The 144,179-nt window shown below is 40.3% G+C and overlaps 5 protein-coding genes across 10 annotated transcripts in view; 3 read left to right on the plus strand and 2 right to left on the minus strand.

Annotated features, from left to right (window-relative positions):
* The window catches only part of ccdc85al (coiled-coil domain containing 85A, like), a 25,269-nt gene extending 5,969 nt beyond the window's left edge, over positions 1–19,300 (minus strand). Inside the window, exons 1-2 of one of the 2 annotated variants that reach the window (XM_020642828.3) lie at positions 18,600–19,300; positions 16,272–17,364 (exon numbers count right to left, since the gene is read on the minus strand). In XM_020642828.3, the coding sequence (XP_020498484.1) occupies positions 16,272–17,364; positions 18,600–18,845 (1,339 nt within the window). In that variant the 5' untranslated portion in view covers positions 18,846–19,300. Of the gene's footprint in view, positions 1–16,267; positions 17,365–18,599 lie in introns of both variants that reach the window. The other variant, XM_065953497.1, reaches the window with a different exon arrangement.
* Positions 19,301–20,817: 1,517 nt separating this feature from the next.
* On the plus strand, positions 20,818–32,751 carry sec23b (SEC23 homolog B, coat complex II component). Of its 2 annotated transcripts, none has more exons than XM_029279123.2 (19): positions 20,818–20,947; positions 22,794–23,021; positions 23,558–23,615; positions 23,750–23,836; positions 24,961–25,197; positions 25,402–25,484; positions 25,616–25,760; positions 26,993–27,151; positions 27,286–27,401; positions 27,536–27,659; positions 27,786–27,866; positions 27,975–28,064; positions 28,266–28,372; positions 28,729–28,882; positions 29,078–29,155; positions 29,391–29,552; positions 29,709–29,795; positions 30,859–31,080; positions 31,702–32,751. In XM_029279123.2, exons 2-19 carry the CDS (start codon positions 22,801–22,803, stop codon positions 31,789–31,791), a joined length of 2,301 nt encoding a protein of 766 aa, XP_029134956.1. In that variant the 5' UTR covers positions 20,818–20,947; positions 22,794–22,800; the 3' UTR covers positions 31,792–32,751. The 2 variants fall into 2 exon arrangements, with proteins under 2 accessions (XP_029134956.1, XP_020498482.1); XM_020642826.3 differs by having other exon boundaries at positions 20,875–21,050.
* Positions 32,752–38,502: 5,751 nt separating this feature from the next.
* On the plus strand, positions 38,503–45,510 carry LOC109990639 (germ cell-specific gene 1-like protein). 2 transcript variants are annotated; one of them, XM_065953544.1, is made up of 5 exons: positions 38,503–39,073; positions 40,649–40,696; positions 42,237–42,389; positions 43,336–43,447; positions 44,113–45,510. In XM_065953544.1, exons 1-5 carry the CDS (start codon positions 38,785–38,787, stop codon positions 44,405–44,407), a joined length of 897 nt encoding a protein of 298 aa, XP_065809616.1. In that variant the 5' UTR covers positions 38,503–38,784; the 3' UTR covers positions 44,408–45,510. The 2 variants fall into 2 exon arrangements, with proteins under 2 accessions (XP_065809616.1, XP_065809618.1); XM_065953546.1 differs by having other exon boundaries at positions 38,946–39,083.
* A 1,015-nt stretch (positions 45,511–46,525) lies between these two features.
* Positions 46,526–60,893, minus strand: tmc5 (transmembrane channel like 5). 3 transcript variants are annotated; one of them, XM_065953527.1, is made up of 21 exons: positions 60,718–60,893; positions 60,088–60,194; positions 58,410–58,639; positions 58,150–58,227; positions 55,964–56,080; positions 55,760–55,862; positions 55,326–55,407; positions 54,985–55,245; positions 54,209–54,351; positions 53,958–54,102; positions 53,231–53,383; positions 52,721–52,887; positions 51,921–51,996; positions 51,740–51,837; positions 51,553–51,648; positions 51,350–51,425; positions 50,831–50,964; positions 49,224–49,400; positions 47,849–47,927; positions 47,577–47,669; positions 46,526–47,494 (listed from the first exon to the last, which is right to left on the minus strand). In XM_065953527.1, the coding sequence occupies exons 2-21, from the start codon at positions 60,159–60,161 to the stop codon at positions 46,982–46,984; spliced, it is 2,895 nt and encodes a 964-aa protein (XP_065809599.1). In that variant the 5' UTR covers positions 60,162–60,194; positions 60,718–60,893; the 3' UTR covers positions 46,526–46,981. The 3 variants fall into 3 exon arrangements, with proteins under 3 accessions (XP_065809599.1, XP_065809595.1, XP_029134958.2); XM_065953523.1 differs by having other exon boundaries at positions 60,088–60,282; XM_029279125.2 differs by lacking the exon at positions 60,718–60,893 and having other exon boundaries at positions 60,088–60,301.
* A 1,077-nt stretch (positions 60,894–61,970) lies between these two features.
* Positions 61,971–95,057, plus strand: nomo (nodal modulator). The gene is given in 48 exon segments (XM_020642810.3): positions 61,971–62,130; positions 63,593–63,860; positions 64,032–64,180; positions 64,323–64,478; positions 66,617–66,702; positions 66,789–66,934; positions 67,024–67,171; positions 68,145–68,327; positions 68,881–69,026; positions 69,262–69,376; positions 70,185–70,282; positions 70,509–70,692; positions 70,785–70,915; positions 71,076–71,231; positions 71,323–71,401; positions 71,513–71,689; positions 73,182–73,238; positions 73,240–73,410; positions 73,928–74,017; positions 74,102–74,147; positions 74,303–74,403; positions 74,684–74,790; positions 74,909–74,981; positions 78,727–78,879; positions 79,070–79,207; positions 80,853–80,942; positions 81,067–81,172; positions 81,835–81,985; positions 82,097–82,274; positions 82,736–82,877; positions 82,988–83,119; positions 84,266–84,402; positions 84,508–84,595; positions 84,781–84,844; positions 84,942–85,037; positions 85,134–85,355; positions 85,777–85,859; positions 86,095–86,254; positions 86,682–86,808; positions 87,078–87,191; positions 88,054–88,181; positions 88,299–88,440; positions 89,417–89,500; positions 89,900–90,010; positions 90,160–90,261; positions 92,056–92,175; positions 92,366–92,458; positions 93,378–95,057. Coding segments are annotated over 48 exon segments (5,976 nt in total). The 5' UTR covers positions 61,971–62,114; the 3' UTR covers positions 93,510–95,057.
* The last annotated feature ends 49,122 nt before the right edge of the window (positions 95,058–144,179 follow it).

Here is a 144,179-nt window from a genome sequence, read left to right on the forward strand (position 1 = left end):
TCTCTCATTAAAGATTCATAACGCTCTTGTGACCGCAGAGTTCTGTTAAAGATTCCTGTAGCCACCTTCACTAAGTTCCCCGCCCCTTCCCTCACTCTGTTTATCTTCATATGGGGAGGGGTATGAGGCAGGAGGGCACAGATACTGTATAAAACCCCTCGAATGAGTCGGGGGCTGCAGCAGTGGGCTGGAGGGTATTTTCATTTGGAGGTCAGGGTGTGTGTATTGGAATTGATTTCACGGCTAAGGCAAAGCTCATAGAGATGGTTAGAGAGTGGAAAACACATGATCACATCTCCCTTCCTTCTTACACACAAACAAACAAACACACAAAGATTACAGGAAGTGGAGCTGCTAGCTGTTTAGAGTAGATGATGCATTTTAATGCAGGACTTTTTCTTAACATGCTCTGATAGATCGATACAAAAACTGCCTGTTAATGACATCCCGGCAGTTTTTGAATGTGATTTTAAATGGATGCATTCATACATTTTAAAATGTATGAACACAAAACTTGCAAACACGCTTTTAATTATGCTGGGTACATTTCCAATGCTTTGTATCACTGTCATCAAGAAGAAGACTTTGTATGGTGCTGCTTCTCTATCAGTGTGGAGGAAAACATTCTTCCATTTAGTTTTCTTTATTATCAGCAATTTGTAGAACATAAGAAGACTGTTTATATGTTCTCAACAAGGCATCATATCACAGCACTCACATAACCCCTTACCCTAACCCTCCAAAACTGACCAATCACTATAAAGCCTGGCTCACACTGCAGTATAATCAGGCTGATTTGAAGTCCCATTCTTCCTTCCTGACAATTTGGACTCAAGGCTGCTTGGAACTGATTATCTTCCCAGATTATCTTGTAGTGTGAGGAGTACAATGATCAAATTTTAGCCTCCTCGATCTGTTCAGAGACGCCCTGATTTATTTCAAACGTGTTTGATATTTAGAATTTAAAATCTGGATGATTATGTCATGAAAGGGTCTGGCAGGAAGTCTTGTGTGACTACAATAACTGTGGACAGTAGTGGTTACGGCGGCAGGACGCAACCCGCACATGTGCGCTTGACACCTGCATAGAACAACAGTGATCCATACCTTCAGCTCGTGCTGAAGAATACACTACTCATGTTGATGGCGTCTCCCCAGACATCTCCTCACCCAACACTTAAAAGGGCAAGTATTATATTATTAAAGTTTGTTTGTTTGTTTTTCAAATTTAACTGCCGGCTCCATTGTTTACGTGAGGTGGTGTCTTCCTCCGTCTGGCACAATAATTTTAAAACCATATGCCACTACAACGTCTCAAGGTGCAAGTCCTGTTCCAATCAGACAAACATTTTTTCTCACCGATAGACCAGGTTGGACATTTTAGTTAGTTAGCTTGATGCTGACACAAAAACAGAAAAACCCTTTACTGGGCTAACAGCATTGGCATCACCATTATTTTACCTTAAGAAACTTTTGTTTTATAATTTGTTTTGTTTTGATAAAGAAAAAGCCTTCCCTTTAGAGAGAAACCCATAAAAAAAAAGTCAAGAGAAGGTCTAAAAGAAGATTTTCCTTTCTCATGGTATTTTTTAAGCTTTTTCTGAACATAACATACTCTGATGGATACATTTACTGTATACACACAGACGACATCACATCCTGACAGAAGTGTTAGTGGAGATCTGAAAAATAAACATGAGATCCTTAAATAAGCTTGAAATAATTATCAGTCACACCAAACGATGTGATTAGTTCCAGATGTGTTCCAGATGATTTTATCATAATAAACACATGTCCACAAGGCCCAGTCACCTCCCTGCTTTATTAAGGTGTGGACTCCTCTGGTTCTGAGCTCATTCGGGACTTCTGGGACGTCCACATCAGTTTCAAACGTTCTTGATAAGTTTTACCTGCAGTGCGTTGTATCTGTCAGTCTGGCTGATCTTTAAATCACAACAAAGAAGTTTATGTTACAAAGAACCAACATAACAAGGACTGTACATTTAAATAATGGTTCAGTAGTTAGTTCACTCGGTACAGGGTTGTAGGGCTTGGCTGCTGATACCCAAATCCAAAATCCAGAGAATCCCTTTAAAGTGAACTTCATAAACGTCCACTGGAACTTTCTCTTTCTGAATGCTTCCCAGCAGCTGTGACCTCTTCAAGGAGAGTTAGAAAGTGTGAAAATATCCAGCACTTGGACGGTGTTTGTTAATTTAGTTATGGGCAGGGCGTTAAAACCAAAATTGGATTTGACAGGATGTGAGCGATGTGTGTGGGGGGGAGAGGTTTCTGTGAGGGTCAGAGCACGAGTATAAAGATAATGTGATTACTCCGGAATAATGTGGGGCCTAAGCTCCCTTAAACTCCACCTCTGTACACCAGGGCTCGAGTGAAAAGCTCTAAATTTCGCCACAAAGAGGTGTGTGAGATTGGCCAGGGAGATACTGCTCCCACACGGAATAAATCACTGCTCTGGATGGGGAACTCCTCTCTCTCCTCAGCCAGACACCAATTACTAATTCTATATCATTCACAATCTCATCTCACAGTTCATATAAGGGATCAAGGGCTGTTTTAAAGATGCTTTTTGTCTTTGTTTTATTCAAATTGGTGAAATATGTTTGGAATATTATCTAAGGTTGCCTGACTCAAAGAAATAAAAAAAAAGATAAGCTCTAGAAATAATTATGTGGCACCTTTATATAACCTATACCGGTAATGAAGTTGTTATTGATGTCTGAATCAAGGCGGTAAACTCATGAAGCTCCTCTCCTGAGCGCTGCTGATCTCTCAATCCTCTTTGATCTGTCGCCCCCCTTCTCTCCTCTCCTTCTCTCAACTTTCAGGATCAATGCAAGGTAATTTCACATGGCCGTTCCCTCAGATCTCCTCAAAATCTGCCACATAAATTATTCAGGCTGGCTGGGCAGGAAAGCCTGTGGAGATGCACGGTAGATCAGTGACCTTCCGTTTAGCTAGCAGTCAGTCAGACAATCAGAGAGACAGTCAGTCAGTCAGTCAGTCAGTCAGTCGGCGAGGCTGCCTGGCAGGAGAGCTACTTGTCTTGACGTCCCTCAGGCAGCTGCAGTGCTGTTATGTGCAACTCTGAAGCACGAGGGCAAGTTCTGAATGCATAATGCAGATAGTATGTGTGCCCACAGCACACACAGTGAGTGGAAACACAATGCAGGATATTTATGGAGTCAAGTCAGTGTTTGCTCTGTGGCTAACCGTCTCACAGAAAGAGCCTAGACTTGTGAGGCAGGACTTCAAGTCGATACCACTTCAGGTCTGCAGGATTGGTGTTTGACTGGAGCACCGACATGCTGAGTGACTACTCTGGTTGTCAGTCATGATCGGTAAGCTGTCTGTCAGTGCTGGAGAGGCCTGTGTCTTTCTTAGTTAAATCAATAACATTAAACAGAGCATAAAAGTTGTCAGGAATAAAACAAACCAAGGCGCAGTTAATTGGGCCTGGGGTTTTCCTCCAAAATGGATGCCAGACGAGGGACATCTGACCACTGGCATGACTGTAGAGATGCTCAGAAATTAACTGAGCATCTTTGAGTTAAGGAGATATATTTTTTTATTAAACATAGTTGTAATACAAGCATGACTTCCATTACTAATATCAAACCTGGGATGTAACAATACTCTAAACTCATGGTGGAAGATCACAATGCTGGTTCATGATACGATTTTATCACCATTTTTTTATTGTTAAATTTTTTAAATGTTGACGTTTTGTAGTTACTGATAAACCATAGCATTTTGTTTCTTTATAAAAATTGATTAACTAAAGATTTAGATAAAAATCTTTGGACAATATTTGAATACACAGATATGAAACCTGTGTTTCTGCCACTGAAAGGCAGAAAGCTTTTAAGAGAATGAATCCACTGATCATAAATAATAATGACAAATTGGTCGTTACAATGGACTCTGAATGTTTTAAGCCTTCTCCCAAATCCTTAAAAACAAAATGCTCTAGCTATTGTATTCATTTTGGTGAGGATTACAATATCCTCAAAATGATACCATCACTTTAAATGTAGTACTAGAGACTAAATGTATTGTTACTCTCTACAACGTGTTTTTTCATGACATTGTATCTAATTCTTGTGGCTTTTGGCTGGTAACATTTTTTGGCTTACAGGCCATTGGCAGGTAAACTCTAAATGTACAGATGTGAGGCTTGATGGGAAGCAAACACATTTTCCCAAATGTAAATCCATACAGTATAGGAAACAGCTTGACTCATCAACATGACAGTGGAGGTATAAAGCCATTTTGCCTTGGTGGAGCCCATTTCCTTAAAAAAGCATGCAACTTTTTATACCAACTTCTTCAATGGTCTTCTAATAGTCTCTTAAATATGTTCTTTATGCAAATACAATGCATCTAACTTCACTAAAATCCTTCCTTAAGTTAATTTAACAGCACTTGCATTAAGCTCACATTTGTTGTCACATTAGACAATGCATTGTGCAAAAATCCATGAAAAGTTTGCAAAATCTGTCTCTTTAAGTGCTATAATTAATGCAAAGTATCTTCTGACCACTGAGCGAGGACTGTAATGCAGTGAGTGATGGCAGCAGGAAGGAACAGGCAAATAACTTAAAGCCGTGGTTTCTGCAGTCTCTCTGTGAGGCTGAAGGAGACTGTGGAGAGATGAGAGCATGAAACTCACTGAAGTAGAGCCGGATAATTGGTGCCCTGTAGGTTGATCAGGCCTACAAGTGCTGTGTGTGGTTTGTGTGTGTGCGTGTGTGCAGTTGTTTTGCCTTGGTGATTTCAGGGACACAGCCGGATACACACATTTATCAAGAGAGAGAGTACTCTCATGTAACCATGTGCAAAACGATACATACTCCCCACATGTCTGTATTTTCACTAATGATTCTAATTGGATGATCATTGTTTGTCTGAAACTTTAACTGTGCTGCTTCCTGCTTTGACCAGGACACATTGGAAAAAGAGATTTGGCAAACCTTTAAATGAAGGCCACAATATTCCCCATTAACTAGTTGCTTAATAGCATGCTAATTAGTAGCGTACTGCGGCAGCTAATGGGCAATTAACTAGAGTTTGCCCTCAATACCCTCCAAATCACTGCTAACTGATAGTAAGTTAGGAAGTTGTTGAACATGAATAATGATCTTAGTATGCTTTGCTTAGTATGACTCTTATAAGGTAAAATTAAGCAAAAGAATATAGAGAAATTCATGTTCAAATACTTCCTAACTTACTATTTACTTGAGGGCAAACACTGCCAATTTCCACATAGTCAGTGTGCACCGTGTTGCTGCGACCCTCGTCAGTGCTCCTGTTTCTATAGCAAGCGTCGTGGCCCATCTCCGGATTGTGCCAGCAAATTTCAAATATGCTCCCAAGTCTATTTTTGAAGGACCACGCTGCAAGCACACATCAAGCTGGACAGAACAGATCGACCCGAACGGGAAGTCAGACATGGAAACGCACAGAGCGTCCAGTCAATTTCAAAATAAAACACAATATACGCACTCACTTTATCAACTTGACATCAAAACAACCACCAAAGGAACAATAAATCCTCATCAGAAAGGCAAAGCAACCTGTTGTTTGCACGTTTTTGTCTTAATTCCCACGTGACCTTGTGTGTACAGAGGCTCATGGCTGCGCTCACGCTCTAGAAACAGACCCAGTGGGGCAGGGCATGCGCCGTTCAATGGAGAAAAAACGCACTGACTGAACGCACACGGACAATGTGGAAATAGACAGTTACTTAATTGCATGTTTGCTATAGACTATGGTCATGTAGAATAAGGTACTAATAAGTGTTTAATAATTACTAATAAGCAACCAGTATGCTACTAATTAGCATGCTAATAAGCATCTAGTTAATGGTGAAGATTGTGACCTAACCCTAACCCAATTGAGCATGGTGGGTCGGCACTAAAATGTTCAATCTTTCTTTTGAAATCCAGCATTTCTACACGATTCATGAAGCAACGAGAGAACAACAGAGCAGAGCAAAAACTGTCAGAAAGATTTATAAAAGCAAATGCTGTCACAACATCAGACTACAAGTCATCCTTTGCCACTTTCGTCCACCATGTTAAAGCCCCCTCTTCATACAAGGACTTGTGTTGTCAATCCCACTGTTGTTGCATGCATGTCGGCCGTGGCTCTCAAAGGTAAATTAAATATTTAAGATGACATTTGCAAGATAAACTGCTGTTGTCCTATTTTAACATGCCATCGCCCATCAATCCACAGTGCTTTTGAATAATATAACAGGCTAGGCTCAAATGGGTGGGGATGAAAGGCCATATTGGTAATTTTCTTTTAAGCATTTTTAAAGATTACGCAAATTCTTCCCAGTACTTTAGTGCTGGCGATCTGCTTTTAATGAATCCTTTCTATTCAACTCCCGCAAGTGTTTGGACCTTGATGACCCATGTCCTCAGGGTGATGCATGTTTACACTTTTGGCTCTCTCTCTCTCTCTCTTAATGAAAAACAACCAATCATAGGGCTGTGTTGTGTTGGAGGGCCCTTTATGTTCTGGTATAAATAATGTAACATATTACATCAGATAATTAAAAAACATTTGTTGCCGTTTGCTTTGTAACAATGCAATGAAAAGTAGAAATTAGTTCATATTTCATCACATAGATCCTAAAGGGCGAGTTCTTATCAGCACTGGTGTACCTCAGGGTTCTATCTGGGTGAGGATGAGACATTTAATGACTCTGCTCTTAACTTTCTGCACATTTCAGTCCAGTTCAGTCACATTAAAGATGTAAAAATCACTCTGTTGTATGAAATAAAATTACTTCATCACATTTAAAGTGAAGTATGAATACAGTAGATATCAATAAAAAGTAGCATTTCTTTTAAATGGAGGCAGAAGAACCCACATCTTTATCAGCTGGAATTTACATAAACGTTCAAAAGGTAACATCTTGCATAGAAGATTATCATTAACTGCAATTCAAAGCAACTCAAGAATATGTCTTTAATTACATATTTAACTTGCATCGAATGCTCTCACAGAGCCAGATAGAAGAGGTAATTAAAGTTTTTATAAAGGAAATGAAACAGCCATTTTGGCTCAGTGGGGCGGATTAAATTGTTCTAAATATCTCTGACAGACAATCTAACAGACCAAAAGACATCTGTGAAAGGGAACTAGTAATCGAGAGATAATGACAAAGAAAAATTATAATAGTGGTGCAAATAACTTCATGCTGCCTGGATCAGCCCATCCATCCACAATAATGGGAGCTACCCACGTGTGGTTGTCATTCTCATCAGAGACACTACTTCAAATGCACATCATGTACATTATGGCAGGAGATAAATTAATGCCACAGGAAATTGATACTTTATCCTGAGTGTTGTGTAATGGAAGGATAATGCTGTCAGCTGAAGCAGTTTTGACATGTTATGTTTCCGATTAGTAAGCTCACTTTCTATCCCTGTTTTAACAGATGGTGGGGCTGTTAAAACCGTCACAGCTTTAACATCTACAAAGCGACTCATCACTGCTGCCTGATCAAGCTATAGAAATGCACAACAGAAAAGCTGACAAAGCATTAAAGAAAGAATATGCATTTTTATCAAGCCTACTGTAACAGAGTAGGATTAGAAGTGCTAGGGAGCATAAACTCAGATTTTTACTAAGATGAGTAAATCAAATGAGGTTCATTTTTCTATCTGGTGTCATGAAATTTTTCTGATCTTTTCAATCATTGGTGCTTCTCTCATGGCCATTAAAGAATGCACGTTGAAGAGTTATGCATTGGTTTACTTTTGAAACCAGTAGGCTTTACTTACTCCAAGTTAATGGTTCAGACTTGACAGGACAGTTCTTTCAGTGTACTTGGCACTTATGCAACGGTAGCAGTGTCACTTTGATTGACTGAATTCTGAGGAGTTTAAAGGTCATAAAAAGTCACATCAGTGATTGACTTTTAAAGAACATGGCTGTTGAATTCATGAATAATGAACAAGGGGAGCAGAGAAATGGGCACCCTCTCAAACTCTGAATCCCAGGACAATGTTTTTTTCTTATCATTCTTATTCTGTTGCTTATATTTTTGTAGTATTAAAAAATGGTTTGAACGGAAAAAGTTGGGCCTACTGGAAAAAATATTTTGGGGTACGAGTTTGTAATATTCCTGAGATTAAAATCAGAACTCTGACTTTTCTCTCAGAAATCTTTGAAACTGGAGTGTTTCCCAGCCTATATTTTCCTTGGAGCCTCCCCACTTGTTCCCCAAGAAAGGCTAACCCCCCACACACACACAAATCAGCTCCACATGTCCATATCAACTTGCTGCCTTCTTTCCCACCTAATCACCTGACACTCTCAAACTACCAGCTCCCAGCATGCAACATTGCTACAACCAAGTAAATGTAAGGCAGTTAAACGTGGCTACTGCTGGTGACTTTGGGACTGACAGAAGTCCCCTCAGGCCCAGTCCTGCCCTCATACATGGCAGCCACTAAACTTCCAGTTAATTACCTGGCCTAGCGAGCTAATTTCTTCTCAGCTCAGTGGGCCGTTCCCCATTGGCACAGCATAAGAGGACTAAGACTCTTATCCATTCCACTGAGTTTGCATGTTTACCGGATGACTGGGGCGACAGTGGAACATTTGTCACATACCTCTGGGGTTTGAGCTCGAGTGATGCTAGTTCATGCCGAGCCTACTTCATAACTCACATAGCAAGTTAGGAGCTACTGGTGGGGCAAATCGCTATACACTAATTACCCAACATGTTAAAAGAATACAGGTATATATTTTAATCTTTTTACATGAATCACTAGACTTTTTTACCAAGCGGAGTACCAAAGTGCACACACATGCACACAATACTGTTAATGTTCCTCAAGACTCGAACATAATCATTCTCTTGCCTCTCCCTAATCTATAATTTAGCTAGCAGAAGATAATTTTGTTCTCTTCTTGGAGAGATTTCACACTTCATTTCCCTTTGACATTACTGCTGGCGTGTGTTTTTGGCAGGAATTATGGGTATTGAACGGAGAGAATCATGTGCATTTGTTGAGTATCTCTAGGCAAAAAAGGCAACAAATGGCTCATTGCTCCATGTAGTAGATACTTTTATGGTCAAAGCTGGCAGCTTGATTAAAACTGACAATGAAATGCACCAGAGGTAGATAAACAAAATGCCTAATCATGCAATCCTTAGTTGACGGCTGCTCTGATGGCCTAAAGGCAAGGGTGTTTGGGATAATTGGTCTCAGGTGTAATTACAAATTCAATGACAGCATTTAACATTTCCCCCTTCGCAAGGTTATGATAAAGACATCTACCTTGAGAATCACTTGCTCAGATGGCCTCATTTCCAACTATCTCTGGATTGTTTTCACCTCTTCTTACCCCTCTTCTGGTTTAAATAATGGAAAATATCAAGCAGGGTTCATCGACTCACGGGGGAATTCAATAAGAATGGATATCGGTCGCTAATAGCTTCATGAATTGCGCATCAATTTCACCCAATACGTGCTCCGTCTAAAGATCCAATTCACAAAGCATTACCCAAAAATTATACTCAAGCACAACACACCCATTAATTAATTCTGCTCTGTGTGGTTTGCTCCCGTTTGACTCTGTGTCACTGTGTTGACAAGATGTCAGCATCCCCTCTTCAAAGAGATGAAATATTTTAGGTAATGTACAGTAAGTACTCAACAAAACAACATATATAACGTGGGTTCAGGCAATTTTTTATGAATTATATATTTGAATGTAAACATTGTCATACAATTTTGTACATTTAATAGATGTGATACAAGTCTCACCGCATTAGAAAACAAGCTTCCTTACTTAAACTAGCCAGCAAGAGCAGTTTGTCTAGAAAGAAACACACTCCCATATCCGCACTGTTTATCAACCCAGACCTTCTCAACACTTGGATAAAATGTTTGTGTATTTACCAGAGTTTAGCTCCTGGCAACACTAAGGCAGAATAGATGTTCCGATTACTGGAAAGTTTGCGCAAAGAACACCGGTGTACAGCGATGCAATTTGCTCTGTAGCACATTAAGGGGTGAGTTTAACCCTTTGTGTGTGGTTTATGAATTAGAGAGTGTATTTTTTTGTCTCATTTGCACAGGTTTAAAAAGGAAGCACAATCCTTTTGTGTACCAGTCCCTTCATTTTAGGTGAAAAATTACACCTTTATTTGTGGAAAACTACTTTGCTGCTATGGACCCCCTCCCCTTTTGTCCCTATCCTTCTTCCTGCATCTTCCTCTATCTCAAGGACATTTTTAGTTGCTTCCATAACTTTGCTAAATGTTGCTCAGTGCTGTGCTCATGATGGAGTAAGGTTGGGTCTTTGTAATAAAGCAATGAGTAAGGGCTTTTATCTGATTTTTGTAAGACGTCTTGAGATAACATTTGTTATGAATTGGCGCTGTACAAATAAATATCGATTGATGCTGATGTTTAAAACAAAATCTTTTGATAGAAATACATAATTATACATCTGAATTAATCAGTCTTAACAATGCTGTTTAGCAAGTTGAACATGACTTGAAAGTTATAAAGCCGGGATGTAGAAGAGGATATCTGGTAATAATACTAATCCACTGGAGTTAGGGCAGTCTAATGCTCGCCAAAAAATCTTTTTATGCCAAGCAGCTGTGACAAACATTTGAATTTCTCCAGGCTGCTTAAGCTGTGAGACTTCACAGTTTGTCAAGGGGATGCTCTCTATCCATGGACTTGGCAAAAGAGTGAGGAGGAAAGCTGTAGAGTGGAGTGATAGGAGAAGATATGTTACAGAGAAGAAGGGAGAAAAAGATGGAGAAGAAGGAGAAGAAAATAGTCAGTAATCCACTCAAATACTTCCTCAACCTCTCGATCCTCAGCTAAGCACAGCCTGGCAACCTGTACATCCTCCTCCGGAAAGAGGGCTCTATAATCAGAGTTTGCTCTCTGCCCGACAGCTGGTTGCTCACAAATAGGATGGAAGGAGCGAGAAAGACAAAGAGAGATAGCCGGGCTTTCTCGGTGACAGAGGGAGAGCATTATCTGAGGCCAAAGCTGCAGTGATGGTTTCCTGTTGCACTAACAGACGGCAGCATTTCTAAACCACAGCCAGAGGAGCTGGACTGAACTAATATCACAATTACAAATATTATGATGTATCGATTTTAAAATGCATTGTAACTTTTAAATATTCAAAAGCCTTTTTTCTAACTTTTCTTTTCAACAATGTAATAAATATTGACAACAAAGGGATGTGGAACATTGTCGTGATGAATTAATTCAAGAATGAGATCTCAAATTAGAAAACGTATAAAACGAAGGCAAAAAATGCAACGATAAGCTGCTCAGAAAAGGAAAAAGCTGAATATCCTCCCCACATTGAATAATAAAGCTGTTTGTTGGCAAATATATCAGAATTTACCATTTAAGTTACTTTGCTCCTCACTGACAAATTACACGTGCATTCAGTCTTTTGTTGATGATCATACAAATCATTTTGCATCTCACACTTTGGAGATAACTGTACTAAAAAAGGGCATTTGTTCTTAAACTTCAGCAAATGCATTAATCTGAAGTTCTTGCAGTGATAAACTTCTTATTACTCAAAGAATCACTGAAATTTTCTTGCCGCTGTTGGCCTAGTGGTCGGTGATGATTGGGAAATATGAGTAGTGGGCTGTAAATGTATTGTATTTCATCCTACATGGTACTCAGAGCTTATGTCAGATAGTGAAAAGTTCAATGTGAGCTGCATGTGAACAGCGAAAATTTCACCCAGACTTTTTCTTGCCAGCCCTCTAGTGAAAATTCTGTGTGGAGTCGGGTCAGCCGTTGTGAGCCGTTGTGACAACTTTGAGGAAGTTTACACTCAAGTAACTTCAGCCAAACTTGTTACATGTGAAATCATTATAGTTATCCAACTCAACAGGAAGTTATATTTGTAATTATGCTCTCATAATAAGAAAGTGACTTGTCAATAAATTAGGAAAAAAGGCATTTGTAACCTCTTTTATCGTCCAAGAATCCTGCTATGGTAAGCTCCACACAGGGATTGTCGTTGAACACAATTAATTCTGCCCCACATATAAAGCTTTAGCCTCAGTTCTATTAGTTTGTATCATTTATGTTGATGAGTTGAGTAGATATGACCTTTCCATACAGACAGACTTTCAACCACCTTGAAGATACTCTAATGTTGATACACCTGAGGAAATGTGCCACCAAAAGTTAACATTTTAGGCAACAAATGAAAAAAACACTGCTATAGAGGAGCAGACCTTTTTTAACCTCAAGCACAAAATAGCTACGATTATGATGACCTTTTGGTTGTTTGCCTGCTACTCTTATCATTTAAACTACAAAAAACACTATACAACACGAAGCAACAGCAGCTAAAAGCTGCAGGGCATGGCAGACGAGTCATAGTAGAGTAAATGTTACACTCTTGTGTGTGTGAGTGTGTGGCATTCATTGGAATCACAAAGACAGAGTTTATTCACACACTGTAATGTCTTTTTTTTCCCCATGCGTCCTTTTTTTTCTCCTCCAGATCATCTGAGCGGCTTAAGCTAATAAGCAGAACTTGTGATTGCTAAAGCAGAAAACGTGATTAAGTCTCTCATCTTTTTGAAAAAGACCCTCTGCAGTGCAGAGATCTGTTCGGCTTAGCCAACATTCAACCCTGCAGTCTGGGTCAGGAGACTCCAGTGCACAGCTGATTATCTTCACTATAAAAGTAAATCTACTCAGGGTTTATTTTTGTATCTATACTGCCTGATTCCATGTACAGAATCTACACAGGCCAACATTTTAAATGGCCAAGACAATATTTATTTATTAATTTGACAAGCTTATCTGTGTAAAATTGTAATAATCATACTAATCTAACTAATCAGTTATTAACTTGTTTATGCAGTTAGGACTCCAGAATTATCTAAATGGCATGGTGATGCTTCAGTGATGCCAGGTTTTGTTTTGTTTTTAGGATCTATGTTGTTGACATGGGGATGGGAAGCTAATGCTGTTCTTCTTTTGCTTCATACTAAACGTCCTTGACATTTTGTATAGCAACAGATTGTTGCTTCCAGTCATTTTGGGGCCATGCCTTTGTCCTGGCTGTTAACATAACACTGTATATATTGTATGTGATAAGCTCCCCTAAAAATGACAAAACTTGGTTTCATTATGAGGCTGCAGAGGTTGGAGTGTCGCTCTGCTTTCGCTTTCAGTTTGTCATGAATTGTGCTGAAAAGTGCCCGAGCTTAACGTTAACGTGCCACTCGACAGTTAACATGAGACTTTCATTTGTCTGAATAAAGACCTACACAGCTACAATGACCCTGGATGGGACACTGTGGCACATCCACACACAAGCGGATACACAAGTACATAAAAAAAAATGAAATAATACTGTGCGAAGAGCTTAGAGAATAATCCAAGCGAGTAGAGTGTACTACATCGTCACAGGAATTAAATTCCCTCGCTGTCCAAAAAAAGGACATGGCTGTAAGGATGGGTCAGTGGATGACAGACAGGGACATGACTAAAAAAGCTGACCTCTTTACTTCTCTAACCTCACGGTTCTATAATAATTCCCCTTCCTGTTATTTGTATCTTATAGAGGCCTGTTTGTGGATTGTAATTTGTCAGCAAAAGTCTTACTCTATTACTCAGTAACTAAAAAAGATTCAACCTCTGGCTTAGTGTTGATTGCATGTCTTCATCTCACTGTAAATATTGTGTTGTGACAATTGACGTAAGTGTCCTTGTCAGGTCAGTAGAGCCACGTCAGAGCCTAAGGGGACATTTTTCTGAGTTCTAGATGGAGAGCATTTCTGACAACTAGTCATGATATACAAATATGACTCTAAAGCAACAGGCACACACTCGAATTTCCCTCACCCAAAGGCGTGATAAAATAATCTATGTATCTGGTTAATGGTTGTTTGCTGAAGCATTTCTCTCTGTGTTAAGTTCACAAACAGTTATGCCACAGTTGGCAAAGCACCAGGCTTCGGGGCCAGTGAGTGCCCGGTGCACTCACAACATTTTCCAATTAAGGATTTGTAAGGCATTAATGCAACGTGGCCTTTTGCAGACATCATACGGGTCTCAGGTTACATCAAGATTGAAATCTCATTGAGCTTCAGAGAGCAAAGAGAGCAAAAATAGAAACACTACTATGGTCCAAATCAAAGTTGTTTGTGTCTCTGTAATAATCTGCTGCAATCCGGGGAGATTGAGAAATGGCAATAGAGAGCATGTTTACTACACTCCTGTCATTTCTTAACATACAGTGGCTGCTTTGTAAGTCTTAAAGGGGCATTTCATCAATTTCATTTTATATTGTACACACACAGAGGACATAGAGAAAGAATGCCCACAACGATTATAGCAGCGCAGGTGAGAGATTAGACTTCTCAAATGATTTACATGATGATATCATTTTTTTAAAAGAGACTTTCTATCCAAATTGTTCTGTTTCAAAACCAAGTGAGATTACCCCGATGATGACATCAACATTACATCATCACTGTCACAGATGACATTATACAACTGTCTCACCGACTGAGTACTCCTCTTGTTGAGTAACCTCATCATCATGTGAAAAATGCTAATGCTAGCAAAGATAGCACACTATGTAAACAGTCATTTGTGTCCTAGCTTTGTTATTAGTTGTAGCATGTCAGCTCAAGTAATCAATAAGAATATGTTATCATTCAGAGACTGCAGCATGTATCACATAACTGTTGACATCACTTCATGAGAGGAAACTGAAATCCTTCCTTGGTGTGTGTTTCCCTCAACTTTGTTTGGATTGTTATATGTATGGCAGATATTTCACCTTGAGGAATTTGTCCTTTAGCTTCTGCCAGCTCTGTGCCACTCAGCACTTTTTTTTCCCGGGACTGTTGAAATCATTATCAACCACTGTGGGATATTTAAACAGCAGCCAAGTTGCTACACTTTGATATCCCTCCTTCTCTCTGACACCCTCAACACACGCTGATCTTGCAGTGATAGGCATAACTTCCGCAAAGATTTGGGGGTTATCTATCATCCAAGAGAAGCATGTGGGACCCTTTTTGGGTGCCAAGAGTCGAAACACTCCTCTGAAATCAGATCACAGATCATTTGAGAAGAATCTGTTCGACTTAGAAACAGGACATGTAAAATAAATATTTCTAAACCCTTGATTTTCTCTCTCATGCACTGAGCCAACCCACATTCCTCAAGAGACCACCAAAAAAATCAATAATGATATACATTTTGCAACAGTCAGAAAGAGGAAGAGCGTCTCCATTTTCTCAATCAAATAAGTGCCTCCAAATGAACACATTAAGCAGTTCTTCTTTTAGAAAGGAAGAATGTGCGACTTTTTGATCCAGTAGATGTCGCCCCTGAGCACCTTCATGAAACCAAAACAAACTGCTGTTTGGCCACACCTCCACCATACTGAAGCCTCCGCTCTCCTCCAGAGAAATACCACCAACCACCCCCGAAACCCACCTCAGAAAAAAAGAGTCTAACCCATAGAATGTATAATAGATGGACTTAGTCTCTGTGATGCTTCACATTGATTTCTTGAAGCAAACTTCTGAAGCCCAATAATGACGATCACCATATTGGAAATGCTGTTTCAAACAAACTTTCGGTCATCCTAGTAGCAACTGGCAAAGCCCTAGAGCTGGGACGAGCCTTAGCCTCCTGGCAAACAGCTACAACGCCCTCGCCGATCAGTCAGATCAGCCACACTCCCTAATTATACAAAACTCTCTTAGCCATAAAATAATCAAAACGGATGACATAAATCAACCCCTGTACAATTTAATACATGAAAGGTATGAGTTATTGATACCAAATGTGTATTTTGAGGCTGTAAACATTTATTTCTGCTGTCAAAATTGGTATTTTAACATGGGTGTTAAAGGAACTTCCTTGGCTTTTGCAGCCAGCCTCAAGTGGACACTTGAGGAACTGTAGTTTTTTTTGTACTTAATCATTAGCTTGATGTTTAAACTCCAGAGACTGCCACTTGGTCTAAACTTGTGTTTAATCACACATGGAGAAAACAAGAAAATAACAGAACTGAAAAACTTGGAAAGGATTTTGTTGCTAAAGTGAAAAATAAGTTGCATGCTGTCATCCTCTGTATTTATGGGGCTGTATGAGAATGTTTTGGTTTCTTGGGGAAAAAAGGGTGATCCCATTACATGCACTTACTACATGAAACATTTCCATGAATGCACACCCACCTACCATTCATGCCATTGTAAATGCTCCGATGGTGTGGTGACAGCTCGTCTCCAGCCGCTCTCCTCTGCCCCTCCCTCACAGGGCTGCCAAACTTCACATGGTCAGGGCTCATACTGTAATGGTGCCTGTGAGTTTCAGGGCTGCCCCCATGGACCTTTTCATGGTGCTCAGTGGTCCCTAAATGTGCCAGCCTGGGTTCAGGGCTCCCACAGCCAGTACTGCTAATGCTGCTTCTGTTATGCCTCTGATAGAGCTCCCCGCTGCCTCCCTGACCCAGGAAGTGCTGCCTCTGGCCCAGGAGGAGATCAGAGCTGTGGTGCTTGGGGTGCTGCTCTGGACTCCGCCCGCCCATGTTCCTCCCATATTTCTCTGGGCTGAGACCCCGCATGACTCTACTGTGGTCAGGCACGGATATGGAGCCACAGCGGGGCCGGCAGATCTGTGGCAGAGTGTATGGGTACTCCAGGCTTGTACTCCGATGACGCCCAGTAGGGAGCACAGGACTGGACACCTCCCTGTCTCCTCCACCTCCGCCTGCTAATCCACTGATACTGCTACACCTTGGTTTGTGCACAAGCTCTGGGCTCCCTTTTCCACCACCACTGCTCCCAACTCCGCCCACCCCTGGAGCAAGGTGAGGCTGCTTGTGGTGAGGGTGATCGGAGCTGTCAGCACTCCCTGCGCTGGAGGTGCTGCTCCCATCTCCTACGTCTCTCATCAGGAGCCCATGCCCAGGCACCAGTAGCAAACTATTCTGGCTATCTATGGAGTTGCGGCACCCTCCCATCCCTACACCTCCTACACTCCCTACCCCTCCCCCTCCAACACCTCCACCTACCACTCCCTTCTCCTCGTCCAGCAGCAGGCAGAGCTCCTTCAGTTCTGTGTTTTCCTTGATTACCTCCTCCTGTCGAAGCTCCAGCTCCTTGAGTTTCTGGAGGTAGAGGGTCACCTCTTTGCGCATGATGCTGGCACTGTAACGTCCCAAACGCTGCCACTCCCTTGAAACACGCTTTCCTTTCTGGCGGTCGTCATCCAGGAAACAGCACAAGTCCCGCAGCTCACGGTTGTCCTCCTGCAGCTTCTGATTGATGTCCTGAGAGGAAGAGGGAGGGGGGGGGAAACAAGAGAAAACGAGAGATGAGTTCAACTGACAATTAGGGAGCATCATCATTTAGACATTGCTGATCATTCCAGGAAGATCCAAATGTGATTTTGATTTGGTACAAATATACAGATACAGGTATATCAGCATGTATTTAACAATTTCAATCCATTTCAATGCTGCTCAGTCAGACGCTGTATGCAATCATAATGAAATGAAATCCTAATCCTCTCTGTCTTTCCCAGGAAAGCGTTGACTCGTTATTCAATGTGAAGTGCACAGAGCAGAATCCTATGTAGGAGATGGAGAGGCCACACACAGCAATAAGAATGGGTTAGGGAAATGAAATTACACGCCCTGAACATTTTACACACCAGCGAAGTGTACTTAAACATCCCTTCTTCACCTCCCTACAAGCTCCTTAATTTCTCCCCTGTCCTTTCTCTCCCTCTTTTACCCCCCAGCTCTTTCCTGTGTAATTAGGCACCTCGGATGGGTGGAGAGGTGACCAAGAAAGGCAAATAATCCCCCTGTGCTCCATCTGGGGCTACCCCAGGCTGGGTCTCTACTTTAATTGTAAACATTTTGGACACCGTGCCAATTGCTCTTGATGTGAGAGTGCGGAAACAAAGGCATTTACTGAAACAAAAAAAGCTTTCATATACTTCTTATGCAAATGCAATGTTGAACAACATCTAATTGTATTGCCCACGCTGTGGGTTTATGTGCAGGAATGTTCAAGCAATGTGAAGTTTGTGTTGCTAAAACAGGGCGAGATCTGGTCGCCTGATTTTGTGTGTGGCAGAACAGTAGATTTTCAGAGGACCATGCATAGCCACTTCATGAGGATTTTATTTTTTTCAGTACAGTGCGTCTTGTTATTGGTTTAATAATCTAAGTTGCAAGGATATATATCCCCTAATGTTGGTCAAAGGTGTCCATTCCCCTTAATTCAACTTTCTTTGATTTTTAGCACATAAATAAAAGTAAATTATCAAAAAGTTAGATAAAAAAGGAGCCTGTTGAGGTTAAGCATGCCCAGAAAAACTGTGTACACAGGGTCAATTTGCGATTCTGATACAGGCCCAAGGAACTTCAACGTAACCATCCTTTCTATAACATGTGTCTAGATTATTTCAAACAGCAGAACATCCTTCCTGATATGCGCGTTCTCAGGTGCGCTCCAAACCTATGATCTCATCCTTCACCGATGCGCGCCCCCTCACCTTCAGCCCCCTGATCTCGTTCAAGTGCAGCTGGAGGCTGCGATTGACCTCCCGGATAAGATTCCCGTGGTCCAGAATCACGCTCATCTTGTCGGCCTCAGACCGCCTCAGCCGTCGCACCAGATCATCTTTGGTCCACTTGAGCAGTTCCTCGTCCGTAAGAGCGGAGATGTCCTCCGCAGGACTTTCTGTCTTCGCTATCGACAGCTGGAGCTGGGGCTGGGGCGGCGGAGTCGCTTTCTCCATTGGCACAGCTCCTCCGGCACCGAAAAACGGCAGAAAATAACCAGAGGCTCGTTGACAACCTCTGCTCGCATCCGCTCAAGAGTCGACAGAAGCAGGAAAACGGTTACCGGTAGAAAGTCAGTCGCATAGTTTGGCCTTTTTTTTGTTGCTCCAGACTCTCCCACTCTCTGCTAGAGCAACAGCTGACGGTGCCGGCTGAGTGAGGAAGATGCTCCACTGTCTACCACTGCAACATCCTCACAGTCAGGGTGTAGCCTATAGTGTAGTCAGTCGACTTGCAGTGGGACTTATCGGCTCCGTTTAGTATCCAAAATCGGTCCAAAACGTTGTCAAAGTGTAGAAAAGCTTCGGCTGACTGTCGGAGAACACACCTGCCGCCTGTAAGTTAACACTGAAGAGAGCGTCCGCTGGAAACGGAGGAAACCGAGAGACGACGAGAGAGGGAGCAGCCAGCCCTCCTCTCTCTCTCTCTCTCTCTCTCTCTCTCTCTCTCTCTCTCTCTCTCCCTCCTCTCTCTCCCTCCTCTCTCTCCTGGGGGTTATGATTCAGATAGGAAATACAGCTTGGTTACAGCGCCACTTAACGTTCAGATGGAGTCCAAACATTGTGTAAAGTGCTACTGTAAGTTCAAAATTAAGGTTTCCTATTGGTTCTTACCCCTAGAGCCAGGCTACTCCGAACCTGATGCATCGTTAAAACATGTGTTTAAACCAACGGAACACTAAATAAAGAAAAAAATAGGCACAAAGATTGGCCTAGGCTAATCAGCACAAACGTTGTGCTATAGGATTAAACATCGAGCAACAGGCTATGAAATGCTGTTTTGGAAAAAATTAAAATCAATAAGACTAGGAGGCAATTGATCCTTCATGTCACTTTATTTAGGCATATGCTATTTAAGCCTACTCTCACAATTACCTAGTGTGTATTTAAAAGTAGCCTTAATAGCTAAATCAATTGCAGTTCATTAAATTTCTGGAAATTTCAGCCATAATGCATATTTCGAAAGATGTGAACGTTTTTGTCAAACACACAATAATTCCCATTCCGCCGGGCGTCTTGAATGCAGCCTGAGAGAGCGGCATGTTTCATTCCAGCACCATGGACAGCTGCAAGAAGGATCGTACCAGAGCTTTTGTGACCAGATGGACACTACGTTTATATTTAAAAGAGATTTGCGATTATGTTCTCATATATTTTATACTAATAAACACTGACAAATATCCTCAATGTTTTCAAAAAAGTAATACAGTAGGTTTAGGCTAACATGTTTTAAATCTAAAATAGGCCTACAGAGTAGAAGTACAATGTATACTAGCATACAATGGAAGTCTTAAGGCTAATTGAAGTATGCTAGGCCTACATCAATCTTGCAGGTCTGAATTTAAATTAGGTTACTTGCAATTGGTAAAAAGCACAGCCTAGTCAAAGGTCAGTCTCTAGGCTATAGCAGCCGATTTGGCCTACAAGGTGAATAGACTGGAGTTACAGGCCTAAGTAACGGGGGAAAACACGATAGCACATTGCAATAGGCAAGGCAAGGCAAGTTTATTTATATAGCACATTTCAACAACAAGGCAATTCAGAGTGCTTCACACAAGACATCAAAAGCATCATGACATAGGAAAGAAAAGAAACATTAAAATAGAGCATTAAAAAAAAAAAAATCACTGGAATTATTAAATCTGAACATATGTTCAAATAAAAATAATTCAAAAGAAATTAATTGAAATAAATAAAGTAAAACTATAAAAAGAGTTAAAAGTTACAGTGCAGAGTTAAAATTTAAAATCTTATTAAAATTGTTTAATGAAAGGCAACTGTAAACAGTACAGTAAACAATAGTACTATTCTCTCCAATTAAGCCTACTGCAGCTCCGTGACTATAACCACTAGAGGCATACCGTCTTTCCTGTCTGACAGTTTCTCTAAACTCCGTTTCCCACAGCACTTCACGTCTATGCGTAAGCTGAGCACGTCCTGGCGACGTCACGTAAAACGAGCCAATAGGAGGAGCCTGAACTTCGAGTAACACGTCATTCTAGTGAAGAGCAGAAGCCGGCTGGAAGGGAGTGCTCCCCTCACGGTCGCCTTTCTCTCTTGTAAGATATACCCTTGTGCTTGTATCTCCAAATGCTGTAATTCGCTTTAAACACAACAGACTCTTTAGCTTTTCTTTAGACCGGAGGAGAAACTGATATAAAGGTAAGCACTCTATCTTATTCGCTTGACAGTGAAACGCCTGTGACTGCTTTCATTCATGAAGGGACCGGAAGTGGGTCAACGCTTACGCTACATTCCGTCAGCTAGCGTTAGCTTGAGGAGATTTAGTGTCAAAGCAACGTAGAAACATTTTGTGAAGCTCGACTAACATATCCTCTCTTGTGAAATGTGTGAATGTTTTGTTCCCTCCATCGTTAGTCACAATGATTTGCGAGGTATGAGGTTGCGAGGGAAACCTTAGATATGCAAACCGACCTTACTTGATCGATTTGTGAGTAGAAAAGACGATCCTAACCTTTACTAGAGTTTTATCAGTGATGGTCTTAATATTTACATACTATGGTAAGTGTCCTGTAGCCTGTTTGCTAACTAAAGGTTAATCCCTATAATCATTTAAAGCACATTTCATCGTTCACTCACATAGTAAGTAGGCCTACACCACATTGGAACAACTCCACTTTTCTTTTTTTAATATCGATTCATTTGCTTGAGGTGATTTGGTTACGAAATCTGATGACATAAAACTAAAATACAACAAACAATAGCCGTAGGATAATATGAAAGGGAGAAGTGTCCTCTTGTGCACCCAGAAGTAAAAAGGGACAACAATTCTGATTATTGATTAGTGTGTCCAAGAACAAAAACAATCCATCAAACAGGTAAACAAACTAAAACAATGTTCCATTAAACCTGATTATTAGATATGCACACAAAAAGGAAACACACATTAGTATAAATTAATAATATATATATATATAAGTATATTTATGAAGTTTAATTAATCAAATACAGAGCTATACTAATTGTTCTGTAGGTAACAGTGTTGATGCATTGTTTGCTTAAGGTGTTTTTTGCAACTGAAACATAATTTTTTTTTTATATCTCAGACCTGGGCTGATTGAAAATGTCATCTAAAACAATTCAAAATAATTTCAACTCAAACAAAAACATCTATTTCTTTAAAAAAAAAAAACACACAATATGGAACACTTTGGCATAGTTTACCATGAATTCATCATTTAGGTCATTATTGAAGAATATTTTCAGCTTAACGGATTTTCTTTGTTTTGTCAATTTAACACGTCTTATTCTTCCTTTTGATCTACAGTCCCAAGCACTAAGAGGTAGTTTAAGATGTGATATTGGTCCCAGAGAAATTCTCATTAATAGTTAAACATAGCACAAACTTGTCTGAAGTATAGATCGTGTTGTACCCTCTTAAAACAAAATGCTGACAACAGTGGTTTTATCTTTTGTATGTTACAGTTCAAGTCCACCGTGTAACTTTCTGTGATTAAGTGTCCTGCTCAGGGAATATTGAATTCCTCTGATAGCTGTAAGACAGTAGGATTGTAAGCTTTTACCACAACAGGATCCTTGGTTGTGCCTTTATAATGACGTCATTGATAGTTCACTGACATACCAAGAAAAGTCGAGCCTATTTAAAAGATGCCTTCGGGATTCCTTTACACACTTTTTGTCCTCAGTGAAACAAGCTAGTCTGGTTTTTGATGTCACATATGCGCGTCATACTTATGAGTACCTGCGTCTTATTTTAGCATGGGAGGGAAAGGACTACCTGTATAAAGAGCAGTTCACTATAGCTGGTGTAAGCAGTTTAAACAAATAGTGTTCACAGAGTTGATTGAGTTCTTCTACTGGATAAACAACCTCACTGTCGTCTATTGGACTCGTTTTCTCTTTTTCTTTTTTTTACGACTGAAGCACGGTGATGTCGACCTACCAGGAGTTCATCCAACAGAATGAGGACAGGGATGGAGTTAGATTCAGCTGGAACCTCTGGCCCTCCAGCCGCCTCGAAGCTACCAGGCTCGTGGTCCCTGTCTCATGCCTCTTCACACCTCTCAAGGAGAGACCTGATCTACCTCCGGTCCAGTATGAACCAGTCCTTTGCAGCCGGGCCAACTGCAAGGCAGTGCTCAATCCACTATGGTGAGCCCTGGTTTATAAATGTGTATCTTTCTTTCTTTGTTTTTTAATAAGCTATTTCTCAACTCATTCAATGTAGTACAAGTATCTTCTATATGTACATATCTATAGATATATTTTAATATTTGACCACATTTTCTAACGCTGCTGTACGGGACTGCTGCAAACAGAGTTGTGTTCTGTTCTCTTACATAATGACAATAGAATGCCAATAACCGTATAGCACTTGAAAAACATGTTACAATGTAAAAACTAACTTTTATAATATACCATTTTTTTATTTTTTTTTAGAATATTTACTATAGCCTTCTCTGTTACATGGGAATTATGATCAAGGGTTTGCAGGGATTTCAATTTATTGCTATGTTGAATATTTTTGGACACATAATTATTTCTAAGTGCTGAGGTGTCATAAGCACTAGGTGTGGTTCATATTACATAAATAGCAGCAAACACACCTTGCATTAACAACTACCAGTCACAGCTTCACCCCCACCAATTTGATGTAAACCTTTGATTGTTTTGATCCCTCTTTACAGTCAAGTGGACTTCAGAGCAAAAATATGGGCGTGCAACTTCTGCTTCCAGAGAAACCCAGTAAGTACAGACATCAACAGCATTAAATAATAGGATATTAATAGTTGCTAGTAGTAATCCTGCATATCTTATTGTTGTCCAGCTACATTCCTGTATCAGTCTGGTTGATCTGGTTCTCTTTTGTGTCTCTGCAGTTTCCTCCCTCTTATGCAGGCATTTCGGAAGTGAACCAGCCAGCTGAACTCATGCCACAGTTTTCTACAATTGAGTACATAGTACAGGTAAATACTACATACATGTCCACACTCTGACCCTAGCCCCTATACATGTAGATTGCATGTACTGAGCAAAGGTGAATATTAATGATTTGTGATAGTGGGCTCTTAGGTCGCACAGTTCCTGTTTTTATTTATTTACATGTTTGTTTAATTGATTTTTTGAGTGTGATCTTACAGCTCAAACAAAGTAGTACTCTTTGTTTTGGATAAAGAGATCATTCCTCTGGTGCAAAGCATGTCTCTATGAAATTAGGGTATTTTCTTAATTGTCAACAACATTTTAGTTAAATGCAACACATTTTGATACTAGAGAAAAAAGTAAGTCACAATCACAAAGGTTTTGATCTATTGTCATACAGTAGGCGATGATAAATATCTGTTATTGAAGTCGTATGGAAACATCTTGTAAATGAAGACAAATGTGAGCCTGGTTTCTGTTGTGAGGAATAAGTGGGGGCTCATACATAATGCATATTGTTTTTCAAAAGTAATAGGATCTACTGAGGACATTTTACAAAGTGTCTCTGTTAGTTAATCTAGAAACATATATTCAGGGTTCCAGTGGATCATTAAAAAAGTCAAGTTTTTACTTGCGAGAGGTCTTACATTTGAGATTGCACTTTGACTCAGACCTGTCTGAATACTTCTTCCAATTTTCACTGCCTGGTTCGCGTATACTGCAGTTTTTTTTCTTGGTCACCTGAAAATTCACAGCATTAACAGCAGTGTATTATATATGCAGAGAAGAAGACGCAAAAATGACAGTTTAGGGAAATTTCACTTCAAGATAAAAATCTAACACGGAGTGGTTGGCAGGGGCAAACAATGATTATGAGGGCAATTGCAAGAGATGCAAAGAAGCGTTTAAACTTGGGCTAAAGGCAGTCAAAGCTGTCGATTCCCACACAAATGTGAAAAGCACCGACGATGCGGTGCAAGTATGGTATTCATTTGTCTTTGTTTGGGTCTTTAAAAACTTAAAAATGTAAGTGTAGCAATCCTGATATTCTACAAACCAGACATCAATCAAGCCTCTTATCCATTTCTTTGTTGGAAAACATTTTGAAGACTTGTTGAAACAAAGCTCATGTTTCAAGTGCTAACCCTTCTCTCTAATCTCGTTATAGCGTGGACCCACAGCCCCTCTGATCTTTCTGTATGTGGTAGACACATGTCTGGAAGAAGAGGATCTTCAGGCTCTGAAGGAGTCTTTGCAGATGTCCCTCAGCCTGCTGCCACCCAACGCCCTGGTGGGCCTCATCACATTCGGACGCATGGTCCAGGTTCATGAGCTCAGCTGTGAGGGGATCGCCAAGAGCTACGTGTTCAGGGGCACCAAGGACCTCACCTCCAAACAGATCCAGGTGGGTGGGGGCAGAGCCAAGCGGAATCTGCAAAATTAGAAAATAAACTGAGTGATAAGTGTGTGACACTTTAACAAGCTAAGATGAAAGTATCACTTGGAAGACTTTTGGTGGTTTAAAAATGACTATTTACTGAGTAACTTTAAAGCAGAAATAAAAACTCTTTGAACAGCCAATAACTGATATATTTGTTGTGTGTTTCAGGAGATGCTGGGTTTAACAAAGCCAGGAGCAACAGCACAACAAGGACGCCAACCTGTACCTCAGGAAGCTGCAGCCTCTTGCAAGTATGTAGAAGCATTAACACCTCTCACCTTTCTTTGTCAGCTAACGGGTTGTGGTAGAGCTGTTAAATACACCATCTTGGCGATCATATGGCCTCTTGTGTCTAATGAGTTTTTTTGTTTTTTCTATCCAGGTTCCTTCAGCCTGTGCACAGAGTGGACATGAATCTGACAGACCTGCTCGGAGAGCTTCAGAGAGACCCATGGCCTGTCACTCAGGGCAAAAGACCCCTCCGCTCAACTGGTGTCGCACTGTCTGTCGCAGTTGGTCTGCTGGAGGTACAATTCAGACAAACATGCACACACTGAAACACTGATAGCGCTGTATATCAAGTGCATTCATGAAATGTACTGTAATGTATCATGCATATGTTGCTTAACACAGGTAAATTCAAACCCAACATGCACACATCAACACAATACAACCAATAAGCAGAACTTTAGCCTGCTCAGAACAGTTGTGCCACGTGTAACGGTTCATAAACACACACAGTGCCTTATAACCATCTTCTGCAGAAGCAGTACATATGCTCAGTTCAAAGGCTGCTTCCTTGTTTGCCTTCTGTCTTGTCCCTACACCATCATTATCCTCTCTGCTCTTACTGCTAATCTGTGTGGTTATATAATGCACCGGATCATTACTCCGCTGTACTCTCTGTCAGCAGATAGGAGATGAAGCCTGATTAGAATATGTTGGCTCTTTCACTGACTCCAGATTCACTGAATTGTCAAGAGACGTTTGACTTGATGAGTGGCTTTTTAACATACATGGCATGACTGTGTATTCATCTGCTTCCAGCTAGTTTATTTATGTAATTGTTGTCCCCGAATGAGGACACATTGTCTCTTTTATAAATGACTCGCCGTCTATGTAGAACTCATTATCCAAAGCTCATGTTAAATGAATCGTCTTCTCCCTTAAGTGGTTTTGTGGCTATGTGGCTATGTGGCTATGTGGCGTATTTCCAAGTATCTCAGCTATTCTCCTGACTCCTGGACTATGAACCCTGTTGTAGGCAATTCCTTGGCGGTCAGCCCTTTGCTGAAACTGATTCCTTTAAAGCTATCTTGTGGATTTGTATTGCTCTTTAAACATACACTCAGCTAACTTTCGATTCTTTGATTTCTGCTTTTCACAAAACTTAAAAACATTTTTTTTTTTTTTTTTACATGTCAATGAGCTAAAGTAGATATTATTTAAAATATTTTGTGATGATTACTAACTGTATGTGTTATGGTGGTCTGAATGTTCTTTGCTCTAATGTTCCTCTCCAAACAACAAAGATTAGACAAAAGATCACTCATCCCTTAGTGCTCGTTATCCCCATTCACAGTGTATAAACAAAGATTCAGCACACATGCAGTGGTATCAATGACCTCAAGCTTTTTATTTCTTTATTAAACAGTCACAAGTTAAAGTCAAATAAAACATGCTTGTGTTGCTGTTAGTTAAGCAGACTTACTATTCAATGTCCGAAGCTGAGACCAAATCCCTCCTCTCCTGTCATCAGGGCACATACCCCAACACAGGGGCTCGTGTGATGCTGTTTATTGGCGGCCCCCCCACCCAGGGACCAGGCATGGTTGTGGGAGACGAGCTGAAAACCCCCATCCGCTCATGGCATGACATCCAGAAAGACAATGCTCGCCATTTGAAGAAAGCTACCAAGGTGAGCACATGCATGAACCTTCAGCAGATTTTTTCTTTTTGATTGGCTCATCATGTGTCATTTTCTACACAAGCTCACTCACATAAACCTGATTGTTTCATAACATTTGTATTTTTTTTTTGTGTGCCCCACAGTACTATGAAGCCATGGCCAACCGCTCAGCAGTGAACGGCCACTGTATCGATATCTACGCTTGTGCTCTGGACCAGACGGGACTCCTGGAGATGAAGTGCTTATCTAATCTCACCGGGTATGTTGGCACTAGCTCTTTGATTAGTTGAAGGTGTAAGGTTGTGTTTGTCTGATCTGAGATTTAAATACACATAAATAACACTCTCAGGAGTAATCAATAATCTAAATAATATGTTTTTGATGTGTTCACAGGGGGCACATTGTGATGGGAGACTCCTTTAATACCTCACTGTTCAAGCAGACCTTCCAGAGGGTCTTCAGCAAAGACTACAATGGAGACTTCCGCATGGCGTTTGGAGGCGTCATGGAAGTTAAGGTAAAGGGATTTCTTTGTTGTGTTTATGTTGAATTGTTTGCAGGATGAAGAAGTGCTGATTTTGTATCATTCTTTCAAGAGCACATAAGCTGTTGTTGAATTTCTGTTATCTCTTTGTTTGTGTAGACATCAAGGGAACTGAAGGTTTGCGGGGCCATCGGACCGTGTGTTTCGCTCAACTCCAAAGGTCCCTGCGTTTCAGAGAATGTGAGTCAATGTCCCACATCGGGATTCCTTTCTTCTTAGAATTCAGTTGTAATCTGACAAGCTGTTGTTCACTGGCCTTCCTCACAATGTGTTCTCTGTTCTGTGTAGGAGATGGGTGTTGGTGGCACCAGCCAGTGGAAAATGTGTAATCTCAACCCATCCTCCACCCTGGGCATGTTTTTTGAAATCGTGAATCAGGTGAGAAACATTTACAGGGAGAGCCCTGATTGGCTAGTCTGATGTCATACTGTAGTTATAATTACACCAAATCACACGTACAATTGTGATGATGGCTTTGTTTGGTACAGTTCCTTAATCAATGGCTTTTTTTGCAACAGAGGGCCATTTTTTGAAGATCGTGTCCTTACTGTTGGGTTTGTTTTGTGTTTATTTGTTTAGCACAATGCACCAGTCCCACAGGGAGGTCGAGGGGTGATCCAGTTCATTACCCAATACCAGCACTCCAACACACAGAGGAGGATCAGGGTCTCCACCATCGCTAGGAAGTAAGTTGGTTTAGACACTGAATAGGAACACTGAACACACAACTTCAAGTTATCCTTTGTGAAATATAATAAGTCAAAGTAAGCTGGGGGTTTTAGGTTAAGACTTTCCTAAGTGAGTTTTCACTCTCTGCAATACAAGTGTATGAAAATGATGACATGGCATGTTGCCAAGAAAATGTCAGACGGAGACAATATTAGCTCAGTGAGAAAGGATGTTTACATACCTGCAATTTGCAGTAACACCCTCGGAGACCGTGTTGCGTTTGCGTCAGACGCACCTCACCCATGCTCACCTACAACTGTGTGTGTCCCTCCCTCCTTCCCCCTTCCTCTCTTCCTCTCTGTTCCTACCATAGCTGGGCAGATGCACAGTCCCAAATCCAACACATCGAGTCCTCGTTCGACCAGGAAGCGGCCGCCGTGCTCATGGCTCGCCTGGGGGTCTTCAGAGCGGAGTCAGAGGAGGGACCAGATGTCCTGCGTTGGCTCGACAGGCAGCTCATCCGCCTGGTGAGCGACACACCCGCAGCTACTCCCTACCTTTGCTTTGTGATTGAAAAATACTGCATAGGTAGCATTGTTACGCTTGTTAGGCATGATAAGTAGTCAGACGTCATTCTGCGATTGTTCACATTATGTCTTATGTAAGGTTGATTCAATGTTATGTTCAATGTTTAAACAATGCTTTGTCTCTCTGGGTTCCAGTGTCAGAAGTTTGGCCAGTTCAATAAAGAGGATCCTACATCGTTCCGACTCTCAGAGTCTCTGTCTCTCTACCCACAGGTAAACCTGCTTCCGTAAGACTATATATCATTGTTAAACTTTAAACAGATTAGAAGGAGTGTAATATTAAGTTTTGGTATTTCTTTCAAGTGTTACATACTAGTTCTTGCAGTCCTCAGTTTAAATTGATTTTCAAAATAATATGTTTAGGTTTATTTTGTCTGATTTTCTTTTTTTTTAATAAAATTGATCAATCATTTAAATTGTGATTTGTTTGTCTTTCCTTTTCTTCCAGTTTATGTTCCACCTGCGGCGATCACCCTTCCTTCAGGTGTTCAACAACAGCCCAGACGAGTCTTCATATTACAGGCACCACTTTGTCAGGCAAGACCTGACCCAGTCTCTGATCATGATCCAGCCCATCCTCTACTCATACTCCTTCCACGGACCACCAGAGGTCAGCGTCACACCCTGAACAGTTATAATCACAGTTTAAGAGGAGCATGTGCCCTCTGCTTGGAACTTCAGAATGTTCTCATTAGTGCTGTTGATCGGTGTTGGTTTGTTTGGTGCTTGTCTCAATCTGTAACCGGGATGTTTCTGCTCTTCACAGCCCGTTCTCCTGGACAGCAGCAGCATCCTGCCAGACCGAATCCTGCTGATGGACACTTTCTTCCAACTGGTTATTTTCCATGGAGAGGTGAGAAAGGCCACAGCTGACTATAAATATATCTAGTCATTTAGAATTCCAGCAGGTCAACTTTTCATGAACACCAAGAGTGTTTCCCACAGAATGAGGGTATACCTGTGGCGGTGGCAACAAGAAAAACATAGATACATTACCCTTTATATGGGTTAGCCTAGATTATATATTAACTTAATTGTGCTTTAATCTCAAAAAATGTTTTGTGTATGTTGAAAAACAACTTGAATTTGTTAATCTTGCTTCCCTGCTGCTCTCATGCACACACACACACACACACACACACACACACACACACACACACACACACACACACACACACACATCTCTCCTCTCTCAAGACCCACCACAGCATTCCCCCCCCCCCCCCCCCCCCCCCCCCCCCCGTGTTCTCTGCCTGTATGCATCTGATGCTTTGACAATCTTTATCAGGAGGACGTTTAAAGTCTCCCAAACAACTCAACTCCCCTTTAAAAAAAGGGTTAAGTTTATTCCAATTCCATTCCATATTACAACCGGTGAATTACTTATAGCGAGGCTTGTTTTGAAACGGAGATTGCAGCATAACATCGGCAGCAAGCAGCTGCACAAAAAGAGCTGCTTAAATCGAGCACCTGTTATGTTCAATAAACTGACAAAAAAACGAACAAAAAAAAAACATGACATTTAGGAAGCTAAAATGTATTTCAAGCCTCCTATAGGACACTGTCCTATGGTAATATGGAACGGAATTGCGAGTGAAACTTTTTAAACAAGAGTTGTGTTGTCTTTAATTAGACGTTGCAACACAATCCCTTCATTTTAAGCAGGCTTACAGTGAATGTCTCTCAGGTCCTACCCGGTAGAAAGCTCAGTTGGTCCATTAGTTTATCCATCTTAAATGGTGTTATTTAAGGGTTAAAATAGAAAAGTGCAGATATACCTGGGCAACAAGCACAGGGTCAGCCAATGTGTGGGAAACACTTCCCCATTTCAAGTCTCCATCTTCAGCTCATGTTCTTAGGATACTAATGATACAGCAGACATCTCTTAATGAGTCAACCTTTCTCTATCCTTTCAGACGATTGCACAGTGGCGAAAGGCAGGCTACCAGGAAATGGCAGAGTATGAGAACTTCAAACAGCTGCTGCAAGCTCCTCTAGATGACGCCCAGGAGATCCTTCAGACACGCTTCCCCATGCCGCGTTACATCGACACCGAGCACGGAGGCTCCCAGGCTCGTTTCCTGCTCTCGAAAGTCAACCCATCACAGACCCACAACAACCTCTACACCTGGGGACAGGTACAGTTTTATAAGCTACAACTTGCAGTTTTTTAATAGTTGTGATGAGATTAAAGATTTCATAACCACCCAAAAACTAAATAGATTTTACCTACCATTATTGAGCTAAATGTCTTTTTTTGTTGTTGCGTTTTAGTCAGTTTATTGCTCTACACTCTTCAAATAACAATTCTGCACAACCTCTTAGATATCCTCCATTACTACAAGAAATTTCCATCTTGCATCCAGGTCAAGTCCAAACATGGGGATTGTCTGTATTCTTTGAAAAAAAAAAAAAAAAAACATCTGTTCTTACAACACTGAAGATTTGAGGTCAAAGTGTCTGAGCATACAGGTCTTGGATTAGCTAACCCTGCTTCATAGTGAAAAGAATTGCAAGCTTAAGATAGCACTAATCTCTTTCTCTATGGTTCATTTCCTTCTCTCAAGGAGGAAATGAACCATAACCTACAACATATAAACACTGTGCAGACATCAATGGCTTTCAAAGGATGAGATTATCAAGGAAAGCATTTCCTTTATTGAAGGGATCATGTGATCAGAGTGACGTCATGAACAGATCTCTCGGTACAGGAAGTAGAAAACTCAACCACTGTATTTGTCCTGCTTCACTTCCTGTAGGAGACGGGAGCACCGATCCTCACCGACGACGTCAGCCTCCAGGTCTTCATGGACCACTTGAAGAAACTGGCTGTTTCCAGCTCTGCGTAATTGTCGAAGGGAGAAGGAGTGATCTGACATTCCCATCCTCATATTGGGATCCATTAACATTTCCCTGTTATTTTAACGGAGCCAAAACCCAGAGTCTGCTGTATTTGCTTGCTTGATTTTACAAAGCCCTTTCTGGAGTCGTATGTGACATTTCCATGCCGCAAAAGGAAGAAAAAAAGGGGGTAACTGTGCATTCCTGATAAGAAAACAAGTGACATTTGTAGTCCTTTTCAGTAACTTGTTATTTATGAGAAAATACTGCAGAACCTGTCTGTCCTAATGTAAGCAATATCAAATTAACTATAGCTTTTTTATATTTGATATCACCTTGACATACAGAATGATTAGACCAATAATTTAATTTTGTGTGTATTTTGTTTGTTTGTCTATAAATGTATGTACTGCATCAGCCTTGTTTGAAGATGCTGTTTAATATGAAGGCTATATGTGTTTGCTTTGTCCATAGCTAAAGATAACATGTCTAGAATTTTCTCATCAATAAATGATGATGGTATCTCTAATGCAAGTTAAGTAAATGTTTACAGGCTAATTGATCTTCACACTGTTGGCTTGTTAATCACAATTTGTTTGACAGTGACTTCATAAGATAAAAGCCCTTGTGGATTATACTTGGAAGTGTTTTCCAAGAAAATTCCTTCTGGATATTAAGGATTAATGTTCTGATGAAAGGGAGTCAATCCCATCAACTCAACTGACTCTGTTTTCAATGATGAATGTTTTGATTTGTTTTCCACTTGGACTTTATAGGTCACTCCCTATAGTTTAGTCCTCTCATCTTGTTTTATTCACCATCTGGTAATTTACACCCGATGACTTCCCAAGTGTCTTTTTAATCAAACTTTAAAATACTGCAAGGCTGTATGAAAAAGGGACAGTTGTTTGATTTAGATCCTGTCTGGATTCTTGATGCTATCCATATAAAGGCCTGTCAACAAGAAAGGGCTTTGTGTTATCTGTCCTAACACCAATATGCACATCCCATTTTTGATCTACATGCACAAAAAACATGTCCATTCTATACAAGTGTAAGCAGACATGAGTTAAACTGATGAAATCATGGATTGGATTTAGGATTCTCACATTGAAGTCCTAGAGGTCACAGAGCTGCTCAGTTTACAGCAGACATCAGTTTGGTGAAGTGCAGCAGGAGGAATGAACTAACACTAGCGCCATAGATGTGCAGTTTGAAACCATACAACATTAGCTGACATATCCACTATGCAGATTTGAAGTCACACTCCATAAACAATTGTCTTTTTCTCATTCATTGCAGCTGTACACAAAGCCTGCACGGCATGCAATCCCAACCATAAAACCACTCTCACACCATCTACTGTCTGTACTACTGTAAACTGATTTCAGAGCACCCAGACAGTATGACTTCGAGGATCAGTGAATGGCAGATTATGAGAACTAATCCTTAGGGGCTATCTGTTTGGAGGCAAATTCTGCTCTTAGCAGCTTTAAGCGGAAGCTCCCACTGAAATACAAATGAAGTCTGTGTGTTTATTAACAGCTTAGGTGTTGGGATGTCGCACTCTGAAGTCACATATGCCCCAAAGGTATTCAAGACCGAATGAAAGATGCAATACGTTGCCTCTTAATCTCTTATGACGGAAAGTCCTGCAGAGCACCAAAAGCTCCTCTATAGGTCCATGCATTTTTCATTTTAGAGTGGCATGTCATCTGAAGCCATACTGTAGATGTATATGAGATGATCTCATAAAGACAAAATAATCATGTATTCACGATAATCTGTGTATATGTGCCTCCATCATCACGCACACAAAGGCTGCAGCTGTGCATGTTCGGTGAAGTTCAGATGAACAAAAGAACATTGCAATTTCTCTCAGCCCTCCATTTATTGTCTTTGGTCATTACTACTGATTCTCGCAACCATGTGATTTTCAAGCTTATGAAAAGCTGTAAGGAAATGTGTCGTCTTATTGTCTCTCATCAAATCTCAACAGATCAATCATCAGGAGAAATCCATTCTAGCCTCTCTTCCAGATAATTTATGTAAGATTTCTATATAGAAATGATGTCAATACATTGTTATATAACTATACTTGAAACATGATAGTCAGATGGTGATTACATAAATGGTATAAAACGTTATGTATGTCTTTGCGGTGGTTTAGATATAAGGAGCTGAAAGTGAAATTCGAAGTGTTTCTAAATTCATATAAAAGTCTTCAATCCAAAGAAAGTTTACAGTCACTCAAATATAATATAATCTGACAGGCAGCAACATGTTAAAGGTCCAATATATAAAATATCTACTGAATTAAATCATAAAATGACCTTACCATATCATCAGACATTAAGGAAACATGACATGTTGAAGTGCTGGCTTCTCTGACAACAACGCAGCAGCCAGTATGTCCTCTTAAGTTTAAATTCCAGTGTGGAATGGTTTGTTTTTCTTTTGACCAGAGAATAGAATAGAATAGAATTACTTTATTGATCCCAAACTGGGAAATAGTGGTCCTCGTAGAAGGTAAGTTGTTTAAGGCCCCTTCAAACATCCATTTTGCTTCAAACATCCATTTTCAGGGGTTGACAGCACTCTACAATGTTTTTAATTGACTGCAGTACCTTTCTTAAACTCTAGGTGTCAGAGTTACATAGTGCTCCTTAAAATTAAACTCCAAATTAATGTCTTGATTGATATTTATTGTAGAAGTAGCAAATGCACCGCAGATTTTATACAAACCATTGAAGTGTGAAATACAGAGAGAAAAGTACGGTGGCCTGTAGGTGCAAAGGCCAATCAACAGCTGAAACGACTTACATTTAAAAAAAAAAAACATGCAGCATATTCAGAAATGCTGCACATTCCAAAAGAATACAAACATCCACAACGAATGCAACAAACATGCTGCAAAAATCATCACGATAACCTAATGATTTAATTCAGCACTGATACCAAAATGAGGATAAAATCTGATGGATTATAGTATACACTTAATGAAATATTATACTATTAGAAACAATCATGAGTTCATAAAAAAGAGACCCGAAGTGAATCCTCCATGAGCAAAGGCTTGGCAGAAATAGCAAGGACTAGACTTCTTTCTACCAACAGGTTTGCTAACATTAGCATAAGCTAAAATGTCGTCAATAAGAGAGTTAGAAAAATAGAAAGTTCTGTGATAAATTTGTCGATGAGTGATAGCCACTTTCTAATGCCTGTAAAGGAGCATTAAGTAGCTCTTAAACACCACTAAAATGGTTTATTGGCTTGGAAATATCTCAGAATAACTACTAGGCTACAGCTAGCATACATTAGCTAACATTCTCATTAAACAGTAGTAGGCCCACAAAACATAGTCTGTAAATCTGATTAAATCGATCCTCATGTAGTGTGTGCTGTGTACAAAGTTCTTTTCTGAGAATTTGTTTTACTGCAGAGGACTCAATGCAGTAAAGGATTTACAATGTGTTAACTGGAGAGCAGGGATTAACTTGTCGTTATTGCCACCGACTGAGGAGTCAGCCTATCTATCACCCTTATGTACGTCATAATCACTTTTAAGCAGACTGAAGCCAAGTTAACTGATTTCCGGATCGGGGTTTTTGAATGTGACCTGTGGCTCCTTTCCTGCATGTCATTCCCCACTCTCTCTCTCTCTCCCTGATTTCTGTCTCTATCCACTGTACTGTCTCTCCAATAAAGGCACAAAAAGCCCAAAAATAAATCTTTAAAAAAAACAAACACTGGGTGACTTAGGGACAAAGAGCGCTTTCTAAAGCCTACGAATGTGTGGATGGGTTTGCTCACAAAGTGGGAAACTACACTGAAAAAACTCCAGTCTTAGGTAATGAATTTGTTGGAAGTTCTAGTAAAAAAAAAACCATTATAGCCTATTTAATAAACCTCAGATTTTGAGATGTAAAAGCAAAGCGTTAGTAAAACGAAAGAACACCTGACAATAACAATTTCCCTGCTACGTTGGCCGATATTTTGACTTATAACGAACAATTCAGGCCGTTTTTCTTGCATTCTTGAAATGAGACGTTTCTCTGGACTTCACAGGTGAATGGGCTTCAATTAAGTGTAATGATATATTTTTTTACTTGAAATGAGTTAAGATGCTAAGGTTTGCTTTGTGCTGTGTGATGAGTTATTCCATAAGATTTCAGAGGGTCTTCTTCTGAAATTATTTCAACCATCAGAAAAGCAGTTTGTCTAATGATATCCATGACTTTGTATCTAAGAGCCTGAAAAGCAGAGAGCAAATGGCTTGTGAGATTTTGTCCTAGATGCAACACAAAACATTGAACCTGAGCCCCTGATTAACTTGACGTACAACCTATCACCGTTATTTAGCAGTATGAGGGACTTTGGTGGAGTGCCTCTGCCTGATTTGTCAGTCATCAGAGTCATGTTGAAGTGAGGCTTATCCTCTGGAGCTGCATATGAAGGCCTGATGCTGAGGTTACAGAGATGTCAGGCCCATCTGGTCTTATTTATTCAAGTGTGGAGGCTCAAACGATTTGTATTTTTAGCTCCATCGCTCACAGAGATCACATGACCGATGTGAAACATCTTTGAAATGCCAACATTTGTGTTGTATCCATGCTCCAGCACAGTTCAGATTAGAGGACACTCATTGCAAACTCTGGGTTTAGCACGTCATCTGTACCGCAGAGCTCAACTGACCATCAGTCTGGTCACTAGAAGCAGCTGCTCATTATCCTCTCAGCAAAGCACACAAGTGGAGGCAAGGACCAATCGGAAGTGTCACGTTATAAAGGAAATATAATTAAAACTAATTATAATTTGAGGATTGGTTTATTAATATTTAGAAGTTTGTTTTTCTAATAAGATGCATGAGTTGGTCAACTTTGGATACCAACAAGTTTACCGGGCCATGTGTTCTTCAGTATATGGATAAATCCACTGTTTTATCAACCAATCAATCTTTATTTCACAAATTCACAACATATGTTGTCTCAAGGCACTTAAAAAAAAGCAGATAAAAGACCTTACTCATTGCTAAATGATCTACAAAGACACAACGTTAATCCATCATGAGCACAGCACTAAGCAACATTTAGCAAAGTTACAGTGGGAAAGAAAAAAATTCCCTCTAAGAAGCAGAAATTTGGGCCAAATCCAGACTAGTGACGAAGAGCTATCCGCCAAAACTGCATTATAGGCTTGAAAAATGGGATAGGTGGAGATGCAGGAAGACGGAGAGAGACATTCTGCTAAACAAATGATCAATAAAAGTTTAATAAACTGTTGTTAACAATGCTGCAAAACCAGATCATCTATTGTTTATTCCACAAATTATTTTTCCTTTCAAAAACCTGGGGCCGATATTACCCACAATGCAACCTACATTTTGGTCAAATGTCGCTTACATATTGTCAGTTCAAGGTGGAAGTTATTCCACCCCTGATCCACCATCAGAGGTAGCCTATAGTAACAGAGCTGTATCAGGTGAGAGACGGTTAAAATGTGCAACCTCAAGACCAACAGAGTGAAACAACACTGTATGTGTGTGTGTGTGTGTGTGTGTATGTGAAGCTCCCTGTAAACTGTTAGTTTACACGTTTTCCTATCGCTCTTCTGCAACACCATGAAGCCTTGTGAAATCACCAACTGATACACCAATATTAAGGCGTTGCAGATGCACTGTGTGTAGGCATATTGATGGACACGTTTTGTTAAAGCACTGGACAGACGAGCTAACACTGATGGACAGAAGAACTTTGAGGTGCTGGACTGAAGACATTTGTTATGGCACTGTTGCAGAATTGCGATGTGTAAAGGGATAGCGTTGAAAAAGTTGTGCCATTAAGCTCGCTTAGTTAAAACCAACAAAAGTGTTGCCAATATATTGCTGTCCTATAGTGTGTGATTTTACAGAGCATGCTGACGCTACAGGAGTAAAAGAGACAATGTAGTAACATCAACTAGCCTATACATTGGAAGAATTTCATTTAAAAACTATTATGTAAAATTTGCTTGTGCTAAATAAATAAACAAATGAAACAACTCATCTACAATTTCTAACTTCAAATGTCCGAACTATCCCTTTAAGTTAGGCTATATGCAGGCTACTTCACAAATATGTTGAAACATATTTAGGCACTATTTTTCCATCTATGGAAACGTAAATAGCCTCATCACAGTATACATAAACGTTTGTTTCATTTTATTGAAAGTCGAACTTTTGTCCACTAGGCCACACCACCAGGCTGATAATCGCCTGCAGTGCACTCGTCCGGTTCTAGGCAGGGGCCAACAGGGACCAGTGCCCCTGTTACACCGAGCTTGGACCCCCCCCTGTGGCCCCCCCTCCAAAAGGAAGAGCCGGCCTCAAAACACATACACAGTATTTGACTCACAATCTAGTATTAAATTCTGTTGCTGAAACAAATATAAATCATGGTATTTAATGTTGTGGTATTTAATGATGTGCGCTATTATTTGGCATAATATATATGTATATTTTAAAGCGATCATCTTTGTTTATTTTTCACCTGGGTTTAATGTTCCCCTCTGACAAAACAACTGGCCCCAGTTTGGCCCCCTCAGTAAAAGTTGTCTAGAACCGCCACTGAGTGCACTATTGTAGTTTTGTGAATGCTGAAGAGAGGAGGGGCTTCCCATTGACAGAGATACGGGGGGAGAGAGTATTAGAGCGCGCGTCATATGAATATCCCACACTTGATGCAAGCTCGAGTTAAATCCTGACAACGTGACATCCTATGTGCTGGTCGCTCGTGAGGGACCGTCTATGGGAATGTGACACTTTGGCACACAGCTGAGCTCAGTGTTGGGGGTGCTGTTTATCTCCTGGTCACCATGGAAATGTTTGGTTACTGTAGAGCGCCTAATGGCTCCTGGACTCCACCAGGTGTGTTTGGAAATTAGCTGGAGCACATAGATATACTCTACCTCGCACCAATGAACTTTTCGGTCCTCAACGCGCCGCTGCATCCTTCTCAGGGACAATGAGGACGAGTCGCAAATGCAGGACCCTTCTGTCGATAACCTTAAACTTTATGGCTCTGCTTTTCGCAATAACAGCATTTATTACGACGTACTGGTGCGTGGGGACGCAGAGAGTCCCCAAGCCCAAGTGCAGCAAGCTGCGCACACACCAGTGTATCGACTACGGGGTGAATGAGACAGACCCCAACAAAGTGGTGTACAGCTGGGAGACCGGGGACGACCGGTTCCTGTTCCGACAGTTTCACACCGGCATCTGGTTCTCCTGTGAGGAAAATATCCACGATGAAAGTAAGAGAAGGTGTGTGTGTTTGCTGTGTGGATGAGTGTGTTTACTGAGCAAGCTTAACTTTTTGTCTCCAGGGAGACATTCAGCCTACAGCTTACAAGTATAGTGCAATGATATGGTTAGCTTTAAATTGACTGCCAGGGGACATTTGTGTCAGAAATAAAGTAAGGCTTCATTTTTAAAGGAAATTATTTATTTATTTTTTAATTACTTTTATATTTTAATTGATATGCTCCATGATTCAAAAACCTTTTTGGGAAGAATTGGATCTATTTTGGACTATCATGTCACAGAGTCACTTATTATAGCCTACTCCTTCTTACTATACTTTATTATTCATAGTTACAAAGTTGGTCATCATGTTTTTTTTTTTCTCACACAGACTCAAAATTCATAATTAACAAGCAAACATGAAATCACTCATTCAAATTTTACTCTCTCCATTGTCATAATGGAACAATGGATATTAGGCAATGTTTTTGAGTTATTCCATGTCATGAAATTTTCAGGATAATCGCATTTTATTTATATCAAACTCCAGGGATCTGGTAAAATTGCTTGAGCTATTTCTATCTGGCATGACATTCTGAGCTGAACAGCAGTACACATGGACTTCACGTTCAAGTTTAAAGAAAGGAAAGGTGGAGGAAATCAAACTCCAGATACAGTTTTTACGACCAGGGTTCTATGGGTGGGTCTGATTGCTTCACAGCTTAAGCCAAAGAGGGGAGAAAACCAGTGAATGATGTGTGCACAAGCTTAATCTTACACTTAGGTAAATGAAAATGATTTTTGATCTCATTTCAGTACAATAATCTATTAACAAAGGGTTCCAGGCAGGAAGAAGTTTAGTCATCAAAAGTGTGAGAAGGGGTCAATGGACATGAGACAGCTTGGGTTAATAAGGATTATGTAATGGGGGCCTTGATGAGTTTTTCCTCAAAACAGCTGTTGCCACACTCATTCTACCTGATTAAAGTATTCCACAACAAATCCAGCGACACGCTCCGCTCAGCGGCTGACAGATAAGAACAACACATCTGCAGGAAAGTGTCATCAAGGACAATTTGTCTATATCCTGTTTGTTAAACTGACACATTTCATCTCATACAGTGGCTTGATTGTTACTACAGTGCATCCTTTTTTTTTTACTGTGTAATAACCCCGATTCTATTCTATCATTGTAATTCTATGCAAAGAATCCGTAATTCAGCAGGACAAGAAGCAGATGTTTAGCAGCTTTGCCAACACGCCAGCTGGTGACGCTGAATCAAAAGCCCCCCCAAAAGCTGTGTTTCTGACACATCTGCCTCTTATTCAACATTCTGTTTATCCACTCTGGTGTCACGGTGTGGTCACAGGACAAAAGGTCAAACTCTGAGCGTTCCAGTGAGACACACCTGGACAGAAATTGTGAATTAAACACAGATTTAGGATTTGGGCTGATGCCTCTGTCAGTTCGTTACTAAGAGCATTTATTCAGTCAGTTTTGTTTGTTTTTCCTAAACCGGTGCCCTCTGACCTGGCTCCTTCCAAACTCCCTCTTTTCTAAACTGCAGTTTTTTTTCCTGCTGTAGGTGAGAGATGCCGGAGCTTCATTGACCTGGCCCCCGCATCAGAAAAAGGTGAGTTTTCACTGCTCCTCTTCGGGAAGTCCAACCGAGAGTTATTTTAAAATCCCACCCAAGAGACATTTGTAAAGAAATAGAAAATGTTTTCGCTAACCACAACTTAAATGTAATGCTGTCCAAATGATTGAGCGTGAGGCCTGGATTGAAATAAAGTCAAAGAAGAACTACTATAGATCTGGTTTATTGTTTGAACAAAGCATCCTTATAGAAAGTGTAATCACTAAAACATGTTTAGTTTTCAATAGAATTCATCATCTTTACTTTCAAATCTCAAAGGTCATTGTTCATACAATAATGTTCAAACGGAACTCTAGACAAAATGATAACATTCAATGTGTGTTTAACTCTCATTGTGGCCATCACCCTTGTTATACTGAACCAGAGATACACACTCACACACACACACACACACACACACACACACACACACACACACACACACACACACACACACACACACACACACACACACTTGATGTTAACTTTGAGGATTTGCAGCTGTGTTGACAGTGTCTCTTGTAAATTGCTTTCTTCCTGTCAATCAAGGAAGTTACTGAATGCCAAAAAAGACAGCTATGCACATTGCAATTACCCTTGGCTTGATTCTCTGAACAGCCGAAGAAGATTTGGAGAAAAGAAATCTGACATCAGTTGAAATCCAGCATCCTACCATTTGGACATTAGCCAGCATCAGCCCCCCCTGGAAGCTGCTGGAGAAACCACTTAGATGCTCATTTGAATGCCAATCGTTCAATTGCACTTAACTCATCAGTTCGAAAACTGTTATTAAAAGATTGATCTGTTGTTCTTTGGAATAATTGCCCATTTCAACATCAGCCATCCTGTAGTCACATCCGGTGCTTTAAAGTTGGGGCGCTGGTGGCGCCATGTATGGAGGCTGTAGTCCTCCAGGCGGGCGACCCGGGTTCGAATCCAGCCTGTGGCTCCTTCCCCACATGTCATTCCCCACTCCCTCTCCCTGATTTCCGACTCTATCCACTCAGTGTTTCCCCTAGGTTTACAGCATTGGGGGGGTGGGGACAAGCCAACACGACGACACGACGACTTGAAGGAATCTTGGTGTTCATGTGTTACTTTTAATGACAGATGTCCTTTTCTATCAGAAAGGTATCCTTAAATGACTTATTTCCCTGATTTACGACTCTATCCACTATCCTATCCCTACAATAAAGGCACAAAAAGCCCCAAAATAAATCTTTAAAACAAAAACAAAAAAAAAAAAAAATTCAAAATTGGGGTCACCATTATATTGGGCCGCCCCCCAAATATAATGGTAGGGGAAACACTGCCACTGTCCTATCTCTACAATAGAGGCACATAAAGCCAAAAAATACATCTTTAAAAAACATAAACAAAAACAAAAACACATGAAAACATACATCTCTGACCTCATTACAACTATAGTGGTGCTGCTTGTTTTGAAATGCAGTACACATCATCTACAGTATGCAGCTATATTTGTATTGTTAATTTGTACCTATTGTCAGTAAAATCAAATGTGCCCACTTTGCAGGGATGCTGTGGCTGTCGCTGGTCTCTGAGATGCTTTACATCATTCTGTTGGTGGTGGGCTTCAGCCTCATGTGTTTAGACCTGGTCCACTCCATCAACGTCATTGATGGACTCAAACTCAACGCCTTTGCTGCCGTCTTCACCGTGCTCTCAGGTACTTCAATTAAAATTGATATGTGGATGTTTTTTGTTTTTTTTATATAAAAGCAGTGTTTTTCAAAGTGGGGGACCTGACCCCCCAGGGTGGGGTGAAAAGGCTTGGCAAGAGTGGAGAAAATGGAACAAACATACAAATGAACTACTAACTTTATCTGTGACAATATAATGTTAATGTAAGTCCCTTACATAAGTTATTCATCCCTGCATATCAACATGTATGCGTTCTTTTCCTACGCCAACTCTCAGTTTAAAAGAAGAAAGACATTTTAAATGGAATGAATATAATTACAAGAGAATAAAATAAAACAATACATTTACTGTTAGTGTGGAGACAGAAATTAGGACTGTTGACAAAAAAAGACATTGAATGAAATTAATGAATAACAAGACCATTAATTGATAAAAAAAAATAGAAAATATATGAAAAATGATTTTTATATTTGCCGTTGTAATGCACGAGGGATTTAAGGCATTTTGTAATAGGGGTTCCCTGCAGGAGGCAAATGCTATAAGGGGGTCCTTGGGACGGTAAAGTTTGGGAATCCCTGCTCTAAAGTAACATTTCAAGAACATTGATAAAAGACTTCAAACATCTTTCATCAAGCCACAACATTTTATAGACCATTTTGGTAAATTCATTGAGAAGATGGAGTCACAATGTAAACAAGAGGCCCCTAAAAGACGGAGAGTTCTGCCTTTGTTTGAAGAAATGAAAGAAAGACCTCAAGACAAGAAATTGTCTGATTGTTTGAATTAAACTTCAGAACAGAATATAATAGACATACATTTATTTATTTTATTTATTGGAAGGCAGGGCAACATCAACATTGGTATTACATAATTTCAATTTGTTTTTATCGAGGCACATTTGCGTTTACTTTAACTTTAACTCATTCCATTTCTGAGGATTACTAACTTACTAACCACATATATCATTTCAGGTCTTCTTGGCATGGTGGCTCATGTGATGTACACACAGGTCTTCACAGTCACTGTCAGCTTCGGCCCCCCTGATTGGAGGCCCTACAACTGGGACTATGGCTGGTCCTTCTGGTAAGACTCCACAGTCTCACAGCGGAAGTCAAAATTCATGGTCATGATGATATTTTTTGTTTTGCAATAGCTTGCGACGCACTGCCTTTTACAAATAAAGTTATGTCAGCTCACCCATTAAGAAACCAGATGAGGGATTCCATTCAGCATGTAGCAGCCAGAAATAGTCATCTGTGGTTCTTCTCTCACCTCTCCTCAGCGTCACTGTCTCTAATGAAAAAAGCCCAAAGCTCTCATGTCATGGCAGGATTAGGCTTTGGTGTCTAAAGCCCCAATACAGGCGTGATTGGAATTACATAAGGGGATAATATTTTACTCCTTTACAATATGCGCAGTATAAGGAAATTTCATTTGAGAGGCTAAACAATTCTTGACCTCTTATAAACATTAACCAACCTGCTTGAAAAGTACATGAGGCAGAGATTTGAATGTCTGATCCCCCCTGTGGCCCAGCATGCTTCAGGGGAGCAGAAGGACTTAAAGTGATTTACATTAATCCCTGCAAACAAAATTATTAGGGGAAAAAGGCCAAAATGCAATTTGTATTGTGTTCCTACACGGATGTTTTTCCATGTTCTATTACAACAGCCAACATCACCACATGTGCTGCATTACAGTTTCTCTGAACTCCTCTTGTTTTTTTCTCTCTCTCTGGTTCATAACAGCATAGCCTGGGCATCCTTCACCTGCTGCATGGGAGCATCAGTCACCACCCTCAACTCCTATACGAAGACTGTCATCGAGTTCAGACACAAACGAAAGACCTTCGAGCAAAGCATCCGGGAGGAGCAAGCAAGGGAGGCTTTCGGATACTACCGGGAACGCTCTGTGCAATCCATCTCCAAAACTGTGGAGGTTTATACCAGCCAGACCCCAAAAAGTGGCAGAAAAACTCCCATACCTGCTGACTCTCTGGACCTGACTGACTGTGCACGATCTTTAGGGGAAGAGCAGTGCTGATTGAGACAATTTCTGTCAGTGTTGCAACTTCCCGGAAAGGGGGCGCTGTTGTCTGTGTTTGGTCGGTTTTGAAGGGATGAAGGCCTCATGGGATTTCAGGCTGCATCATAAGCACCATCTGCTACATTTTAACACTGCCTTAATTGCGGTTGGGTTGTTGGCATTGGTTGTCAAGGAGCTTAAAGTCACATATAGGAGCTTTAAATCAGCTGATAATATAGAAAGTGGGCATTAACTGATCTCATATACATAGATGAGGAAAGCTACCACAAAGTAGGTTTAAAACAAACTGTTTTGTAGAGCCATAAAAAAAAGAATGAGGGACGCCTGGATGCTATAATAGCCTTATAAACACACTTCAGTCAATCAATAAACAATGCAAAGACAGGAGACAGAAGTTCAAGTGGTTTCGTTCATTCTGTAATAAAGCCACAAATACTTAAATGAAAATGATGTGCCTACATATAGGAAGTGTAAATAATGTCATGAAATATTTAATTTAGATATTCACACACACACACACACACACACACACATACGCAAAGCCAGGTCAAGTAAAGCTGCAGAGAAACTTAAACACAGATCTTTGTGGGTGAGAGTACTTCCTGCAAAGCATGATAGGAATAATTTAAACACTCAGTATGGTTTCAAACATTTCCAGGAAACTATGTAATTTAAAATTGATGCTTATGTTTTGATCAGAGGAAAATAAATTCTCTCTACTGTGAAAAAAACGTGTTATTCTCTCTTAATTAGACATGTACCGAGGCATGTTAGTATGCTAAATGTTTATCATCCCACATACTGAAGTGAAGCTTCATGAAAAGATGATCTTTGCAGATTTGAATGCAAATATTGACTGTAAAGCAACAAAGAAACCACTTGTCTTATTTCTGAGATGTGATGACTTAACATCCTGAGCATCAAAGAAGTTCTACAGACACGGATGAATTCAAGGCCTTACAAACAATGGGGAGATGGAGACATGTTATTTTACTTGAGAGACCAAATTATTATGAAGTCATCCTTCTGTTTTTGTAATGTAATGTGGATGTTTGAATGTTGTGTTGTAGGCATTTTGTGTAGTTGCCACAATGCTTTTTCTTGTTAAATAAACTTAAAGTAAAAAAATAGGAATTTGTTAATGAAAAAGGATCAGCTCTTCTTTAATCAAGCAAATGTTAATATAGCCACCATTAGTGCATTCATACTACACAATAAAGATAGTTTTATTTAACTTTTGGAAACCCTTACAGTCAGTTTAACACTTGATTTTTTTTAAATTAGACTTCATGTGTCAAACAAACTTTTATTCTCTCTTTAAACTTTGCGTCTAAGTTTAAAGGTCCCATATGTTGCAAAATACACTTTAACATGACACTAATATGTGTCCCTAGCTTGTCACATACAAAGCCCCCAATTAAAAGAAAAGTCCATCCTCTCTGTCTTTTGCCTTCTCCACTTTTCAGAATATATGTGCTCAAACAGGCTGTTTGGAGGTTTTCTCTTCATGACATCACAAAGGGCAGTAACCCCTCCCCCAGGTGGGTGACACTCCCACAGCTAGGTGTTTGTTCTTCCCTCTGAGTCTGCCTTCTCAACATTAATAATTGAGTGTGGTGCGAGAAAACCAGAGCCACCGAAGCCCTTCCAGAGGGGGCGTGGTCAGACACAGCTCATTTGCATTTAAAGCTACAGACACAGAAACAGCCTGTTCTGAGCAGGGCTGAAATAGAGGGGTTTATAGGCATGATCGAATACAGCATCAGAGTGGATTTTTAACTATGAATTGCACAGACATGTTTTGGGAAGCTCTGAGACTAATTTAAACTTGCTGAAAAGGAGGGGAATATGTGACCTTTCAGAAACATTTTGAGACATCTAAAGTGATTCTTGTCCTATACACAACTTACAAGACTGTGGTGTCAAAACTTTTCAAATTCCCAGTTACCCAAAAAAAGTGGTTTGAAACTAGTTAAATGAAGGACATTATCGTTCAGTAGTAGAAAACCCACAACTATCCACCTTGTATTTGGCATTGCATACATATTACCTGTAGAGGGCAGTGTTGGCTTAAAATGGTGCATGGTGACTATAATTTTGCTTGATGTCATTGGCTTATTTTGGCATATTTTATTTCACTTAAAGTGTCATTTGTTACAATTGGATAGGCTTGGAACAGTCATTACTATCTCTTTGCATTTATTTGATATGTTTTAGCTGAGTGTCCACATTTTTCAGAGAATACACAAGTCACAATTTATTTCATAATACAGAAATTAAATCTGAAATGGCTCAATAAGGCCTGCTGCTTATTACTTATAGTATTCATTTATTTTATAATGCTTATAAACTGCTGTAGAAACATACTTTAAAATATATTTGTGAAACTGTTAAAGAGGTGGACCTGCACTCTCTCCTTGTCCTGCTACAATATACCTATATTTGCACTTTTTTATGTACAGCTGGTATGACCAGAGATCATAACCAGAGAATCATAACCATAATTCATTTTTGTTGTTCTTTTCAGTTCAGCTCCTTTCTCTGTGGGGATATAAACTGAGACTCCTATTCTCAGTAACCATCATCATACTCGTTCTGGGCCTGCTGCCTGGCCAACATGGCCTGTATGAGTGCACTGGAGCCTGCAGGAGCTGCAGTTTCTTGAGGAGCGGAGGCCCACTGAAACCTTTCCTCCTCCTCTGCTCTCTGCCTGGCCTGCATGACTTGCATCATAACACTCGACACAGAAGACGGCAGGTCATCCACCTCGTCTGCTCCGTATTCCTCTGCTTGATGTCTGGCTTGCATAGCCTGTGTGACAGCACTGGGTGTATCGATGTGGTTCTCAGAGAAACCCGTTCTACTGTAGTATTCATCTCTCTCTGTGGCCTCTGCTCTCTGACGGGCCAACATAACTTGAACCAGAGAGCTGGACGATGAGATGTCAGATGGAACAGGCACTCCGTCACGACTGTGACCATCCTTCCCCTCTCCAAGCCGCTGTCGGGTGAGTAAAGTCTGAACCATGGCGTTTGAGTTGGAATGACCTCCAGAGGAGTGGTCATCTGAATGCCGATTGGTGTGCTAAAGGACAGAAGAAAGTAAGGCTGATAACAAATGTCAGGGAAGAAGGTGAAGTAAGCATGAACAAATCTCCACAACAAACCTTTCTTTGATTCTTCTGTTTGGACTTTTTATTCGGCTGACATTTCTGAAGATTCTGAAGCTTATCTAACAAGAAAGACTTGTCTTTCCCTTCCTGGTGAGAGCAAAGGAAACAGAAAACCGAGGAAAGTAAGAAAGATGACAAATAAACATTCCTAAATTTAGATTTTAAAATGCAACAAAAAGAATACAGGAGGAGGGAACAATATACCAAATGGGAAAGCTTATATAGATACTGTATGTATAAAGAATACTTTTTAAAAACATACTCACATTCACTATCTGTTGTCTCAGTTGACCAATGAGCTGCTTCCGGCCTTTAGTTATTTGCCAAAAGATGTTTATGATGACCCTTAACAGGAAGACATGATCATTTACATGATGTATAATTTGCATGAAGACACAAACACTCACACAACAGGCTTGTAACATGCTCTCTCAGGCTGTTTTAAAATGTAAATACTTGTGAATAAAAGCAGAGAGACATTGTGATATTAAGGTCCCCTATTGTGCATCATTTTCTGTTGAAATGTAATAAAACATATTATGTTACGTTACATATCCTCAAGTAAACAAGTCTCAGAGCTTGCCAAAATATGTCTTTGAAGTTTCTTTTTCTAAATCCACTCTGATCCTGTATTTGATCATGCCTTTAAACCCCTCTATTTCAGCCCTGCTCAGAATGGACTGTTTCTGTGTCTGTAGCGTGTCAGTAACACTTTGTTCTGGGCTGCAATATCTCAACATTTATCAAAAAAACAAAAAAAAAACATTTACTGAGAATTTGGGACATCGTGTAAAATCTGAACAAAAACAGAATGTGTAGATTTGAAAAACACTGAAACCCCATATTTGATCGGAAACAGCACAAAGACGACATGCCAAATGTGTAAACTGAGATATTTCTTTGTTTTTAGTTGTCCCAACTTTTAAGGAAATAAGGTTGTATAAACATTCAAGGCTCTCACTGGACCATGGACGTTGAGATGATGATTTTTTTGAAAATTGCTGTTTTCAAAGTCGATAAAGAACTTTTAATTCTCAGCTTTGACTGATGAAAGGTTTCTTATAGTTTGTCAGTAAGTCTGCATGGTGATGTAGCCGTTAGCACTGTTGTCTCACAGTGAGAAGGTTCATGGTTCAATTTCTGTCAGACACAAGCCTTTCTGTGTGGAGATAACATTTTCTCCCTGTGCATGGGTGGGTTTTCTCTTGGTACTCCTGCTTCCTCCCTTATTCCAAAGATATGCGCGTTAGGTTAATTGGTGACTCTACATTCCCCGTAGATGTGAATGTGAGTGTGGCTGGTTGTCTTTATGTCAGCCCTTTGATTGACTGGCGATCAGTCGAGGGTGTACCCCGCCTCTTGTCCAATGACAGCTGGGATCGGCTCCAGCCCCCCGGACAGGAAAAGCAGTATTGATGGATGGAACAAAGAAAACTCTGTATGATGAAGATGCTTCAAGGTGAGAATGTTTTTGCTTTTTTTTTTAGGTTAAGAACAACTTGCATGGGTTGAAAAAGTATGAGTGAAGTATGAGTGAAAACATGAAGACTGTCTCACAAATGGATTTCATCTGCATCTCCAAAATATAATGTTGCACACAAACAACATACACACAACATATCACCTGCACTTTGAACTTACAGGATAATAACTGTGACCAAAAAGTAGAAGATTTCACTTCTAATGACATTTTGGTAGATCCACACGATCCCCCATTGATCACCATAGATTCCCTCCAGATCTTTTATCCAAAGTCCAACGACACTGAACGTGTTGTTTAGTCCTCTGAAAGGGCCACACTCCTCTGATGGAGGGAGACTGCACAAGAAAAGACAGAGGTTTAGTTTTAGGTTGGGAAATACATCGGGTTTAGAAGAGATATAGATTAAAGAAGATATAGGGTAGGACAATATCGTTTATAACGATATAGTTAATGTTGTGTTGAAATATGATATGCTTCTTCAGTCCAACAGTTCACCTGTTTTTCCTCTCTGTGTCTGTCCCTCTTCACCTGGCTCCTCTATCCCTCTCTGAGCAAAATGTAAAAAACCTCCTGGAACATTTTATTAAAGGAGCATTTTTGTTCAACATAATTAATCATTATTTTTCCAAACCAGGTAGTTTGTTTTATTTATATTTTCACATTGTGCAACTGGAAGTAGCTCAGTCTGTAGGGATTTGTTTTGGTCCCAAAGAGTTTCCGGTTCAAGTCACTGCCGATGTGCCCTTGAGCAAGTGCACTTTCATGTGCAGCCCCTCTGACATCTCTCCAATAGTGCATGTCCATAAGAGTGCGTGCATGTGTATTTTCAGCCAATGTGTGTGTAGCATGTCTCAGCAGCAGAGTGTAAAAGTAATTTCCCCTCGTGGGATAAATAAAGCATATCCTCTCTTCTCTTAATAAAAGTATCTGTGACATTTGGCCCATGAAGATTTGACAGAGAACTGACTTTGTATATTGAGGATTATTGTGTTTTGCCCTTCACCTAAAGAATATTGAGGTGTGATATTTGGTCTATATTGTTGTTATATGCAACATGTGTCAAAAATCCGGGGTTTTGATCGCATATTTCTAGGGATGTAAAAATAAATTGCGAGCCAGTAAAAAATCGATTCAAAGGTGCCATGGTTCTTCAATGTCCTACGTCACTCGCTTGAACATCAGCAGCTGTAGAACAGAGGCGGTTGGTTGTAACTAGCAGGCGTTATCATGGCAGCTGCGGAGCAACATTTTGAAATTGAGGACGCACCACCGTCTTTTAAATCGGAAGTGTGGAAGCGTGTTGTCTTCCCCAAGACAGAAAATAAAAGAGGTGAGAAGATAACAGACAAGACAAATACTGTGTGCAAATATTGCAACAACATGATGCAGCATTTAACCCGACACCACAATGAAAAGCGCCAGTCATCGCCCCTTTAAAAGGCCAAACCACACTGACAAGGGGGTTTACAGCCCCGCTCGCCTAAACGAGTGCAAGAGCCAAAGAGATTACGAGGTGCATTGTTGTTTTCATTAAGAACTTAAAGGAATCTTTTTCAGTCATCTCATAATTTGCCTTCAGTCTCATTTTGTAAAATAAATTGTGAGAGAATCGTATCGTGAATCGTATCGTGAATCGTATCGTGAATCATATCGTGAATCATATCGTGAATCGTATCGTGAATCGTATCGTGAGTTGAGTGAATCGTTACATCCCTACATTATTTCATAATGATCTACAAAAATTATTTTCAACATGTGCTCATACCTCCAGGCAGTGTATGCAACGATGGACAAGGCCCCCACAAAACAAGGGAAGAAGAGAAGGCCGATGAAGATGGTTTGCATCTGAGCTGCTCTGCTTGACCGCCGCGGAGGCTGGCAGTTCTGTGTCAGGCTGACCTAGGAGGTGATAAAACAAAACTTGATCAGAGACAGAGACACACACTTTCACTCATTATCCCCGCAATGCCTTGAATATAATGAGCTCATGTCAGTGTAGACATCATATATGTTTACCTTCATAAAAGAAACCATGGGGATCTCATCAGAGCTTTAAACAACATTCATTTACTCTTTTAAAAAATAACTGGCCTTGCATTTTTCAATTCAACCATTAAGTTAATCCATTTAACCAAACCTATGCCAAGCTTGTTTTTTCCATACAACAAAATTAAGCACATAGTCAAGAATATTAAGATTCTAATCAATTACTGAACCAGGTTCACAAATAGAATAATGTGAACCTAACTGCCAATGCCTCATCACTTGATTAACCAGAGTTTACCTTCTTTAAGTTAAACAGGATGAAAAATTTAATAATCTGGATGACTGGCAGCAGGGGAGAGAAGTAGATACCAATCCTGTGGAGACATAATAGAGGATGAGCTAACTATTACTGTAACAGTGGAATATTAGATCGGAATTCAGACCAGGATAGCAAACACAAATTCTAATTGTAAGCCAAATGAATAAATGCATTTTTCTTACCAAGCCAGAGTTTGTGCGTAGATTAGTTCAAGGACGTTCCTAGCTACGTCAAACTCTGGTAGCCCAAGACGTGGTACTAATCTCGTCCCAATCACACTGTTAAGATAAATTATGAATATGATTCAAATCAGACATTCTCTTTACCCAAATTAGCTTATGGAGAGAGTACAAACAGTGTGTGACTCACTTGCTTAGAAACTCTCCAAAGAAGGATCCCAACATCAGGAAAAGGAAATCAAAAATGACCAGACGGTACAGAGCCTGTCCCACCATGGACTCCCAACACTGTGGAGAATAGAATAAGTTAATAAATGGCAACATTTTATGTTTAAAGATGGTTATAAAGGATTCATCTTAGTCTCACTTACCAAAAACTTTTTAGCCACCACATTCATCCAGTAGTAACACAAAACAGCCAGAATGGACATCTTAAGGAACACATTTCTGTAATTTAGAAAAGAGATTTAAGAAATCACAAGTGCATAAAAGAATATTTTCTGATTTGACGAAATACCCTTCACTTTTATTCCCACAAAGTTATACCGAAACCACACTCGTGTCTGTGTAAATATTATACTGGAGAAGGGCTGCTAGCTTAGCTAGCATAATGACAAGGCACAGCTGGAAACAGTGAGCTTCTTTTATGGAAGGTAACAAATTGCATTCCTACTTGTTATACGCTTCCAACTATCAATCTAAATGAAGACACATTACTTTCAAACCAACTTTTTACCCACAAAAAAGTGTAAAGAAAGTTCAAATACAACAATCTCATTTTGGGGGGGAGAGTCTAAGGAAAAGTCAAGTTCCCTGTAGTACTAAAACGTTTTTTAAGCTTCCTATCTGATCAGTTCACCAAAGATTCAATAAATTATAAATTAATCTTCAGAGGAGCTGGTAGTTCTTTCTTGCTTATTTGAACAAATCCAGGATAGCTATCACTTCTGTAGGAAAGGTTTGCTAAACTAAGCTACGCTACTTAGCTACTGACACAAACTTAATACTGAATGCAACAATACAAGAGAGGCTTTTGATTTTCATATTTTTCACTTGGCCAGTCACTTTGCTTATCAGACAAAATGTCTTGTTATTCCCTAAAAGAAACACCTTGAATTTTTATTTCCTGTATTAATTTACCCATTTGTTTGTAGAATAGAGTTCTGCTAACCTGACTACCAGAGCGTAGATCTGTATTCGCTGGCTTGAGTAGTGCTCAAACTTGTTGAAAAGGGAGTAGAAGAGCGGCACGACCAGGTTCATCAGAGAAACAACAAAGGGAACCAGGAGAGTCTCTGCCTCCTCAGGCAGAGACAGGTTAGCAGTATATGTAGCCCACTATAAAGATAACAGATGGAAATCAGATAAAGATAGTGTTACTACACAGTTACCGTATGCAATAAAATGAGTCAAACCCTGCATTACCGGTATGTAACATTACAAAAAACCTGTAAGTCATATCAGTAAGTTGTGGCTTATGATGCCTGCTGATAAGGAGTCTCATAGACAAAATGATTTAACTTGCCGTGATGTAATTTCAGCCTTTGTGAACGCATGCATACAAAGGGATCCTGCAACAAACCTTTTCTCCAAGTAGGCTATTTTAATGGGATAAGAGTTCAATTGTTTTAGGAGAGAAAATGTTTTATTATTAAATAATTTAGGTATAACAGTACAGTACCTTCTCTTCATAGAGGCAGAGATAATAGATGCTAGTTCCACAGCCAACAGCTAAACCAGTGGAGAGGAGCCAGGAACCCAGATGAACCCCAAAGTGCTTCAGCCTTTCAGAGACGGTTAGCAGTTTCTTCTGGGCCTTCTCTGACAAAGACTCCTGAAGAGATGGTGACAGTGATTTAAAATAGGAATTGATCTGTTTTGTAAGTGATATGTTTATTGAGAAATTACGTGTTGAAAGCTTGAGCTGATTTCCTAATTTGAACTATTGGCTGTAAAAAAATGGGATGTAAAATCAGTGACATCACCAATATACAGAATTTATGCAGAGATATTTTGAAGCCAAAAATTGGTGGTCGTTGCCATATTGGAAATTTTATCTCAGCCTATTTTTTGATCAATCTAGTATCAGGCAAAGAGTGGAGGTTAAGATGAGCCTTAAGCCTCCTGGCAAACAGCTTTAATGTGTTCACCTGTCAGTCAAATCAGCTGCAGACTTAATTATAAAAATATCTCAAAGGGGAGGTTATGAAAATAATAATAATAATCCACTGTTTATCGAGTACAAATAAAGAAATAATCTACTCAGACCAAAACCTTTTGTAACTGATGTAAACCCCTCCCCTCGGGATCGTTGATGTAATGGTAATTTAAGAATATAACATTTAATTCAGATATAATTTCTCAAGTTGTAAGTTAAAAAAATGTGTGTGAAATGAAGTAAAATATACCTTTAGTTGGACACGCAGGTTGTTCTTGCGCAGTCTCACAGCTCGCTCATTGGTTATACTAAAATCCCAGCTGCACAGAAGCTGCCATGCACTGTTTGAAACTGGGTCTGCCAGTACATAGTTTCTCTTGAATGAGCTGGCCATGCTGTGTAAGGATATGGTAAGAGTAGAAAATTGATAGTTTACTTAAAGGATTATACAGCATCTTAAATATTGTGATGTTCTATAATAATACAAATAAAGTGACTGACCTAAAGATAAGTACTAGTCCACACAGCACCATGTAGACGGCTATAGTGAAGAAATATGCCAACTGCATGTTGTATTCCAGCAAACCCACCAGGGTTTTATTGGTGTAGGCTCCGTAATACATGGTTGTGTAATGAAAGTAGCCCTTGAAAAAATTAAAAACACTTTTTTCTATATTGAAATAAAATACATTAAAAACATATATTAAAAAAACAGCAGTGTAAAAACAGAAAGTCTACTGGAACACTGACAAATTAGCGTATGCTAACTTGTTAGCAAACAGTTGCTTATTAGTGCCTAAGGAGTTATCCCTTAAACTTTTAATATAATTTCCTTAAATATTAATATAAACATTTTAAATTAAGGCAATATTTAACTCCTGTTAGGAACTTTTGTTTGTATCCATTTCGGGACACCCTGAGGACAAAGTGTTACAACTTATCTCTATATTGATTTTGCCTTGCACATTAATCAGTAGCAGGGTTTTAAAAAAATAAATAAAAGTCTCATCCTCATGCTTTCTTTTCACACTCAAATGTATCACTCATCAAGAATCTTTACTGCCGAAAATGTAATCAAAGGCTGTTCAATCACTTAATCTGACACCTACCCCTGGTTTCAGGCGTTAATCATTACAATATAGGAATAATCTACATTTACTTTTGGATATCAGTATACATTTAAGTCAGTTTCATAACCAGCTAAAAACTCTTCACATGAGCTTTAAGTACTGTGATTATTTAAATAGATGTGTCTTAAATGTATGTTGTCCACTCACAGCTCCAGTCAGTAGCTCCAGTCCTCTGAAGCTCACATTCAGGGGTGTGTTGGGTGAGGGGTCGTAAACAAGCATCGGGATGGTGATAAAGCAAAAGTTGACAAGGAAGGAGAAAATGTTGAACATGAGCAGCCACTTGAGGAACACGAAATAGGAGAGGACACTGGTGCCAAACTTGCCGCCAATCTCTTTCATAATCCCTTGCCAGAGCTCAAGGGTCTGCCTGGCCGAATTTATACTGTAGCCACACCTACGGAAAGTCTGAGAGAGCAGCTTGTGACATGTCAAGAAGACAAAAAGTAGCTCATGTATGATGTGTTTTATATTAATGAAACACTCACCAATGACACTCTGTCAGAGCACTCTGCAAAACATGTGAGCTGGCGGGATTGTTTTGCAGATTTGAATGCCAGTACTCGGCTCCTGTGGAAGTAATGAGCAACATTTGATGTGATGATAACACGAGTGCCTTAAAACTACAACTGCTGAATCAAACAATTAGAGGAGCTAAGACAACAGAATGCTGCAGAAAAACTTTGGACTTGCTTTCCATTGTACCTTTCTTGGGTAATGTCCTTGAAACATGAGAGTTTGTGTTTGCTCACATACATGTAACTTTTCCTCCAGTGAACTATTTGGCAACACGAAAGGGCAACCTTGTCTTTGGATACCTGTACAGATGCCTTGTTTTATAGCTCTTAGCTTGGTGTAATGATTAACTTAGTGACGAGACACTGACAAGGAAGTTCAATATTTCTTATCAGTCGAAACCCACCAGATGTGTTTTTTCTCTTCGAAGCTCATTGGACGGTCCCGTAAGGCCTGAATTTGCTCGTGTGTTGACAGGGCGACAAGTTCCTTCACCAGGTTCTGTTCCTCTGTCACACACAAAATGAGAAGACAAACCATCTCTGTTATCTACATAGGCTACAATACAGGATGCAGGTCAGGAGTCACACTTCACGTCGTTGGCTTTTACCATTTTCCATCTCATTCCTGATGGCATCTTCTGTGAAAGCTAAATTGGCAGGATCGGCATTGGGAAACATGCTCATCCTTCTTAATGTTGATCCCCTCATTCTCATAGTCATGTTGCCTGGAAAAACAAGCATAAAGAGAAGGATGTTTAAACAACGAAAGCAGGTGGAATTTCAGAAGCAAGGCAACAGTATATTTATTTAAGGTGGAAGTTGACCACACATTTAAACATCCACTCAACAAGTTCAGCGTGCTCTACTGGTATCAGGCTCAGGTTAAATGTTCTACTTAAAAGATTATTGATAAAGAAAATCATACTTCAGCGTTAAACAACATTTTTTGATAACCCATTAGTTAGCATAAAACAAATGCCAATGCTAACATTTGACCCCTTCCTAGCATTACATTAGCTTGGAAATGATTAATAGCTTAGCCTACATCAAATTATGTAGCATTAACTTTCCTGTCATATCATGACACTGCCACATGTTTCAGCAACTTCCTAGCAATTTTTCATTTTTTTTTTATGTTATAATATCTAGAAAGTTTATTTATTTTTATAGAAACCTTTCTCTTGTCTGTAATGTAGCCAGGTGCAGGTTTTACTGCATTGTCTTTATCTTTTGTTGATCAGTTAAAGAATGCTTATGATTTGTCAGATACCCTGAATGCATATGGCTTAAAACCTGATCCACAGCATTATGACATACCAGTGGCTAATTGATGCACTGTGAATATAACCAATAGGCTACAGCTTGTTAAAGAGATACAGGCTCATTTCAAACTCTATTTTTAAACCTTCCTGATGAACTACTGTGTGAATACACTGATTGAAAGTGCAGCTGATAGCAGTGCAATATACAGTGTGAGCTATAGTGGTTGCTATAACATTACTGTCCTTACTATCTGCACTCCTGATTATGCCCATGATACAGATGCATTGTCTGATAACATTTTCAGGGACTACTGTGCCAACTATAGTGACTATAGGTCAGTGACTAGTGACGACTGAAACACACAGAATGCTGAATAACATATCCTTCAAATTACAGTATTATCAAGTTATATATACTACAAGCAAGAGATCTACAGCCACACAAGGCTCTGTGAGGCTGGACTTGCTATGTTTTGAGCTACATTTCAGCATGCCAATATGCTCATAATGATAAAGCTAACAGCAGGTAAATTGTTACCATGTTCAATGCTTAGTTTCACATGTTAGCAATTTGCTTCTAAGCGTCAAATACAATCGCGAACAACGGAAATGTATCAAGTTTAAGTGGTACTGATGACCATGGTAGACCATTGAATTAAATATTCTGATTTAATGATTGTGCTCTATTGAAAAAGAAGGACAATGCATTATTGTTAAACTGAAGCATAGCATACATGTTTAACCCATAAGTTCAACATAAGACCTCCAATATCTTTTGGTACATTTCACAGCTAGCCATGATACTAGCACATAGAGGGAGTGCATTTATGTTTCTTAACTCGACACATTAAGGAACTGATAAAAAAATATTGTACAATGTTTGCCTGGTTAAGTATAGAAGTATCCAATCTATGTTAATACTTATGATGTTGACCCTAAATACATTGTTGGTGTATTTCCATAGAGACTAAACTGGTTTTCCCATTTAAACTGCATTTAAAATGTCCCTCTCCCTTCACTGTTTTATACTTTGAATCATTAAAATAGTCCAATCTTTGTGAAGTGAGAAGCCAAAGGAACTTGGGAACATAAATTATCCCAATAAAGCTGTAAAGGATGTCTCTTCATGTTAAAAAAGGCATAAATATGATGACTGGCCGGTAAAGACTTATTATTAAAAGCACATGAATGCAACCTTTAGATTATGCCCTTTGGATGAAGGTGCTGTGCTTGAACAGTAGGCCTAGCCTTCCCCCTGTTTTATTTTCTTTGACAACTTCCTTGTCTTCCCTGTCATTAATTATTGTGTGACCTCCATTGATAATTACCCAGTTGGTGCTACGTTGATTGATTATCAAAGGTAACAGGTCAACATGTGTGTTAAATGAGTTTTTAATTCCTGTCTTTTCAAAGCAACTGACTTCTTGTTTGTGAAGATTACCATAGCAACGGTGTACGGAGAGGCAATGACTGCAAAGACTTTGACTGTAGAAACAAACTGATGTTGACTAAAAGATCAGTTTAACAGTTACCTGACGTTGTGGAAGGAAGCCGTATAGCAGATGATCGATTATACGGAGTGTCGGTGGGGATTTGGAACGAACTGTGATCTGAAGAAGAAAAGTGTGAAGGAGATAACGTCACAGTAAGTATGAACAAAAGTGTCACTTTGAAACACATGTAAGACCAAGGAGCATAGTAGTCAACACCAAAAAAATATGTTTTTTTTGTGGAACAATGAGACAGTGATCTAAAGTTCAATAATTCAACTTGTTCCCTCAGGTCCACTCACTGAGGTCATACGGCCGTGCAGGACTCCCAGGGCGTGTTGAGATGAGGCCCATGGGGATGCTCTCTCTCCCCCTCCAGCTCTCCTCCTGCCAGCCCCCCCAGGGTATGCTCCCTTCTCCCCCATCACTAGTGGGCCGTCCAGGCGATGAAGCAAATGTGTCTACCCTCTCACCCTGCCAGGTCGGGTCCTGCCTTGCATAGGGGTTGGCGTGTTGGGTTTTGCTGGAAGACCTTAAGACCAAACAGAACAAAAAATGTACAAAGCAATGGATGCAGTGCTTAAATGCACAACTCCCACCCAGTTACATCGCTTTGATAATAATATATAAGCCTGATTGATTAATTAAATGTGGCCCAGAAGAAGGCACTTTATTCCACTGTCTTTGGAGCTGCCTGAAAATGTAAAGTTCTGAGGAAAGGTTCACACAAACTCTCTGATATTCTATTAGGTTGACTGTCTGCCCTCTGGCATTTATCCTTGATTATTCCCAAATGAATTGAGCCTTCAGATATGAATACAGTTATATTTACTTTATTCTCACTGCAGGCTTAACACCATATTGCAACATTCTGGTAAAGTCTTGACACACCTTTAGTCAAACACCTATTTAAAAGTCTCTCCCACTGTTTAGCCTTGGATAAACGAAAAGGATAATACAGAGATTCTTTATGACATGGGAACAATTGATTAAAATATTCTAAATTCAGGATTAATGAATTATAACATCATGAAGTCATGTAGAAAGACAATGTTACTCCACATAAGAACCATATGCATGTTTTTTTTTGTCTTGTTTGTGTGTTTGTCTGTTTTCTTCTGTTTAGTTGTGTGCCTCAGTTGTGTCTATGTATTTCTGTGTGGCTCTATTGTGTTTTTATTTTCCGGAAAAATATAATCAAAGATGATGCTTATCAATGAGGTCATAGCAATTATGTTTATAACACCGACGGTCACTGGGGTTATCAATTCAAGAAAGAAACTAGATATTCAAGCCATGATTACAAGGTAGTTGTTATCTGTAATTATATAGGTCTTAGCCTTAAACATTCTATGGGGGCGGTGGATTTGTTTTTCTTCTTGCGGAATGGATTTAATTTCCTACAAGGAAGTTGTGGATAAAGTTTGAGTGAACTGCAATAAACCAATGAACTAATGCACCCACCTCTGAAGTTTCTCTTAACATTTTTCAGTCTTTAGACCTAAAAGTTTTTACCCAAAATATAAATAAGTTAAATGCATATCTCTTCAAGCCTTTTGAATGATCAGGATGAATATAAAATCAATACACCTGTTAGTGGGGTAGAGCAGTGGAGCCAAGTGTATGTAAAGGGAAATGTGATTTGCTGAAGAAATGTTTGTCTGCTTTTACAAGTGAAGGTAATGTCTTCTAGTAGAAGTGTCCCCAAACAGAAAGGAATGTATAGGCTGTATCTTCTGTTCACATGAAAAGTCAGCCATTTGTGTTCTGTTGCTGTTGTCTGACCCTGAATAAATTCTAAAATAATCCACAGTCTGTCTCACGATTTACAACAGAAATACCTCCACCTAACAAACACGCAGCTCTCATCCCAACATGTTGTTTGACAAATAAAAATAAGAATGGATATGCTTTTCATGATAAATTATTCACATAACCCATAAAAACACACTCATTTGATGTAGTTATGTAACCACAAACCTTCTATCGACTTCCAGAGTCTCGCTGTCATGGTAGGCATGGTTGAAGAATCCTCCGCTGCTGTAACTTGTCATCAGATCCTTTCAGTTAAAGATTCCTCTCTATACCTTGAAAACAACAACAATCCTGCGGCTCACTTGGTCGCAGTCACTCTTACGTAGTTTGATGCTTGTACAGTCCAGGTCCAGTTGTACACTGAAGAAAACATGGAGGTCTATATAATCTTATAATCATACTATTGTCATGACACGTATAAAGCACACATGAATGCCTTCATGCCGTCGTTAGGCTCAGGTTGCCAACTAAACTTCATTATAGCTCAGGCCATGCCTCTGTCTCAGAATGACAGCTACATTGTAACAGGGAATCATGTGTAACTTAATCTCTTGGTCCCATCCTCCTTTGTTCATCATTAATTCATGCACACGGTTTAGTTTCCACAGGTAGAAGCCCCACTGATAGCAGAATTGAAAATCTGTATGAACATGAACTGAATCTGACATTTACAGACAAACCACCAAAGAAAGGAGACCCTCAGAGCGGGTTTACAAATATGAGTTGGCAGAGGTTGTTACTGAAGCAAAATGGTGCAATCTTAACATATTCTTAAGTTGAACAAATCCTCCTTACCTGGTTAATGTGTTGCGATGGTGAGAGACAAAAAAAAAACTGTAGATTTTTGGGGGAAAAAGAATGAACAAAATAAATTAAATCCCTTCTAGTTTTATTAAGCAGTCCACAAGCCTGAGGAGTAACCTGTGACTGAGACTGAGAAGCACCACCACCACAGCTGCAGATAAAAAGAAGGACTGTCTGGCTACCAGGAAGTGTGTGCTCAACTAACTCATAAAGGTAAAAGTCCACTGCTTCTGAATAGGTGATGTAAATCCCATGTTGACACTTTATATTGTGACAATAGTCAGACTCCCCTCGGACTGTCATCTATGTAACAATTGATCAACCTGTGTCAGGAGTAGTGTATGTAAACCAGCTGTGCATGGAGGTGCATGGAGGTAAACAGAACTATGGATGAATGGTTTGAAGGATAGACAGGCCAACATAACCTTTAACCCACCTTAATCCAAGTGAAGGAAATGTTCTAATTATTTCTCTAAAGGGATTTCCCCTTCTTTTGAGACCTTAAAGTTCACTCCACTACCTTTACAAAATAAAGCCATGGTTACTTACTACACAGCCTGATGCACAATATATTTCTTGTCCCTGCAGGACAACCACGTTGATGAGTTTTTATTTTAGTTATCCTGGCTTGAGAGTTAACTTAATGTGAGCTTCTATATGTCTTTAAGGATGTTGCTCCCTCATTAACAATTTAAAACAAACTATAATCATTTATAGCCAAAGTGGTTAAGAGTGCTATTAAAAACTGTAATCATTAAAAATATATATGTTTTAAAAGAGTGAAATATGGTGGAAATGGGAAAATAAATTATATGAATTCATACAAATGAAATAAAAATGTTAATATCTAAACAACTAACACAATTCATTCATTGGCCCTTAAATATATATATATATTTTAATAGCTTTAATGGGAACTGGTTCTAATAAGTAAAGTATAAAAATCCAGTATAACCAAATGTGGTTAATTATGCATGGATGGAAAGTAACAAAAAGCATTTAGTCACGTAGGCTAGTTTTGATGTAGGCTATTTGTCCTTTTTGGGCATAAAATTCCCATTTCAACCCGTCGTATTTTAAATAAGTTGTTATATTTGGGATTTTTTATTTTATTTTGTTTAAAAAAAAAACCTCAATACTAGGCTACAAATTAAATAATAATTATAAAATAGACTTATATTACAGAAAGGAAAGAACCAGGGAGATAAACATAACGTAAGCGCTGCTCTTGGATCTGTATCCACATTCAGGAAGTTGTCTCTGGGAAAAACAGTGTAGTCTTCCTGACAGCGGAGACTCCCTGTAGACGAAGTCTGCTAGGTTTCTTGTTAGCTTGTAGTTATATCAAAGACTACAAAACTGTTTTAATTGAAAAGGAAACGGGAACCATGGAGGTCGACTCAGGTAAAGTTAGCGCGACATTCGTGTCTGCTACTTTGAATACTTACATGTCGGGTTTACTTTACTTTAGCCCATCAGCTAGTCATGCTAAACTACAAACTTAAATCAAACAGCTGATAATGTTGGGCTAAGTGCTTTGTCCTGCTCGTTAATGATTTGTTAGGAGTGGTTCTTTACACAAGTTACATCGTAAATAGAGTTGTTTACTGTAACTGTGTCGAAACGCCGCTGTTGGCATTTTTACTTGCTGAGTCTGGTTCTCGTTTGGCCATTGTCTCATCCTGCTCCACTTCATGAAGGGGAACAAAACAAAGTCTCACATCACTGTTTATTACGTGAGGAAGCTACGTTAAATGTTGACATCTGTAACAACTTTTTATCATCTCAAATTCAAAAAGAGATGATTGCTGGGAGACCTGTGTAGCCTAATTCATAAAAAACTCACAAGTCTAAACAAATAATAATAGACCTACTCTGACTGTTCCTGTTCAAACCAGAATACACACGGCTGGATGCTGTGTTATAATCCATACACTATCTTTATTACATTGTACATTGTAAAATATATATTTTTGAGATGCACCGATGCATCTGTATAGGCCGAAATCGGCACATCATAATGTGGTATGAGAACCGATGTCAGTAGATGTTTTTTTTTGTTGTGTCAAAAACATAAGTATTGGGATTGACTTTATTGTTATTTCAAAACTGAGTATCTATATCGGCCACTCTGAGCATCTTTATTATGTTTTTTTTCCACTGCTAATAAATCTGCTCCAGTGACTTGATGTATCTGTCATCATGCATTCAGTCCTACACAAAATACTAACCCTTTTGATTGATTTATCAATTAGAGAATCAGACAAAGAGTCATTCCAGTGCCTTTTGGGAAATTAACACACTTGTACTTTTACATGGGCAAGGAATGTCTCCAAACGACCTGTTTGAGCGCACATTTTCTGGAAAGTGGAGGAAGGCAAAAGACGTAGAGGACTTTCTCAAAACTGGGGGGTTTGTAGACAGGCGAGGGACACGTATGGGGTTGGCTGTTGCGTATGAATGCAAGTGAATGGGATTAGTTATTTGTGATGGTCTCACTACATAGCAACCACTACCATCCGTGTGTGAATGTGTAGGTGTGACATGCGGTGTAAAAGCGCTTTGAGTAGTCAGAAGACTAGAAAAGCGCTATACAAGCTCAAGTCCATTGACCATTTACTTATCAGTGTTAGAAAAACATAGAAAAGTGCATTTTTGCATAATATGGGACCTTTCAATGTTTGATAGCATCTTTCACTTCATGAAGTAAATACCTTCAGCCCTTTGGTGAAGAAGATTACATTTTACTGACTTGGGATGAAAACCATAACTTCAAAAGTAGAAATGGAAGAGTAAGGATCGTTATAAAGACAGGATAACACACATCATGAAATTCTTATCATCTCTATTCACCCCTCTTTTAAAGTCTTCTACACTGATCGTAGTGGACGAGTCACCAGTAACCCACTGTTGGACCAGCTCCCCAGCTACCAGTCTCTGCTGTACCACAGGAAGTCGTCATTGACCGCAGGCTCAAAGCGAAGAGGCAGCTCTAGATCACGACTTGGCTCCTCTGGCAGCGGGAAATGGGGCATCAGCACATTCAAAAGACGGGAAGAGAAACTGAAGAGTCCGACAGAGCAGAGACCCATCCGGGAACTGGCCAAGACCATGGCTGAGAAACGTAGACACAAGTAGGAATGATATGATCATACTATACTGAACTTCTTGATTAAACAATATGTAACTGATGTCTTAAATATTGTGCAGCATTTAGAGATCTTTCTATTGATGGTGTGATTTTTTTAGAAGTTTTCCCTCTGTGTAACTTCTTTACTAACAATGTGTTTGTCTGCTTTTGTTAGCACACAGCGCTTAGAGGAGGCCAGAGAGCTCAGCAGCTGGAGCCACATGAGGCGAAGCACCCGCAGGCATCTGAGGAGGCTGAAAGATGACGTTGAAGAATGGCTGAACTCGCTGAAACTTTGGAGAGGAGACATTCACCTGATAGAGGGTGAGAGATGAAAACAACAACGTTTGCCCCGCATTTCTGTTGAGGATCACCAACATGAGTAAATACTTTCACAGCTATAACAAATCAGAGCCAGGTTTTGTTCTAAAGTTTATCTCTCCATCCGTTTCCTTATATTTGACAGGGATGTTTGGCACAGGGATCCTGTCTTACTTCTCCTTCCTGCGCTTCCTGGTGATGCTCAACTTGGTCATCTTTCTGCTCATGTTCAGCTTTGTCATGCTCCCCATCATCATCGCCCCCAGTGCTTCAGGGAATATCACCTACAACATACACGATGGTGAGGAGACACTTTTTGGATTCAACCGACAAAGAAGAAAACGGTGTTAACTAACGTCACCAAAATTATGGATACTTCATTTTTAAAGTGATGCAATCTTGGTTAAATATTCATCAGCTGTATCTAAAAAAAACACAAAAGCTTAAAAAAACTGACATATAATGAGATTTTTACCCCAAAGCTGCAAGCAGTTCCAAACCTTGGGCGGCTGGGGCTTAGTTGGTAGAGTCAGTCGTCTCGCAACCGGAATCCCCAGCTCCTGCAGCTACATGTCCAATGTGTCTTTGGGCAAGACACTTAAACCCAAGTTGCTCCCACTGCTTCGTCGGCGGCGTATGAATGTGTTGGGATTAGTTAATACTGATGGCTACTTTACAAAGCAGCCTCTGCCATCAATTCTACAATTCACTTAGCAGACGCTTTTATCCAAAGCGACGTACATCAGAGAGTAAGTACAACACAAGCAAGGATCTCGAAAAAAAGGCAACAATGTCAGTAAGCGCAAACGATCAGCTTTGAGTCCGATTGAACACACAGGTGCTGACAGGCATTGCACAGAGGCCAAGCACAACATTGATGGCAGTTCTTGAGAGCTCTAATCAGTATAGAAACCATCGTCACAACCATCATCATCATCAATAATATGGAGGCCATCATCATTAAGTTAGTAGGTATTCATGAAAGAGCTGGGTCTTTAGCTTTTTCTTAAAGGTGCAGAGGGACTCTGCAGATCGAATGGAGTTTGGATGAGACTAGTCAGAGACTTAGGACCCTGTTGTGAAGGTTGGATCAGACGCCTTTCATTGGCAGAGCGTAGTGGGGGGAGGGAGTGTAGACCTGGATCAGAGAGTTAAAGTAAGGAGGAGCCGTTTCTGTTTTGTAAGCGAGCAGCAGAGTTTTAAATTTGATGCGAGCAGTAACTGGGAGCCAGTGTAAGGAGATGAACAGCGGAGTGACATGTGCTCTCTTAGGAAGGTTGAAGACCAGTCGTGCTGCTGCATTTTGTATCATCTGCAGAGGTTTGATGGTGCATGTAGGAAGACCTGCCAGTAGAGAGTTGCAATAGTCGATGCATGATTTCACAAGAGCCTGTACCAGGAGCTGTGTAGCATGTTCTGACAGGTAAGGTATGATCTTCCTGATGTTGTACAGGGCAAATCGACATGACCAGGCAGTCGAGGCTACTTGAACCTTAAAAGTTAGCTAATCATCAATCATGACACCCAGGTTCCAGGCAGACTTTGTGGGCATGAGTTTGGTTGGTTCCAAGCTGGATATTGATCTGTGGTTGCATAGAGGGACTGGCTGGGATGACAAGGAGCTCAGTCTTTGAAAGATTGAGTTGAAGGTGCTGTTCATTCATCCATTTAGAGATGTCAGCAAGGCATGATGAGATTCTTGCAGAGACACCATCAGTGTGTGAAGGGGTAGGTGTGACCTGCGCTTTGAGTAGTAGCTCATACCAAGTCCAAAAGAGAGATAGACACTACCTTACAGTTCTAGTGCATCAATGGTAAATTAGAGGCAACATTGGAACATAAATCCATACATGAAAATCTAAACATCATCTAGCGTTTTGTTACTAATGACATTTTACCAGCATTGCGTACAGGATGGTTATTAAAAAAAAGACAACTAAAAATGACTAACTCTGTGTGCCCATACTTACGTATTTACTGTGGGATTGAAATCCGGATCAAGTATTGCTTTTGTATTTTGGTATTGTCTCAAACTTTGGGCGGCAGTACCTCAGTCCCTAGGGACTTGGGTTGGGAATCGGAGGGTCGCCGGTTCAAGTCCTGGCACGGACCAAGTCCGGAAATTGGTGTGGTAGCTGGGGAGGTGCCAGTCCACTTCCTGATCACTGCCGAGGTGCCCTTGAACAATGCACCGAATCCCCCCACCAGCTCAGGAGCGCCCACTCACTCTGACATCTCTCCATTAGTGCATGTCCATAGGATCCTGTTTGTGCATGTGTATCTATTTTGGCCTATGTTTGTGTAGCATGTTCACTAGACAGAGTGTAAAAAACAATTTCCCCTCACGTCTACAAAATATAAATTATTATTTAAAGTTAAAAGTTCTGGCATCGTTACAACCCAAGGCTTCAGCTTATACATTCCTGTTTTTGACTACAGGAAGTGAGTGCAGTGTTTATCCAAGCAGTGCTCGTCGAGGTCTGGTCATCTTCCATGAGCACATCACAGATCTGCTGTCTGGTGGAGTAAGTCTGACACATTTCATTTCATCTGGAAGAAAAAAAAGTTGGCTTTTTGGTCTCTTCACTTACACTCTGTGTTCAACCTCCAGGGCTTTCTGGAGCAGACTTATCTCTTCTACGGCTACTACAGGGCGGACAAAATACACTTTCCAAATATCACTTACAATTTGCCCCTGGCCTACCTGCTGGCCACTCTAGCCTACCTGTTCCTCAGCCTCATATGGATTGTTAAAAGGTACGGCTGAAAAGGCCGGATGATGTTCAGTGGAGTTTATATTCAAATCTGTTTAGTTTTTTTTAAAAGTTTTGTTAACTTCCTTCAAGGTCTGCCACAGGGTTCAAACAGAACCTGGTTCAGGATGAGGATCGCTTTCAGAGCTTTTGCAACAAGATTTTCGCTGGCTGGGATTTCTGCATCACCAATGCGAATGCTTCGAAGCTGAAGAGAAGCAGTTTACTCTATGAGCTCAAGGTCAGCGCAAGATTTGTGTTAAACATGACAATTAATTGAACAGAATTTAGCAGTAGCAGTTAGATAGATTGAATGTCTGTTTACATGCTCAGATTTAAAGGTCCCTTTAAACCAGTTTAAATAAGTCTAAGAGCTACTTACAAACATGTCTGTAAAGGTTGTTGCTATAAATCCACTCTGATCCTGTATGTTATCATGCCTTTAAACGCCTCAATTTCAGCCCTGCTCAGAACAGACTGTTTCTGTGTCTGTAGCTTTAAATGTGTCTGACCACGCCCCTTCTAGAAGGGCTTTGATGGCTTGGGCTTTCTTGCACCATGCCCTATTGTTTACAATGAGAAAGCATCTCAGAGGGCAGAACAAACCCCTAGCTGTGGCAGTGTCGCCCACCTGGGGGAGGAGTTACTGCCCTTTGTGATGTCACAAAGGGAAAATCCAAAAATTGCCTGTTTAAGCAATTCTACATTTTATTCATTCATTCAACATCGATAGCTGTTCTAGAGAGTTCTAATCAGCATTAAACCATCCTAAAATCATCATTATCAAACAAAACAATGAACATCATCACCAGCATTTCCATTAAGTGTGTAGGTGTTCATAAAAGAGCTGGGTCTTCAGCTTTTTTTTGAGCGCACAGTTTCCAAAAAGTGGATTGGACAAAAGACAGAGGATGGACTTTTCTCATAATTGGGGGGTTTGTAGACAGATTAGATAACTATGGCAAAGTGTATATAAAAATATGTGACTCTTAAATGTAAGTAGCAGCTTTATAAGGGTAGGGTGGATGGGGGGCTATAAATAACCTAGTTCTTGATATTAAAACAAGTTTAAAACTCTACATGATGGATCAATATAATACATAGAGTTTTACCTCATTGGTAATTAATTATTTATTATTGTTTGTTGTAGATATTTAATCTCTGCATCAATTGAATTTTTTCTCATTCAAAATACCATGTTCCCTTTTCTCCAGACGGATTTGGAGGAGGAGAGGATCAAACAGAAAATAGCAGATCGAACCCGCAAAGACAAGTGCCGGATTTACGTCATCCGTCTCATCCTCAACCTCTTCGTCATCGCTGTTCTGGCTGGCTGTTTTTACAGCATTTATGTGGCCACCATTTTCTCTCAGGAGGCACAGATGAACAATATAAAGGTGATGAAAAGTCGCACTTTGGATTATTAACCCTATGTCAAAGGAACTTAATTAACTACTATGAACTCTAAACAAGCTTTGATAATGCCATGGTTTTCTGTAACCCGGTTTCCACCAAGCGGTCCGGTAGGATTCAGTACTCTTGTAGTAGAGTAGCTTGACATCATATCACACTGTGTACCCCGCCAATAAATTCAACCAAGAAGAAAAACAATTTGTCTTCTTTCTGACGTGTTGATTTTTTTCAGCCAATCAAAGGACGGCAGTGTGAGTGACCACCTTTTAGAATCTGATTGGTATGCTTGGCACCCCAACAGAAGGGTAGGAAAAAAATAGGATGGTACGGATCTGTTTTTTGGGACCATTGCCGACTTTTGACAGTGGACACACCAAAAAATGCATGCCGTACAGTACCGAACCGAACTGAACCGCTCAGTGGAAACAGAGTTTACTACGTATGTGAACTGAAATTTAGGATGTGTTCCTCTTGAGTCCTGGCTCAATTAAAGGTCTTGTGATGTACATGCTCTGAATGACACTGTTTTGGTTGCAGGTGAATTTCATAGTGGATCTAATCTACGAGTATCTTCCTTCTATTGTTATCACCTTGGCCAACTTCATCACCCCGCTCCTGTTCTCCATCATCATCAATTATGAGGATTACTCACCTGCCTTTGAGATCCGCTTCACTCTCATGAGGTACGACAAACTCATCCTTTCTCTGATATTGACCTGAAAATGATTTGACTCAAAAGATTAGAGTCTAAATAGATTGGAGAAAGGGAAAATGTACCTTTATAAAGTGATACACACAGCTCAGTAGAATAAAAAAAACTGTACTACTAAAACACCAACACCACGTGGCTTTATACATTCATCCAGTTACTTTCTTTGCTCATTCATCTGTTTCCTCGATCTTTGTCTCTCTCCACAGGTGTGTCTTCATGAGGTTGACCAGTATTGGAGTGTTGCTCTTCTCTCTCTGGTCTCAGATCACTAAGTGTGAAGAGGAGCCCTGCAGCTGTGGCTATAACCATGTGCTTTACTCTGTAAGGAGTTTTCCCTCATGACTTTACAGTACAATCATTTCTACTGATAAAACTCCAATTACACCCTACTCTGAAACTCAATGCTTAACAACCGACTCAAACTGTCTAAAAGGCTTTAAAGCTATTAAGATAGATTTTTTTTTTTAAATTTAAACCATTGCATTTAATTGAATGTATGTTCTTAGAGCATTACTGCACTGGTATGTCTCTATACATGTGGTCTAGATTAGTTCAAAATCAAATGTGTGTGTGTATATATATAACACAAAATACATGTTTGATGTGTTTAAAAACATAAACATGGTAACACTATAAATTCAGGTCATAATATTCATCATTAACTAGTTGTGTATTAGCATGCTAATTAGTAGCATATTGTTTATTAATCAGTATTAAGCACTTATTAGTACCTTACACTACATGATCATAGTCTGTAACTAATAGGCCATTAACTAAGGCTTTACCTCCTAATCACTGCTTATTGATAGTAAGTTAGGAATTTGTTGAAAATTAATTCTGATCTTAATATGTTAAGCTTAGTATGGCTGTTAAAATGTTAAAGTAAGCAAAAGCATATTCAGATCATAATTGAACAACTTTAAATAATTCTGAGGGTATTGAGTGTAAACTCTTAGTTAATGGTCAGGGTGATGTTCTGGATATCAGCCCTGCTGTGATTGTCTTAGTGGTATTGTTTTCATACACACTTTGTGTGATTATTGGATTGGTCTCAAATGTTTGATTCTATGGTATATTTTCTAAGTTTGTTTAATATGTGCCTTTGCTGCCTCTTAACTGTCGTCCACAGTGCTGGGAGACCCGTGTGGGACAGGAGATGTACAAACTCACCATCTTTGACTTCATCATCATCGTTGCAGTCACCGTATTTGTAGAGTTCCCCAGAAAGTAAGTCCTTTTCTGACCAAAAGTGTTATAAAAAACATTTCTACCATCTGAATATAATAATAAATACGTCTATTTGTTTAGAATTGTTGACAAAATATGATCATCTTAACTTTGAGGTGCAGACCTCTCATTGGACTGGAAGAATATAGAGTTGACTAATTTCCTTTCCAGCTGGTAGTACTTAAAGGCTAAAAGTATTTATTTGTATTTAATTCTTAACTGCCAGGCTGATCGTCAAGCATTGTGATTGTGGCCTGGCCAAGTGGTGGGGCCAACAGGAGTTTGCTATTCCTCAGAACGTGTTAGAGATCGTCTACGGTCAGACCATCTGCTGGATCGGCACTTTCTACAGCCCCATGCTCCCGGCTATCTGCACTATAAAATACTTCTTTATCTTCTACATCAAAAAGGTGACTCATTCCTTCTTAAATGTGTTTTAGTTTACATGGTTAGAAGTCAGAAGCAGGGCTCTTGATATTACCTCTTTGCTCTTTATCTGTAGGTCTCTTTGATTAACAACTGCCGTCCAGCCAGTCGTCCGTTCCGAGCGTCCAGCTCCAACTTCTTCTTCCTGGGCGTGCTGCTGATCGGCCTGGCTCTGGCCTGTCTGCCTGTCACTGTCAGTGTAGCTCAGTGAGTAATGTAATGTTGTCCCAGTCTATTAAACGATGTCATGTTTGCTTTTCTGCAGCTTTCATAGATCCTCAAAGAGGGAGTATTGATATCAGATGTCAATATTTGTCTCATGTTTCTCGAGGCATATATACTCACTCACACATCCCTTATTGCACAGAATAAACTGCTCCCAGGCCTGTGGACCGTTTGTTCATTACAACACCTCATGGGAGGTTTTGCCAACAACAGTATCCCAGCTACCTGATGGTGCTAGGACCCTCCTCTTTGCTCTCTCATCAGAGGCCTTTGCTGTCTCCTTCTTTGTTGTAACATGGTACATATCATCAGGCATTCTAATAAATAGTAAACTCATGTTTTTACTGTTGGGTTGGTTGTAATCAAAACATTTTGACTCTTTCCTGCAGCTTGGCCATGTTTTATGTGATTGCATTGGCTGGAGCTCACAAGAGAGTTATTAACCAGCTAAGGGAGCAGCTAGCCATGGTAGGTTTCTTATCCTCTTATAATTTATTTCAAGTATAATTTTCATCATCAGTCATGCCTCGGCTATGCTCGATCATTATTTAAATATTTTCATGTTATTTTGTTTCCCAGGAGGGACGTGACAAACGTTTTCTGATCCAAAAGCTGTGCCAGGCCCAGAGGGTCTCAGCTATCAGATCCCCGGTGTCTAGATCGCAGCCTCGTAGCCCCAGCTACCACACCAGCTTCTCCAACAATTTCGACGAAAGTGTTTTCCTGGCACACCCGCCGCCTGACTCCTCCACACACGTGTAAGGCAAGAGCCTGGTATCACAGCTACAAGACTGGACACAAACTGTTTGAACCTTTATCTGAAATTTATGAACTGTCATCTTCCCTTCTGAGAAGGACTAAAATGACTATAACTACTGGAGTTTTTCTAAAATGCACTTTAAATATCTTAACACCAGCATTTTCTAACTTTTACAACTGTTGTGTTTACAGAACACTTTGTTCATTCTGTCTTGTGTGAGTTAAATCTCTTATAGTTCATTATTAGCGCATACTAATGCAAATAATCTATGCATTTCAAAGTAGTTAACTGTAATAGTGTTTTTAAAACAAAACTGTGACACTTTTTAAAGGTTTTATTTTACATTTTTCAATACATACAGTACACATAATATACACTTGGCAAACCAAACAAATACCCACAAAGCTAACAACAAAACAAGACATGCAATACACACCAGTATATTTAGATCAGTTCACTTAAAATGATTTTAATGGTCAATAAAATCAGTCTAATCTGACCAAAGAGTATTGATCCACTTTGGGTTTCTTATACTTGTATACATGCAGGCTCACAAGCTTCTTTGGAACATGTAAGAACATAATTGTATTGTGTTGGTTATTTCTCTGTGGTACTTTTTCTTCAAGAGTTTTAATGACAAACACCAAAAATACATAACTCCTCTTTTGTATCCTCCGTTTATTTATGCTACTGTACAATGTTTGAGTGACAAGATAATGTAATTCTACATCAGGCACATGAGATAACTCCAAATGTGTAACATGAGTTATGTGACAACTGGAACATTTTGGAGTGTTAATTTGTACGTTATTGCTTTTTGGACTGGGGGTAGTTTGTAGACAGTCTTTTTTTCTGTGTGGCATTTTCATATGCCTGTGGTGATGGCCTTTGATATTCAACTGTTAACAGAAAATAAATACTAAATATGTCAACTCGGGTTGTTGCTGTCTTTTTGTTCTGTGTTTTGACGCTTCTGCACAGGGGTCTCCAACCTTTCTTCATCTGAGGGCTACTTTGAAAAAATTAAAGTGGCCAAGAGCTACTTGCATCAAATCGCCTGCATTTATTTACATAGCTCACATCAGCTGGATTAAACTACTGTGTGTACACGTGTGAAATTGCAAAAGGCCAATGCTTATCAATAATTTTAAAATTCACATCAAGGTCCAAGAAAACATTACTACTTCACACTTGTTTTTATGGACCAAATATATGGATAGTGGGAAGAGGTGCATTTACTTTCGTCAGAGAGAGAGAGAGAGAGATATATATATATATATATATATATATATATATATATATATATATTTTTTTTAACACAGTCGGTCAACCTATAGGCGAGCTACATAAAACCTGCCCTTGAGCTACTGATAGCTCACAAGCTACCTGACGGAGACCCCTGCTTCTGCAGCTCTATTAGCATGCAGTAATACTACCTCCCCGCCAGCAGAGGGCGCTCATCCGGGTACTTCGCTCTGTCAGTGACAGCAGCTCAGGTGGTGCGGAACTGGAGGCGGCGTGCTGTTGCTCGGCTCAACGGGGGATCACACATACAGACAAAATGTTGAGAATTACGATTCGAGCAGACATTGGAGCCATTTGGATTTTGTTCTGTATCACCTATTCTCAGTTCTTGACAGTATCTTCTGATGATATAGTGGTGGCATGCGGAGGATTTGTGAAATCTGACGTTGAAATCAATTACTCCCTGATCGAGGTGAGAGCGCAGACTGTCCGGCTAGCTAGCAGCGAGCTAACATTTAGCTGGTCGTAGTAAAGGTTAGGCGGAGGCTGGATGTGGTTGAATGACAGTATGAATGAAACGACATAAACACCAGTCTTTTCTTACCCACACTTGGCTGCTCGCAAACTTTGAATAGAGTTTGAAAATGTTGTTTTAAGTGAATTTAGCTATTTGGTGGTTTGCTAATGTGGATGTTTTCGGTGCACATTAATGATTTGAGTGAGCAGTCATACTTGTTATTTCATTAATCTGCGGTCATGGTAAAAGAATAGCATATGCTAGCTCAGTCTAATACCACAAACGTGTCTGTTGTGGAGGAGGAGCCCTCAGTACTAATCCCTGATAATTAGCAGACTATGGGATTAGCTTTTTGGCCATTTTGCGAAATTAACTTAATCCAAGAAAGATTGGTTTGTTTGTTTGATGGCATCAAAATACCAATGTTTCATTAAACATGTGACACAAATATACACTTTTCTTTCATGCACAGATTAAATTGTACACCAAACAAGGGTCCCTGAAATACCAAACGGATTGTGCTCCAATCAATGGATACTTCATGATCCCTCTCTATGATAAGGTACAGCATTCACTCCTTTTGATTATTTAAGATGTTACATCCACTGCTCATTGTTGTATCCTAAAGACTTTCTCTTTCCCACAGGGAGACTTTGTTTTAAAGATTGAGCCCCCTCTTGGATGGAGCTTTGGTAAGGTTATTTAACAGTCATCATATAAAACATCTTCCATAAATTCACCAGATATTATACATGCAATCTTTTGATGTTTGCATTGTGTGTGTTTGTTTTATGCCTTTGTGTCTTTTTTTTTTTTTTTTTTTTTTTTTTTTTTAAACTCTTTCCAGAGCCAACCAGTGTTGACCTCCATGTGGATGGAGTTAGTGATATCTGCACTAAAGAGGAAGACATCAACTTTGTTTTCACTGGCTTTTCAGTCTCAGGAACTGTGAGTACTGTGAAGGAGATATTGCCACAATCATAGAAATGTTTAATCTAGAAGTCCCTGAAACCTTTTCTACACATTATGGAGAGTTAACGCTTTAACTTCTTACTGAATCCTTATAGTTGTGTACCTTTTGGTGTAATTTCTGACCTGTTTCACTTATCTGTTGACATAAGGCCACACAAAAATGACTTGGTTTACACGCCTCAGTAAGCCTTTTCTCAGAAAACTAATACACTAAAACATATATGTCTGGCTATGTTATGTGCTCTGTATGGTCCAGGTTCTGAGTAAAGGCCATCTCCTCGGCCCAGCTGGAGTAGAAGTGAGACTGAGCCGAGTAGGAACAGAGGAGAAACTCCAGAGTGTCGTCACTCAGCCCGGAGGAAAGTAAGTGGCTGACACCTGAAAGTTGTACAAAGTGCAACATGTGCTATCGCAGGAAACATTCATGCCTTAACGTTTTGTAATTTAAGGAGTTTTTCTTTTTTCTGCCTTGCTAACACAGGTATACCTTTTTGAAAGTACTCCCTGGAAACTATGACATCATTGCAGCCCATCCTTCCTGGACTCTTGAGCAGGTTGGTACCTGAACCTAGCTTATTAAGAACAAGACAACAGCACAGACTTTCTAGAAACAGGAATTTAGCAGACATGGCTTCAAGCATCTCTTGTAAAGCACATTAGAGTGGTTTGTCTTATTATCTGCTTCATTTTTTTTTTATACCAGTGCTGGGAAGTGTACATTTTATCATTGGGATGAATGTGTACAGAGATGGGTTAGACACTCTGATGTTAACCTCTAATTTAAAGCTTTGGTTTCCTTTGAATAGAACATTTACATTTTTTTTATTTTCCAACTCTTGACATAAAATATGTATAAGCTTTGTATACAAGGAGGGTGTAGGAGCAGATTATCAAAATAACAGGCAGTGTTTTGTATAAAGTATCTCACAGTGTGATTGAAGGTCACCTCTTCATTAGGTAGAAACATTTATCTCGTCTCCTGTATGAAGGGGAAACATTTTTTTGACCACTAAGCAATCGTTGCAAGAGAAGCAAGCGGCTGTTTTTATTGTATTGAAATGTGGACATTGAAAAGCTAATGGAAAAGGTCAATAAACAGACCAGCGAATCCAAGATGATGATGTGCATTGACAAGAAAACACACAACCAGATCCAAATCACCCTCAGTTAAAGGGATTCCTCACCGGTTGAAACATGAATCTGTATTGACATTGGGTCATATATGTTGTAGAAATGTGAAATAAATTTTGAAGTTGGTGCCTTCTTGACCGAGAAAAGGCAGAAAGTGTCTTTTTGGCTCTTGTGGATGAAAGACAACTACTCCCAGAATGCACGGCACCACAGGCCACTCCCACTGAACACCACCTACCAAGCTAGCTACTACCAGACTGAGGTGAAATTCATTTCACACACAAATTCTAGTGAGCTGGCTGTACGCTCGGGAGTGTCTGCATGAAGCGTTTGTGCGCTGAGAAGAAAAGCGCTGCACATTCGTCCAGAAAGGCGCTGTTGACGTCACGGTCGCTCTTTTCAAAATGTATGATATTCCGTGTATTATAGCGACGTACGGATAGTATCCTCTTTGCTCTGTGTCTGCTGTTAAAAATGATCTCAAATATAAAACATGCAGTAAGAAGTGACAGCCGTGTCGGTCATACAGCGGCCGTTGTCAACAGACTGTTGTCATAGAGACAGGACAGACATGCAGCACTTCTCTTCTCAGAGCACAAAACACTTCATGCAGACGCTCCCCAGCGCACAGCCAGCGCTTTTCTGCCGCATTTCAGTGGGTCGTTGAAAACATGAGGAACTAGCGGATTAGTTTCAACCCCTCTAACCAAAGCAGCCTCCGATTTTTGCGTCATCGGAGGCTGCTTTTCAGACAAGAAATACAGAGATGTCCTGTCTCAGGGGAAAATGAGGACGGGATGATCAGCCATTCAAAAATACTACCAGGTTTCTAATGATACAAAGCTTAATGCAAATGGGTGAAGTCTCCCTTTAAGGACAATGTAAAATAAGTCAGTACAGAGAGAATTGAGATCATTTGGAGTTATTCTGGTAAAACGTTCTTGTTGTCATTTTAAGAACCGCATCACTCTTGCTCTGGCTTCAACATTAAGTCCTGCTGACTTCTCTTTGATTAAGAGATCTTACCGGCCGAGATATTTTTAACCAGCCACAAGACTTGGATTCAGTGTCAATGAAAACCAGTTGTTGAAAGTAGCTTAATGCTTTTACTCTAGTCCTGATTTTATTGTGGCAGTTTAATTTGAGGATAATCTATTCTGCTTAAGTATTTCTATGTTTGCTATTTAGTCATCCACATTACAGTGGACATTAATGTCCTATTTGTCAATGATTAAAAAGCAGCTTAGGTCATAATCTTTGCAGGGCTGGATAACTTTACACAGTAAATTAAATGTCTAATGTATGATACTAATCGAGGCAGTTAGTAAAGTGATTAAAGGTAGAGTCAGTAGCTTTTTCCTAAAAAATATAATAAAATAATTGTTCTCAAACGAGGCTGAACCTTGTGTTGGCTTTCACACGCAGACACTGAGTTGGCCTGGCAGGTTAGCAAACATCGGGGGTTAGCTTATGCTTAGTGTGCGGCAACTTGCAGTGAAGGTACAAGCAGTAAACTACACACTATGTCCTGCTGCAACGAAAAATGCTTCTATAGTCCACTCCACTGTTACAAGCTACAACAACTGATGTACACAGTTATGTATATCATTCTCAAAAAGCCAATTCTTTAGGGAGCATAGGTTTTGGTATTGTAGGAGCATCTGATTCTTATCATGTCACAGGGACTTTTTCTTTTGACAGACTATTCTACACTTGGATATTACTACTTGTTCTTGAACAAAATGTTTCAGTACTTATTCTCCACTGCTAAAAAAACAAATGTCATCGGAGTGTCTCATTTATCTGCTACTTCATTGAACACGCAGTAAATCTGATAAAGTACTCATAGCTCTCTCCTTCCTTCCTTTATCTGAAAGCTTTTAACAAGCTGAACAGTTTTGTTAGTGACCATACTGTAGCTCAAAAACAGCCTCTATGGGGCGCCCGTAGCCTAGTGGTTAATGCACGTTCCCCATGTACGGAGTCCTCCAAGCAGGCGGTCTGGGTTCAAATCCGACCTGCGGCTCCTTTCCTGTCTGTCCCCACTCTCTCTCTCTCTCCAATCTCTGAACAGCCTCATGCTTATTAACAGTCGGTCACATGCCAGCGATGTGCAGAGTTGTTGCACAATAAAACTTAGTTATCATCAGCCCTTTTCAGACAACAAACGCCGTAACTAAGCTCAGCCGCCATCAGGTCTTCGTACATAAATATTGATTCCCGCAATGGTGTAATATTGGTGTCCCAAACTCTGATTTCACAATTGCGTTGAGGAGGCACACAGTCAGACATGCATGCATACGCTGTGCTCCCTCACTGGCTCCGCTTATCCCGTCTCACCTCTCTAACGCCTCTGTTACTACCCCCAAAGACGGTTCAGAGTGGGATCACTTTATCTCCCCCCCCCCCCCCATTACACTTCCGAGACATTTGGAGTGACGGCAAAATGTCACAGGGGAGTAAATATCTTGGCTTGAAACAGCCGTCTGAATATGGCTAGTAACTCCCTTACTGTTTTGTAATGATGGAGGCATCTGCCAATAGTGCCTGACCTCTATTATTTTATCTGCCAAACTACATTTTCACCAGCATTTGGCGAGGGATTGGCGCTAATTTTGGAACCTGAGATTTCAATTTCATTGTCAAATCTTTCCAAACTTCCACCCCATTGTCTTACAGATCATTTATTTCTCAGAGACCTTAGAACAAACACATGTATTCAGGTATAAAGAGTTGACAGCACTGTTCACTGATCCCTATTTTTCTCAAAATATAGATTAAAAAACCCACAATGTTTTCAAATGATGAATTAAAGCCTTCGACACAGAGTTGAGACAGATTTCGAGCAGCATCCCGATTAGCCCTCACTGTGTCAATAATGATTTCCTTCCCCATAGTTTGATATTATCTCGCACCACAGTGTGACTGTTCTTCTTCTGAGAAGTGTCATTATGTCCTGGAACAATACGTCTTTTTAATTCTGTATCAGTTAAGTGTCATTACTCACCTCCTGGCTCAGCTGATAGTGTTCCCTGTCAGGTTAGCATGTTTGTAACTAATGATCTCCAGCAGTCACCACACTGCTCCTGACAGGACCATTACTCCAACGCTCTCTGTTACTTACCTGGTGACCTTTGCCATCTTCTGTTTTATTTTTATTTTTTACAGAGCGCTACCTCCGTGCATGTTTCTAATGCCAATGCCCCGGCTGCCGACCATCTGGTAGTTGGAGGCTATGACGTCTCAGGGGAGGTCCGCAGCGATGGAGAGCCAATGAAAGGGGTCACCTTCCTGTTGTACTCAGCTACAGTCAAAAAAGAGGTAAGCAAGTATTATTCTACATTTTTTTTTTTTAAACAATGAGGAGACAAAGTTGATCTTGATCCAGCGTGCAGCATATCTTAAGCTTTTATTGAAGCTGTATTGTTGCTTTAATTCCAGAACCTCATGTAGTATTGATGGATTATGACTCAATAAGTATGTCTTTGTATTTCGTTGGTGTGTTTTACAGGATGTCAGCGGCTGTAACTTGTCCCCAGTAGACGGAGCTGATTCTGGTGACAGCTCTCTGCTCTACCTCTGCAGCGCTCTCTCCAGGGACGATGGAACCTTCATCTTCCCCTCGCTAGCCAGCGGCGAGTACACAGTGGTAAGGTCCCTGTGAAAAACAAACAAACAAGGCTGTCCCCATTTCTCGTCTCAGGGTCCCAGTCCTCGAGCTTTACGTCCTGCTTAAATGTGCGACAACGGTCCTTACCATGGTCGATGGAAAGTGTGACTTAAGTCTACAGCGAACACTCAGAGCAGCTTCTTCAATGCAACTGAATAGTTAGAAAAAGGAATGCACTCCTGTCATGTCTTCAGAATATAATCCATCTAAATGTGTCCTAATAAACATTTATATTGTTTAAGCAGCTTTAAAGGTCACATATTCTCCTCCTTTTCAATTGGTTTAAATAAGTCTCAGATCTCCTCAGAACATGTCTGTGAAGTTTCTTGTTCTAAATCCACTCTGATCCTGTATTTGATCCCCTCTATTTCATGACAGCAACAGTGCTGTTTCTGTGTTTGTAGCTTTAAATGTAAATGAGCTGTATTTGACCAAGACCATCTAGAGGGGTTTGGGTGACTTGGGCTTTCTTGTTCCATGCCCAATTGTTTACAGTGAGAAATCAGACTCAGAGGGCTGACCAAACACCTAGCTGTGGATGTGTCACCTCAACTGGGGGATGGGTTACTGCCCTTTGTGATGTCATAAAGGGAAAATCTCCAAACTCTCTGTTTGAGAACACATTTTCTGAAAAGTAGAGCAGGCAAAAGACATAGAGGGTGAACTTTTTTTTACAATTGCGGGGTTTGTTGACAAACTAGGGACACATAATAGCATGGTAAAGTGCATTTTGCATAAGATGTGACCTTTACGAGTGTTAATAAAGCTTAAATATTGTTTAAAGTGAGTGAGAAGATATAGATGGATTACATGAAAGCCTTGCTTCCTGTCCCTTCACTCTCATGCTTATCCTTGTGTTTCCACAGACTGTTGGGTATCACTTAGCTAGATTATTTATCTATTCGTTGGTTTATTTACTAGACATTGAATATTAATAAACATTGTTACAAACGCAGGTCTTGAAGCCAATTTGCAAATTGTCCACTTTAGTCCCTCGACAGACACAAAGTTAAGTAATCACAGTGAGCGAACGGGCAGGGACGTTTATATCACAGGGCCGGTGTGCTAATGCTGCGATCATCACGCCTGTTCTAAAGCTGCTTCATACGGTTTCCTGCTTGCCAGTATGTTCTTTGCCTTTCATTCGTCAATGCTGTGAATGCGTCCAGTGACACATAGCACTGATATAAAGGAAGGAAACTGTCATTGTAGTGTCAGACTCTGTCATCTTGGATTTCTGCAGCTTTTCTAAGTCAGATTATATTTCCGAAAAAATAATCCAATTCAGCATGTTGACGGACTTTCTAACGTCATGCTGTAATGCTGTTACCAAAACTGCAGGATGTAGTTCCCATCTGTTACCCGGTCCCTCACCTTGCTTAGGTGAGCAATTTAGATCAAGTACATGAATGGATAACTTTCACAATCCTTCTTTAACTACGATATAAAGAAAAGAGGTAGTGAATGTTTATAGCAAGAAAATGCTAACCATGACAAGCAACAAAGACAGGGTTTGATTTTATGATGATGTAACTTAAACCCCCTCACTGCATTTAAATGACTGTCTCGTGTTTATTTAATTATTTCTGCCTCTAATCTGCTTTTGTGAAATCCTTCCTTTCAGGTGCCGTTCTACAGGGGAGAAAGGATCACATTCGACGTCGCTCCCTCAAGGATGAATTTCAAGGTGGAACACAACAGTTTGAAACTAGAGGTAAAGAGTCGAGCTACATCTGCATTTGTTTAAATATCTGCTGTCATGTTCAAACATGAGTTCATTCCTATGCCTGTTTCCACACTTTGACATCCAGTGCTCTTTCTGTTATCTTTGCTTGTAGCCAATCTTCCGAGTCATGGGCTTCTCTGTGACGGGCCGCGTTCTCAACAGTGTCGGTGGGGAAGGTGTCCCTGATGCCTCAGTGTCCCTCAACAACCAGATCAAAGGTAAACACACAAAAAGGTCCATGCTCTAGTGGGTTTGTCTTGAAAAGCAGGAAAACAAAAAAATATCTAAACATGATGGGAATGCTTAAGTTTTGCATTCATTGGCTCTCACTGTACACACATTTCCACACATGTAAGGGCCTGTGTCCACAGGGTTGGCCGTGCTAGTTTTTAATACAAAACCAATTTAATTCCGCGTTGTCAGTGCTGAGTGCTAAAGCTTCAGCTGTTTTTAGTCTCTGCGCCCCCAGTTGAAAACAGTTCAACTTTTCTAACAGCGGCGCACTCGTCAGTGTCTCTTCTCCCTCACCAACCACTCAGGGCTGGATTTTCAACATCTGCTTTGTCAACAACAATGGAAGAGGAGACATTGACTCGTCTTATCGAGGGAAGGGTTTTCAGGTGTAGAGCTGCTGATGCCAGGACATGACTCCTTTACATTTTTTTCATGGAGATATTTCCTTGACTTCAAACAAATATTGAGCACACTGAGCTTTGTAAAACACACCCTAATAGACACTACAGAGGGAAGCTGAAGTTACATTTTGTTACCCAGCAACAATGAACCCTGGTGAGAAACGCTTTGAAGTTTGAGTGCATTCATCACAAATAGCGCTGTGTGTGGACACAGACCCTAACTCTTAACTAATCTCTCCTTACAGTCATCAGCAAGGAAGATGGTTCTTTCCGGTTGGAGAACATGACAGCTGGTACGTACACTATCCGTGTCAGCAAAGACCTCATGTTCTTCGAGCCAATCACAGTGAAGATTGCCCCCAACACGCCACAGCTTCCTGACATCATCACAGCAGGGTACGTCTGCTCTCTCTTTAATTGTTATGCTGCATGGAACTCGATAAAGATTCAAATTCTACTGAATTACAAAACAAATCAGCTCTGTGTTCTGATGCTTGTCCCACACAGGTTCAGTGTGTGTGGCCAGATCTCCATCAGCCGCCTGCCTGAGGGAATGAAACAACAGGGCCGCTACAAGGTCACTCTGACACACCGGGAACCAGACAAGACCTCCAGCAAGACCATGGACTCTGACCCACAGGGGGCCTTCTGCTTTCAGGCCAAACCTGGAGACTACAGCGTCCAAGTGAGACTCAAGCATGGAGATTTTTAAATAATGGATTACTGTTGAACTTACTGTTAACATGTCTTTGTTGTTTACTTTAATTGTTTTTATTTATTAATGCTAGTGTGTATGGGGCTAAATGTACGCAGCACTTGGGAGTCCAAGAAAATTTCATAAAAGGGACAAAAAAGTTCATCATAACATATCATAACATAATGTACCATGACGTATTGTAGCGTAGATTAATGTAGCATAGCATATTGTAACGTAGTGTAGCGTATTGTATCATTTTGTATTATAACATAGCATAACAGAATGTATAAAAGTGTATCACATACAGTTGTATGTCTGAATAATATTTACAAAATGACACTGACTCTGAGATGCATTGCCTGATATATTAATATAGAGGCTTTTACAGTAATCTGCTTGATAACTTGCCTTCCTACAAACTTAATTCTGTTGTGTTTTCATGTGTTCAGGTGTTGCTCCCTGACATGGAGGTCAAAGCAGGCCTGGCTCTGCAGCCTCAGGCTCTCGAAGTCTCCCTTGTGGACCGGCCCCTCACAGATCTACTGTTCACCCAGTTCATGGCTTCTGTCTCTGGAAAGGTCTACTGTTTGGGTAAGGGCTTTTAATAAAAAAACATGATCTTTTATAGATTCAACCCATCGAAACATACTTTTGGGATGCATTGCATGTTCTAAACCCTGTGCCCTCTGGTTGACCTCTAGCCTCCTGCGATGACCTGTCAGTGACCCTTCAGCCGGTGAGTCGGCAGGGCGAGAGAAGGTCGGTGGCTCTCTCTGGCAGTGGTGACACCCTTAGCTTCTCCTTTGATGATGTTTTACCAGGAAAATACAAAGGTTAGAACTCACTCACATACACTCTTTTCACACATACGGAAATTTACTGAAAAACTCCGGAGATGTGGCTCCCCGGAGGGGCTTTAGGCTATATGTGAACGCAAACAGCCAGATTTTTACCCAGCGTTTCTCCTGCCAGACCCCAAGTATTTTTCACACAGAAAGTCCGAGTGAGCTGATGTGAGAACACTGCAGCATATTCTCCGTTCTCCAAGAAACTTTCCCATTTATGCCTGCCTTTTTGGCATTTTTGTAGAACTCACTCACTACCAGTAAAAACTAGAGATGCACTGGTTAATGAAAATCAGGTCCCATACTGATGTTTAAAATACCAGTTGAGCCAATCTAGATTCCGATACTGGTTTTCTTTCATAACAAAAAAATGTTTTCTGTTTTCAAATGAGATTTGACCTTCAGTAAAATGTATAGATTAACTTTGAATACCTATTTATCATCTACAAAGTGGGCTTTCTATGCATAAGATCTGTTTTGTTGTAAGACAAAATCCATCTTATGCACTAATGACAATACATTTGTCATTAGTCACTGTTGATTATAGAGAGCACAGATGCAAAGTCAGCATGCACGTTTAGACTGGAACTACTCCAGCCAACGAATGAATATAAACTGTTTCCCCCCCCATACTTTGTACATTTCTTTTTCAAAAATAACTCTTTCTAATTACTTTTTAATGATTGTTTCGAGATCAATTAGTAATTACGAGCTTTTGATCATAATTGGTATTTAGTGGCAGCTTACAGGAAGCACACATCGCCAGCCAGCTTTCTCTACCTTCTGGTGCTGCATCCATCTCACTCACTGTTCAATCCACACAATCTGCTCTGTGTGCCTGCGAGCTATCTGCACACACAGCATCTCTCAGGCATGTTTACTCAGCTTGAAGTGTTGCCAGGCCTGAGTGTTGCAGGAAGTTTACTTTCTTATACTTTCTTATGCTTTTTTTTAAATTATTATTTTTTTTAAAGATGAGATAATTAAAAGGTCTTCTGAGAAAAACGTGCAACCGGAAGTGATCGCAGCTTCTGTGGTTGTTTATACATTAAAAACTTCATTAAACATTCCCATCTGTTTTTCTCTGTTTGGTTCTCTAATTAATAGTTTGTGTTATTCTTCCCCACCTGCCAGTGAGTATTTCTCATGAGGAGTGGTGCTGGAAACATAAATCCATGGAAGTGGAGGTTCTGGACTCTGACGTCTTGGGGGTGGAGTTCAGACAGATTGGCTACATCCTCCGCTGCTCCCTCTCCCATGCCATCACTTTGGTTTGTATTCTTGCCTGCTGTGTTTGTGTGTTTTTTTTTTTTAGCAGATGATGCATGATTCACAATCATTATTAACATTTTAAAATCATACATTTTTCTGCACAGGAGTTCTTCCAAGATGGCAGCAAACCCGAGAACGTCGGCGTGTACGACCTCTCCAAGGGAGTCAACCGCTTCTGTCTCTCCAAGCCTGGTAGTTCTGACCTCTCATAAGCCAAACATAGCATGAATTAGCATACCTAGCAAAGAAAACGGAGCACCAACTGTTCCCCTGTGCATAGTTAGAGTACAGTGTTCAGAGGCAAGAGGGCTGTGTCAACATTAGCTTCATATAAAACTGGACCAAAGTCATTAATCAACTTAAAATGTTTTGTGCAGGTGTTTACAAAGTCACCCCTCGCTCCTGCCACCAGTTCGAGCAGGACTTCTACACCTACGATACGTGAGTAATGACCTCTGTGCCCATTTATTTCTCCGTTGGAGTCCTCTCCCTCTGTACAGTTCAGCCAAGTGACTGTTGTTAACCTTCTCTCCAACAGCTCAGCCCCCAGCATCCTCACCCTCACCGCAGTGCGCCATCACATGACCGGGCTCATCACCACAGACAAGATCCTGGATGTCACAGTTACCATCAAGTATGCAGTCTTTCTGTAGTGGTGTTACTTGCTGTGCATCCATGTACATAATTCTGATGCTCTTTCTTTTTTTTTTTTTCCTCTCCCAACCATCAGATCATCAATTGAGAGCGAGCCGGCGCTGGTGCTGGGTCCCCTGCGGAGCCTGGAGGAGCAGAGGCTGGAGCAGCAGCTGATGGAAATTCAGCTGCGACGTCAGGAACGGGAGCGCCGTGCTGCCGAAGAGGACGGGGGCGTCAGGGATGATAGCCCTCCTATCCAAGAGAAGGCTGACGAACTGACAGGACCCTTCCACTACGAGTTCTCTTACTGGGCCAGGTGAGTAGTGCGCATTTAAACTAAGCCTTAGTTCCTTGCCACAAAACAAAGTAAGGACTGCAGTAGTGTGAAGACAGATACATAATCAGCGTCTCACACTGTAGCCGCTGAGCTGTTGCACTTAGTTCCTGTTTCTAAATAATTCTTTAATATCAGCAATGCTACTTGTCTTAAAACTTCAAATAACAGCTTGATAAAAAGCAGGATCTTGACTTGTATTAAATCAACACTGCCATGTTTGACAGTTTGATCTGAGTTCTGTGAGCCAGAATGGACAGATTAATGTGTATGAACAACTCATCAAGGCATATCCATCAGGCACCATTGTTAAGTCTATCTGCTGCTCATTATAGTTATTATAGTTAGTCATATTATAGTGCTATTGATACAGTGAGTACATATTAACTGTGTGACTGTGCAGGGCTGGAGAGAAGATCACAGTGACACCCTCCTCCAAAGAACTGCTGTTTTACCCTCCTGAGGTTGAGGCTACTATCACTGGAGGTAAGCTCCTCCACACACACTGTAATCTTCAGACATGCTGTGTGCCTGTCTTTGTCCTGTTAAAGCTGCTTCTTAAGTCCGTCGTTGTTTACAAAGTGCATGCACAAACACTTGTAATACTACAGCGACGAAAGAAGAGTTGTTACCCTTCTTTTAAAGAGGAGAGAAATCACAGCCTTCACATACTGCAGCATAACAAAAGCTGCATGAAACCTTCTTGTACTCTTCTCCACAGAGTCGTGTCCGGGTCGTCTGGTGGACATCGCAGGGCGTGCAGGTCTCTTCCTGGAGGGTAAAGTGTCTCCAGAGTTACAGGGTGTGGAGATCTCCATCAGTGAGAAAGGAGCTGCTGCACCGCTCATCACCGTGGCAACTAATGAGATGGGAGCATACAGGTGAGACAAGTCTGTGCTTCACAATAAGATATCTGGGCAGCAGTGACTAAGGCCCTGTGTCCAAATAGCATTTTCTCCACACAGAAAAGAGCAGGCTGTGCGCTTCAATTATACTAAATAGGAAGTCTTGGCTGGAAGTTGTTTAAAGTTAACTGCTGACTTCAGTGGAATTACTGATATATTGGCATATGTTCCCAGTAATTTATATCTTCTACCAGAGGATTATAGATGACGATTTCTGACGGGTTCCAAGATTGTTTTTCAATAGTGTAACTCATTTACCTGACTTAGAGTTGTTAATCTAATTTAGATTGATAGATCATCTATTAGTTTATGTGAAAAAATAAAATAACCACAGAATAGTATAAAAAATGCATCCTGAAGATATGTTCTCCTAACCCTCTTGTTTCCCGTGTCCTTCCTTCAGCGTGGGTCCGCTCCACAGCGACCGTGAGTATGACATCAGCGCCAGTAAAGAAGGTTTCGTCCTGAGTCCTGTGGAGGGAACGCAGGGTGATTTCAAAGCCTTCGCTCTGGCTGGCGTCACCTTCAAGGTACACGAGACGATCCTCACTTCCTTTACTTATTACATTTTCACATCAGCTGTCATCATTATATCGACATGTTTAACTTCCACTGTCATCACATCTCAAACAAACTGAGCTTTTTATTCAGCCTACATTTGCCATGATTCTGTCGTTCAGAGTGAACATGAAGTGACGTGAGGAGAAGCCATCATAGTTTCTCTCTCTCTCTCTCTCTCTCTCTCTCTCTCTCTCTCTCTCTCTCTCTCTCTCTCTCTCTCTCTCTCTCTCTGCTGTAGATTAAATCCGAGGAGGGTCACCCTCTATCAGGTGTCCTTCTGTCTCTGAGTGGAGGACAGTTCCGCTCTAACCTGTTGACCCAGGACACCGGCCTGCTCACCTTTAATAACCTGGTAGGGGTCCAGTATTTAAAAAGTGTCATTTTCTATTTGGTCTGAGACGTCCTGGATGCTTAAGTCTAGGTTTCTCTAGTTTATTTAGAACAGACAGTGGTGCAAGTTTCGTTTGTTTCATTGTTTTTATTACGACATCCTGCAATAGTTGGAACAGCCTGAAGTGTATTTAACATTAAACAGCATCAAAGAAAGATTCAAAATAATAAACAACACATCAATGATTACGACTCCTGATTTGAAAATAAAAACTAAATATGATGTAAAATGTAAAACCAGGTAAAATACTTATTTTACTTATGATTATGAAAAGTGTGTCCATATAAATGTTGGTGAACAGTGGGGGGGGGGGGGGGGGGGCAGCGGTTACTCAGTAAAGGTCGACAGGACTGACTTATGTGCGCACAGGACGTTGTACCGCGGTTTGAACACTTTTAATAAACACTTGAAGCTGAAGTCCTCTACGACGTGTTCAAAATGTATAAGGTTTTGTCTTTGACCCTCTCTGCTTTCACATCCAGAGGGATTTGAAAAAAAACAGCTAATGTACAGTATATTACTTTTTTTTAAATCTATTTTTGTACGTTTGCTTCTTCTTCTTCTTCTTCTTCATTGTTGTTTAATAGCGGTTAGCAAACAGTTGCGAGCATTACCGCCACCTGGATCGTGGTGTGTGTACTACCATGTGTGACTCTGGACGTATTTGTCATATGATTGCGTGCACCGAGCCGTGATGTAGTAACCACGATGGTTCAGGATGTATACAAATACAGTTACAGGCCTAGTAGGGATGCTTACATTAGTGATTTGCAGTAACAATGTCGATGTTCTTCTGCTTTTCATTTGCGACTCACTCCTCCAGAGCCCTGGTCAATACTACTTCAAGCCAATGATGAAAGAGTTCCGCTTCGAGCCGACGTCTCAGATGATCAAGGTGGAGGAGGGTCAAAACCTCAACATCGATATAACTGGCATTAAGACTGCTTACAGGTATACACAGCTACCTTATTTACAATTACCTTCATATTGTTACAAAAAAAGGTTGATTTCAAGAAATGGAAAAGCAAAGTGTGATAAGTGACATGTTCTTGTTCTGTTTGTCTTTAGCTGCTACGGAGCAGTGCAGAGTCTGAGTGGGGATGCAGAGAGGGACGTAGCTGTGGAGGCGGTGGGACAGGGAGAGTGTAGTCTCTACAGCGAGGACACGGTCACTGATGAGGAGGGTCGCTTCAGACTCAGGGGTCTGCTGGTGAGTATGCTGGAGACTTGCTAAATTTGGATTGGGGAAGAGTTTAAAGATATAGTGTAGGTGGGGGAAAACATTGGGCTCTTAGCTGCAGTCATTATAACACAGTATATACGATAACCCTGCAAGTGTCTGACCAATCAGAGACATTCAGCACTGCAGGCACTGCTCCCCAAGGTCCCTGGACCTTTGGAAAGTACTACCCCTCAAGCTTTTTTCAGGGGCAGATTTATAACCCCATAAATACTTTAAGACTAGGGCAAGACCGATATGCAATTGTTTGGGCCAAAACAAATATCAATAGAAGGGAGAGAAAAAAAATCTGACACCGATATATCAGCCGATATCTTTCTCAGATCTTTTTTTGGATCTGTAGGGATAGATAGGTATAGATATACACATTTATTACGTTGATCCCTCCAATGCAGTTATCAAACACTTGTGGAAAAGATAAACAGTATAATATATAAATGGAAAGTAACTGTGCATGTACGTGCGTCACTGCTCAACACTCTGGAGAGTGATAATTATTGTTTTAATCCCTATAGCACACTCTGCTGGTGACAACCAGAAAGAAAACTGCTAAATATATCTAGTAATATCAGCGATAAAATTAGCTAATACAGATAGTTACTGGATATGCTAATATTGGCCCATATCATCGACTGGCCGATTTATCAGTTGGGCTCTAATTTAGACCCTTGTTCCTGATGTCGAAATGCAAATAGTTCCTCAAAAGGTCCCTAGTTCCAGTGGAAAGTCCCTGCGGTCGACAGGGGGCTATAGATGAATTGTCTCTGCCTTAGATCTCTGGTTATTGAAAATACATGAAAGCAGCTTCTTGAATATTAAACAGAATGTATGAAACAATATGATTCAGTAATGCAGGATCTTTCTGATGTTGAACTCATTCTGTAACTAATTAGCCTTTTCAACTGTTCTCTTTACACAACCTGATGAATCTGATGTTTTCTTGCAGCCTAGTTGTAAATACCTGATTCAGCTGCGAGCAGAAGGCAACGACCACATAGAGAGGGCCTTACCGTCACACAGAGCGATAGAGGTAAGACCACACAATGAAGCTTTTTCAATGTCAGAGGGTTTTTAAAGTTGACTTTCTGGAAAGTAGACAGGACGGTTTTTAAAAAACTTTTAATAATTGAAATGTAAAAGTATCTGTGGGAACCCTGTGATTATGACTTATCAGCAGCCTTATCACATGGCTCTTTCTACACGCAGAACAAAAGCAGCGATAATCCCGCCGCACGTTTAAACCTCTGGGTTCATAACTTCAGTTGTCTGAGAAGTGCAGCCTTTATAATCTCTCTAGCAAGGCTGTAAATGCCTTAATTCCACTTAATTCTCTGTCATTATCACACCGTGTGACTTGTACAAAGCCTTATCCACAGTTTGCATTTTCTTTTTTGAGTATCTGTAAGTTAAGCTTTGTGTTTCCTCTCAGGTCAGCAGCAACGACATCGAAGGGGTCAACATCATCGCCTTCAGGCAAATCAATCAGTTTGACCTCAGCGGAAACGTCCACACGTCCCCCGAACATCTCCCAACACTATCAGTAAGACTGCACGGCTTATCTTAAACCTGCACTTTTGCCCTTTTTACAGAACGTGCACACATTTAATTTCTCCTCTATTGTGCTCAGTGGAAAGAGTGTGCAGGGTTAACATCGACGTGTCATTGCTTTTGTCGTCTTCCTTTGCGCAGGTGAAGCTTTATAAGATCGACAATCTGGACAACCCAATCAACAGCGTCTCTCTGGGACAGTCCCTCTTCTTCCACTTCCCTCCTCTGGACAGAGACGGAGAGGTATCTGTGTACAATTCCACTTATAGGTCCAAATCAATGCTGAAATTCACTTAACAAGCCGTTTTAAATCTAAGTCCTGAATCCAAACTGAAACTTAAAATATTAGTTTCAAGTTTATAAAAGCTCCTGTCAGAAACGTTCAGTTTCAGCAGCACTGTGGATTTTATAGTTACAAAACTAATCCTGTACATGTAATTTTTTTCTTACCCATCTGTCCTTTCTGCTCAAACATGTAACTCACTGTGGCTAATGACAACAAAGGATGGTAGAGTTGTTAATCAAAATAGAAAAAATACTTTGTACGTGTATTTCATATGACAGGTGCGTAGGAGAGTAATGTGTCCATCAAAAACATACAGGTTGGATTAGATTAGATAAACTTTATTGTCCGTCCCAAAAGTGACAGAAATTCTCCTTTGACGAGGCTCAAACAATAAACACAACTTCCATTAAGAACACATTGAAAACACACAACACAAAGTACAGACATTAAAAGAGGACTGTTACAAAACAACGGCTGATTTAAAAAAAAAAGGTGTATTTGATTTTGTTCAGGGTGGTTATTGCAAAGGGAATGAAGGACGATTTTTTTTTTTTGGGAGATATTTTTCCGGGCCAGAGGGAGTTTGTAGGGTTTCCCTGATGGCAGTAACTGGAAGGAGTGGTGGAGGGTGTGAGAGGGGTCCCCTGTGATCAGGATGACTTAGTTCAGTTATACAGGTCAGAGAGGGTAACTAACTGAACACTGTCTATCCTGCAAACATTTATTGGCAAAGTTTGAGGGGTAGATCTTCATCAGGCTAACTGTCACTGACTGTTTGGGTGCAGCAACGCAAATTTAATCATTCAACTGATTGATTGAAAATGTATCATCACTGTGAAAAAAACAGCCAGAGCACAGATCCACACATCTTGTAAATAAATGGTGTGTTTGTTACATGCTCTACTTTGACAAAGCTCGTGGGAGAAAACCTGTTTCTGTAGATTAAAGCAAACATTGTTTTTTCACAGAAGGATTTCTGTTTATAATGTACTTACTTAAGGATAACAAATACTGGTATTGAATCGATCGAAATTGAAATTTTTATATTACATACTGTTTTTCTCATGTGTTTGCGCTTGTGTTACTATAAATAGAATTTAATCAATTATTTGAGATCTGTGGAAATGCATTGATGCGGTTGTTACTCAGTTGGTAGATTCGGTCTTGAGAAGGTTGGGGGTTCGATCCCCAGCTCCTGCAGCAACATGTCCAATGTGTCCTTGGGCAAGACACTTAACCCCAAGCTGCTCTCACTGCTTCTTTGGGGCCATTTGAATGTGTTTGAATGGGATTAGTTCCTTCTGATGGTCACTTTACATAGCATCCTCTGCCATCGGTGTGTGTGCTTTGAGTAGTCAGAAGACTAGAAAAACGCTTTTCAAGCTGAGGTCTGTTTACCATCGTGAGTCGTGCTGCTGTGAACAGCCATGGAGTGCAAAAGTTATATTGTAAATATTTTATTTTGTTCAAGCATATACGCTCTGTCTAAAGATACTGTGGTACCACACATTACTTACATTACTGTGAGCTGTGTTATCCTCTGATGGTCTTGTTTACCTTTAGAGACCCCATTATAGGAACAGGTAGTAATTACTGTCTGTTTTATAACCGTGTAAGAGCTCCTCACAGGACCTTTAATGTTGACATGCTTGTGTTCACACACACACAATTTTGTGATCGCTTAAGACTTACCTCCAGACCCAGGACATGTTAGTGTTGTATCTAAAGTTGCTTTTCTTCCTTTCTTCCAGGGCTATGTGCTGATGCTGTACTCCACACTGTCCCGCTCCCAGTATGACTTCACCCTACCTCAGGTCTCCTTCACCTCCAACGGCTACCACAAACACATCACCCTCACCTTCAACCCAACTGTAAGCTTCTTTTAACACAAAGTCCTAAAGAGCAACATTTCAATATTTAAACTCCTGACTTAAAGTCTGTTTTGTTTTAATGAAATATTACCTACTGGGTTGTTCATTTTGGACTTGTCTGATCTAAGGGTGTGTACTGTATGTGTGTGTGTGTGTGTGTGTGTGTGTTAATGCCTGTGCTTTCCCACAGCGTAAAGTGCCTGACCAGGATGTCGCCCAGGGCTCCTACATAGCTCTGCCGCTGACTCTGCTGCTCCTGTTAGCAGCATACAACCATGAGAAGGTACACAAACCAGCATCTGCTCGAGACAATCTGTGCAATGAACTTTTCTTTACTCCTCTGTTGGATATTTGAATCAGTAAAATAGGAATCTACCTCACTGGAATGTGGTATTAGCGTTGACCAACCCTAAAGTTGGAAGTGAAAAATGTCCTATTTCTTAAAGTAACATGTTTTCTAACCCTGCTTATTTATGTTGTTTATTACCCTAATGACATAATTTACATAAAATTAAATGCAGTGCAGTTTGTTCACTTCAAACTTTTAATCTCGATATCATTCAATTAAATCAGCAGTATTAAACTCTTGAGACATCGTCTTTAAAAGTACTGCAGTCCAAACTCTAAACCTTGGAGAGAGATGTCCGCCCCGCCCCCTCCTACCTAGAGTCGATGCGCACGCAGGTTGCCATGTAGCAGAGCCGGCAGCTTCAGTGTTTAGCCATCTCTGCATCTTGTCTTGAAACCTTTCTGCTTCCTAACCTCTCTCCATTTTTCAAAAGCATCTCCAATATTGATCCTAGTTTGACCACGTTTCTGCTCGTGGAGCTTATTAGACAAACTGCGAGGCTTTTCGGGTCGGGTAGAATCAGTTTATCTGAACCACTTCTCTTGCCCGCTTCCGTCGCTGCAGCACCTGTTGGTTTGCCGTGATAACTAGTCTCATCACGCAAACCGAAGAGCGTCCAAAATGGCCGTGTGGGGGTGCCTTAAAACCGCCTAATTATCTGGTCAAAACAAAAACAGACCAATCCAGACCAAAATTGACGTACTGACTGCTGCGTTGTTGTCAGAGAAGCCAGCACTTCAACACAGCATGTTTCCTAAATGTCTGCTGATATAGTAAGGTCATCTTATGATTTGATTCAGTAGATATCTTATATGTTGGTCCTTTAACACCTTCTCTGGATCTGTTTTTGCAGGTAATCCCCCTCCTGTTACAGGTTGTGAATCGTATTCAGGGAGTGAGGAGCATGGCCCAAACCAGTGGGGACAGTGCTGCTCTGGATGAAGCCAAACGCCAGGCCAAGAGACAGAAGGCCAGGCGTATATGAGGACACATCGGCGGCTCACCTCAGACCACATCTTATTTCACTCAATAGAACACTTGCACCACTCGCAGGTAGATACCGTGGCTGCGTCTAATGCAGGTGAACTATTGAGCTCGCTAAGATGTGATGTGGCTCAAAGAAGAGCCCAACATGAACCACTCAGCTTTCATCACTACCACCTCATCAGCCAATCAGATTCACTGGACTGACACCTGACATTTTGAAGGTTGCTTTCATCTGTTTTGTCAGATTTTTTTTTATTTTTACAGATGACTCATTATCAAAAAAAAAAAAATGTTGATGTTTGTGACAGAAAAGCCATTTTGTACCTTTGTAATTTATCTAGGTCGACTTGAGTCTTTTGCTTGGGATGTGAAAGCTCATGAATGCTTTCAAGAACAGTCTGACATGTTTCCAGACCATCAGGCCCTTCAGATTTTAACCCTGTATGTCCCAACATGCGTCATGATTACACAGCTGACAAAGGAGATTTATGTTTGCAGAAACTATATGATAGGATTTAATAAAGAAAGAAAACAGTCTTAACTTAAGGATACTTTATAAAAATGTGTTGTTTGGAAAGATACATGTGGGGAATAAAGAGGCTCAAATGGATGTTTATCTCTGAGAACCATCCTCATGAGAAGTTTGTGAATATGAACAAAAGATCAAACAACTCGGATGGAAGAAAATATCTGCTTTTTGATCATTCTGAGAACAGATTCAAAGCTGTGTGTGTGTGTGGGGATTTCACTGTTGAAATCTGCACACATTAATCTGTAATCTCTACTCCGAATTTGGACTCAAGTTCCCAAAGCACTCCTCTTTTAAGGGTTACTGTGTAACCTAATAGATCCACACATTTTGTTTAGACTCCTCTTACAGCAAATCTTTTCTTCATATCCACAACACTTCTCCATTTGGTAAAAACAAGCCTGGATTTGTTAGACGAAATGTTCAAAGCCACAGATCTTTTAGACCTCATTATATTTGATATTAAACAAAATCAGCACAAACTGACCCGAGTGCTCGAGTGCCATCACATGAAGAGGTTCATCCTGTAACTGTTCACTCTGATTTAAAAACAGCCAAAGACGCCGACGAGCTTAGAAATACTTCTTTCCATTTTCAGCCAATGGGAAACAGTTAAGTGTAAAACACCTATGAGTCTCTGTAACGCGCTCCTCTTCAGGTGGTGTTTTAAAAGCTGTTCAATGTGATGCAAGATTGACTTGATGTCAGCTCAGGAAAGTGATGTTTGAGGGGTTGCTGAAAAGTACTGTGAGTGGAGAATTTTTTCTGTGAAAGGGTAATGGATGGGTGGGATGGGTGGGATGGGGGGGGGGGGGGGGGGGGGGGCAGAGGATAACGATAGTTGATTAATTTATTAACATGTTTGATCAGATGTGATGATAACGTAGTTTGTATGCTTGGAAATATCTTTAGTTGTGAATGGTATTTTTGTCAAACGATGTGTGTGGCAAGATATTTGAAGACCCAACAAAACGTTTGTGTGAAGAAATGAGAAGTTGTACAAAAAAAAAAAGTCTGTCTCAATCTTTAACGTGGAACTTTGGAAAAGATGAGGCAGGATTGTAATTTCTCGAGCTCTATCATCCTTGAGCTTTTAATGCACTGAAACATTTGGACCCCATTTATTTTCTTCTGCAATTAATTCATCTGCTCAGCTGTGGCTGACTTTGGGTTGAAATATGTAAAGGCCACAGTCTATTTACTGAGCTGAAAGATATTCCAATTAGAACGCATTTAGAGGGAGTTGATTAGTTTTTTGGGGGGTAGGGTGGATGAGGGAGGGGACTTATTGTCTTTTGGTCAGAATTTGTTTTTTTTGTTTTTTGATGATGAATAAAGTTTGACTGGAAGAAAATGAACTTGACTGATTGATGTTTTTGTCTCTAGGGGGCAGTGTTAGCCATCAGTGTTTTCATATGAGGAGATTGTATAGTAGGTTCAATCCTTGAGGTTACAGTACAGAGCTCACTTTGCCTTAGGAAATCTTTAGCAGCATGTGATATGAAACACTTCAGGGCACATAGATACATTTAAAGGGCTCCGTACTTAAGCTTTGTATTCTAATGTGGAAGAATCGTCATTTCATTTGCACTCTGTCATGAGAGCTTGCCCTCTGCGGCTCCATGCTGTCAGCTCAATAATAAAACAAAACGTGTGTGACAGCAGAGATCATAATAGAGTCTGAGTGAGGACACTGAGCTTCCTAAAAAGAGGATTTCCAGAAATGTCTCTCTCACTACATCTTCTAAAAATGCTATCTCAAAGCAACCCAGAGATGACTGAACTTTAAGATTTTAGAGATTTTAGAATTTTAATCAGTGACTAGTCTGTGCAGTTTGAACGTGTTAGTTTAAAAAAAAAAAAAAAAAAAAAAAAAAAGAATTTCAATTTCCTTTCCAGCCAACAACAGCCAGACACATCGTTTATCAACGGTATGACCACAGGAAATTACATCGCAGCTTGGCATAAATCTGACATCACGATGCTAAAACGATAGCAACACTCATTTGTTTGTGCTAGCTGTACTGTGGCTGCTTGGTGTCATGAAACTGGTTGAGTCTATACTCAGAAAAAACTGTTTGCTATATAGTTTTGTGGTAACAGTTTGAAAGAATCCTAGTAGGGATATATGTTCAGTGTTTGCTAAAGTTTCTTGCCTAGATAGAAGATTTTTTTTCCCCCTAAAACTTCATTTTACCAGGAATGTTCCCATTGAAACATAAAATCTCTTTTAGGTACTTCACAAAACAGTTGCATAAAGTTCCACACAAATAAACAACAGACCATAACAAACAAACATTATACTTAATACATTACTAATGTTCAGCAGTAAGACGTGCATACACTGGTCTAATGATCCTAATTTGTTTTTTTAAATCATCCAGTTAATAAAGTGTTTGAAGCAACTCTGTGGCCCTTTCACAAGAAAATCTGACATGTCAATACAATAAAATCACAAATGAAACTATTGACACCAGAATGTTTTGACCATAGGTATTGAGGTTCATATTCTGAGCTTGTCTTTTCTCATATTGACTTCAAGGAGTTGACATTAGCTCAGTGGAGGTAAAGGTTGGTGATAAATGTGTATGAATGGGATTAGTTAATACTGATATTGATACATCAAAGATCCACCATGATGAGTGACGTGTTTGTTCTATCATTTACTTCACCTTCCTCCCACACATTAAGCAATACCGTTGATCTAATGAGCAAGTTGGTCATTTTGTCCTTTTACATTGTCTTTGGTCCTCTAATGTAAAAATATCCATTATTTCAAGACCATACCAACTTGAAGGAAATACAGAGGTCCAGACATAGACTGTATGGATGTTGTCTCAGTGATGTCCGCCCCACAAAACAGAAGTGATAGATGAAGCAGCAGAGTCTGACGCTATATTGCCTTTATATCCAAGTATATCAATGCTGTATGCAGTTCGACATAATATATATATATATATATATATATATATGACGGTGAAGGACAATCCATGCAGCAAACAGAAAACATAATGAAGATGTTTCACAGTAGTTGTGTGCCAGTCGCAGGATGTTAACTTCAGCACCCCCTCCCACACTACCTCAACATGTCCTGCTGTGTTCGCACAACAGCTTCATGCAGAAGATTTACTTCCTGCTGGAAACAATTAAAGTCGGAGTAAACATTTTGACTGTATGGGTTCACACACGCAGCTCACCCTAAAAATTTTTGGGAATTATCTGAGAGTTTTGTGCATGTGTGAAAGCACTGAGTTTGGCAAACTGCAAGAACAATCATTGGAGACCATATGCAGAAGCAAGAGGTGACTGTCTCACTCGACTGTCCGGCTAGATTTAACAAATAAAATCTTTTGGACGATCATTTTCTGTGAAAGCTAGAAAAATTGGAACTCGCTCCCGACTCATATCACAGACTGCCCAGGTCTCAGTTTTCTTCAAGTAATCCCAATGGGATCACTGATTTAACCCTTTGTATCATTGAACACCATGTCCATGTTCTGAGTGAACATGCATGATGAACTCCCAAACTAAACTACAAAATATATCTTTTATGGGCAGTATATGATCTTCTTCTTATTTTCCGGATATAGTGAGCAAAAGCATGGCGGTAGTGTGCATGGTAGTATATGAGTGATTGCATGAGTGCACATAAATGATAAATGTGTTCCATCACATATTTCATGCCAAATTCAGAGGTGGGTAGTGAAGGCAGCAGTGATATGGGAAGATAATGGAGTCCAAATATGACTGAAAGGAGCTCCTATACAGCACACTATTCTTCTTGTTTAAATTATTCATTTAAAATTCTCAATGAAAGAACTTTAGGAACATTTCTGCCCCTTTTAGATCTTTTTAATTGAAAATTATGTTCATTATTCTCATTTGTGTCTGTTCTTTCCCATTTGAGCTTTAACAAAAAATGTTCACTGGCTTTCCCATCATTACTTCACATCACCCTTTGTAACGCGGGTCCGTCCTCCCTGCTGCAGTCGGACTGTTCAACCAAGCATGCTCCCAGTAGAGCACAAAACAGACACACAAAGCTGGACACAAATCACTCCAACCCCTTGTGCAATATTATCATATTACAATATTAACCCTACACTACTACCTGATGCTATGTGCAATTTTATATGGAACCTACTTTGTACAATAACATGTTCAACTTTATGTGCATCTGTGTGAATGATCGTGTTTTTTTTTATAACTGTGAATGTTCAAACTACATTTGTAAGAAGTGCAGGTCTGTTTTTGGCTCCTCAATTGTTCTTATTTTTTTATTTAACTGTGCACTGTGCTCTTTTTTGGCTATCCTTTGCTGCTGTAACACTGTAAATGTATCCGATGTGGGATGAATAAAGGTTTATCTTATTTTATCTTAGCTACAGTTCATGTGTGCTTATGTGTGTCCCTTCTTCCAGCATGGACACATGAGAGACAGTGTTTGGAAGCTTATTTTGATCATAGCTTCCTCCCTACAGTGCCATTTGTCCATGAACTTGTTGCTTAACACACAGCCCTTCCAGAGTCCCTTAGAGACTGCACTGCACTTATCTAATTACATTTCGTCTCAATGACATGCAGCCAGTTAGCGTGAGCCACGCTGATTAAAAAAACCTGGACAAAAAAAGCGACAACACACATGAGGGTTTGCAGTCCAATGGAATAATGTTGTAATTTAAGTTCCTAACACTCAGCATCCTTTTGTAAACATGAAACCTACTTTCACATTTTTTTTCTATTTCTGAGAAAACTGTCTGGGTATTTTCTCTGTTGTAAATATTTTCCCTGCAGCGGTGATTAGGACACAATTTGCTCCGATTCTACTTTGATTTTCTGCAAGCAGCTGTTTCACTACAGGTATCATTCACTGTCATTACCGACGCTTTCAAAACACTGTCTACCTAACAAAGCCTCTAAGTAGCTCCCATTATGCATCTCTATCGTACCTGGAGGGTTGAGAAAGAAGTCCCCATCAAAAAGTGGATCAGCAGAAGCTTTATAAATCCAGAAAATGTCTTGTTTTTGAGGGCTTTTGAGGAGGTTCAGCATCTACAGTGATACAGGTAAAGCCTTATCAGACAAATATTAAGATTTGTATTGTGGTTTTAGATGTGTTTTAAAAAAAAAAAAAAGTTTTCAATATTCACTCTGCATCATGACTGTCCCTGTGTCTGCTGCTTTTGCATCAGTGTGTCACCTAACATAACCCCTCTCAATTCATGTCACCACACACTCCAGTGGCCCGCTGCCCGGGCTGAGTCACCTCTACCAGTCATAATGCATTGGACAGGACACAAGTCACTGTAGAGTGGTGGTGGTGGGGGTGGTGGCGGTGGGGGGTTGCACAGCACACCGTCTGTGGCACATTAATACCAGACATTTGACGAAGAGTCTGGAGAGGAGGGGGAGAATTGAATATTCATAGGGGATAATGACAAGATGGGCAGTGGAGAGGAGGACTTGTAATTGTATCTGCTGGCTGCTGTCTGTGGGAGCTCAAGTGTGTGTGTGTGTGTGTGTGTGTGTGTGTGTGTGTGTGTGTGTGTGTGTGTGTGTGTGTGTGTGTGTGTGTGTGTGTGTGTGAGTGTGTGTGTGTGTGTGTGTGTGTGTGTGTGTGTGTGTGTGTGTGTGGAGACATGAACCAGACGGCCAGTTTCTATCAGAACAAGAGGAGTGTTATGTCACCCCTCTAAGAAAGCTAATGCCTTTCTACAAAATACCAGATTCAGTGAAAGCTGAGGTTGCTGTGTCTCCATTAACACGATCAGAGAGATCAGGAGTGCACAGAAGGCATTAGCAGTGTCCCAGCATTCATACACACCGTGACTCAGAAAATAAATATTACAGCAATCTTAAGGCTTAGTCATAGCAGGCTTTATAAAAGCTACATTTCAAAGTCAGTCTAGTGCAATTTTATTGCCACAAGCATTGTGTTTGCTCAAAGTGTTTGATGAAGTTTGACATGGAAATCATCTATTATCAGCTAAAAAAGCTCCAACATTAAGGAATGCATCATATCAACTGTGTTGTAAATCCCACTTTTCACAATCCTGTTCTTCTGAATAAGTGGATGATACAAATGCATGCTCTTAATTACTGCATGTACTGCATTAATATAGACATGTATCAAGTAACTGCTTGCAAACAAGTTGCCAACTCAGAAGATGAACTGTAAATGGTAAATGGACTTCAGCTTGTATAACGCTTTTCTAGTCTTCTGACCACTCAAAGCGCTTTTACACCGCAAGTCACACCTACACATTCTCACCCATTCACACATTGATGGCAGAGGCTGCTGTGTAGTGAGACCATTAGTAGTAACTAATCCCATTCATTCATACACATTCATACGCCACTGACGAAGCAGCGGGAGCAATTCGGGGTTAAGTGTCTTGCCCAAGGACACATCGGACCTTCTATTTGAGGCGACCACTCTACCAACTGAGCCACAGCCACCCCACACCTGTTAGAGTCATAGGCTGTTTAAAGAACGGATGTAATGTCAGTCACCCATTGGTTTCTGAAACGGCTTCATGAAGCCCAATTTTGGAGGTTAACATATTGGATATAATACTCGATATCTCGACTCTCAACCTAACTTTCAATCTTAAAAACCAGCAAAAACGTGGAGCTGAGGCGGCCTTAAGTCCCCTGGCAAACAACTACACTGCACTCACCTTTTAGACAGATCATCCATGACCCTAATTATGTAAATGTATTAATAACTCTTCCCATATTGTACTCAATTTCAGTTTTCATGTTGTCATTTTGTCAGTAGCTTTGCATGATTTGCAGCTTTAAAAACTCCTCTTACTCGTGTCCGTAAGAACCCTAATTTCATTCTCTGCCTAAAATGGTTTGTTTCAGCTGCTGTCTCTTTAAGGTCCCCCTCCCCACATGCCCACTTTCGTCCCATTGGCTAGCTCTTTAAAAAGCCTTCCAGGGGCAAAAACACTGCAGGGCTGCCAGGGGAGTGATGAGTGTGAAGGTCTAGGCAAATCTACTTCTCGGTTTGAGCCTTTAGTGCCTTTTTCCAGCAGTTATCAGTGTAAGGTGAGCCAGGTATGAACACTGTCTTCTAATCTTCTGCCTGTCCACAAATCTCTGCTCAAACCCGTGTGTGCCCCTGACCTCAGCCACAGGCTGTCCTCAACAGACCGACCACTCCCCTCCATCCTGTGTGGGGTCAACACAGTGGACTTCCCCCGCTCTAGCTCCATCTGACCCTTCACCGTGCCTCCCCTGCAATGCTAAAATGTTTTACACATCAAATGAGCGTTCTTCAGCAAGGAATTCATAGCTGCCGACCTATTGGTCATAAGAGATTTTTGTTGGCAGGCATAGTGATAAAAGCACCGACATTATGGTAATAAAAAGGCTCACAGGCTCTGGGGCGGACTGACTCTCCTTTCCTCTCTCTCTTACTCCATCCATCTCATTTTGTCTTCTATCGCCTCTCCTTTCCCTCATCGCTCTCCTCAGCTCTTGGTTCCGATACACTGGTGCCGTAGTCTATACTATCATCTGTACGGTCAACGGAGCCTGACGAAAAGGGCGGAGGAGTGAGACAGGGGGCGAAAAAGAGATAGAGGGACGTCTGGTGTGTACATACGGGGGAGAAGTTGATCAGACCGGAGTTGGAGAAGTCCTTGAGCAAAGTCACGTTGCGGAGGAAGACAGCAGTGGTGGGCATGGCTGCTGACACCCTGGAGGAAGCCTCGACCAAAAAGCTTCCACACACCAAGCCCTGCATTAGTACACCAGTGGGATGAGCCTTGAATGTTCAATAGAAGCATCAGCTTGCAGCGCTATCAGTATCGATTGATGCCCGGACAGTCATTAAAGCTGCCTTTGCACACCAGGTGTGGGGCCTGACTTAATTCAAACACAGCACTGTGATGAGTTGTGTGAGAAGTAAGGTTTGAAGTCAAAGTGGTGCTTAATTTATGAATAAAATCATTCATTGTATTCAAATGCGGTACATGTTTTGCATGGGTTCCCAAGTGTGTGAGCAGACTTATTCATCCGTATTTTTCACAGCCTTTCAACACCAATACACTATTTTTAATTAGTTTTTTTTAGGGCACAGCTACACCAAATATTAAAACTAACATGTCAATGTTGGACTCAGAGCCAGTAATTCAACATTTACTTCAGCCTGGTCTGATCAAAACAAGCCATAAAATCAATAGCCGTTGTGTCACTGGCAAATGAGAAAAAAAGCAGAATGTAAGTTTCATAGTCTCCTCGTCTCACCCTTCACACTCTGCTGAGCAGGGAGGATACTGATGATGCTGCCAGATACGACACACATGTTGTGATTAGCTGGGTATACCTTTTCGGATTAATTGGATTAATTAAGTGGGTGTATAGTCAGGCAAGTGATGGTATGAGGGTTTTGTGTTCAAAATTAATTCGATAGGTGTGCATTGCATAAAATCAGGAGAGCTGGGGAGATGTGGGTGTGCAGCAGTGAGGCTGTTAGAGGCACTGAGTGATAAAAAAAAGAGGTATAGTGTGTGTGTGTGTGTGTGTGTGTGTGTGAGGAGAGAGTGAAATCCTCACTGACCTCCACTGTTGGTTAGCCTGAGGATGACGAGATGACACTGTGGGAATGGGAAAGCTAGTGTGGGCGGTCTCTGGTGCAAGAAGGAAGATACATGGGTGGAACGCAGTCAGAATTTAAATGTGCTTTGTGCAGCTTTTACCATCAAAAATTCATTATCACATTAATTTAAAGACATTAATGTGTTGAGTGTGAACAATCAAAGCTGAAACTATTCGTAGCATCTTTAAGCCTCTATGCAGCATTTTAAATAACGCCCTGCTGTGCCAAAATCTCTAAAACGCAGAGAAGAAAAGACACAGTGCATCAAGTGGGAGCAGAGCTGAAGCTTCTACAGTTTCTTGAAATCACAGACAGTGGAAAATAATGGAAAAACAACATAATTTAAAGTACAAAACATCTGTTAAAATTCTATGGTAGGAATAATTGAGAAAGCATTGAGAGAAGAAAAAAAAGGCCTGCCATTATGTGAAAAATGTACAAATAATGAAACAGAATCCATTTAGCTTTTATGAGCCGGGTTTTGCATGAACCTATTTACCTTAAATGTCTGACTATAGCTTTTTAAAAAACAGCTTCATTGAACACTGGAAACAATGTTTGAATGCAACCATGATGTATTGTTGGCATTTTGAAGTTAAAAAGGAAATCTTGTTGGCAAAGTTTCATATTAACACATTCAGCAAATACAAAGCAAATAAGCATTTATTTGTAAGTTTTGTTTCTGGCCACCATCTCTCACCCTCTCTCTTTTTTGTCTTACTTTATTTAAGTTCTTGCTAGTTTTGCTTTATTTCCTTTGCTTATTGTTTTGCACCAAAACACCAGGTCACATTCCTTGTATGTGTAAATGTACTTGGCAATAAAAAACAATTCTGATTCTGATGCTGATTGTTGCCCTGATTAGTAGATATCAATTCAATGCAACTTCAACTTCATTTGTGGAGCAAGGCATCACAGGACAGAAAAAAAGACAAAAAACAAAAAAAATATTTAAAAAGCCAACACGGTAAAATGTAAGAGGCCCTGAATAAAGCAGCATTCACTAAACAACAGTGATCCTTGACTGAGCATCTTAGCAGCTTTCATTAGAATAAAGTGCTGAATCAACATGAAATTGAACACTGAACATTCCAACACAGTCAAATAAATACAGAAACAAAACCACAATACATACATAAGTGAGTTACGGCCGACAATGTTTCCAACAGAAACTGACCAAAGAGACACAGCCAAGGTCACATACAAGCTGAAACACAACAACAGCATTAGCATCATTGCTACAAACAGCATAACTAACACAAGCAACAAAACTTTCCCACCCACTGACTTGAGTTAAGGAGGGAAATATGTGTGTGTTTAAAGAGTTTGCATTATTATAGAGTTGTTACTTCCACTGACAATCAGTCCAATACAGCTGAACTTCTTGGTCTGTAGTTGATTACTCTGCTGTGTTTACGAGTTAGTTTCTGTCTTTGTGTTCAGTGGATGTTCAGAGAATTTCCAGCTTCCTGTTGTGCAAAGATGCTAAGTGCTTGAAGAGAGTAATCCAATGGGGAAGTTGCTGTGAAACTCTAAAGTGTAGCGGGGAAGAGTATTTCTTTGATAAAAGTATTTTATTTTTATTTTTATGTAGCCTCCTCATGGTATTTTCTTATCCTTAAGTATTAAAAGAGATATAGTTATGAAGTGAGTAAGATGTGGTATTCTTGTATCTGTGCATGTTCTTCATGAATACTTGGTTTCCAAAAAAACAACATATTAGCATTTTGATTCCAAAAACCTGTTCCATTAAAATAATGCTTGCAGAATTGAGTTCTTCAAGAGCAAGTGATCTCACTGATTGGTACATCGACTCTGACTGAAGGTGTGTGCAGACACAGAGCTCCTAACAGTTTGATCGACAATAAAGCTATCTTCATCTCACGTTTGATCTTGTTCTTGAAAGTCTATCTGTCCTTCCGTCAGTTTATCTCTTTCACACACATCTCTCTTCCCAGGTGCTGTCATCCTCACATCTCCACACCTGCTGCTGTCCCTTCCTTTCTCTTTTTCCTCTTGCCATCGCTCATGCTGAGGTTCCTTGTCTCTCTTTGTGAATTATGCATGGTCTCTGAGGCTTTGGATGTTGGGAGAGAATAAGATCTCTGGCCTAGGCTGCTTTCCCCCCCCCCCCGTCTGCTCACCTCCTGGGACCCTCACGCCCCACAGCGTCTGGCCAGCTGCTGAGAGGAATACAGAGTGACCTCCTCCAACACAGTCACACAGGTTTAAGCAAGGCAAACAAGGTGCAGAAACAAAAGCAAATGCTTTGGCTCTGTTCTGCATGTGTTTGAGGGTGAGACCAGAATGTTAATGAAGTGTATGAACTTCATTAACCACTGCATGGTTATGGTACAGTTTATCTTTCTCAGGATAATGGGCCATCATCACTTGTAGTCTTGTCTGGGTAATTTATTGTGCAAACGATGAAACCTTCTTTGCATTGGAAACATCTGCTCATAACAAAACATCCTATGCCTGCATCCTTTAATGAAATGACAATTACAAATCCTCAACTAGCATCCCTTCCCCAGAAGTCCTTTTGAAAACATGACATCATAACAGGGACAAATGAGCACAAGTCTCTCCCTAATTGATAACCTCATTACCTATGTCTACAGAGCTATTAACAGTCCCCCATTCTGTAGCACCCGGGTCACAGGGTCACTGCTGGGACTCACATATGAGAGCAGCCAGCATTAAATTGGAACAAGCTGGTGAGGCCTCTGTGTGCTACACTGGCTGTCTTCTGTCAAATGGCTCTGCTGGACAGACTCGACGGGGCACGGCTTGCCACCAGCTGCTCTTTGATGGTACAAACAGAGAGCCGGACACACACATGGATGTTGGATGAAGAGATCTGGAAGAGGAGGGGTAAGGTGTCTGAGATTGTTATCACCAAAGCTGACGATGTCTCTGTACTTCCTCTTTGTAAGGTGGCTGGATGTATTTCAAGGGAACGGCTTGAAGAAAATGGTGAATGGTAAATGGACTTGGGCTTATATAGTCCTCAGACTACTCAAAGCGCTTTTACACTGCATGTCACACACACCCATTCACACACTGACGGCAAAGGCTGCTATGTAATGTGACTATCAGAAGTAACTTACCCCATTCATACACATGCATACACTGCAGACGAAGCAGGGAGAGCAATTAGAGTGTCTTGCCCAAGGACACATCGGACATGTTGCTGCACTAGCTAGGGATCAAACCCCCAACCTTCCAGTTGAGTGACGACCCACTCTACCAACTGAGCCACAGCCGTGAATAAAAAGTCTCATCATATTTAGTATGTCCATAAATCCCACGCTAACGTATAGAGATAAGCATTGTGTGATACAGAGGCTTTTCTCAGTTGCATAAAATGATCACCTATTTACATGAATTAACAATTTCAAAACTCTGCTCAAACTAGAATACACTTTCTTTTTTTTTTTTTAGCAGCAAAAGCATTTAAATGGGGTTTTCAGAATTGCAAAATATCCTAAATCCAAGGCTCACTCTGCTCACAGTTCGGTTTTGGTCTCCACCAACTCATGAGGGAAATGTCTAGAATTTTAGCTTCTAAATGCTCCTCTGTGTTCAGCAGCCAGTTGCTATCTTTGTCTGTGAGCCTGCTGGGAGTTCTCAGAGGGTACAATCGTTTTATCAGTGTTTTTGCTGAAAACAGATGCCTGGTGCTGCTGGAAAGGAGGTAGATAAGCGCTGAGTGAGTGAATCAAAACACAAATGTAACAGTAATGCCAGTGCTGGGATGTATCTATTAAGAGTGAATATATATACAGTATATGTTGTAAATTTGCAAGTGTGTCAAGTCATGCCAATAAAATTGACAGAAAATTATTCCACCGGTCTGGAGCAGCAACGATGCTAAAATTAGTCCCGTTCAGGACTTCAAAATGAGTCATATGACTAATAGATTGGGTCTAAATAGGGCATATTCCTACATTTTGTTGCTTTCATGTAATGAGGACTCTTTACATGATCAATTTCCCATGAGTACTGTATTTGCTACATTTATTAAGAGAGATAGCTTCAGTGAGTGATACTGAAAAGTGTGTGGAAATTGATTAAAAGGCTGCAGGCCTGTTTTCAACTCAGCTGCCTTCTTACTGATTATTTTAAACTTCATAAACTGCAGAATAACCTCTTCATCCATGTCTATGAAGGCATCATCATGTTCTCCTGGTAATATGTTTGACATTCATGGTTTGTACTGTATATTTCTGTGTTCAGCTGCCACACATTACGTTAGCACAAAGAACAAGCCACTTCATTAATCCTAACTAGAGAAGTCGCAAATCAATTTAGTGAAATTGATCCAAGCCGTAGTACAAAGTCGCACGTAATGAAGCATGACTTTCATCGATAGGTCTTGGTTTTCTTAGAAATCATCTAGATAGACCATTTGAACAAGAACTGAACTTCCATCCAACCATGCATGCTCTTATTTATTCATTTATTAACATTAAATCATACATGAGGTCTTTAGCCAATCACATGGCTTTATTTCTGTACGTTTGAAATTGAAAACTGGAACAGACATCCTCATTTATCCAAAGTATATTATCAACTGAGTTTTAGACACGCTATGCTGTCTGATAGCTTAGTAGGTTAATTCGCCTTATCTATTAATTAAAATCTTTTTGTAAATGGATGAGATTTTTTTTTGTGATTTTTTTTATCTTGTCAAAAGTGACCACTGAGCTATTTGCCTTACACGATCCACTGAAAAACCCTGCAGCTCTCCATATGCAGCTCTGCCTGTCTGACAGCTGTCCAATCAGGCTCAATCACTGGTGCTGACAGTTTAGTGGTTCTCCTCAAAGACCTTAAGATACCAAAACTCATGTGGGAATTCATCAAAGCCAGCGCTGTCATTAGTGATGAGTTGAATCTGAGCTGAATGTTTTCTCCCATCTACACCAAATCGTCTTCGCTTCTTCAGGATTGAAGTGTTATTTAAACACTCCTGCTGACAGACAGCCTCATGCTGAAGATTTAATAAATCATAACAAAAAAAAAGGCTATTCAAGAATTCTGTGGAACAAACACAATGGGGCTCCTTGTTTTGAAAAATGTAGAAAAAGAATACAGAATGAGGGCTTCAACTGAAAAAAACAAAAACAAGTTGATTCTGCAGATTTTTCCGTCTCAGCTAGCTTTAAAGCTGCACTTAAAAACATTTTAAATAAACAATTCATGGAAAAGACAGGAATAACTCATTATAGGGAAATGTCTCCCAGCTATTCACAGTGTTTGAGTCTATTTTGGATAATCTTTTTAAAGACATATCCATAGATAAATGCAGATACTGTATGTGCATTTGTACCATGTACTGTATGTACATGTGTATCATCAAAGCATCATCCACTATAGCATTTCAGCCAGCTTAAGCTGTATATACACGAATACAGTCCATTTGAGAAGCAAAAGAGAGGGTATGAATTCTTAAATTAGATAAGGTACCAGCTCTATTTCTACAGTGGAACCTATTTGCCTTCATCTGACAAACAGAAGTATGAGTCAGCCAACTATCCAGTCAAACATGTCCTTTCTCAAATATAACACATTTCTCACTTCTTAAGTTGCTTGTTGCTCTTCACGTCACCTAGCAGACCATTCGGAAATTGTCAGAGGTTCACAGATTGTATTTTGATGATTGTTTTGATCATTTTTGTGTAGAACTCTCATAAACCATCCAAAGACCAAATACCCCTTGGACCAAATAATTTTTAAAAAAAAGTCTGGATACTGTTACTACTGTCTAGATACTGCACTGATATTATGGTTGAGGCTAAGAGAAGGAAGAGGACTGTGACAGATGAAGCTAAGTAGAGAAAAAAAGAGTGGCCAAGCAAGAGGCTGGACTAGAGAGTAAATACTGGACCTGTCAGTCAACATGATTCTTTAGCTTTCGACTGTGCTGCCTTGTCGGAAAATGCTACCATAGCACGAGAAACGATAGCAGAGGCTTTTCGTATCCTCTATCAAACAATGCTACTAGAATGAAATAATTTCATATAAATTCACGACTCACTCCATATTTATTATCAGAGCATGGGGAGCAACTTTTACACTATTATCGGCTACTAAAGATTCTTGATGGGACAATTATCCCCAATCAAATAATGCTCCCAATACAGTACAGAAACGCCACTTCTCAGAAATAGGAAGCATGTTTTAATACCTCAGAATGAAACCTTAATTCATGATTTTATAGGAAGCATTTCTCAATAGACGAAAAACCCCTATCAAATAATGCTCTCTGTACTGCTGAAGCCGCGTGGCACATCTTGATTGATAGCACTATTCAATAGTACACCTGCTTCACCATGCACGCTCTGCTCATCAACAAATGCACTAAACCGTATTCTGCCTTTATTTTGTTTTAAGGAGATTTAAGATGTCTGGTGCAACATTATGATAATTGATAGTACAGTATAAAGTTAACCTTTGATGCAACATTAATGCGTCCATTTACATGTTGGCAATGAGTGACAGGGAAAAAACGTGCTATTGGAGCTTATCTTGAACGTCTCTTGGACATGCAGTCAGATTTAGACGTGAGTGGCGATGCCCGATATGTACGAATAAGATCAACAAGATGCTTAGCGAGTGTTTCCTGATGGACGCCCACAGGAAGGTGGCCTTGAGTGGCAGCTTGGCAGCCAGTGGTGGAGAGATCCATCATGTCATGACAGGAAGGAGAGGGCTCTGACGTCCTGGCCTGCCCTGAGAGGCCAGTGCCTGTCAGCTTAATGAGGCTCCCACTGACAGGTGATGTGGTTGTTAGATTGTGTGGGTGAGAATGCTCGTGTGTCGGTGTGTGATGCAGTGGTTGAACAAGTGCCTCGTTAGCATGACTTCCACAAATTAATTGTCTTAGTGTGTCTCAGAAGTCTTATTATGTTCATCTTTGATTTATATTTGAGAATAAACACAGACGCTTTTGTCTCCATTTACATCTCTCAGCCTACAGAGAAAGCTTTGGGTTTGTTTTCCTTCTGCAGTTCAGCGTGGTTTCTAAGTGATGTTTGCGCAGCTCCTGTATCCCAACGGCATTTAAATCTGGTAAACTCTCTCAACTTCTCCAAAGTTGCTCTAACCTGAGCGATGCACCAAAAAACTTTGGGTATAAATAACTCTTTCACCTCTCCATCTGTAACTTCCTTTTCCCCTCTAGTGCGCCTTCCCCTTTGCTTCTGAAACTCCCTCACCTCTTCCCCTCAAACCACCCACTCATCTTCCTTTCCCCGTGTGAGGGTATTAGGTTCACGCAGTAGAATATAGATGAATTCAGCACGGACACCTCTATCGATTTCTCCAACACAGCAGACACCGGGGATAATGAAAGGGTTTTCCTTGCTTCCCCCCATGTGGACCTGCATCATATTTCTTCAGGAGGTCTGGAAGTGGAAGACAAATTGAAAGAATGGGACTCAATTGGACTGATGCAGTAGACTGTGCTTGTCTGATGTGTTCACTGTAATCAGTACAAGGCGAAAGACCCGACACTAATAAAATATTACAGAAACAGATGATGAGATTTTGCAGGGGAGGCATGCTTCTTTAAGTTTTGGCACATATGAAAATGCTTATAATGAACTATGCAAAATGTATAGTAGGTTTCAAACACTTAAAATTAAATGTAGGCAGATATTGACAATAGCATGCAGGCTTATCATTCTTACCTGTGGACTGCTGGTTCTTTTTGCTGAAATGATGACTGCAGCTAGCTTATTATGCTAACAGAACCTCCGTTGGTAAGTTGAAACCATTGTCTCTTTATGGCTTTTAAAATCCAGTTGACAAAAAATAAAAAAAAAACACATCATGAATTTACAGTACTGCAAAACAAACTTTGAAAATATAAGATACAATTGGAAAAAAATGCACAATTTTTCCACCACAGTCCGACATCAGGCTCTGGGTGGTGTTATCAACACAGACTTTGACAAATCCTTATGATTTAAAACACATCCTGATCAGTAACTACAAGGACAGTGGGAAGTTAAAAGCTGTAAGAGACTTCTGGCCATATTTAAGGTTCATTCGATGAGCTCTTGTCTAACGTTATAGACTGCATTAACAATGTCCCTCAACAACTTCATATCTTACCTTACAGTTTGATCATTTACAAGACTGTAGTCATAGAATTCATTTACGCCTTTTCATAGAGCATGTCACACTTTCCAACTGTTATGTCTGCTAGAAGCGGCCAATTGCTGAAGTTAGGTGGTGTTTATTGGTAGCTAATGGTTGACGGGATAAGTTGTTTTATCTTGAGCTGGTTAATCGTGTTGAGGGTTGAGTTCATTTTGTCCATCCATTGTCTATACCGCTTTGGTTGAAGGGGGATGACCTACCACTGAGCCACAGCCTTCCCCATATCTTGTAAACATATGAATGAACATTGACTCCTGAGAACAACCCCCCTGCCAAAAAGGTATATATTATATTATATTATATTATATTATTATATGACTATAAACTTAAGAAATATATCAGGGGCAGGATGTTCAGGAGTGCATGTTCAAAAACAGTCATTTGAGTTATCTGTTAACAATATTGAAAAACAACTTGATTTATAACCTAGATGTTGTAAAAAAAATGCAAGTACCTAAAGTTATATGATTGTTTTTGGATTATCTTTACAAGTTATTTATTGTTCCATAAAATATAGCCTTCCCCAAAGAAACACTCACACACTTTTGTCCTAAAAAGCCCAGAGCCCATATTTTTAATGGTGTAAATACAGCTCTGTCACTGTTTTAGAGGAGCCAGCTGCAGTTTATGTCATTTTCCCACTGGTTTTGGAGGGTGATTCAAGCCATACATTGTACACTGATGGACCGCTCGAAGCAATGGTGGCCATTTGGGAGCAGCAAGGGGCTGATTTGTCTTCTTTTAATCCGGTCACACTGGGCTGGGTGTGTCCTCATTTGGTTGCTTGGAGCTCTAATGGCTGAAACACTCTGGAGGACTTAATTACTACCCAAGCAGCACTCAGAGCTACACAGGGAATGTTAAAGCCACTCGCCCTTTAATTGCTGCCATTTCTTTCTCGAAGAAGAAACCCTTCTTTTGTCTTCATGTGAATGGCGTTTGTAAAGCGATAGAGTACAAAAATAATTAAAATAAACTATGTTACATAGAGCTAAGATCTTTAGGTGCACATTAATTAAGACAATTCTTAGATTTTGTGTTAAAATCTGTGAGATTGTGAAAGACAGCGAGAGGCATCACTAGTAACTCTCCTTGTGCAGAGACTAATGTGTTAAATATGTTGTGTCTTTATTGATTCCTTCCTGAAGAACAGCTCAGATGGAATATTATGTTATTCAGCTCTTGCCGGCTCAGACTGCCCTTCCTCTGACTTTCTGTTTCCGTTCCGTACACCCAGAGGGGCGCCTGGTTCCCACTTCACAGAGGGAAAAGACTCTTAACATAAGAACATGGCATGAGCCCAGTGCTACAGTGATTGTGTCGGTGCTTGAGGCTTGAACTGATGACCTGTTCCGCCGTTGCTCTGCATAAAATGAGCAGGCGAGAGCTGATCAGCCCTGACGAGCAATCTCAGGTTAACTCCAATGAGCTGGCATTAAAAGGGGAGATACACGTTAAAGCACTTATCACGTGTGAAGCTCCTATTTTGGTGCCACAGAGGTAAAGCGGCCTGCATGTAAAAGATGAGAAGAAGTGATAAAAGGTGGATGTTGTATCCTGCTGATTTTCACCAGCATTCATTTCAGTGGTTAATGTAACTCATCCCATACAAAATAGTATAAACTGCCGATTTGACCTCATTTAAGCACTCCTGCGGGGGCTTTGAAAGGATTTATCAGAGATGACACATCAATTTCTGAGCACTCCCAAATGTTGCTCTCTAAGTTTGCTTCATATGCTTTTGGTCATGAGATGATTTCTTATGTACACTGTCATGGCTGTACATTTCATCAACTTCCTTTTCACCAGCAGCAAAATGCTGTCACTTTTAATCATACAAGCTCATTTATCATCGAATAGCGTTAAATAAAAATCCACCCTTATCTTGAACCGTTTCATATTTTCATTCGACATTAAAGACAGAATCTGCGACCTTTTGATCCAGTAGATGTCGCCCTTGAGCACCAGCATTAAACCAAAACAAACAGCTGTTTGGAGACACCTCCGCTATTCTGAAGCCTCCGCTCTCCTCAACCGGCACATCTCCAACCCCCCTCCACCTGCGCTCGCACTATAATTAAGCACCATTAAGCGCAAGCGGCTGACAAAATTGTCTTTAACTTGGGCTGCAATTACCTTTTGCCTGCATTGTTGTGTTGGCAGGCTAATGTTAGCGCTCTTCGGTGAAGTCGTAGTTTCATATTGCACATAAATTGACACAGTATGACCGTGATCTATAGACAGTTATATGTGACATCCAAATAAGCAGTAAGTAGATTATGTTCTTCTTCTTTTCTCTAGTATTGACTAAAACAGCTTTATACACAAGGCTGTCTGGTCCTGGTAAACACGGCTCAGACAACGGTACAGTTTACAGTAACAGTACATTTACAGAGGATATACTTGATTTCTGCTGTATTTATGTGTAAAATGTCACACATTCCTCCTTTGATATTCACTAGAGTACAATCATCCTACTTTTTAAGTGTATGGGCGTTTTCACATTAGACACGATTGTTTCAGACTTGCCTGAGCACTATTGCGCCCCCTCCCTTCCCTGCTGGTTTGCGTTCACATTAGTAACATCGTTTCATACATGAGTACACTTGTGTATGTACACATTCTGATACAGCAGGTGACCGTTTGTACATAGTTGGTTTGCAAATCTGCCAAAAAGCAGAAAGAAGAAGCAACCATGGCAACCACTCTCGCACTTAGTCCTAACTGTGGGTGTCTTTGTTATTTTTGAGATGCCAACAAAGACCCTATTCCTACTTCCACATCTTCTGTGCAGCTCAGAGGATGAAATGTTCCTGTGCTGCGCGGATACAACAGTTCTTGATCTGACAGTAGCCGCTTAGAATTACATCATATAGCGGTTTACTGGATGTTTGAGCACGGTTGCGGTCACATCTCTCGTGGACTGTACTCTAGTACAGTGATTCTCAAAGAGGGGTCCGCGAATAATTTACAAACAATTGTTAAAGTGTTCTATATCATTGAAAAAGCATATCTACAAACTGGCACCAATAAAATCAGCTATTTTGTCCAGTACTCCCGCCCACTTGAGTTTTGAGCCATTAGATCAATTCGGATTTGATTGTGACATGTCTGTCACTTCATAGTGTGCAACGAGCCAACATTTTCTCAAAGTTTAGAAAATGAATTACTCAGAAAGTATAAATGTAGTCTATTCTATTGTTGCAAAGTACTACATAGAAAATTTTCTCATCTGAAAGGGGTACATGGTCTAAAAAGGTTTGAGTACCCCTGCTCTAGTACACATGAACCGTAACAGAGACCACCTCTTCAAGGGAAGTCGAGCACAGTGCCCGAGTATGGTTTGAGTACTGTATGTTTGTGTTCACACTGATCAAATGAACCAGACTTTGGCGTCATTCGACTCAGACCTGGGCCTGGGTCCCTAATGTGAAACCACTCTAATAGTCTTCAGAATTCTAATAACAAAAAGCTTAATCTAAATGATATGAAGGCTGCTAACTCGAGATAGATGACTGACACATATAAGACAAGCTTAATAAAAATCTCAGGACATTTTAACAAAGTCCTATCATACCTATACTGTGTAATAGATACTTTATATGTGACTGAATTTAGTGCAGTCCTCTCTGTAATCATTCTACCCACTTCCTTTTATCTTTATTTTTGTGCTTTAACCTATCATCAGGCTTTCAGGTCCACATAAAAGAAGTTTTGGGGACTTGAGGAGGGCCATTAAATTGCTCCATGGCTTTCGGTCAGCTAACTGCCCTCATTGGAAACCAGACTGGAGCACTTCTTTACTGCCACAGATTGAACAAATCCCCTCTATAATGTCAGGACTGCTGTTCCACGAATGTGGGATTTTGCTGGGAGGTTCCAGTGGCATTTTCTCTAAAGGTCACCTAAGCCCTACGCTTTTCCAGTTATATGACTTTTAGAGGTGTGCTTTTTCACCTATATTTTCAATAGTATTGGCACCTTTTCGGTGAAGTGAGAGCTTAAGTATTATAGCTATTGATTGCTGAGGAACAGACTCAGGACTGTGTGTGTTGCAATTTTAAAGCTGCTGAGCTTGAACTAGATAACCCTGACCAAAAATGTAGCAGTGCTTTCATACTTTTGGAACTGGTCTAAACTATAATTGTTGTCTGTGAGGTGCTGTTCATTCAAGACTTATATATCAAGGCATAAATCCCCCCCTTTTGTTCCACTGCTTTGTTTTCCCTCAAGTAAATTAATTTTCCAAATATGTAATATATGCATAATACAGTATAAATATTTAATCTGCTTCTTATTGCAAACCTAACACCAGACCAGAAAATGCCATTCACTGACAGAGTTTTCATGTGTTGTGGTAACATTTATAAATCCATGTTATTAAATATATTTGCCTTGTAAATTCTGGCTTTTTTTTTTTTTCTTTCTGTTGCAGTGCAAATACGTTTTTTCCTCAACAATACTAGGATGTGCTATGAATCTGACTATGTGTTTATAATTCATACCTCTGTCCCTTATCACAACACTTAACCCTACTGTTGCCAGAATGTAACTGGCATACATACATAATGTAATCTATCATGGACTCAGATCTGAATTTTAGAAACCACATAAAGACAATTAGAAATTCAGCCTAATGCCATAAAGAACTTATCAAGAACTAAAGAACTAAGGTGGCAGCAGGAGCTGGAAAAACATATCTGTGAATGTATCTTCAGTCGACTAGATTCCTGTAACAGTGTCTTTGCAGGTCTCCCTAAAAATCAGTCAGACTGCAGAGAATTCAGAATGCTGCTGTAAGAGTCCTCACTAAGACCAAGGAAGTGGATCACATCACTTCAGTTCTGAGGTCTTTAGACTGGCTAACAGTGTGTCAGAGAATAGATTTCAAAATATTACTCTTGGTTGATAAAGCACCGAATGGTTTAGGGCAAAAATAAATGAGTGACCTTTTGTTTCAGTATACAAACCATCCAGACGACTCAGGTTGGCTGGGACAGGTCAGCATTCTGCCCTCAGAGTCGGAACCAAATGTGGAGAAACAGCTTTCAGGTTTTATGCTCCATCGATCTGGAACAGACTCCCAGAAAACTGCTGGACGTCTGAACCTCTCAGTTCTTTAAACGAAGGCTGAAGATTCACCTACTTACAGCGGCCTTTTATTAAATTATTGTATTAAATTATCTTAACACCCACAGTATTTTAGATATATTACACATCACTGAAAACTGTCTTATAATATTTAATATTTGGCTTGTTTGATTTTAAGTAGTTTGTTTTAATCGTTCTTAAATGCCCTCTTTAAGGAGTTTCTTTTTCCCTTATGATACATTTGATGTCAAGTGTGAAACACTTTGAATTGCCTTCTTGATTCCCTTCCCTTATCGCAAACATTCTTTCAACCCTTTCAATGTTTCACTTGCTTGAATAAGCTCAAATTTCTACCCCTCAAAAAAAGATGTTTCCTGGACTAGTATACTTCGGGGGTTACCTTTACCATGTCATGACATTTCTGGGTTTTTGTTAAATACAGAGAAAGGCACACTTCCTGGACTTAAACTTGTTAGTTTGCATTTTCGCTAACTATGGGATTAATGCAATCATACAACATGCACAGACAAAAAAACTCCAAGGCACTCTCTTTTTACGCAATTAAAATACCTTAAAAGTCATACATTTTGGCATGAAGCCTTCATGGATGTGGATATTATTAAGCACCGTTGTCTCCCCTTTGTACAACAAGCTAACAAGCTCTGTTGAGTGAGTAAAGCGAGTGTCAGTGCCTTGCAGAGCCCTCTCCTTCTTGTTCTTTGTACGTCTACACGAGCGACAGAGGAAAATACAAACGGGGACATCACTAGAGTATCCTAACAATGGAACTAAGCTGATTTGTCGCTGACACTCGCGTCGCAGGCTGTTAGGACAGGCTGTAAAATGCTAAGATGTGAACAAATGAACAGGTTCTCAGCTCATACAGGAGAACTTTCAACCAAAGGGATATGGTGAGATTTCCACCAAAACAATTGTAGACCTGGATGAAACTTGTTTTTTTCATCTTGAAGACAAAGCTGTCTGGGCTGCATCCTTGGCCTTCACAAAGAGCCATAAAGATGTTATTAAAATTGGACTCCCAGATATTACATCTGGTGCAATCTTTGGGTAATGGCTCTGTCTGGATCCCACTCTTTTTTAAATACCAAGACTTTGACCCTTCCACAAACTTTTAGTAATTGGCAGACCAAACCAAGAAGAGCAGCAGGATGTTTTGTTGACTGTCTGCATCCTTGTGTGTGTGTGTGTGTGTGTGTGTGTATGTGTGCGTGTGTGTGTGTGTGTGTGTGTGTGTGTGTGTGTGTGTGTATGTGTCTTAGTGTGAGCATGTCTATTCATGATACAAGAGTGTGCGTTTCTTCTTGTTTTTGAGCTGAATGTGAATATAGGGACTTGGTCACACAGATGTGAGTGTGTGTGTGTGTGCACATGAATGGTTATGCTCAGAAGTAATTGGTGTGGTCTGCAGAATTACCAGCGTAACAGCAGAGGACAGGAGGAGAGGAGAGAGAAGGAAGAGAGAGGACGCTTTGCTTCAGCTCATTAACCAACGCCTGTTAGCTTGGAAATAAATTGGGAGAGATTCCACCACTGGAGAGGCTGATTAGTTCATTTTTCTCCTACCCCCGACTGATCCGTCGTAGGTGTAGTGAGGCAAGGCCGCTTCCCTCGTCCCTCTCTCGCTCTGTCTCACTAAAACACACGCCATGTGAGCCGGAGCACGCATACACTCAAATCAGTGTCCCATGGGTCTAGAAACAGATGTGATTGAGACAGGTGTAAGATGACTTGCACACTGCCATGGCTCAAAGGTCACCTAGAACTACAGTATCTCTGTCTGGCTGGGCTTGCAGCCAGTGGTTGGGGCCCCATCCAGGGGGAACGATGGCTGACAGGAAACTTCCAGAGTCTGCAAACACTGAAAGGATGACAGCAACAACTTTCCCCAGTGTTTCAAGTATGGGGGAGTGCTTTGCCAGAGCTGGATTTGGTCTATTGATCCTCCAAATATATGATTTTGAGCCATCGTACAGCTTCCCCTATCATTACTGCAGCAGTGGAAAATGCCTCCTATGTTCAATCACAGACATCTTTGCAGAAATTTGCAGCATATATTGTAATTTGAAAAACCTTGGCATTTGGTTAACATTATTAGCATGCTGTTCAAAACAGCGGCTGAACACTTAACCAGGCTGAAAGAGCCTTTGTCACGCTGAACCATTTGGCAAAGAGTGTGTTGCAGAAGTCAAAATAAATAAATATATGCTGAAGTAGTTGACTGGAATTAGCCCACAGCAATGCAATTGCATCACATAACTGTCAGAAGATGTGACACTTCTGGTTGGATACGTTTGTCAGTACACACACTACATGCATGTATGTTCATCCCTCATACCCATTTACACACGGCTCATCAGAAGCAACACATTAATAGACATGAATAGGCTTACCGCAGGCATGAATGCACCAGTGAGCATAAATGAGTTCACATTAAAATGTTAATTGGGGTGCGGACACATGTAGCAGACCGGACTTGTTCAAAACGGCGTGCGCAGATGCAAACACACAAGTTTGTGGTCAATCACAGACTGGCCTGTCATCTTTCCACCCCAACACTGCCCCTCCCTCCTTAATAACATCATTAATCAGGAGTGTCAGCGCTGAGATATGGGTCGATAAACAATTTGGTGCAACATGCCTAATGGAAACCGGAGTCATTTAATATATTCACCTGCTTATAAATCGTCCAGATTAGACCCGGCTACTGGAAGCTTCCCAACAAAATACATCATGCAATACATATCTGACATGTGCAGGATTTATGTCCCATCCACTTATTAATGTGTCTTTAAGGCCGCCTCAATCTTTCCACCTGAACTCAAGACCTGTTACACACTAGAAACTTTCAGAACGTGGGATAGAACTGTGTAAAGCAAGGTCAAAGGTTGATTTATGGCTTTATTTCAAGTTTGATTTGAATGAACTGATGACCAATAAAAATGCTCGGACACAAATGAGTTTCCCTTGTCCAAATGTTAATAAAAATGTCAGAGAGAAAATATTTCTTAACAAACAATGTGTCAAGAGGTTATTAACATGACTCATAGCTTCATTATCTAAGTAATGAATTTCTTAAACAAGTGTTTCATAATCTGATGGCCCAAGTTCCATACATATTCAAATCATAATAATCATTTATCTTTGGTGGGGACGGCCTGCTGCTATGGATCTGACTCTACATTAATGGATGTAGATACATAAGAGGCATTTTAATTTTCAGCAGTTTCAAATACATTAAGGTGTCTATAAATCACATAATTCAAAAATAGTGATAAGATATAACTATTTCTTCTTCTATTAAGTTTTTTTATGAACAGTGGTTAGCGCTGTCCTATATCTGGTTTGAATCTCCATTGGGTCAGGAACCTTTCTGTGTGTTGTTTGCATGTCTGTGGGTACTCCCCCCACAGTCCAAAGACATGCTTGTTAGGTTAACTGCTGACTCTAAATCAATAAAGTTTATCTTTATCTTTATCTTTAAAGGCCCTGACACACCAAGGAGATCATCGGCTATCGGTCCTAGTTGGATCGTCGGTGAGCGCTCATTGCCCTAGTTCTTTGCCGTCTGCTTGGTGTGTCAGGGTGGTCAGGTTAGGTGTGAATGGTTTGTCTGGTTGTCCCCATGTGTCAGCGCTGGGATTGACTGGCAACCAGTCCAAGATGTAACCCAGTGTCTTGCCCATTGACAGCTTGGCTTGGCTCCAGCCCCGCAGCGATTATTCATTGTGGTAATGAATTTATACTAACACAGAAGGAGGGACCTAAAAGCAAAGGAGCAGATTAATCTGAAACAACAGAAAGGCAAAACTAAATAATGAATCTACGAGAGGAGTCAAATATCCCAAAGGAAAAATAGAAGAACCAGAAACACAAAAGGAAAACAACTACAAATACTAACGACTAATACAATGTTTGAAGACCAGCTGGCACAGAACCAGGAAGACAAACATTAAATACACCTAGGAGGTGAGGGGGATCAGGCACAAGTGTAAACAATATGGTTACAGCACACAACCAGGAGATAACACAGCATGCATGCGAGGAAAGGGTGAGTGACATTAGTAGAAATATAGCTTAAATACAGTATTTGATCATTTGATATGTTTGAGAAATAATGCAATGATAACCCGTAGAAATAAAGTTAACTAACTACACCACTAATCGAAAAAATTCCAGAAATACAATAAAGATCCTCAAACAATAACCATTAAAAAAAACACAACGAGATGTTTCTACATATCACGATGCCCTCAATTTGAAGGTGATTAATTGGGAGATTAATTATTTGTAGGCCATGTGCCATACATGGTTCACCTGACTATCCCACTTATTTCAAATGACTTCAATTTATTTAGAAATGAATTACAATGACCCTTCAAGTGAGATAACACATATCTGAAATGGAAATCTTCCACGAGGGACTGATTATTTATAACATCTCAATGCATTAGTGGGAACATCATACACATAATTATCAAAAAGATAATGTAAAGCCATTAAAATATCCACATAATTTTATATATACAGCACTCACAGTGCAGATATCTACAGTTGAATTAATCCAAACATGAAGGAAGATTATTTGACTTGTAAGACTTGTGTTGTTTTTCTTACTAGATAAGATTTTGTACATGTATCAAAGTTCAGGACTTGTTTATTATTATTGTCGTTATTATTATAAATGAAAAGAAAAGTGTCATTTGAATGAAAATGCTGGACTTTGACTAAGTAATAAAGGCCATTATCAACAGAAATATATTTGATATAATATTATTTTGCTAAGAATTAAGGAAGACTAAAGACTAAAGGACTGGTCAGCTTATTGGTAACATCTGTGGATTATGATTCCTTTCAGACACATTCACACAAAGCAGGCCTCATGCGAATAAAAATCACAGGTTTTATTTGCCAACATCACACTCTCGCAAATGAATGTATAAAGTTGTGCACATAAACCACTACGGGTTGAAAAGAGCCAAACTAGAGGCTATGTCCCTTCTAAATAGCCAAGATCTCTATCACACACATCACACCACACCACACCACACACACCACACACACACCACACACACGCACACGCACACCACACGCACACACACACACACACACACACACACACACACACACACACACACACACACTGTCTGTAACTTGACAATTCACCCGATGCCAGACTGGTGGGGGAAGAGTGTTAACTAGATAAGTCATGCATGCACAGTTTTATCTATGTGTGTGTTTGTGTGTGTGTCCATGCACGTCCATGACTGCTGCCTGAAGCATCACTTGCTGTCACCACATCAGCACATCCTGCTGAGCTGCGAGGCTGCCACATACAGAACCTTCATGTTTAATAAAAGCTGCAAAATATTGCTCTCCTCTCTCCAAGATGTTCTCTGTCATCTTGTTAATATCCTGTTATCCCTTTTCAAAATTGTACAGTTTTAAAGAACATATATGTATGTATGTAAAAATTAGCACTGGAACATAAAGGCCTGTACTCCTGACTGATGTGATCTTGAGCTGACTGCTGCTCTGTGGTCTTTCTGTGTCAGCCCCCCTGAGTGACACACAGCCTGAGCAGACATGGCATCATCATCTGACTGAGGCCAAATGAACCATGAGTAACGAAAGCAGACACCCAGCCCATTGGCTAATTGTCCTGAATAATGAGGCTGCTTCTCCTCTGTGATTGGTGTTGGAGGTTGCCAGTTGGCAGATTCCTCCACAATGTCACTAAAATGTTTTTTTGTCAGATGACTGCTGGGATGACAGGAGTCAGACCTCCAATTTCCGTCCACCTACTGCAACATGTAGACTCTTTATACAGAGTGAGCCCAATAGAATATCTACAGACAGCTTTCGTTTCAGGTTTTAAGTTGACTCATTTTTTTAGAAGAACTTCTGAAAAAATTGTTTCAAACTGTCCGTATATGAAGCTTAAAGGGATACTTCACCCATTTGCTTTAAGCTTTGTATCATTAAAAAACCTAGTAGTATTTTTGAATGGTCCTGCATCCCGCTCTCATACAATCTTTGTATTTGTTGTCTGCAAAAGGAGCTTCGGATGACGCAAAAAACGCTGTTTTGCGTCATCGGCGGCTGTTGTGGTTAGCAGGGTGAAACTACATCACTAGTTCCTCATATTGTCGAACACTGAAGCTACAGACCTATCACAGATCAGTGGGTGGGACCTCACTCCCAGAATCAAAGTCTGCCATATTGCTTGGTATCTATGCTAACTGGCTCTACGGAGAAAGCTGATAAGAACCGACAAGGTGAAAAAATTCTGTTTCAACTTCAAACTGTTATGGATGAAGGCGATTTTGAAGGTCTCGTGCTCAAATCGGATGTTCGTGGCTCTCTCTACGAGCCGCAATATAGTGGCGAGGCGGCTGCTGCCTCCTGCCTCGGCTGCATAGGAGACCTGCTTGTCGGCGGCGGTGAGGACGAGGAGCCGGGGCCGGCTCGAGCTGCGGCAGACTGGTGGTGTCGGTGCTCTCACTGTTTGCCTAGAGTCCGTTTTTTGACAGGAATTTTCAAGATTCCAATTCCTTCAGGAAGAAATCTCGGCCATATGCGTTGTAGTAAATGTCTTTGAAAAGAGGACCTTAGTGGGAGTGGCCCGCAGTGCTGGGCATTCTGGGAGTTGGTGTCTTTCATCCACATGACCCCAAAAGACACTTTCTGCCTTTTCTCGGTCAAGAAGGCACCAACCTCAAAATGTATTTCACATTTCTACTTCATGTATGACCCAATGTCAATACAGATTCATGTTTCAACAGGTGAAGTATCCCTTTAAACTTTGTTATTTTTCAGAGGTTTTGAAGCTTAACGCAGCATTAAAGTACAAAGAAGGAAAATGCTGTGTCTACAGTACTGCAGATAAAAGGGGAGGTGCTGTCATTGCTTTATGCTACAGAGGGCCTGATTACAGGCAACATTGGCTGCTAAACGGGCGTTGATACCAAGTTGAGTGCGGCTAGCTGCTGCTGGTTTCCTGCTGGTGCTGTTGATTGGGATGTCAGAATGCAGCCAGGAACTGTGTGACATGTAGAACACAGAACTGATTGCACTGGAAACCCGCAATGACAAAATCAAGAGGGGTGGTTGGTTGGAGGGAAAGAAACATGATGAGGTCAAAGCTCTTGCTGTAGATTCATTTGTATTTTACATGTTTTGATATGAAATTATGGTCTGAAATTTTCATACTTGAGGGGTATGTTCTAAAAGAAGAAGGATATATAAAGGACTCGTGAAATAAAAGTGAAATATGAGTAGGCCTACACAGAAATAAATATAAGAGAAAATGAAAACATTTCTTTAAAAACATGAGTGTTAGTATTACAAGTGTAAAACAGGATTAGGGAACACATTTTTTAAGGTCTCAGTCATATTTTGAGATCTTCAATTCTCCATCTGCAATTCTCCAAGATTAAAGTCAATTCAATTCAGATTTCTACCCCTGAAAAAATCTAATTTTGTAGAATTCAAACCGAGAATTCTGAGTTTGAAGTCAGAATTCCGACTTGGGGTGGTTTCACATAAGGGGCCCGGGCCCTGAGGTGAGCACGCTTGACCCCAAAGTCTAGTTCATTTGATCAGTGTGAACACAAACATACTATACTTGTACAACTCGGGTACTGCGCCCGAGTCCGCATAAAGTGGTTATCTCTGGCACAGTTCATGTGTACTCGAGTATGGTCCGCGGAAGATTTGAACGCATCTGTGCTAGAACAAGGAAGGGGACTGCGATATGAAGTAATTCTAAACGGCTTCTGTCTCTTAAAAAAACTTTGTATCAAAGCAGCGCGGGCCCTTTTCATCCTCTGAGCTGCATCATGTGGAAGTAGGAATAGGGTCGTTGTTGGCGTCTCAGAAATAACAAAAACATCCACATTTATCTGGATGGACTCAGTCTGCGAGTGGTTGAAGTGGTTGCTTCTTCTTTCTGCTTTTTGGCTGATTTGCAAACCAACTATGTGCATACTACCACCTGCTGTATCGGAATGTGTACATATGCAAGTGTTCTGGGGTATGGAACGATGTTGCTTATGTAAACAAACGCAGACAAGTGGGGGAGAGAGGAGGGAGAGAGGAAGGGGGCAGCAATCGTGCTCGGGCACTACGAAATGGTAAACAGACTTGGACTTGTATAGCACTTAGTCTTCTGACAACTCAAAGCACTTTTACACTGCATGCTATGCCCATTCACACACTGATGGTAGAGGTTGTTATATGTAAAGTGACCATCAGAAGTAACTAATCCAATACGCCACCGACAAAGCAGCGGGAGCAATACACATCAGACTTTTAGCTGCAGGAGCTGGGGATCGAACCCCCTATCTTCTGGTTGAGGGGGCAACAGACTCTACCAACTGAGCCACAGTCGACTCACTATAACTCTAGTATAAGAGTAAAATTCCATAAGCAACTCTATTGCTGATCATGCTGTATTTTGAAGATTTGACCTTCATGTGAAGGTAGAGTTAGATCACACAACTTCTTTGCCACTGACTTTAGCTGAAGTGGAGAACGGGCTAATGATTGTCATACTAAATGCTTCTGCTTTTTTTTTAAGCAACTTTATGAATTGACCAATTATGGGAAACAAAATCAGAATTACAAAATATTAAGAAAGAACCACAACAGACGTGGCAGGTTGACAGGTTGCCAAAAGAAATCCAGCTCCTTGGCATGATATCTCGGTTACCTTAAAGTACACATTTAGGATGTATTTGTGCCAGGCTGAAGCTGGGTCCCTGACAGCAGATTTATATGACAGACTTTGGTAAAGAGGTAGACTGAACTCATTTTTATCTGTAATAAACTTTGTTTTTGGTAATGGTTTATACGTCTTTGTTTAGGTAAAAAAAAAAAGAATCAAGTTATGTTATCAAACTCAATTTGTCATTTTGCAAATGGTTTTACAAAGAGGAATGACAGACAACTACTCACCTTAATGTTTATACAGGGTGAATCAGTGATCAGTCGTTGTGTCTTTACGTCATTCAGCTGATTTTTGGCTCGCAGCAGCCCCCCCCCCCCAAAAAAAAAAATCATTTTCTCGCCCCCATTGTGCTGAGGATTGCTAGGAATTGACACAGCCCACTCACAGTCTGCTCCTCGACTCCCGTTCACATACACACGCACATTAACAGCCATCCACAAATATTCATGCTCTTCGCCATTCCACGGCACCTTGCAGCACAGCAGGTTGCCATCGCCTGCCTGTCAGCAACTCCCCCAAAACAAACCTCAAGAAGCAGTTATATTACTCTATCAGCCGCCAGGCTGAGGCTGGCACACTGTGCTCACAACCCCCTACTGAGCTGACCTAATGGAGCGTGAGCACACCAGGTGGGAGACAGACATATAGTGCCAATTCTGAAAGGAAGTCATTTGACTAATTCTTAGTCTTCATTTAAGGATTTTTGGCTTTACATTTTGACCCATACAGAGATACAGGGGTTCAAGTTGATCTGATCTGCTCTGGTTGCATTCTCTCCTTTGGGTCCTTTGATGTTTAGTTTGTAAAAGCAAGTGAGATATCTAACATTGAATGGAAATTCTGCCAATTGTGTCATAGCCAATTATATTACTCTACACGTGATGTGTTTACAATCATTTGTTGTGGTGTATCAGGCATCCTCCATTAAAAATCTTTTTAAGGGGTAATCTAGCAACTTTCTATTTTACATTAATAAAGTTAGGGAGATGCACCAGAAACAGACTCCATGAAGAACTCTACAAAATTAGTCAAAGCAGCAAAGACAACGATATCATGATTTTTTGTCCACAAGGTCCTACAGTTTGCACAATCGAATACTCTCTTCTGGTGCGTTCCATTTACCTCGGAACTCAGATCTCGGAGCTGGGAATAATGTCACACAAGTCGGACAAGCAACATGGACACCTCCAGGAGTACCTTTGTTAGCTAATACCTGACGATAACAACATACTATGTGATAGTTTGTGCACGAAAAGTAACATGTCAACATGATAGAACTTTCACGATGTGATGGTTGTGATTTCATTACACAAAGAGGACTATGTTGCTAATAAACACAAATACAGCTTAAAGGTGCATTATGGAGTTTTGGTGGTGAAATTGGAATGTTGGAGAAGTGAAACAATTCTATTTTCTGACCTGAATATACAAACTTTACTCAAAGAACAATCAAAAGCTATCAGGAGAGTTAATAAAACTACAGATGCATAACCATCCCTCCTGCTATGGCAAGCCCTTTTAACATTAAAACAGTCTGGCTGACAAGTAGAAATTTAGTTTTCACAAGTGGAAATTACATTTCAACATGTCAAAATTACATTTTGACATGTTGAAATAGTGAAAATTACATTGTGGATATGTCGGCTTGGTATTCTAACATGTCAAAAAGCAATTATTGATATCTACAATTGCTATTACCGCTAATACTTAAATGTTAAAAGGGAGTCCTGCACTTTAGCTGGATGAGTAACAGAGGACACATCTGAAGCATAATAAACTGTAGATGCTAGGAAAATGTAATCTGCTATCATCTTTTTTACTTGAGTAAAACAGATGCAGGAGCCACCACTGTCACACATTCAATTTAATGAACAACCTTGCCATGATCATGTGATTTAAAATAATTTAATGCAAAGATGGATTACAGAACTCAATCAGGATTAAAGAGCTTATTGATTTACATGCCTGACTCAAACTAATGGAAAGAAATGGCTGCTCAGAGTAGAATGAAAAATGACAAATATATCCAAAATGTACATTTGATTATTTATTTTTACATTCCAAATTATCACAATATAATGTTAAGATGGTGTTTGGAAATGTTTTAGCAGTCAATAGTTGATCAGGCAGACAAACACAGAGCAACTTTGGTCACTTCAGTGTTCATCTGATGATTTTATGCAAAATACATTGTACAATATTTATATAAAAATATGTACAAAACCCCTAAATATGCTCACTTTTTATGGTGTATTGAAGTATCTTTTTTGCATTTAAATGAATACTCAAGGTGTTACAGTGATGGCCATTTGAAGTTCATCGAAAAACCATCGGTGTCTCGTCTTTGCTTAGTTTCTGTCACAGTTTTGCTCCTCTGCTCACCTGTCTGCATTCAGTCACTCAATACTTTTCCACTCACCCTGACTCTGCTCCACTCTGCCTGCCAGCCACGCCCACCTATCAGCCAACTCAACTCACCTGTGCACACAGCTGCCTCTCATCTGCAATCAAGCCAGTATTTTAGCCTCTCCTGTTCACCCAGAAACTGCCAGATCGTTCTTTACCTCATGCAAGACTTTCCAGCAACTCTTGTTGGATTGATTACCTGGTTTCGACTCTGCCTGCCTCTGACCCGTCTTCTGTCTTCGCCCTCTTGGAAAGTTTGCTTTTTCGGACTGCTTCTCTGTTGCCAACCTTGTTGCCTCCTCGTTTACGTCCAAGGCCTACTGTTACACGATACTGTTGCTGGAGTTTGATCTGTTGTGTGTGAGTGTGTGTCAAACTCACGCATTCATTTTTGTTTGTTCCTGACCGTTCAGGATTATTTCGTCTGTTGGTGATCGCAGTAGCTACTGAACACTGGAAGCCCCAAAATGTTGACCATCACGCTCACAGGCAAAACAAACTGTCAGACATAAGTCAGTGGGTCCTACCATTGCTGAAACAATAGAGAGCGATAACAGGAAAACACAAGTGAAAGAAACATGAGAAAAGTGGTCAAAAACCATGTGGTCTAGGCCTGGGTCATGGAAACATCATAAGCTGGTCTGGGTTTCTGTCTACACTTTGCTGTGGCAACATGGATATGTTGAAAGTAAACAAAAATAGTAAGCCACTTTTCAGCAACTTTCATCCAATCCCAACACCTGTTGAGGCTGCTCCTTCTTAGCGTCCTTCCAGGTAGAGCAAATTCAAACCCTTGTTTTCTCTTTAATAAGAAACAAGTGGGAAAAACCTATCAGTTAATTAATGTTCAGCGACGAAGCCAGAGTGGTTAGACTTCCACTCCCCCCCTCCACAATGCTTTGCCATCAGCCTGAATCTCTCTGTATATCTCTGGGTTTCCCTGCTTCTGCGTCTGGGTCACCTCCATGCCAGGCTCTACTTGTCTGGATAATTAGCCACCCGGCCCTCGCTGCCAGACTGTGCGCCCCATGGATTTATGATGGTGATGGCCTGCCTGGTCTCAAGGGGGCTGGTGTGTGTTTGTGTGTGGGTATGTGCCAATGAAGCCAAGGGAGACACGGCTGTCCTACTAATGAGGGGACACAAGGTTATTTACGGCAGGCTGGACCAATGTCATGGATATGGAGATAAGGCAATACCTGGGTAATAAATCATACAGAATATGTGTGTATTTGGAGAAGTTTGTGTGCGTTTGAAATCCAAACACTGAACACATCACAGATGGGTGTGCTTTTTCAGTACCAGCATCTTTCACACATACTTGTACTTCAAGGACAAGAGAGGCTTCATCTCTATGATTCACTATCTCTCTTCTCTACTGATTCAGACACTTATATTCTGTGGCTGTCACAGCACTTCTTTACATTATGTATCACACATTTTATTTGCTGCGCTGTGAACAAAACTGAAAAGCTCTCTTTCCTCCTACACTGTTGTGACTCATCTTTTCTTTATTTTCAGGGCATTATGGTGCAATTCTGAGCTGATACTGAGTGTCCATTGGCTGCAGATCAAAGGACAGGTGTTGTGATGAGCACAGCCTGTCATTTAAAATGTGTCTTCTGTCACATTTATGCAAATATTTACACTGCTTGCATCAGTGCAGCTATTAGTGTGGTTCTTTGTCTTTAGTCACAGACTGCAGTATCTCCTGCCTGAGAGTTTGAATCAGAAGCAAAGATCCTTTTAGTTTGACATCTGGTTATGAATCTGCGCTGGAGGTTTCGAAGCATGCCCTGTGAACTAGCACTTACAGTATTAGGGCTTGATGCACCTCATGAATAAATACTGTCTTAAGATATGGTGCAAAGTCTACTTGCTTAAATTATACATTTAAACTATTTAGTTTGTAACTTAAGTTGTTTTATTGATTTGCTATCTTCACTAGAAATTGATTGCTGAATCTTGTAGTCATCTCAGATGTTTATCAGCACTTGTCTGCCGCTCCCTATCTCTCAGACACTTGCTATTGAATCTCTAATGGAGGAGCCAACGAGTGCATTTGTTAAGGTATGCAAAATATGACAAGACATTTTGATGAAAACTAAAGCATGCAACCTTAATGTGGAATACCAACAGTGACATTGTTTGTTCAACTTAAACATCCGCTCTACTGCTCATACAGTATTTTACACACTGTAAACTTATACTTATTCGACTACTACGTTTTGAAACAATCCAATCGAAAAAAAAATCTAAAGTGAGACACAGAGGTGGCTTTAGTCATCCTAAAGTAGACCAAATGACTGAATTAGCAATTAAATCTAAACTAAGCTACGTTTAAACTAATGTGAAGCTAGTGCAACCCAGTGCTGAAATCAAAAGCTCACCACTGGAGAACCCCTGAAGAGTGAAATTCATGTGTTAAATCCATGTGTTACTGTTGCTGTGTGGAAATGTGTGTCTCATAAAAATTCTACAATGAAGCTCTGACAATTTTCCCAGCCACTGATCTGACCTTTGGATGGGTATCTTTTATTGCAGTGGAGTGCATGTCTGGCTGTGGATTGGCGGCACTGTTGGGTCGGCCTTCTGGTGACCTTGTTAACCAGAGAGCTGACCCTTATCCTCACCTCACTCTTGTCCTGCCTTCAAGCCAAATTTGTCCTTGAGCAGAAATGAAGACCTTCAACCCTGTGTGCTTTTGTAATTATTTTTTTTTCAGTCAGACTGTTGTCCCACTGTTTTTGTTTCATGTCACAGAGCTGATTTTCTCTTACTGTAAGACTCCCACAAGGAAAAATCACTTTGTAAAGCTCAAATTATACAGATGTTATTTTACACTCCATTTTTATCAGTCTTAGTGACTACCCATACTTGTATTTTCTTTTTACTTGACATGAATTGCTATCAGGCCTCACTGATATCATAGATCAATAGATCACTTACATTTGTGCTCATGGACTAAACGCCTTTAAAGTACAGAAGCACTTATTTATATTCTTTACAACTTGTGTTATAGCAGCTATTTACAAAAAAATCTTAAAGATCATGATCAGACATTGAAAGAAATGGTCTTAATAATAATAAAATAGTCGTAGTAGTCAGTTTTTATAGCAGAATGGAATCCCAACAGGGGAGCAAGACCGCTCAGCTGGAAGCAAGTCTTATTTCTTGACTTCTTTCTGAAGAATTATATAAATACAGCTGGTCCTGTAGAGTCTGAGGTCTTGCCCATTTACCGAACATTGATCTGTTCTACAAGAGAAATGGCACACCCAAGAATGCTGGTTATGACCAATCAGAATTGTGTATTTAAGGTCACAGTACACTCGTTTTCAACAAGTTTAAATACATACCAGAGAGCCCCAAAACATGTCGGAGAAGTTTCTAGGCAAAAATCCCCTCCAATCCTGTAATTAGCATGACTATAAACCCCTCTATTTAGTCCCAGGTCAGACAGGCTGTGTCTGTATCTTTAAATGCAAATGAGCTGTGTCTGACCACGGCCCTCTGGAAGGGCTTGGGTGGCTCAGGAGTTCTTGCTCCATGCCCTATTTTTATTCGCGATAAGACTCAGAGGGCAGAAGAAACACCTAGATGTGGGAATGTCACCCATGTGGGGGAGGGGTTACTTCCCTTTGTGATGTCACGTTGTCATGAAGGGAAGATCTCCAAACGGCCTGTTTGAGCACACGCTTAAAACCATATTCTTCTCAGGGCGAAACAAAAACTAACCAGACCAGAATTGTCAATGTCAGGACCAGAATTGAAACTTAGAAGGAGGACATACTGACGGCTGCGATGTTATCAGAGAAGCCAGCACTTCAACATAGCATGTTTCCTTAATGTCTGATGATATAGTAAGGTCATTTTATGATTTCATTCAGTAAATATCTTACGTATTGGACCTTTAAAATCAGCAATTTGAGCTGTTTTGCAACAGAGTGATGGTAGCTTTCATTGCACTTCAAGGTGGAAGATTTTCTTATTTTAGTCTGTTTTATTGTGACCTTTATTGTCCCTCAAGAATTAAGCTAAGAAGATTTTTATTTTGCCATCCTGTTGTGTCCCTTTTTTTAAAAGTACAAAAAATAACTTTTTGTAAACTCTGGGTCTATGTAAGGAGATACTCAATATTATATTGATGTTTTTTTTAATTAACGTCACTCTATTATAGCCCTGAACACTGCCAGAAACTATTACAAAGAAATCTAGTTTAAAAGTGACATTGAACATGGTTAAAATATACACACATAAGCTGTTTTCACATATACACTCCGGATAACATCTAGATAATAACGGGAGGACTGCTCCGGAGATTCTAGCTGTTCACATATGCTCCTCACAGCTGGAGACTATCCCTGTCAGAGGGGAGGGGGATCGGGGGATTTCCTGAGGTAAGACGTGACATAAAAAAACAACGCAGATGTAGCGGCTGAAGCAACAGAGTCCCCTACACAACGCTATACTGACAATATTTGCCTTTATATCAATGCTATGTGTAGTCCAATGGAATGACAACATCCACAAAAGGGCAGAAAACAACATACTGACGATCAGACAACAGTTTTTCCGGGCAAATATGCTGAAGCGTTTTTACATCAGCCCATTCAGATATGCTGCCAAAAAAATACTAGGGGTCTGGCCTGAGAAACTCTGGGTGAAGTCTGAGTGAAAAAATGTGGCTGTTTGCGTTCACATATACAGCTCCTCCGAGAAAGCTACTGAGTTTTTCAGGAGATTTCCGTATGTGTGAAAAGGTTAATATAGTAACATGTGGGGTCGGTTTGTGACACCTTTGGTCACAAGATGGGGTTGTTCTTCCAATTTGATGTAGGCAGACTGAATAAACACTCATGTAAACCTATAACTTAGTTTATTTTAAAATGTCATGATGCCAAGCTCTTTTCAGAGAAAGTCTGGTTTTATATGTTTATACCTGAACAGCCAATGGATTTGGGCTCACAATAGCCATCAACAACCAGGTTTTCTTGTATTGAGTTTTTAAATCCTCAAAAACCCCTGTATTTCCATTTGCCACAATTAATTTTATATGATCTGTTATCATCCAGAAAAGGGCAGTTACACAATTTCTGGACAAAGTAACTGGATTAGTTGTTTTCATACATGTATCCATATGTTTGTACACACATACCTCATGCCCACAGTGCAAAAGTCACTGCCCCAGTGTGGCCACCCCTAGTCAAAATAGTCTGCCTGTGTCCCTGGAGCCCTTTTTTGTGTTCAGTTTTATTCATCTGTAAGCTCTAGAAATATAGAAAAGCAAGGAACTGTTCCCACAAATCAAAAACCACTGACAGAGCGGACAAGCAAAGAAAGAGTGAGGGTGTTCAAAGTTAGAGTGCTTTATTCCTGAGGGCTAAGTGAAGCTATGTCAAGGTGTTCTTGAGAAGTCCCTTAAAATATAAATAAATACAAAAACCTCAAATACAACCTTTAAGGAAAAGGCATTTTCAGTGTATTTGTAGTTTATAAAAATATGAAGACATGGGACAAGAGCAAATGTGGTACATTTAGGGGAAAACTCAGAAATTAGTATGAAATAAATATGAATATTTTCTGAGATTAAAGTGAAAAAACGATTAAAAGTTTAAGTGAAAGAAACTCACTCCACAGAAGGGGTTTAACAGCAAACTGCAGTTAACAAATCTTTGTCACAGAAACAGACACAGACCCAATCAGAGCTCCACATATAACAGCTTCAGTACTCGACTGTACAGGGATTCAAAATAACATTCTCCATGCAGTTAGGAGCTATTTTAGCTATAAGTCTAATGTTTGGTCTGAAAAAACAGCAAATAATCAAATTCAAGAAAAGTGGAATGAGCTTGGAATGCTTACTGTGAATTACATATGGAGGAGTGGTGTGAGCAGATGATAGAGCTTGCTGTTGATTATAGTTCTGAAAGTGCAAGAAGCTACAATACAGTCAGTTTGCAGGATCATGCAATGATACGTATATGTTCATGCACATGCAGGAAACATCACAAATTTGCCATCAAACTTGGAATGTTTATAGAATTATTCTTTTAAAAAGTGCACTTCCAAGTTGCTCCAGGCATGCAATCTCTTCAAACATAACATGAAGAGAGCGCTGCACACTTTTACTGAAAAACCAAGACAGTTTACCATGTCAGCCCTGAGGCCTGCATCGGTTTATTCCCTACACACACTCTGTCACATTTCTTCAAAGCTCTTCATGTTGAAATGGTTGAGATGAGAAATTACATATGATGTAGTCTTGGCAGAAATCAGGGAAACCACTCGAGGATTCAGCTTGAAATCAGCGTGATGCTGATGCTTTTTCTTCTTCATACAACTGAGACTCCAGTAGAAAGAGGGAAAAAAAGCCCAGAGAGGTTGATACAGCTGAACATCAATATGAATGTGACACTGACAAAGAGCTTTATTTCTCTTCTACTTAATATTCCTGTTTGGTATTTTATGTAGATGGCACTTTGAGTGGTTCAGTGGGAAAATGCAATGTCAATGAATAACATCACATTATCTTAGCCACCTAGCTTTGTCATTGAGGTGATGGGCTGTCGGCTGTGTATGCCTGGACAATCCTGGCTGTTTGCCAGCATGTCCTGTTGATGTAGCCAACTTTATCCTCCTTGCCAGTGAGCTGTGACTAATATGAAAACACATCTGACATCTGGCTCACTCAATCTGCTGGTTTGAAATAAATGTTGGCTCGGTAAAGCTTCATTCCGTCTTTTCTTTAAGGGGATAGACATCTACCTGAACAGTGTATGAGGGGAAAGTAAGAACAGCTCCTCAGATGGGGATATTTCCACTGAAGGTGTAATGTGTTTATATGGATAAGCAGACATTTGTGACCTTTGAAATACTCCTATAAGGCCTGGGGTGCAGACAAATTAGCAGAAACAATTTAAAACAACAGTGAGGTGGCATTGTGCAAAACAGGCCTTCTCTTCTAGCGCTAGATACGGCCCTTTTTAATTTTCTATGGCCCATCAATGATATAAAGAACATCCACTATTTAGAACACACTGGCTTTAACTGGGACACTATCTCGATGTCCACCCTCATACACTCACTGACTTTGATGCGCAACTAATGTAGGACCAGTGCAAGCCCACTTGCTGCCCATGATTGTTCTAATCTATGACCTGCTGCCTTCACACTTCAGCTCATGTCAACTTTATGTGGACTCTTTACAGTAAGCTGTGTTCAACTGTTTCAGATAATGTCAGGATTTTTCAGGAGTGCAGTGCATGTGTGAGCTCAATGGGCTCACATGGTACATGAAATCAAACGCACACAAACTAAAAGACTGTAAATATTAATGGACGAAGCCTGAGTGACGCCACCCACCTGTTACTGGAGGGTGCTTTTGAGTAGCATCGATGGTGGTCACCATGCTGAAAATGTTTTCTCACCCAAACTTTCAGTCAACCTAACCACAGGCTTAGAGTAGGAGCTGAGGCGGGTTTTAAGCCTCCTAAGAAATGGTTACATCGCGACCGCCTGTCAGTCAAGTCAGCTACGCTTATTGTGAATAACACTTATCCTTTTCATGAGTTATCAACCATCCCCTACCTTCCAGTTGAGAGATAACAGACTATACCACTGAGCCACAGCTGTCACTAACAAGTCATTGGATGACTGACGAGGACTGGAGCATTGATTCTGCCCCAACATGCTGAAAGGACTAGAGGGGTAGCTGGGTGCTCTGGAGGTGGGCTATAGGTTGCCACCTAATCAGCATTAAGAACCAGTAGCCTGCTGGTTCTTTCTCTGCTTTGTTTCCCATTTTCATTGGGTGGGCTCGATGCATACTTGGGGTTCTGTGCCCATAGCTGCTGTCAGCTCTGGTTTTTAGCAGTTTAACCGATATCTTCCTCTCTCAGATTGTTTAAGATAAAGAGGTTTTTTAAAAGACGGAGAGACAAAGCTAATGTGATGAATTAATTTTTTTCAACATTATCAAACTTTTAGCCCTCCGATTCATCTTTAAACATTGTTTTTGGCCCCAAAGCCTCTAATTTCCCACTTGCCAACAAAGGAAGGTATTGTTAGCTAAAGAAGAGAAACTGCAATATGAACTGTGATGAATGGAATTGATTGAAGAAAGGACTTTTGTTTCAGCTTTAAAGCCCTCAGATAACAAACTTCTTTGAAAAATGCTAATAATAAGCAGGATTAAAATACATTAGCTGTGACAGAAGACAGAGATATTGAATAAAAGCCAGCATACATGCACATCAACACACAACTGTGTTTTATGTCTTTAAATGCTAATTTTACACAGTCTTGAATTTGTTTCCTTATTAAATTAACAACATTTAGATGAACAATGGACCAAATTACTATGTTGATGTGAAAAGACTCACTGGTATTGTTTGATTCACAGATCAACCTGACTATTGTGTTCCTCAAATGATGGTTTAATATGTTTTACATTTTTATTTTTTGCTGCTGTAGAGCTGAATATATTCCACAGGAAGTGGTGGAGACTAAAATAAGTAAAGGAGCAATATGTCAGATATCTTCTGAATCAAATGCTAAAATGACCTTACTATATCATCAGACAATAAGGAAACATGCTATGTTGCAGGGCTGGCTTCTCTCACATCAATGCAGCAGCCAGTCCTCCTTCAAAATTTTGATTCTGGTCCAGAATTGTCCTTATTTGTTTTGACCAGAGATGGTAAGGGGTTTAATGGCAACGTCACATGGCCGTTTTGGACGCCCATTGGTTTGCCAAATATGAGAACACAGCACAGCAAATCAACAGGTGTTGCAGCGATGCAAGTGATCTGGTTCAGTTATCGGGCTGTAAAATGATTCCATTCTAAAATCATGATTGAAAGCACACTTGATAAGAACAAACAGTTAAAGTGCAGGCAGTGACGAGGGACACAGCTCTAATCACAGACTCATATCAGAAAGAAGTTTGGTTGATTTGACATTGGTCTGTGTTACTGTAGGGAAAAATAAAAAAGGAGACAAAAACAGCAGAGAAAAGATAATTTAAGACAAAAAGAAAAAGTATGGTACTGTCGTAATGGAAAAGAAAATGTCAGGACACTCCAACAGTGCTGCGATGATTCATGCGGTTCACCTTGTCTCACTGCATCATCAGTTGAAGTGTTCTGTTTAATGTGAGTGACAGCAGCAGTTGCTCGGTCTGTAGGGACTATAGTTGGGATCCAGAGAGTTACCAGAACAAGTCCCAGAATGGACCAAAGTAGGAATTTGGAAGCACTGCTGAGGTACACTACCCCTTTGGCGACATACCAAACCCTAAACTGCTCAGGTGCTTTTCTGTGTGCAACCCCTCACTCTGAGGGAGGGGGCTTTCCATTAGTGCATGTCCATAGAATCCTGTCTGTGCATGTGTGTTTGTTCCTCGCCCATGTTTGTGTAGCATGTTCAATCACAGTGTGAAAAAAATGAATTTTAATGAATTAGGAGGGTTAATAAAGCATGTTTTCTGAGTAAACAGTTGCTATGGACCAAACTCTTCCTGTAGATTACAGTAAAGCAGAAGAAATAAATAATTTAAATATCAATAAAATCCTTTCCTGATCAACATTTGGTGTCAAGTAAGTAAGCAGGGTAATAGTGGGCAGGTGTTTATAGAGCAGGAACCCCTTCAGGTTGAGACAACATGCTTGCCCTTATAGGACACAAAGCTGAGGTGTGCTCACAGCTTCTTTGCCTTGCCCCCGGTGGCCAAATCAGTAAATGCATGTTTCAGGAAAGGCTTCTACCCAGACAGTTATTTGACAATATAGACTTTTTTTCACAAGGTCCTGATTATGATACCCTGGATGTGATTTGCCGTCCAAAATCTGTTTCCATTCCACCCTTGATAGAAGAGTCATGCAAGGTCTCCGCTCTTTTAGTTAACCATGAACACAGCTCACATCAGAAAAGTCAACAAGTAAACAACTTTAACTTTGCTGTTTGGTGAAGTTAACACTCCAACATCCCCTCATCCCTCCTCCTCCCCCCCCCTGCAGCACCACTGTAGTGAAAAACTATTTTGTCTTCTTTCCTTCACAACTAAAAACTGTTCAATAAAAAGGCTATCTTGTAGGCGAGGCGCAGTTTTGATGTATGTTCACTGTGCTGTAAAATAATCGGCGCTCTTAGTGTCTAATTACTCTTCCTATTGTGCATCCGTTCCCTTCCTCTTCCCCTCTCCATCTTCCTTCTCTAGCCTTAGGAAAAAGAATGAACAAAAAACTGCTCTGTATCCCTTTGTTCCCCTTCCCCTTTTTTTAAGCATTAAGAGCTAATTCATCATATTCCCCACATTTACTCTGTCCCAAGGCTGTCTGACATTAGGAGAACCTTTTGTTTTTATTCACACCAAATCTTAACTCTGTTTTGAACTGCCATTACTCAAAATAGTGTTTTAAGTATTACATGTTTTTTGTGGCTTGCTTAGGGAAATATAAATATGTACCTTTGTATTGACATCTAGCATTACTGAGTAACTGCTTTAAAATCTGTAGCACATAAATAATATTAAAAAGTCCTCGCTTTGCCCTGCTCCTCCATAAAGAACTGGAGGTTAAACTCAGGTGCCATTTGTTAAATATTGGTGTCATGTATCTATAACCCATTAAAAATGAATTATTAATTGTCCATTATCTGAAGCAGTTGATAATTAGTGCAGAGTCATCGTACATCCCCGGCCTCAGGTTACTCCTTTGTAGACATCCTGTGGTGCCAACTGAGGACAAAGGAGTAGTCTGTGGCTTCTATTTCAATGTCTTCATTTAAAGATTCTTTTCTACCAGATTCTGTAACAGAAAAAAAAAAAGAAGTGTGGGACCCAAAGGAATGTGAAGCATATTTACAGACACTGATGAGTAAATAAATGGACACCTGTAGTCGCCCTATTCTCATGTATTTTTCATATTAAGGTACAAAATCAGCTATTAAATTTGAGTAGGTTTATTTGTGATTAAAATGAGAAAAGCTCACACTGGCACTTTTGGGGCAGGTGCAGAGGTGGTGCTTGTCAACCGGCAAGGCAGGCAACTGCATGGGGTCCCAAACCAGTAAGGGGCCCCTCAGGGCTCACAAACTTAAACCAAAGCAGTGGCCCAAAAGGTGCAAATTTTGCAATGACTGTAGAAAACCTCTCTAAGGGGCCCCCAACTCTTGTTGCCCCGCTAAGCGTGGCATGCATTATTGCTGTGAAAACCAAAAGTTTGTCATTGAAAGTAAACTTAAACAAATGAAGGGTAATTATCTGTCTATAGAAGAGAAAAGGGAGTAGGAGGAGGCCCCCAATGAATTTATGCCTAGGGCCCAAACAGCTTTAGAATCACCACTGCATGGGTGCCAATGCACCATTCAGTTCACAGAGATATCCTGCACTATGCAGCCACACTGAGCTCTGCTTGTATTTCTTCATTTACAGTTGGGCAAAACTGATGAATCATAAAAGTAGTGACGCAGATGTGTAATATGAGGGTGAGGGAAATGTACTTCTGTCATTGCAAATAAATAAGTATTGTAAATTGAGGTTTTGCAAGTTAACTGATAGTCCTTGAAGTGCTACACCTGAAGCATTTTACTAGTTTGGAAAACAGCAGGATGACTACATGTAGCCTTCTTGAAGTGCAACGTTTTGAGTGTGTAATTTATTAGAAAGTGTAAGTGAAAAATTACAGTGTAAGTGGACATTTATTGCATCCTGTTTTAGTAGGCAAGAGTGTACATTCAGTACATTAAGATGTCCTGTGATATGCAGCCATGTGTTTCCTGAAATGGAGTGAAGTCAATTTAAAAACAAATGTTCGTAAAAAAAATACTAGGGATCTGGTAGGATTAACTCTTGGTAAAGTCTGAGTGAATATGTTGGCAGTTTGCATTCACATATACAACTCCTCCAGCAAATATCAGGAGTGTTTCTGGAGCAAGTGTGGAAGCCCTAATGGTGCCTTAATTAAGAAATCAATAATTGGACAGACTAATTTTTTCATTCATCTTTATGGCTTTACTTTGTGACTACCTGAATATTAATTAAGTTTTTTATCCTCCAGCTTCTTCCGTCATTTTCAGCATCTGTTTTTTATGTGATTGATGTGATTAGAGAAAGTCTTTCAAAGTTCATCAGAGTTGTGTTTAGCGTCAGTCTGTTCTTTATACACAGAAGTAGCAGACCTTAAAATTCCATCATCCCTTTATATTGTTAATCCTTCTTGAGAGGCATTAATCAGTTGACTGGAAATATGTGTTCTTTGTTAAAGTTTCCAACATAAGAATGAAGTCTAACTTCATGTACTAACAGATACCATGCACTTCTGCCAACATCACCCATCAAGCCAAATCAAATTCCCACATTTCGCAACAGGGTTCAAGTTCACTTTTTACTTCACTTATTAAAGGGCAGAGGAGTACAATACTTTGGTGCTCAAGCCTATATATTTTACACTAAAAATATATATATAGCCAATATATTCTACACTAAAACAGAAGGCTTATATGTTGATTTTTACTCAAAAGTAAGACAAAACTATTAAAGTACTTCCAAATTAAATAAGTGCAGGAACATGCAGTAAATCTGAAACATAGAAACCCCCTAGATTAGATGATATAAATGGTAAATGGTTAAAGGACTTGAGCTTGTATAGCACTTTTAGTCTTCTGACTACTTAAAGCGCTTTTACACCACAGTTCACACCTACACATTCACACACTGATGGCAAAGACTGCTATGTAAAGTGACCGTCAGAAGTAACAAATCCCATTCATACACATTCACATGCCACTGAAGAAGCAGCGGGGCAATTTGGGGTTAAGTCTCTTGCCCAAAGGCACATCGGACATATGGGTGCAGCAGCTGGGGATTGAACCAATAACCGGTTGAGAGATGACCGACTCTACAACTGAGCCACAGCTGCCCACAAATGAATTAATGAAAAGCTCAGTTGACAGAGATAGTCAGCAAAGATGAAAAACTCTTTACAAACTGCAATGATTTTTTTCATAATTTAAAGATGAAGTTAGCAGCAATAACTTAGTACTTCATTGGCATTGCCTGTGTACAACATAGACATGCACAGGCATGGGTTACATAAGAGCTAATGTTTCCTTTATCCCATTTTTCATTTTAAAGTGACTTCAACAGTAACTCGCATTCTACATTAACGTGTTGTGTTTCTCTTTCACTTGTAGATCGCTGTCGTGTGACGGTGAGCTGTTTAAGCTTTTGTTGTTGAATAAGACACGATGATCTTTGTTCAGTCGCCCTCACAGATTTAAGAAATAGCATGAAAATAAAAGTATTTGCTTTTAGTTTTTGATAGCTGACCGTTGGCTACACCAGAATGCCCAAAAATGCAATAGTTCCCAGACATATTTATTATCGACAGACACATGAATCATTGTAATTATATAAATGCACATTAGGTACAAGCATCAGCTCGTTAAGTTAGCCTAATTTCTGTAACAGAAATAAGCTTTAATAGGAGGTGTACTAGTGGAGCACACAGATGAGCAGAGGTTCATTTTAAGTACTGATTTTAGCAGTTACAATGAAACAGGTAAGAATGAAGAGTTCAGTTCAGGTTCTGCTGGAAGACTCTGGGTTGCGTCGGAGGCTTGGTTTGGATGAGCTGAACTGGGAGAATGGTAAGTGAGGTAAACTGCATTGCACACACAGGCAGACAAAAGTTGGTGAAAGGAAGACATAACCGGAGCTGCAGGGAATTTAGTTATGGAAGAAGTGGGTCCAAATCCAGGTGAGCACTCAGTAACAGAGATTTGGGAGGCCAGCAGACAAGTGTCCACAGAATGTGCACACAGTGACAGGTGTCCCAAAACATTCAGAGCCTTGGTGAAGCAAAAATGAAGGGGACAGAATACAGGAATATTTACACTGTAGCTCAGGTTGGGCAGAAGTTGTGATTGGGTAAAGAAGGCTAGGGTGTTGGTACTGATGAGCTTTGGTGGACAAAAGGTTGGCAAGTTCAACAACAGGATAATCAATCCAGGTGAGAGTGAGTGAGCAGGAAAGTCTTAAATACTGGCTGATTGCAGATTAGAAGAAACAGCGGTGTGCATAGGTGTGCTGAGATTACTTTTTTTGAGTGGTCAGCAGGCAGATGTAGTATTGGTGAGGTGAGTGGCAAATTACTGTGTACAGTATGTAGAGGAGCAGCACTGTTACAGAAAGATTTTTTTAATTGGAGACAATAAGCCAGGCTCCTTCTTGGCTCTGGAGTCATGGCCATTTGCCTGGAACATCTTAAAAGATTTTAAACAATTAAAACAGAATAAAAAAGAACATTACCCAATCTTTTATTTTAGTTAAATTCTGGAACAAAACCTGAATACAGATCTGGACCAAAAACTTGACATGCCCGACAGCTTACTCCAGCATATTCCATTACTGCTGTTCCCTTGTTGAAATATCCTGCAAAAGTAGAAAAGGAATACAAATATGATTTCTCGACAGAGGAAACACCGAACACATTGAATGGAACATAAATGATTTGTTTAAAGGTTAAAAGAAAGAGATTAAAAGCTTAAAGATGAATTATAACTGAACCTACATTTCTAGATTTTGAACACCCACACCAACAACAGGGATAACACATGTATTAGGAAAGGTTTAAAAATATATATGTGTCCCTGGAAATGTATGAAATCTGACAGAAGTAAAAGGAAAGAGGGAGGAAAGAAGGAGGATGCATAAACAGAAGGAGGGGGAGGTGAAGGGGAGGAAGAATTGATGAGGATGGAGGGAAAGAGGGCCGGTGTGGTGATCTTTCATCATAATCCTGTTACTGTTGAATAATTTAAGTATCTCCTTGCAGACATTAATTTCCTATCATCTACTTTGCCTCTAATTCACAGGGAGAATTAATGAGGATTGACATGGCTGCTCTTTCTTGTGCTGTGAAAGCCAACATGGAGCCGTTGATAAGCGGGACGTGCTGGTGGAACAATGGGTAGCTCATCGTTTATTTTACTTTTCATCCAAGCCTTTCATTAGCCTTTGAGAAATAGGGCATGAAAGTACATGACATAATGCAAATTATCTACAGTTATAATGATGATCAAAATGATCAAAGTACGACAGATAGGTTGTATTTCCATTTTTAATAAAAGTCAATTTACTTCACAGTGAATTAGTCATATATAGGATCATCTTTAGTGGGCATTATCTTTGAAAGGTCACCTGCGCAGTGTAGAAGACATGTCGAGGACAAAGCCAGGCAACTGATAGACCATCTGTTCTAGAGATTGATAGCTTGCTGCTGCTATCAATGATAGGCCCATGTGCCTCTTAGCATGCTGGAGATCTTCATTGTTGTTCTTCAAGGACATCAGCTGTATACAACACCATATAAAATGACGTTTCATGAATAATAGAAAGACATGGAGGCGAAATATTGGGAGGAATAAAACTAATATGAAAAAAAAACAATATTCTTGTCAACAATGTTACCACAACAGGTATACTAAAACAGCACAAAGCTCCAACACCACACTATTTTCAGGCTGGAAGAGGAGTATTGCTCCTGGAAAGAGTTTGGATGCGGCTTCAAAGATCTGTCATGTTCAGGACGACTTTAATGGCTGAGCTGGAGAACGGTGCAGCAGTGACATTCACATCAGACACCCACAGGGATTTTTATAATAGATAAAAAACTGAGGATGTCAATGTCTAGATGTAGAACGGTGAAGGTGAATTACATTTCATTTGTATTTTAGATGTTTTTGTGGATGTAAAATCACCCTTGCTGCTCTTATCTTTCTTTTGTGTGGGACTATTCTTTTCTAATAGCAGACATCTATTTACTCTCATTGAAGCTTGAGAGTATCTCTGGCACTTCTATCCTCTCCTGTCTTAGTTGGGAACATTTTCTACACTTCTCAAGTAATTCAAATCCTTCAGGGTGAAAAAAAAAAATCTGTGCAAGATATGAAGTCAACAATACTCTTGGCACTTGTGATAGCAGTTTAATTGAAATGTCAGTCGCAAGAAAGGGTCTGCGAATCCACAAAATCGTTGTTTTTTTCTTAGGTGACCTCATCTCTTTTTTCTTCCACTCTCTCCTATCTCTCTCTCACTCTTTCTGTGCTCTGAGTTACAACTTCATCTTTCAGCCGTATAGCCGAGGACGGGGGGGGGGGGGCGAGCCATGCATCAAGTGACGCACCCAATGCGGCACTCATTTGACCCATCACCCCAACAATGAAGGCTAACCCTGAGCTGCACCTTCAATTAATCACCTAACCTTCCTTTCACACCACACCACCATCCTCGCTCCCCCCTCAACATCTCACTTCTCCGCTGCCTTTCCCTTACCTACGAGGGTCGAAGACAGTCGTCCACCATTCCGCATGACTGCCTGTATAAACCTGACGGAAGTAATTACCCATCACCCTCTGGGGGCTGTGAGCAGGTTTACCGCCCCCTCTTCAACTTCAACATAGTTCAACCTTATTATTCTCAGCTGGGAGGCGAATGGTGGCGCATGAGCGAGAGTCGTATTTAGAGTTAATTGCCTTTGGCAGGTGAGGACATCAGTTCCACCGTCGGCCCAGGCAGATGGCTCACTGGAGGCGGGTTCAATCAACTAATTGTAAAGTTCTGATCGGCCTTCGGGGAAGCATTGACCTAGAGCCGAGGTTGAGGGACATCAGACAGACCAAACTGCTTAAGGTCAGTGCAGGGAGGAGTTTATATGGCATGCTTAAAAATCTTCTGAATGTAATAAATCCCCTTGCTGGAAATTTCTGCACCTATAAATATCAAGTACATGATGTGTGCAGCCCTTTTGGAATCCACAACACACACATACCACACACAAGTATGTATAAACACAAGCTGGTATAAAACCAGGCCTTATATGTGCTATGCTACATGTGTAGAAAAAAGTAAAGGGTGTACTTTCATTTGCTTTTAAAAATAACTATGAGGTTTTATCTATTTTTGTAGAACTTCTCCAGTTTCTTTCTTGCAAAAACGAAGAGTACAAAAGCTTCCACAAGCTGCTGTATAGAACAGGCCAGGACCTGACATTTGGACAGGGCATGAAACCAAATCCAGTAGGAGGAGGAGGAGGAGGACAGGGAGGGC

Source organism: Labrus bergylta, chromosome 1, assembly GCF_963930695.1.
Source record: "Labrus bergylta chromosome 1, fLabBer1.1, whole genome shotgun sequence".
Classification (NCBI taxonomy): Eukaryota; Metazoa; Chordata; class Actinopteri; order Labriformes; family Labridae; genus Labrus; species Labrus bergylta.

Excerpts from the sequence above, each read along its gene's own strand:
- sec23b (XM_029279123.2), top strand. The coding sequence starts at position 22,801 with ATGTCGACCTACCAGGAGTTCATCCAACAGAATGAGGACAGGGATGGA. Across the intron at positions 23,837-24,960 it reads CAATTGAGTACATAGTACAG|CGTGGACCCACAGCCCCTCT; the intron begins GTAAATACTACA and ends ATCTCGTTATAG. Across the intron at positions 28,883-29,077 it reads ACAGGCAGCTCATCCGCCTG|TGTCAGAAGTTTGGCCAGTT; the intron begins GTGAGCGACACA and ends TCTGGGTTCCAG.
- LOC109990639 (XM_065953544.1), top strand. The coding sequence starts at position 38,785 with ATGAGGACGAGTCGCAAATGCAGGACCCTTCTGTCGATAACCTTAAAC. Across the intron at positions 42,390-43,335 it reads CGTCTTCACCGTGCTCTCAG|GTCTTCTTGGCATGGTGGCT; the intron begins GTACTTCAATTA and ends ATATCATTTCAG. Across the intron at positions 43,448-44,112 it reads GACTATGGCTGGTCCTTCTG|CATAGCCTGGGCATCCTTCA; the intron begins GTAAGACTCCAC and ends GGTTCATAACAG.
- tmc5 (XM_065953527.1), bottom strand. The coding sequence starts at position 60,161 with ATGACAAGTTACAGCAGCGGAGGATTCTTCAACCATGCCTACCATGAC. Across the intron at positions 56,081-58,149 it reads GCTTCCTTCCACAACGTCAG|GCAACATGACTATGAGAATG; the intron begins GTAACTGTTAAA and ends TTGTTTTTCCAG. Across the intron at positions 55,246-55,325 it reads GCTCTGACAGAGTGTCATTG|ACTTTCCGTAGGTGTGGCTA; the intron begins GTGAGTGTTTCA and ends CTGCTCTCTCAG.